Below are 110,449 nucleotides of genomic sequence, written 5' to 3'. Positions count from 1 at the left end.
TGATCGGCAAGATTAATTTTGTTCGAAGGTTTATTTCTAATTTGTCCGGAAAATTAGAACCTTTACACCATTGTTGAGATTGAAGGCCGATCAGCAGTTTACTTGGAGGGCAGAGCAGCAAAAGGCTTTGGATAATATTAAAGGATACCTGAGTTCCCCTCCTGTTTTGATTCCTCCACAGAAAGGGATACCTTTTAGATTGTATATGTCGGCCGGTGAGAAGTCAATCGGCTCAGTCTTGATTCAGGAGTTGGATGGAAAAGGACGAGTTGTATTTTATCTTAGTCGTCGGCTCTTGGATGCAGAGACTAGATATTCTCCTGTGGAGAAGTTATGCTTATGTTTATATTTTTCATGCACGAGGTTAAGGCATTATTTACTGTCCAATGAATGTACTATTATATGCAAGGCCGACGTTGTTAGATACATGTTATCGGCTCCAATATTGAAAGGAAGGGTTGGAAAGTGGATATTTTCCTTAACTGAGTTTGATCTTCGGTATGAGTCATCGAAGGTGATTAAGGGACAAGCTATAGCCGATTTTATTGTGGAACATCGTGATGATTCAATCGGCTCGGTTGAAATGGTGCCATGGACTTTATTCTTTGATGGATCAGTGTGTACTCATGGTTGTGGTATCGGCCTAGTTATAATTTCCCCTAGGGGGCATGTTTCAAGTTTGCTTATACTATTAAACCTTATGCGACTAATAAACAAGCTGAGTATGAAGCAGTGCTTAAAGGGTTGCAATTGCTCAAGGAAGTTGAAGCCGATGCTATTGAAATCATGGGGGATTCTTTGTTGGTAATCAGTCAATTGGCAGGGGAGTATGAATGCAAGAATGATACGTTAATAGTTTATAATGAGAAGTGTCAAGAACTGATGAAGGAATTTCGGCTGGTTACTTTAAAGCATGTATCTCGAGAACAAAATATTGAAGCTAATGATCTGGCCCAAGGGGCATCGGGGTATAAGCCGATGATCAAAGATGTTAAGGTTGAAATTGCAGCAATAACAGCCGATGATTGGAGGTATGATATGCATCAATATTTACATAATACATCTCAGTCGGCTTCTAGGAAATTAAGATATAAGGCATTGAAGTACACTCTATTGGATGATGAGCTTTATTATCGGATGATTGATGGAGTGTTACTTAAGTGTTTGAGTGCCGATCAGGCTAAAGTTGCAATCGCCGAAGTTCATGAAGGAATTTGTGGCACTCACCAATCGGCCCATAAGATGAAGTGGTTACTTCGGCGTGCAGGGTATTTTTGGCCGACAATGCTGGAGGATTGCTTCAGATATTATAAGGGGTGTCAAGATTGTCAGAAGTTTGGGGCAATTCAACGAGCGTCGGCGTCGGCTATGAATCATATTATTAAACCGTGGCCATTTAGAGGTTGGGGAATTGATATGATCGGTATGATAAACCCACCATCAAGTAAAGGGCATAAGTTTATATTGGTGGTGACTGATTATTTTACCAAGTGGGTGGAGGCCATTCCTTTGAAGAAAGTTGATTCTGGGGATGCATGTCAATTTGTTCAAGAACATATAATCTACCGATTTGGTATTCCTCAAACTATTACAACTGATCAAGGTTCAATCTTTGTGTCCGATGAGTTTGTTCAGTTTGCCGATAGCGTGGGTATCAAATTGTTGAATTCTTCACCATATTATGCACAAGCTAATGGGCATGCTAAGGCATCTAACAAGAGCTTGATCAAATTAATTAAGCGGAAGATTTCTGATTATCCTCGGCAATGGCATACCCGGTTGGCCGAAGCATTGTGGTCTTATCGGATGGCTTGTCATGGATCAATTCAAGTTCCTCCTTATAAGCTTGTTTATGGACATGAAGCTGTTTTGCCATGGGAAGTTAGAATCGGCTCTAGAAGGATAGAATTGCAAGACGGTTTGACAGCCGATGAGTATTATAACCTTATGGCCGATGAGAGGGAGGACTTGGTTCAATCGCGTTTACGAGCCCTTACTAAGGTTACCAAAGATAAGGAACGAGTTGCTAGGCATTATAACAAGAAAGTAGTGCCTAAGGATTTTTCGGAAGGTGAACTTGTATGGAAGTTGATTTTGCCGATTGGAACTCGGGATAACAAGTTCGGCAAGTGGTCACCAAATTGGGAAGGACCGTTTCAAATCTATAAGGTTGTGTCTAAAGGGGCATATATGTTGCAACGGCTTGATGGTGAGGTTTATGGACGAGCGCTCAATGGCAAATACTTGAAGAAGTATTGCCCAAGTGTTTGGGTTGACGCATGATCGGCTAGTGTTGCTGATGCATGACAGCCGATGTGTTTTACATCGTCTTGAGATGGCCGATATTGTTATATCGCCCTTAGTCGTTTTTCCAATTGTAATCGGTTATGGTTTGCCGATATATAACGGCCGATATTGTTATATCGCCATTAGTTGTTTTTCTAATTTTATCAATGCTGTTGACATTATAAAATTGGGGGGCACATATATACCAAAAATGAAAGTGAAAATTAGAACTTATGTTAATCGGCACGAAGGATTGTTAAAACAGCAGGGTATTAAGGTATCTTAGCCGATTACAAGAATTTTTAAGTCCTATTACACAAAAGTTATTGAGACAAGTACTGCTGGATAGCCGAAATAGCTCTTTGCCTAATTTGTTCGACTTCTTCAATGGCTTGGGCATCTTGAGCATTAGTTCCAGAAATGATCTTCATGGACTTGGTTAAGTCAGCAACATTCTTGATAGCCGATTTGAGCCTTGCTTTTTGCTCTTCGACAGATTTTGGGAGATCGGCTAGCTTTTTGTGCTCCATATCTAATTCAGCATTGCATTCTTCAAGCTGTGCAAAGAGATCGATCTTGCGGGCTTAAGCCGATCGATATTGGATTTGATCGGACCTTCGGATAGCTGATCGAATTTGACTTTTTCTTCATGCACAAGCTGCCGATTGACTTGGATTGTGGCTTCAATCTCCATGCGCTCACGGCGTTCGGCTAATCTTAGCTTGGCTTTTTCTAGTTTAAATTGATGTTGCTCAAGATAAGCGGCTGGAGTTAAGACATCGGCTAGTTCTTCAGGAATTAGAGCTTGAACTTCGTGCAATCGTGTCCTAATCGATCCACAGTCGACCACTAAGCTATCCAGAGAAGAGGCCTCTAGCCGACGCGAGATATTTTCAAGTGTTTTCTTTGCATCGTTAGATAAGGGAACTAGAGCTTTGTTTGAAGTATCTTCTTCTGCCTCATCAAGATAATCTTTGATATCAAAAGAAAAGAGATCGGTTAGAACCTGCAGGTATAAGTTCAGAAAGTTTGAGAGCTAAGTCAATATAGTCGATCTAAATTCTTGCATCAAAGGAAAACTTACTGGGATAGCAGGAGCAGCCGGTTGTTCTTCTTCCACAATATGATGACTCCCCACGGCCGATGGAGTTCGGTCACTCGGTGATTGTTGTACAGGAGAAGAAGGAGGAGGAGGAGGCTGTAGAAAGACAAGTGTTAGACAAAATCGGCTGAAATCAACTAGTAAAATTGAGAGTATCTTACTGGTGGAGCTGGTTTGAGAATTGATGCTGCTGATTTCTTCTTTATAGCAGTTTTCTTCTTCTGCAACTACAAAACCTATGAGTAGTTGGCTGAAAAATAATGATTATAAAAGGGTTTGCAAGGAAAGATGTTTTACTCTAAAGAAGTGAGTGGGGGCAGAAGGAGTTGAAGGTATCTGCTTAGGCGAAGCCGATGGTGTTTTTTCAGTATCACTTACTTCGACTGCAGCTTGATCAACATCATCCTCAATATCTTCTTCATCCAGAGCTTGTTCAATGGATGGATCCAAAGCAGGCAGGTCGTCGGTTGGCTTGGTTTTCTTAGACTTTGGCCATTTTCTTTGGAGCTAGAGTCAAGGTGCTCACAGCCGATGATCTAGTTTTCCTTTTCTTGGTTACATCGGTTGGTTCCCTGATGGCGCCTTGGAGGAGGGTTGAGACCTTGGGGGCATGATAGCCGATGATAGAGGGGGACAATCCGCCTCCATTAGGAATCAGACCTGGGGCATATTCAATGTTCCTACCACTATTGCTCTGATGTGGAGGGGAGGACTCTGTTGTCTACAGAACAGGAACAAAAGATTAGTCAAGTAATGAATCGGCTAACCGTTATGAAATTTAGTGATGACAAAGTTTACCCGGGGTATGACGTCAGGGAATAGATCTGTCATGTACATTGTGGCCGATTGATGAAATAGATGCAATTTCCATTCCCCACCATCTGTCAAAGTTCCTGCTCCTGAATCCTGCTAACTCAATATTGTCGATACTGCCTAAGGGAGGTCCTTGGAGGTTAAGCAGTCGATCCATCATTAGAGTTGAAGAAATTTCTCCTCGGCATTGGATCGTGTCAGCAAAGAACAAGCCGATTGGGAGTTGGCCTAATCCAAGTTGTCTTGCTGAACTTATAGGGTGATAGAATTCGTAGGAGACTTGGATATTTCTTCCTTGGTGAATAACGACAGGTAGGATGCATGGGCTGATTGCAGCTGTAAAGACTTCCCTGGACGTTTGATATCGTTCACGATTGATGTCTTCAAATCTGAAGTCTAATGGGAGCTCAAGGTCTGCTAAGTCTTCATAAAGAAACCAAACCCGAGCATGTTTCTGGAAGCCTTCATAAAAGCTGCATAACCAATCTTTGAGCAGCTCAGCCGATAGTTTTGCACCAGCATCGGCCGGTGTGGATGCATATTCTCCATATGACATGCATCTGCGATGGGTGCGTTCTTCTCCATCGTCTTCTACAATTGGCTCCAACCTTGGGAATTCAGCTTCTGTTATAGATGGCCGATTGACAACTTTCATGACTACCAGGTTTAGCCAGGTCTGCAGTAGCCACCATGGTCCACCTGCTCCAACTATTGAGCCGACGGCTATCTTAGCCGATGCGTTATTCAACATTTGGTATAGATAGCCGAGAAGGATTTTGCCCAAGGGAAATTGTTTCTTTGATCCTAAGGCTTCGGCTACAAATTGCCAATTGGTTGTGGGACCACAGCTGGATCCACAGAAGAGAAACTTTTCTAGCCACATTAGCAAGAAAGCTACGTGCTCCCGAGGAGTGACAGGCCCTTTGCCCATGTATGTCGCTACATAACCAGACCACCCTCCTATGCTTTTGGTCTTGAAGTCAAATTGGTTCTTGGTGTTCATACTCATAGGGTTAGCCGATAAAGTTACATCTAATCCAGTAATCATGATGATGTCGATCAAAGTTGGAGTCATCGGCCCTTGATTAAATAAGAAGGCATTTATGGTGTTGGACCAGAAATAGGTGGCGGCAGCCATCAGAGGTTCATCCTTAGCAGAATTAGCTATGGTGAGAGTAAGCGCTTGGCCGATCCCAATCTCATCCCAGTGGGTTTTCTTACTAGCGGATATGCGTTGGTACCAGGTGGTCCAGCTCTTATCAGGGATAGGCTTTTCAAGAGATGGCCAAGACTTGAAGGTATTCTTCCAGTGACCCAAGTTAGGGTTGGCTAGCCTAAAGGGGATTCTGTTGGTTTCACCAATGATGAAATCAGTGGGGTCAAGATTGCCGATTGGGCCAAGAAAATAGTGGTTTTTGTGCGATAGGCTGGGAATCACAATTAGGTTGGAAAGGTGCCGCAAATCCAAAGGAATCAGGAAGCACAAAACATAATGAGAAAAGAAGAAATCGATTTCATGCGAGGAAAAGGGATCTAGCCGGTGAGAACTTACCTCAGCATACTCGGCCGATGGCGCAGTAGATGGGCTAGTGGAAGACGACATCACCGCAGGCGGAGATCTGATCAAAAGCGAAATCGCTAGGGGATCGCTTTTGCGTCGGAGGAATCGCTGGAGAGAGAAAGGACAAAGTTTCGCTTGAGCGGTGAAAACGGAAGTCACGGCATGAGATTTCTCGACGGCAATGGTTGGTATTTAAAGCGATAGAATAACGGTCGAAAAACGGCAGAGTGCGAAACTTGCTCAGAATCGGTACACGGCAAATTCGGAACATTATCAAATATCCCGGACTTGGGGGGCATGTGTTAACGACCAAATTTGGTAATATCAGCATCGGAAAAGGAGATTAGATCAAGGTGGAGTCGAAGGCGAAGATTGATCCGAGAACAGAGCAAGAATCGGCTGAAGTCCAGATCGGCTACGATTAGGATCGGCTGGGTCTGAGTCGGACTAGGTGAGCCGATGCGGCCGATTCTGACAGTATGATTTGGTGTATGATATTGGGTTGAATTGAGGTGCTTCAAGATGATTGCTGCACATGGATAGAGTCCTGAGAAGGCAATTGTATCTATTAATTAGGATGTTTTATGTAACTTCCTTAGAGATATGTTTGGGCAAAAGTCTGCCGCAAAGACTTATGATATCTTAGAGTTTGTTAGAGATAGTGGTCGTGTCCGGTATGGACATATCTTGTAATTCTCGGGTATAAATAGACCCCGAGCCCTATGTAATTTAAAAAAAGAACACACAATTTCAGCGCATCGCCACCTTTTTGTTTTAGTTTTGTTTCGACGAGTTCTTGCTTTCGGGTTGAGCTGCATCGGTTTCGATTTTCAACAAGAGGTAAAACTTGTTATGACGACTTGCGTTCTCGAGATTAGTGCTTCCATCTTTATGACACTCTAATCTTGTCTATATAATTCGTCAAGTTATCATATATCCTACATAATCTTTGGCAATATCGTCATCTAACCTACAATCGGCTAACATCTGTTAATAGAAGACAGCCGATTAGGTTAAATAGCGACGTTGTTCTAGATTATATAAGATATCTACCACTTTATGAAACACCTAGCGGCTTGATTGTCTAGATAATGTTGTTCTTCTTTTCATACTTAATGCTGCATCAGTTGAATTTGATCTATTAAGTCGTGCTTAGAATATCAATCTCTAGCCTGTCCTCTGGTTGCCGATTAGGGTAGTATCGGAGTTTCAGCCGATCTTATCTGATTTAACCATATTCGATCTATATGCTTCAATGACATGTTAAATCCGCCCTTTATGTCAAGATCTTATTGCATTTAAGTATATTAAGTTTTTGTTTGGTATATTATATTTGTTTTGATATCTTTATATAAAGTAGTATCGGAGTATTAGCCGATACATTCTAGATCTATCTGATCGGCTATGCTATAAACATATATAATCCTGTTATTAATATATATTTCGATCTAAGTGATTTATACTGTCTCGGCATGGTGACCGATCTATCCCAATCACTTGATTTAAGTATATATTAATATAAGAACTATATATCGTTAATATCTACAGCCGATCGAATAGATTTAGTTCCTTACTATCTATTTATAACCGCCGATCGATTCATATATGACATCGGCTCAAAGATAAATGATATGTCATCGGTACCTAGCCGATCGGCTATCCTTTATAGATTTAACCACGAATTCTTTGTCTTTATTTCTTGTTGATTATAGGATCAAATCAACTGGCAAGCTCATACATTCGAAGGCGAGCTTTGGACCTGCACTGGAGTTAAGCAGATCTCCCAGGCCTCGTGTTTTCTGTCAACAGCTTAATATTCGCGGATATGAATATTTATAGGTGGAGTTATGCATCCATGACTTCACTACCACACCACTTATGCTTCCCTATGAACACACTAGAGTGAATGTAAACCAAATCAAAATTCAGTTTTTGCTGCTGTTTGTTTTGGCATGTGTACTTACTGCAGGGAGGGGAGAGGAGGAGGAGGGCCAGGAATAATATGGACGCCACCATTGCTGCTGGTGTGAGCTTGCAGCTGCAATAAGCCATGGCTAAAAGCCTGAAAGCTGAAATCTCTAGAGTTATTGGATTTTTTTTTAGGGGATGGAGTTATTGGATTTGGTTGGATTTGAAAGGGTCAATTAGGTCTAAAGGGGGGTGAATAGGCTAATTTAAAACTTTATACGGAAGCTAAAACTGAAATAAGGTCGGAAAGTCTGATCCACAGTCAGACTATCCGAAAATATCAGATAGTCTGATGTTGGATCAGACTGTCTGATCCACCAATGAAGCACAACAAGTAGATCTATCACACAAACAAGAGTAAAGCACAAACAACGACTAGATCTATAGCGGCACAATTAAGCAAAGCTAAAAGGAGGATGAAGGGAGATCACCAATGATGAAGTTCACGAAGTTGTTCCCGGAGTTCAAATCCTTGAGGGGATTCTACTCTCCGTTGAGGAGCTCACTAAGAGCCGGGTCTTTTCTAACCCTTTCCTCAAGAGGTTGCACTAAGCACTCCTCCTTCCACTAAGGGGTATCTTTTTCCTTGCGGAGGTGAGATCCGGCCTTCACAAACTTCTCTCGGCCAACCACACGTAGATCGGTGGCTCAGGAGTGGCACCTAGCCGTCTAGGAGTACTCAACCTCCAAGAGTAACAAACACCACACAACTCTTGGTCAAACCCTAGTGCTCAAGATCGAGTGAAACACACACTAGGCCCTCAAACACCAAATCCACAACCACCAAGATCCACCACACAAAGAACAAGGAGGGATTTGAGAGAGGGAGAAAGAGCTCAAAGATCCAAAGCACCTTAGCACCAAGCTCAACCTAAAGTGAATGAGAATGAAATGGGTTGGGTAACCCTAGAAAAGGGTTAGGTGGGGGGTATTTATACACCCCCCCCCCAAAAAAAAAATGTGGCCGTTGGAGGGAAATCTTTCAGCCCACGTCGGATAGTCCGATACAAGATCGGATAGTCCGATATTTTAAACCTCCAAGGCAATGAGAAACAGAGAACGAAGTTCCATGAAATTTCGGACTTTCCGAGACATCGGACTATCTGATGTTAAATCGGAGTATCTGATATTTTAGAAGCAAAAACTTCGTCCTCAAACAGAGACTCAAGTTCTATGAAATTTCGGAGTCTCTGTATCATCGGACTATCTGATCCGACATCGGATACTCCGATACTTAGAAAAACTCACTCGATAGGATTTTTTTCAAATCAAGACAGAGAGTGAAGTTCTGTGAAAAGTTGGATAGTCCGATACATCGGATAGTCTGATTTCAAATCGGATAGTCTGATGTTGCTCAAGTAAAACTGCAGTAACTTTTTACTCCGAACTCCGATTTCGAAGATCTTGGACTCTATGGAAAGCTAGTTTCGTGGGCTATCAAACCCAACATAAAACATGGTCCAAAACCTTCAAGAGATGTTGAAAAACTTGCAAAGAAACCCGGTGTAAGTGTTGTGACAAGTGAAACAACTCGGGATTGAAATTTTGACTTAGTTTTTCAACTCACACAAAGATGAAACATTTTGAGCACTAGTATTCTACCAATAATATGCATGTGGTATCCCTCTTAATAGTACGACATTCCTACGACACAATGTAAGGTAAAAGATACAATATACCATTTGATCATTGCCGCATTGCATCGTGATGTCACATTCATGGGGTATGCATCTCATTACAATATGTTGAGGACATAACAACCTTCACATTTGCTTGAATAAAAGTTTTAGTCCTCTCTAATCGCATTGTAATCAATCATCAAAATCATTAGGGGCCTAGATGCACTTTCAGGATTTGATCTGCAGGGGTGACTATTTGTAAGAAATCAGCCACTGATTGGAAATGGATGGCATTGATGATTTGATAAAAATCTTGATCAAGATGTATAAGTGGATAAGGGGTAAGTATTAACCCTGTGTCTAATAATGGTATTTTTTTTAATAATGAATAGAAATATGATCTCTATATCCACACAGCTAACTAATATTGGCATTTAGGATTGTGTTAATATCTTAGTGTCTTGCTAACTGCAGGATGATCCAGCTTATTTGAGACTTGGCATGCATTCCCTGATTAGGCTATGTGTGACTTTGTTCCATTTTACTTCATCGAGGTCCTCTGAAGCAGAAATTGCTTTCGTTCAGGTTCAGCTGCTCCTTGGTATCTAATTAACAAAAGTTATCTATAAAAAATCTAAGTAAGAAAAAAAAATAGCACCAGAGCTTTTCAACGGCGTGGAAGGAACACAAGGCACGTTTCTTTGAGAACGAGGTTAGGAAGTTCAGGACTCTGTCGCAAGAAGATGGTCAAGGAATATCGCCGGGGTTTCGACAGCATCGTGGCGTTGGTTGTATGGACGATCGCCGAGGTTTTGACACCATCATGACGTTGGTTGCATGGACGATCTGGAATGGAAAGAAAGAAACAATCGAGTCTTCAGCCAGAAGAGCAGAACTTGGGCGGAGGTTGCAAGGGTTATGGCGGATGAAACGGAGCTGTGGCAGCTAGCTAGAGCTGCAATCCCTGTTTTGGCAGCTCATGTTAGTGGAGAAGGGTCGCAAAATTTAGTTGGAGATTAGGCTTTTGGTTCTTGGTTCTCCTCTTGTACCTCGTTCCCTTTACTTTGTCTTTTTGGCCCGCTTTGTACATACATTTAAGGACGCGACTCCGGCTCGAGCGTCCGATGGGAGGAGGTTAAAATCGAGAAAAACATGATTATCCAAAACATTTACGTGCAAAATTACTCTAAACTGATTTTTCTCTTAAATTACTTATCCAAATCATGATCCGATTACACCATTAAATTCGTTGCAATTAAATCTTCAAAACAAGACCACACATCGATATATTCCGACGAAAAAAAAATTATCTTATTATTGAATTATTTTTAAATATTGCACAATTTTTCACTAGATATATCGGAATTGTTTCGCTAAGTGGATCGAAAATGTTTCACTCGTTTAAATCAGGTGTTGTTTCACCTTATATAAAAATAATGTTTCAGCAAATAGTGAAAAAATGTTTCAGTTCACTGCAACATTAGATCTATACATAGTGAAACATTATGAGTACACTAGGTGAAACATTTTGTGTGGAACAAGAAATAAAACGAATTCCATTAATAGAGGGTTTCCAAAATATGTGGGTGATTTGTTGCAATGGAATATTTCAATTCACTGCAATATTAGATCTATACATAGTGAAACATTGTGAGTGCACTAGATGAAACATTTTGTGTGGAACAAAAAATAAATCAAATTCCCTTAATAGAGGGTTTCCATAATATGCGCGTGATTTGTTGCAACGGCGCGTTCCATAATATCAAAATCCACTGCAACATTTGATCCGTACATAGTGAAACATCGCGAGTACACTAGCTGAAATATCATAAAACTACTGGTCGAAACATCAAAAGAGATCATATGTAACATTCAAAACATATCAATAAAAAAGCTAAACTATTTTTTTGTCGAAATATAATCATGTGTAGTCTTGTTGTAAAGATTTAATTGTAACGAATACAACGGCGTGATCGGATCGTAGATTGGATAATTAGTTTAGGAGAAAAATCATTTTAAAACTATTTAAAGTAGCAACGGTGGGAGGCGTGAGCGCCCGATTTTTTCTTCTGCTATCGGACGCCCAGCGCGCAGCATTTCTGTACATTTATTCCTTCTTGATAAAAAAATGCGCTCCTTACGTGTTAAAAAAAAAAGTTCAGGACTTAAAAAGTCCTTCAAGAGCTCAAGACGTGATAGGTAGTAGTCGAAATTTATTTGTTTATTTATTTTTTGCAAGATGAGAACCTATATATGTGTGCCCTGCCTATTCTTGTAGTGAAGAAATCGCTTTTTTTAAAAAAAAAAAATGATCAAGCCAATTACACTTGTATATCCCATTTTTCTTAAGAAATTGGGCAGCTGAATCATGTTGGACAGTAAAGTTTTCCCCTTTTTACTGCACTGACTGCCCATTATGCAATCCTCATCAGAATACAGATTTCTCCAGGGGAAAAAAATCAGATATCAACTTATCCAAATTTTCCAGTGCTAACTTCAGCATCACCTTGATGTAAAATCGTAAATACACAAGAGGAAAAACATCCGTTGTACGGGGGATTTGAGGATTAAGCACCGATTATACGTGATTTCTGTTTATGATGGTTGTATGATCAAATGTTTCTCTCCTAACGTTTATTAACGGCTGCAAGTTTCGGTTCAACGCAAAATTGGATTCCTCTTTCCACATGGGCAGCGCAGCGATGGATCGTACTAAAATCATAAACAAACATAATATGCATAGTATTTTCTTTTTAGAAATTTCCTGCTTTACAGGGTGCGTTGGGTACACGGTTGTAGCCACAACACTGCCAGCCGAACACGCCCACTATTAGTCGAACTCTAGAATTTGCGGTTCACTGGTAGTTGAAACTTAGTCATTGCCACTATAGGTTGATCATGACCCACATATCATGTACGGGTGGTAAAACATAGAACACCCCTACTAAGGCATTGTTCAGTTTAAAGGGGATTGAAGAGGATTGGATTGGAGGGGATTGAGGGGGAATAATTCCACACCGCAGTAGGTGTGGAATAAATCCTCTCCAATCCCTCCCTTATAGGGATTAACCGAACAAGGCCTAAGGGGCGAAAAATACTCAGGTTTTTCCTCTTTAACAAGGTAGAATTTCGCCGGACACAATAAGGTAGAATTTCACCATATATATAGTTGGTATTTTCTTAATTCTCAACAACTCGATTCAACACTTGGTCAAGAAAACAACTCGATGCAACAAATTCAGCAATCGTCAACACACAAGTAAATTTATTCCCATGGTGTATCCATCACAAATTGATGATGCCATGTATTTTTCTCACAGAATCAACCTTCTCACTGCAGGAGTAGGAGCAATAGTAGGAGGACGGCCGGCTTGCACAGCATTTGTGCATTTGGCGCACACGCAGTCACCCAATCGACTACCATAAAACTCACAGAATCCAATCAGATAACCAGCTGCTACACACTGATTAGCACAAATTTGAGGGCTCAGGCAGGTCGGATTCGGCGCTCTTACAGTTGGGCAGGATGAACCAGCTGCATCTGTTCAAGCCAAAATTAAGAGAAGTTTTTGTTTGTGAGAAGTATATATATGTGAGAAATTAGTTAATTACTAACCCCCAATGCTTCATAAAATACGAAAAAGAGTGTACGTATATTATGATATTACCGCAAGACATGACGAGGACCGACAATATTAGGATGGATGCAAATATGGAGGCAACCTTGCAAGCCATGGCGAAACACGAAACCTTAGATACCAGTTGCTATTAGGTGCAGAACCCAAAGGGTGGGTAGTTTTTTTTTTTTTCTAAGCACAAGGGTAGGATATCATGCCTATTTATAGGACAAGAAAGGTGAATTCTTTTTTGAAAATGGGTATATGGATAAAATGTGTAACATTGGAAAGAATTTATGGTTTGCTATCCATTAACCATAGGACGATACAATTAACTAGGAAAAAAAAGGATGCGTTTAACATGCATGGATAGTATAGCCAATAATAGAATCGTTTAAATTGGCATTAGAGAGAAAATAAGTAGGCGTTTAACATGCATGGATAGTATAGTCAATAATAGAATCGTTTAAATTGGCATTAAAGAGAAAATTTAATGATTGATGATAGATTAACGGTTGAGCCAAATATAGAGGGGTCGGGCTCATCTTTACAATGAAGTGGGCCACAAAATGTAACGTTGCTAACTATTTTCATTTTTTTTAGATAGCATTGAGGTGAATTTGCTTGTTTAGTACTCTCAAGTCTGATGTATACGATTATACAAGGTGTCAATAGCATGAGACGAATTTTTTTAAAAAAATAATACGATTGTAATGGAAATCGCAAAAATATATCGATTAGACGAAATCACATGATTAGCACCCTGTCGAACAACCATGGTTCGACAGGTGTAGTTCAATATGCACCTGTCGAACTGGGTGCAGTTTAACAGGGTAGTTGATAAAAAAATAAAAAAGTACTGCTACCGGAATCAGCTAGAACATGTAGAACTGGCAAAGTTCGCTAGGGTCGCGTGAATAGTATCCCTGCAGACATATCGAACTTTCAAAGTTTGACTGGTCGTGGCTACAGTGCGCTACAGTGCTGCTACAATGTTTTTTTTATTTTTTAAAGTTTTTTAATCACCTGTCGAACTGCCACAGTTAAACTGCGGTTGTTCGATAGGCACACTGTCGAACCCCGGTTGTTCGACAAGCTGCTACTCTTGCGATTTCGTCTAACCGACCTATATTTTTATAATTTTCCATTAAAATCGTATTATTTCCAAAAAAAATCGCATGAGACATACTTACATGATGAAAAATTGGAAGCGACAATGAGATATGTTATGAAGTGCTTCCTCCATTCCAATTTGATCATTGTCTAAAATTTTTAAGGTCTTTTTAATCATCATCTAATCGTTTATTTGTATATGAGTAAATAACATCGCTGCATGCTTATTCATTTATGTGTATAGGAGTAAATGATATCGTTACATGTCTGCACGTTTGCGTACCTTGACCGATGAGATTTAATTTTAAGAAGGAAGGAGGTTTTGTTGCTTTAGTCTCGGCTCCATTTACAAATATGATATAAAACTGGGATGGATAGAGAGAATAACGAATGGGAACCATGGTCAATGAAAAGCAGTAATTATGAAGCTACTGGAACTATGCAATTGTATAGCCTTGCTTCCGACTTATGGCCACCAACACGTACGGCTCCTCTGGCACGGCTTCTCTGGCACACCTTCGGCTTCTCCTCGATCGCTGCTGCTGCTGATTTTATTGAAGGTGAATAGCCGGAAACTTTCCCTCTTGGTAACAGCCTACATAATTCTCTGCTGTTACTCTCAACAAGCCGCTGAATTGAATCAAAATTCTGCAGATTCTGGAGTTGAGGTAAATTGCCAATTGTCTGTTGAACATTTCTGGCATGAAACAAGCATGTTCAAAGTAAATATAGAATGGCATAGCATTGGACGCAATGAATCAGTCAGGTTGCCGACATATGGTTCACTCAACAGTTCCGCTTGCCCAGGTCGATACAGAGTAAATTTCACCGCCTGCTACAAACAATGTCATGGACATCAATGTCCATTCTTTTTTTGCTTTGTTTCCAAGTTTACATCTTATTCCAAGACAACAGAAAGAGACCGTCAAAATTGCAGCCTTTCCTAGCTAGATACTATCGGAGGAGGATTTTCAACAAATCAGTGCTTGGCGTTGACAAGAGCCATGTGGGCAATCAGATCCAACACACGGTTGCTGAAGCAAAGAATGGAACAGAATCATTAGGACAATAGAACAATTGGAAAAAAAGATGAAGAGTTAAGCCCCTTAATGGAAATATAGACACTCACCTGTAGCCCCACTCGTTGTCGTACCATGACACAAGCTTCATGAAGGAAGAGCTCAGTCCAATACCAGCCTTGGCATCAAAGATGCTTGACCTGATATGCAGAAAGGGGCAGTTATGTCAACCACCCCCTTTTGAGCACAACACAATTTACATCGGTACATCTAGAAGTACTTACCTTGCATCACCAACGAAGTCATTGGAAACCACATCCTCATCTGTGTAACCTAGAATACCTTTCAGTGCACCCTCTGATGCTGCCCTGAAACACACAGCTTATGAGTAAATCTGATAAAAGATTCACAATGTTACATACAGGCACATCACAGAATCTTCAGACGGTACAAGTGCATGACCGCAGTTTCTAGCACAGTCAAAAGACGTAACAAGGGATATGTTACTTTTGCAATTCATTTGTGAACACAAGTATTATTCTGTTCACGTTCAAATTATTGAAGGCTACTGTATACCAACTCAAGCATTTTAAGACTTAAAACAATTGACCAAACAGAAACAGCAGATAATGTGCATGGACAAATGATAGTCCTACATACTTGATGGCTGCTTTCACATCGTCATAGGATGCACTTTTTTCGATCCGGCAGGTCAAGTCGACAACAGACACATTTGGTGTTGGAACTCGGAAGGCCATACCAGTGAGCTTTCCATTTAGCTCAGGGAGGACTTTCCCAACAGCCTAATAAGGAATCAAAACAGTTAGCCAAAACAGAAATCTAGAAAAGCAAGGTAGATAAAAGGTTCATCGTACCTTGGCTGCACCAGTGGAGCTAGGAATTATGTTTTGAGCAGCACCACGCCCTCCTCTCCAATCTTTCATTGAAGGGCCATCGACAGTCTTCTGGGTGGCTGAATATAGGAAAGCAAGTCTGTTATGACTAATGAACAACATGATATGAGGAGACTGAAAAATTGGCAGTCTCCATCCTTGACAATGACAAAATTCATAAGGGAAAGAAAACCTGTTGTGGCATGAACAGTTGTCATGAGACCCTCAACAATGCCAAATTCCTCATGGACAACCTGCATACCCATGGAATATCAATTAGCTTCATTGGATGGACGAAAATATGAAAAATCACAAGAGCAAATTGTTTGTTATGATTAAAATGGGAAAATAGTAACAGGATTAGAAAATAGATAAGTTACCTTGGCAAGAGGAGCAAGACAGTTGGTAGTACAACTTGCGTTAGAAACAACATTCATTTTAGGATCATAGCTCTTCTCATTTACTCCAACGACAAACATTGGAGCATCTGCTGATGGAGCAGATATCACAACTTTCTTAGCACCGCCCTACAAACAAGGCATAAAAACATCACCATTTTATCCAATATAAAAGCTTGCCATTTCTCAGTTAGATGGCAATGTATAGAAATGGTGTACAAACCTTCAAATGTGCCGATGCCTTTTCAGTTGTTGTAAAAACACCTGAAGATTCAACAACATACTCAGCTCCAAAGTTACCCCAAGGAATATCTGCTGGATCTCTGGAAAAGAAGGGGGCAAATTCTTAGGTGCAAATGCAAGAACTAACAGAAATTAATGTAGTCACAGAAACATAATTGTGTATCGAGAGCAGGGGCACGGTGAAGAAAGGATTGTGAAGTACCCCAAATGTACAACGTACACAACAATACTGAGTTACTTTAGGAGCTAGGACTAAAAGGTACTCAATTATAAATCCGTATAGCATGTCCAGTCAATCACTCCATACTCCAGATATGGTTAGAGTCGTAAAGACACTTTACTTTTCTTTATTTCACAAGGCTGCACATTGTAATATATTCGACTATACAAGTAACCAGTGATACGACAAAAGACCAGATTATACGTTAGGCTACAATAATTATTTTTCCAGTGATCCAAAGAATTTTAGGTTGAATCCATGATGGCATGGGAACACAGTGATGCAATACCTCAATAATTGTGAGATCCAAATTTACTAGCAATGTTTCAAGAGGGTTTTTTTTTTACTAATAATCATCAAACACAATACTTAGATAACAAATAATTGTGACATTCTATGTAATCATGTACTAGTCCCTAAGTGGACTTGATATTACCTTTTGCTAGTGATTGTGACTTTCTTTCCATTGATCTCCAGGGTTGAATCATCCACAACCTTAATGGAGCCTTTAAATGGACCATGAGTGGAGTCATACTTGAACATGTAGGCCTGGAAAAAAGAAAGAGATTATCTACAGAAAGAAAAGGCACAACCAAATGTTGCATCCGCATGGAAGGATGGGTTGGTACTCCCACAGTGACAGGAATTATGTTGCATTAGGAGTAAAACATTGAAATGGACTATTATGGTCATTGAACCGAACACATAAGGTAGGGATGCAGTTTCGTGTGATTATATGGAAGAACCAAGAAACTGTGCCAATATATAACTAGTAAATTGAAATGTAGCACAATGGACTGCATAGCATATTTAAGTAACTTAAGGTGAATGCACATTAAGTAGGTTTTTCAATGATTTCAAATAAAATATTATCTGCATCAATCTTAATTTAGCTTAAGCTGAGAAAAGGCCAATCTTTTCGTCAAGGTTTATAACACTTACAAACCTAAAAGAACGTAACATGGCATCATATAAGCTAATGCAGTGTAGCAAATGCAAGCAAAACTTCATCCCCCCAAAATTGAAAATATAATGTTCATTGATTAAATGAAGCAACCAAGGTATGAAATATGGGAGGTAGGCAAATAATTTGAACTATTTTCTTACCATGTATTTAGCATCAATGAAAGGATCATTGACAGCAACAACTTCAATATCATCTCTACTGGTTGCAATACGCAGGACCAACCTCCCAATTCGCCCAAACCCTATGATACCAAAAAAATAAGACAAGCATTACAAACAAATAGCAATAAATTATTTCGCCTACTTTTGATGTATGGTACAATAAACTGTAAACTACTTCTGCCAACAAGCCATAGGTGATTCAGTTGCTGTAGCATATACCTAACTGAGCACTAAAAATTGCTTTTGGAAAACCTAAAGACATGGAACTCGAACTAACACATTCAGTTGCAATTGATATCATATATTTGCAAAAAAAGAAAAGAAAAAACGCATGCAAGACAAAATGCATTGGCCAGCACAGATTAATATATCCCATTAAAATTATAGCAATTTTTTTAATGGACTAGGTTCCTAGAATAAACAGATTAATATATCCCATTAAAATTAATGGACTAGGTTCCTAGAATAAACAGAAGCAACTCACCATTGATGCCAACCTTTGTCTTCTCGCCACTCGAATATTCTACAGACAGAAACAAAAAGGAATAATCAAATGCTGCTGCCTGCACAATTCTATTATTACATATTTGTTTGGGAAACCAGACACTTACGTGGGACGGCAGGGGGTGCCTGAGTAGCTATCGCTCTCAGCGGCTCAATGTTCCTAGCACTTGAGTTAAAAAAATTATTTAGATGCGTTAAAACATAATCAGATCAAAAAAGCGCTCTTACAACGAAGAGGAAGAAATAGGCATTAGAAGCAGGCAGTTACAATGAAGAGGAAGCTGCGATGGAGGTGAACTGAGCTGAGCCAGCGCTTCTCAAGCGTAACACCTGTTCCATAGCAGGCAAATCGCATCAACAGGAGGGACATCTTTCTACTACTAAAAAACTAAAAATCCAACAAACTAACTATGAGCAACACATAATTGAAGAGAGTGAATAGGATTAACATCTTAATTGAAGAGTGTGAATAGGATTTCTTTGACCAAGAATCAACTATGTTGATAACAGTACAGAACTTTTTGCTGATGACAATAAAGCGCCTGGGTACATGATTCTCCACTAGTATGTATAAAAGTAACCTCCATACTCCAGCACAGAAATGAACAGATTATAGTACGAAGCAACCAGGGAGAACGCACATAAACAAGAAACGAACCCCAGCATTTGCACCCCCCCCCCAACCCAAGGTTCCCAGATTCACGGAAACCAAGCTTAAGACGAAATCTAGGCGCAGTATCAGCAACACAACTAGTCACACAACGAACGAAGACGTCCCAACCCTCTGCCAATCGAACCCCGACGCGGAACAAACCGGAAAATTCCGGAGGGGGGGTGGGGAAGAAGGTGAGGGAGAGGGAGCACAGGAGGAATGGAAGGGAGGGCGATACCTTGGCGGGATCGGCGGCGGCGGCGGAGGCGCGGGATCCGGCGGCCGCGGCGGCGCGGAAGGGGGCGGAGAGCTGCTGCGCCATGGGGGGGGGGGCCTCCTCGCGCGCTAGGGTTTTGACCGCGCCGCGGAGAGAGAGAGAGAGAGAGAGAGAGAGAGAGAGAGCGAGAGCGAGAGCCTTTCGTTTCGCGGCGGAGGAGGAGGCGGCGGAGGGGGGGAAGGGGAAGGTGGCGGCGAGGCGAGCGACTCGTCTCGTCTCCTTTTTATAAAAGGAAAAGAAAAAAGAAAAGGGCAAAAAGTTGTACTGTAGAATACTCCCTATGTCCCATTTAAAAACGCAGCTATGAGTTTTCGTGTCTAACTTTAATAGTCTGTTATATTTAAAAAATCATTTAATATAAACATGAGTCACACTTAAAATAATATTTATATTTTATCATCTAATAACTATATAAAATTATTAGTTATAAAATAAAATAAACAATTAAAATTAAACACGAAAACTTATAGCTACGTTTAAAATGGGAAGGAGAGAGGGTACTAGAATGGGTAGGTGGGTCGCCTACCCCGCACCGAATCGGATCTCTCGCCCTCCCGACTCTCTGGGGTTGTGGACCCCCAACCTCACCTCTCCTGTCATTAAATTATTGTTTTTGTTTTTAAATTGAGAAATGGAAGAAAGATTCTCGTTTTCATTCACTTTGTTTAAAATTTTTTGTTGGCTAATGGGAAGGTGGAGAAGGAGAAGAAGGGATTGTCAATAGTCTGGTTGCTAAATGCTAATTCGTCTATGATGGCCATTACACCGTTGACGAATGAGTGTATTTGGTGTTTGTTTAAAGTTCGGGCATTCTGTTTTCTACCATAGATTTGAGCTTTTATAATCTTTAAGAAATTAATTAAAGAAAAAAAAAGGATATAAGAGGCGAACCAACCAAAGCAGAAAAGGACCGAAATGAAAAGGAGAGGAAAAGAAAAGAACTGGCCAAACGGGTGCTTCCCAAATGAATGACACACCATACACTGTTCAAAATAAATGTAAATGTTTTTTTTCCTACTGCCATGTCAACATGTCTAATTGAAAAGGACAAGCAATGTAAGATCTCATCAACTCATTATGGAGAATCTTTTTTTTTGTGAAGTTTTACATGTTTCACAGTTTTTTGCCGTGAACCACCTTTTGAATTAATCTCACCTCGATGTTTTTCCGGCGAATAAACCCCTGTGGATCCGTTTGAACGAAAGGATCCTTAATTAATCATTTTTTTCATCACATAATAGTATGATACAGCTTATTTATAAGTAATCGATCAAGTTGTAATGACAAGCTGCCTTTTGGCTGGCTGATTTGTTGGTTGATATAAAAATTTTGGAATTATTATTTATTTTTTTGACTTACTTTATTATCTAAAGTATTTTAAGCACAACTTTTTTGATTTTTATATTTACACAATTTTTTTTAATAGAGTAAGATGGGAGTACACGAGAAGAACATGATTTGTGCCAGAGCATCAGAGCCGTACCATTCTGGTCCAAACAGGACCATGCTTTTGATGTTTGAGCGGTGCAAAATTCAAATTTACTCTGCCACGAGAGAAAACAATTTTACTCCCTCCGATTTTTTAACGTACCACGCCATACAAATGCTATCTTCATAGTACAGTGTAAGTAATATCACAACCTGAGTTGTTTATCATCGAATAGTGAATGCATCCTTGCATGGTTTCATATTTTGCATATGTGGTGCTAGGTCAGAAGACAATAGCACAGCTCTTCTATTTTGAAACATGGGGAGAAGAATTCCAATGTGAAAAACGCACAGATAAAGTTGGACTGAAATGAAACAAAATTGTTTGTACCTTGCAAAGAATCCATGAAGTTTATCAAAATTCTTATCTCATAGGAGCTAGTATATTTTGTATTAGATATATTACAATAATGCTGTGAAATTGCAGAGTTTCGAAATTACGTATCTGAAATGGCAATAAACAAAGCCACACGAGAGTGGAACTGGTATCTCAAACCCTACCACCCATGTATTAAATATAAAATAGTAATTTAGTAAGGTCACAACATTATGATTTTCTTTTGAACATATGTATGATCTTCCTATACAAAATATAAATACAGTAAAAAAAATCACATATTTATCATTGGTCGTCTTCTTTTAAACATGTGAATAGAAGGATTAATTGTGGATATGCATGCTCATATGTATGAGAAATAACAGTAAATTGCCTATTGCCTATTTTTTTACCACACTTACGTGTTGGATCAAGGGTAACCAAACCTTTTTAGTTTGGACCACCTATTTTGACAAATTGTTTCAATTTGGACTTGTTTTTTTCTCCAGCTCCCTCCCTCCCCTCTCTCATCGGTGGTGGTATTACGCTCTTCTCAAGAGAACCATACGTGAGACTCTCGCCTTATATGGCTCTGTCCTGGAATCTGGATCCCCCTCCTCTTTCCTTTGACCAACGGCTCCCTCCCTCTGCTCTATCCTCTTCATATCATCAGTGGCACCGTCAATGATGACCTCGAGTTCTGAGGCTAGCTAGTGTAGTGCGTGCGGGAAACCTCAACCTTGTCACAAGTGTCGATGTTGTCTTTAGCTAGAGTCTAGTAGATAGTGTGCTTGCCACGCTCAACCTAGACCTCCGCCCCATGCTCAACCTTGAGCACAAGCATCTTAGTTGACGCACTCCACCTTGAGCTCCGTAGGCACCATCACCGCAGTTGATCTTTTGCCTCCATCGGTGATGTGCTCCACCTTGAGTCCTACTAGCTTTCATGTTGCACTTGAGCTCTAGTTCGACTGATCAGCGCCATGCTCCATCTCAACCTTTGCCAACATTGACGCATCGCTTGAGCTCGAGCTCCACATATCCCCCTCTATCCTAGCAATTGGTTTTTTTTTGTTTGTTTCTTTTATTTTTTTAGCTCAAGTGAAAACATAGGTTGGGGAGATTCAAGTTTCATCTCAAGCGCATGGCAATGGTGGCCGGTCGATGCTCGATTAGCTACCAATCTGTCATCGGTGGTTCTTTCACCCTCCATAGAAACATAAGAGAACTAGAGAAGAGAAAAAACTGGAGGTAGAAGAACAGGTGTAGCCTGTAGGGCAAAATTTTGGTAAACATACATGGTCCATTTACATACATAGTTTAAGTTATAACAATAGTAAAAAAAAATTGTAAAATTTGCTATGGGACATCCAAAAAAACGTGTAATTAGCTGGGAGACATTGCAAAAACGCTTATTTGCTATAGGACACCACCAAAAACTGGTAATTAGCTGCTGGACACCCACGGGATTATTTTATTATATCCGGAGAAATTGCAGAGAGAAACAACTGTGTAAGTACGATTCTACCCTTCGAATTTTTTTCTTTTTATTTTTTCTCTATCCTTCTCTGCTCCTTCTTCCTTATTCTTCTCTATCTCATTCTTTCTCTCTTTCTCTCTCTGCTCTTCAAGCGAGCCCGAGGGAGCGCCGGTGATCGTGCGATGAGGCGCGGGCCAGTGCGGGCACCTCGGTTGGAACGGTGTTGCACGTTGCTGAAGTATGACGGCCTGTACTTGGGCGCCGGTGGCACCGGGATGTACTGGCGGCGACCAAGCATGGGCTCTAGCACGAGAAGGCGGAGCTGGGTGGGGCTAAGGAGGAGGATGCGCCCGCCACGGGAGCCGACGACGTGCCACTTGGCGGCGTCGCCCAAGGCGAACACCCCGTCAGGATTACGCGTCGTGGCGCCGCGACGGCGGCTCCGACGGCAGTCCCCAGTGTCGTCGATGCCGATAGGGATGGAGCGGTTGTTCGCCTAGGCACCATGGTTGTGGTTGTGGAAGAACCCGACGAGGGGAGCCCCTGGCGCGCTGCTGTGGAGGTCGCTGAAATGGCGGAGGAACCGGCGGCTAGTGAGCACATGGCGGAACCGACTGTTGACGAGGGAGATGCGGTGGAGGCAGGTCGGCTGCGGCGGTAGCAGTAGCACGGCGAGTGTCACCGGGGCGCCTCGAAGGAGAATGTGGCGTCTCACCGTCCTCGTGTGGGTATGCAATGGTGTGTTCCGGCTGGTCGACGTGGCGCTGCATGGGGAGAGAGAGGGGGGCCTTACATTTGAGCTTACATGTGGGGCCCACGTTTGGACTCGTTTGAGCCAAGGGCAAACTTGTCTTTAATGATTGTTTCTCTATCCAATTTCTCCGGATATAATAAAATAATTCCGCGGGTGTCCAGCAGCTAATTACCAATTTTTTTGTGTCCTATAGCAAATTAGCGTTTTTTAGATGTCCTACGGCAAATTTTGCAAAAAAAAGAAAAAAGCCAAAGTATGCAATTTGCTCGCGAAAAAAATTCCAGCTGCATTGCGCCCTAACCACCTGACACGTGTCCCCGCTCACCGACATTTAAACTGTCGCGCCTGCCACCCCTACCCTCGTTGTATACCAAACGGCAATACGCGCCTCTCTCTCTCTCTCTCTCCCCTCCTTCCCTTCCCTCTCTCTCTCTCCTCAATTCCCCATTCCACCAACGCACGCACCAACCCGCCATTCCCTCCCAAAACCAAATCCCCCGTCGACGCGAGAGGAATCCAATCCTCCGAATCGTCTCCCAATCCCGCGCGCCGGTGAGCTCCCGTTCCGATCCCGCCTCATTTTTTTTTCATTTTTTTTTGCGCTTTATTTGGTGATCCAGCGCGCGAGCGAGCGAGCGAGCGAGGCGATGATTTTTGGTGTTTTTTTTGGATGGGGAGCATGGAGTTCATGGATGGGATCGACGGCGTTCGTCGTCGCGTCTAGTCTCGTGGTGGTTCGGCGAATGCGGTTGCGGCTGCTGTTTGTTTGTTGCGGGTGGTCTTGCTGGACGCGGAGGCGTGCGCATGACGCTATGGTGTTTTGGTGTGTGGGCATCTGGTTCCGTGACGCGGCGATGCTGCTGCTGCTGGGTTGGGGTGACCATTCAATTTGTGTGGCTATCGGATTCTGCGTTTTTTTTTTTTGGGTTGTGTATGCGTTGCTTCATCATGCAGGCATGCGGTTGTTTACTGCCTCCAATCCCATGGTCGATTTCATGATTCCGGTACTTGTTAGTGTCGTGGGATTGTGCATACATGTGATTTTGAGGTGCGTTGCGGTGGAAGGCAGTGATCATGATTTATAAGGTGTCATGCGCCTGTGGAGTGGAAGTAGTTTTTGTCAATTCGGTCGTAATATGAAAAGTTCGGTGTAACATGGTTGAGAAATTTCAGAGGGTTGTGTACACAGTGCCTCTGGAGTTGATTCTGCTGATTTGTTTCTGGGTTGAATTGCCCCGGTTATATGTGCTTCATGCGTCTCTGATGATTGGTTTGGTTGTGTTGTGGTTTGATCATGAACCCTGTTTGCTTCTTTTTTGGGTGATGAGTTCAGCATGCAGTTCTGGGGTGACTTATCCTGTAACTGTGATTGAAGCAATTATTTCTGTCACTTTTCAGTGATTAGTCCATGTTGTTGCTATGAGCTCAAATTGAATGCATAGTTGGTTGTAGAAGCGCGGATGCTTTTCGCATCTATTACGATGCAATCAGAACATATTCTTATTGTTTGCTCACTTCTTTTCTTTTTTTGTTTTTGTTTTGGCAACGTTCCCATTCCTAATTATTTGATGGCTTCTAACTGTTCAAAATTCCATCACCCTCTATGTCAACCCTGAACAAAATGCAGATTGGCACATTGGATTTCCTTTTGCTTTAAGGAAGTTATCCTATTGCATATAATTTTCATATTTGTTGCTCCCAGAGTAGATCGACAGATACAATTGCTAATTAGTACAAAATGGCTATAAGCTTCAAATATTGGGATGACTGCTTGGATCCAGAGGATATGCAATTAATGTGGGCTGATCCTCATGTAAGTAAAGAGTGGGTTGATGCTGGGGAAGGGCCGGGACAGAAGGTTCACCTGTCACGGGATCCTGATGGTGAGGCATATCTCACACAAACTGAAATGATGGTGAGTGATCAGCTGTAGCCAGTGTATCTTGACATCTAAAACCTGCATTAGTGGCAATCAAACCAAAGTTCATGTCATTATCTAAAAAGAAAAAAAACCAAAGTTCATGTAAATCATTGTATTTATTTTTTCGCAAGCTGTATTTCTGTACGTATCGTGTCTATTTTTTGAGCAGTTTATATTATACTTGGTTGTTACTTTTGAACAATAATTTCCTTGTACCTATGCTGTAGTGGCGTTAAATGCAGGTTATACTAGTGCCAGCAAATTGGTTCACCGAAGTTTAAACAAGACAAAAATCAATCAGTGCCGTGAGTTAAGAGTCTAACATAATAGTTTTTACCTATATTTATCCAAGTGACTAAATTACTGTTGACAACTTTGTTACTGCTGCGCTGATCTAAACAAATTTTCGAAGCTATAGAAACAATAACAAATTAAGGGTCCTTTGCTTTATTTTCTTTTTCAAAACTGTACTTGTTATCTACTTATCTGTACAATTTTGGCTTAAAACTAAATTCATTGATTCTTCAGGCGGTGGCTGCAATTACTGTTCATAGGCATTTCAAGTCACAGCTAGACCCGGTATTGCTTCTTTTGCTTTATGACTTATCAATATTTGGATTTGTATATGTATCAAAGACACTGCTGAAGTACATTAAACATTATTTTTTTACTTTCATCACTCATGCAGTATATGATAGGTGCCCTTGCAGAAATTGCAAGTGGAAGGAGACTCTTTGTCGATAATTATGACCGAAAGACTAAGGAGATCAAAGCTGGCATAATGCAGGTGACAATAGAAGTTGCTCAATGGCTTGGCAGGTACCATGAAACCTTGATAACCCAGATTTAGTAACTATCTTTTCTTCTATGTTTTCATACTAAATATTTGTTTTCTTTACCTTTAACAAGGGAATTGGGTTACAAGTATTATGACATTGAAGAAGATGCTAATTTGCTCTATTGGCCTTTTGTGAATGTCTACTTTGGTGCTGCTTATGCAAAATGGCTATTCTCATGTGATGATAAGTATGTATTTTGGTTGTCAGATTATGCTTGACCATTGCAATTAATTTCCTTTGACATATTTTATCTTCTACTGCCAAACATAATTACTTGCCAAAAACACTTCAGAGAAAGAACTGAAGAATTCGTTGTTAGAGCTTACAAGGGAGGCAAAAAGAAGGCTGTTCACAAATCAACTTCCCCCATTTTTCAACGCTATCTTTATGTGAAGGAGGCCTTGCTGTCTATGAGGTTTCACCCTTAATAATTTATTTCCATATTCAGCTTCTAACTTTCTTATTCTGTGAAAAGTGTGCCTTAAGCACTAAACAAATTCGTTTCTCTAAGCACCTGTGAACCTCCAAGGTCCAATTTTAGAGGTATTGAGGTTATTTGGAAGCCTAGCAAACCTTTAAGTTGGAGAAAATTGGTTTGAACTTCTCAAAACAACTGGCCATTGAAGATTTGAGGTAAAAAACCTAAAATTTTACTTATGACATGTCACATAATTTAAAGAACAGTAGTTTTCATCTCAAGTTTGAACCCCTGAACCTGACCCCTGAGCTGTGCTATGTGGACCTTCTATGCTGGCAGGTTAAACACATGATGGACAGCAATATGTTTAGTGACTTTCTTTACTGTAATTCATGCTCACCTGACCTGTCGAAATACCAAGTTAATTAAAACACTGATATTTCTTAATTCAAACATGAGTGTTTCTTGATGGTTGCATCATTTGCTCGGCCTCTCAAATATATTCAGAATTTCAAGCTCTTCTGAGTTTTCCGTTAGGGTTAGAAACATGTTCAGTGGATCGAAATCCAAAAGTTATGTTTGTAGAGGAGCTATTATTTTATTTTACTTTAGTTCCAGTTCTGAACTTGCTGACAAACTGCTTCTTGCTATTTTGTCTGCAGACAGCCAGAAAGTTTTAATGATTTAACTCCTAATCTCCTAGCCAATTCCTCGAGCACAGGTTAAATTTTACTGTGTTACCTTTTTATTTATTTAAATAATTTTCTGCTATTCAGGGTTTGTGGTTTGTCGAGATGTTAGCAAATACTAGGTTATGAATTTAGGATGTTGATTCTTGTTTTGATTCCAGAGAATTGATATGCTTCTAACATTCAAGCTGACATCTTGTTATCACATTTGAGTCAGAAGGACAGTTGATTTATTGGGATTCCAAGGTATCAGAGGTAGATATGGATGCGATGTGGAGTCAGTCCGATGTGATTAAGGAGTGGACAAAATCTGGTGAGAGGCGAGGAAATGTGAGGTTTTCTCATGACTCCAAGAGGAGGCCTTATCTTTCTCGAGTTGAGGTGAAGGTAAAAGATGATTCTTTAAATTTTTTGTAGTTACTTTGCATTTGCAGTATACGGGCCACCTTTTTTTACCATGCTAAAATGTTGACATACATATGTTTTTGTGTAAAGCTACCACTATAATCTTATTAATATTCTTGTGCTGTTAAAATTGCATCCTTGATTTGATCAAGTGAACTGCTCGTGTGGATGGCATGTAATAAAATCAACTTTGTAGTTTGTAGGTGTGGCTGCAGTGCTATACATTTCCTATCATGCCATACAAATTACATGGACAAATATTGTTCACAGAAGCATTACTTATACTTAGTGCCATAGCTATTCCTTCTTTTTGGAGCAATCCCAGACTCATGCCTTGTTTGATACAATAACCCTATATCAGCTCACCAGTAAAATGTCTTGCAGGTTTCATGTATTTGTTATTTTATTCACCAATACTTAATTTCCATCCATCTCAGACTTACGTGGTTGTAAATTTGGTCTCAGGCTGTTGCTGAAATAACCATATCACGTCATTTGAGCTCAAAAGGAGTAACACCAGTAAGTTTTTTTGTTTATAAATCAGTGAACATATAGTATCTGTATAATGATACTAATTATGTATTAGATTTGTTGTTTTATATCGCTTTCTGTATCACCTATAACATGGCCCTCCCTTATTTTAAATATGTGATGAGGCCAACATTTAGGCAAACTGAAGAAATTCTTTTGGCTCTTAACCTATTTGCTTTGTTGCATGGTATTGCTTTTCTAAGTCATACATTTAGTACTTTAGCATGATTATCCATCACATCAGTGCTGATACTCATCTTGTTCTTTTTTTACATAAAACTCATCTTATTTTGGTTGTCGATTCATGTAACATCATTGCATTAGTTAATGGATTTGTTGTATATTTTGTCAACAAAGCATTTTCTCTATTTTGTGGATATTCTAAAATTATGCAAATGTCCACAGATTGTGTTAGTATATATGTCCTGGTCAAAATGGTGAATAAAGATGGTGTTGGCCTATTTGGGTGCATGTTACAATAACAGTATTTACTCTTATTTTAGCATTCCAAGAAAGCTTGAGATATTTAGTAAATTCTCTATTCTCATTTATATCTGCCAGGAAGCCCTAGCTGCTCTTGCTGAGGTGTGCAGTATGCGTTTTGTCCATGGTGTTCGTTCTCGTACTGGCTTGATGGGAATAGACTACCCTACTGCAGCATGGCTTTACAGGCAAGCATGAAATTAAGTTTACAGTTGTGTTTTAATTAGCTATAAAGCTTTGCTTTTTGTCTAACAGTTTTGGTGAGCTATTTGCTTAATCCTAGTAGGACCTTACCAGTTCCTTTTGCCCTTTTACTAGTTATGAATGCTTACAGAGTAATGCACTGTTCAGGATGGCTGAACTATTGTTTGGACTATACCTTCATACATATTCATATGGTGATTTAAACTATGATAATTTATTTTGGTCTACTACTTGTCTAGTTTATGTTACTTCAGATGTCAGGCAATCATATTCTAGAGAAGATTAATCTGGAAAACAAATAGGCATAGGAGAAGTTAGCTGCTTAGGCTATCAGAAGACACACTGCAGTTACTCTCGGTCGGTTATAATATTATAGTTTTCATGAAGTTATCTTCACTTGCAGTTAGCTTTTTCCTGCAGAGATTGTGGCCATAGGGCGTATACTGTCAGCTCCGTAGATGATCTATACAATCCTTTTGCATCAATGTACTTTGGCGCAGCTTACTTGGGATGGTTGTCACAATATGAAGGAAGGTTAGTGAGATTAAATGCTAACATGTTTTCAGCATAGTGAATAAATGTACTAGCGAAATGAAAAAAAAAAAACTGACACATTCTATCTTCTCCCTTTCAGAGAAAGAAGTCACGAGTTCATTGTTCAGGCATACCTTGGGGGACCAGAAAACGTTAGCCTTCAGGAGACTGGCCCATTTTGGAACAAATTCCTGGAGGCCTTAAGACTATACCAAGATCCAAAGAAGTATGCTTCTCCTTGCTGTTAACTTAAAATGGTATTTTTGTTTATAAGGTGGGCCTTACTGACCAATCAAAAAATGAGAGCATAAGTGTGTGAGTAGCTCTGATCAACATTTTTAGTAGCATTGACATCAAATATTCAAACTTACTCAAAAATGCAATTTTGACATGTTTTTAAAGTTTAGCTTTAAAACTACTCTAATTTTTGTAACTATATGTCTTATGAAATAGCTATACTAAAATAACTGAGTGATTGTACCTTTTCAGGGAACAAGCAAGCTGTTGTATTTTGTAAAAGTTGTCCTGATGTGCCCTTATGTCTTTGTTTGGTGAAGGTATTTATTTGATCCTAAGTACAATTTTCATCCTATTTTGCTACCTCAAATTTACAAGATGTGCATGTTTCTCATTGTATTATCTCATTCAATTCAAATACGTCTGAGCATAGCAAGGACTGCATAGTATGAAAATGTTATTTTACTGATATGGTTGTCTTACGAGACCCTTCATCCCACAATGTATGGTTTTGTGTAGTGTGTGTAGCTAGTCCCTCCCTAGTTGGCATAATATTTATTAACAGTTTGTGCAGACTAGTGCATGCTGATTTTTATTCATATAGATAAGGGATAAGTTACTACTTGAGCAGTAGCACATCAGATAGGCAATTCTAGCCGACAGATTGACCTATTCCATTGCTATCAAAGCTAGATAGGCATACTACCTCTTGTTTGTGTTATACCAGCCAATCTACTATGTAGTACTCTCTGTGTCCCTAAATATAAGGGATTTTGGTTGGATGTGACGTATCCTAGTACTACAAATCTGGATATGAAGTATGTTCAGATTCATAGTACTATAATACGTCCCATCCACCCAAAATTCCTTATATTTTGGGATGGAGGGAGTACCTTGGAATCTTTAATAGTCACTTGGATGTGAGTTTTGACATTGATGCATAAACTCTCATTTTATGTCAGAGAATGCAGTTGGATTGTATTATTGCAAAAATGCATTTATTGATATGAGATGATATGGCAGTCCATCTAGTATTATATATTTTAAGGTAATCACTTGCAGTTAAGCATAAGGGTAGATGTGATTTTGTTTTGGATGCCCCAATTTTTTTCTTCTTTGCTGGTCTGGGTTTGTCTGCCACAGTTTTTCTATTCTTCCAAGTACTATGGCGCAGTCACACAGATTTCCTGTGGGTTCTCAAAAGAAAAGTACCTTTAATTTCCAGATAATTCTGATCGCAAGTAGTAAGCTAAGCCTTCTTTAATTTGAGTCAACTTGGAATAGTTGAGCTGGGGGCACCAGTTGCAGTCATTACTCATAAGTTCTATACCAACATTCAGTGGTGGTTTCTCGTTTGTTTGTATTTATCTAACTCTTGTTTCTGCACATTAAATTTGAAAAGTATCATCAGTACTCTATATAAATTAATATCAAAAGAAAAATACTACTCCCTCCGTTTCACAATGTAAGACTTTCTAGCATTGTCCATATTCATATATGTGTTAATGAATCTAGAGACACATATATATCTAGATTCATTAACATCTATATGGATATGGGCAATGCTAGAAAGTCTTACATTGTGAAACGGCGGAAGTATATCCATGATTAGTGAACTATTAATGGCGTCTGTTCTGCAAAATTTCAGGCTCCCACTCAAAGGATTCAACGCTAACTAGCAACGGGCTTGCTTGGATTCCATTTGTACATATTTGGTCATTTGATACCCTGCTCGTGTTCCAGTTTTCAACTGTGGTTGATCCCCACTGGGTGCTCACAGAGCTATGCCCTCCTCTTCTTCTGTCCATATATTTTGCTTTTCTGTACTAAATATATTAACGGCCTTTTTTTTTCTGCATACCGGTATGTTATAAAAATCACTTTTGATATATAGATACCCAAAAGGAATTGACTCAAACAAAATTAAAAAGGAAAAAGGTTCAATTACATAAGACTACTGTTTTAGGAAAAATGTTTCATGGAGGATTGTTAGTTCTTCATTACAGACTAGAGTGTAAAATTTTCAGGCATATTGCTTATGGCTCATTATACATCTCAAATGAAATTAGGGTCCCCTTTTTTATTTTTTATATCATTCCTATGATGAGCCCTGGAATTTGGTACTAAAGAAAGGCATGGTCCAATACATGTTTTTGGAGTAGATTTGTCAGCTATAGGCGATTTCAGCTTAGATTTTGAAACAGGACCCAAAAATCACTGTTACGTTGCAGTTCTGAACAGTGCCATGTTATCGTGTTAGGATTGCAGAGCCCCCAGTACTGAATTCACAGTCATTTATATATCACGCAGCAAGAAATGGTGGCAGCTTGAATCGTAGCCGACAAATCTGTTGATCCCATGCCAAATTGCGATGTTTGACTCCATCTGATGATTATTCCTGCCAGTTTACCATAAAAAAAAATTTCTTCCAAACTTGCTGATCTCATGTGATTCTTATTTAGAATACCTGCAACTAGTAGACACTTTCCCCAGTTGTATCTCATCTCACTGCCTGAGTTAAGTTAACCATTAACTTTGTACCAGTTCAAATCAGTGACAATCACCAAACCAAACAGTGCGAGCATGTGAGCTCGATCTTGACAAGCAAGCAGAACTGTAGCATGAACCACCAGCTGCTGAGGATCCAAAGCAAATGGGGATCATCAGATCGATTGCTCATCGGCGTACTACTGGAGATGATGGGCTCCAGGGCAACCTTGTCGGCAGTTGCCTTGCAGGATGGATGGATTAAACCCTAAAGTGCATGAACTTTTTCCAACTTTTCTAGTTCTACAACTACACTGGTTAGGAATCATGGAGCCGTTCGCTTTAAGCAATGTCTTCTCATCAACAAGCTCAGCTCATCAGTCCAATCCATTCGCAGAATTCAGGGGAGTGTGATTAGTACTACTATAATCCAGAGACAGGGCATCTTGGTTAGGGAAGAATGTGTGCAACGTGGGTCCTCCCATTGCCTGCCCATTAGATCACAGCATATTCACATGCACACTGTCTGTCCTCCCGTGGATGTGTATGCATGGCCACTGCTGCAAATTTGGGTCGATTTTTGTTGGAGAAGAATTTGTTCTTTCAAAGGTGACGTCGCAGTAGCAGAGGATGAGACCGTTGTCTGCCTGGAAATTTCTTGAAAAACTTTACGCAGTTTTATTTATCTCCCAAAAAAGGGGAAAAACAAAAAAACAAAAACGGTTTGCGAGATGGGATCAGATGCGTGGGTGGGCACGGTGAGGCTGCCATGGCGGTGCGTGATGGGGGGATCTCATCGCATCGGTGGCGCGGCGCGACAAGCAGCGGCCCCATGACGACTGTGGCGTCCGCCGTGGCTGCATACCCGCTTGTGCGTGGACACAGTAAATTCCTAACTAGTGAAACTCAACGTCATGTATCTTATCGTTAGAGTTTTTTTTTAAAAAAAAAAAACGGAAGGAGAAGGTCCTGACTGCTGAGGCTTACCATCCATCATGGGTCCACGTGTCAGTTACTCATTTTTCTCCGAAGCATGAGCGGCACTAACCCTTGGTATTGCTGTTGTACCACACGCTGCCCACCGTTTTCGACTTTTCTGGAACCAAGAAACCAATCTGCATGGAGTTTCCAGCGTTTAGCAACGTACTACGGACGATGACCTGCTTACCATTACTCCGAGTTACTGCTACCTAGTGCCCCAGTCCAGGCATAAACCCACATAGTTTGTGTGCTGAATTTGTTTCAACTTAGGGCTTTTTTTTAAGTTCCCAAAAAGTTTTTCCCAAAAACATCACATCGAATCTTTAGACACATATATGAAACATTAAATATAGATTTTTTTTAAAAAAGCTAATTACACAGTTAGGACCGAAATCGCGAGACGAATCTTTTGAGTCTAATTAGTCCATGATTAGCCATAAGTGCTACAGTAACCCACATGCGCTAATGACGGATTAATTAGGGTCAAAAAATTCGTCTCGCGGTTTCCAGGTGAGTTATGAAATTAGTTTTTTTATTCGTGTCCGAAAACCCCTTTCAACATTCGGTCAAACATCCAATATGACACCCTAAAATTTTCTTTTCGCGAACTAAACAAAACCTTACAAATAGAACCAAATTTGGCACTTGTTCAAACTAGTGGAGTACTAGGACACCAGTATCTTTGGACATCTTTGAAATCATGATTTGTAATTTTGTATGGTTTTAATATGGTCACAGTCTCACAGACACACATTTTATTTGACTTAACCTTGGACCTATAAATAAACACATCTCACCTCACCTCACCTCACCTACCAAGAAAGCCAGCCAGCACACACTCTCACTCTCTCACTACTCCACTCTGCCACCGCTCAGCGGCAAAGCCGGCAATGGCGGATGGGCGAGGTGGCGTCGGCGGTCAGCCGCCGTCGTCGTCGGCGGCGGCGGCGGTGGTGGCGCGGCGGTGCGGCTGCGGTCTGGGCAGGCTGGTGCGGCGCCTCCGGCGTCAGGCGGCGCTGTGCGCGGCGCGTCCGGCGCCGGCGTCGAGCCGGCTCCGCGGTGGCCGGTGCCAGTACGACCCGCTCAGCTACGCGCGCAACTTCGACCGCGGCGGCATCGACGTCGCCGGCGGGCTGGACGACGACTCCGACGCCGCGCAGCTCTACTACAGCTACACCTTCTCCTCCCGCTTCGTCCTCCCCGCTGCCGCCGCCGCCGCCGCCGCTCGCGCCCACCCGAGCAGCCTCGCCGCCGGCCGCACTGCTCCAGCCACGGCCACCCATTAGATTTTTCTTTTCGCTTTTTCTTGATGATTTTGAGCTTCTTCTTTTGTTTCTTCTCGATCGCCATGCATCTCCCAGCCATGGCTGCAAATGAGATGAGATCGAAGGGAAGGATGAAATTGTGAATATTGGAAGAGAAATAATAGCACGACATCGATCGATCTATCTATCTCCTGCAAGCGAAGATCCGTTCATTTGTCGGATGGATGTGTACTGTACAGATGTGATTAAGATTAATTAATTGCGATCGTGCACCGATCTTGGGGAACCCAAGCAGCTATCTGAGAGTGTAATTGAAGTGATTAGTTGATCAACATGTTGATCAAGATTGCGTATGGCATGGAGAAGGGGAATATATACGTGCGTTCGCTGGATCAGCTGGATGGTGACGATAGATGAATCGTGGATGGATGCGAAGGGAATACTAGACACGATAAGTGATGGGCTAACTGCCTACCTAGCTTTGGTGGACAAAGATGTATGCTCACATAGGATTGAATGAATGTGACGTTTATTACAACGTTTCTGAAACAAACTCTATCGACTTGTTTGGCAACACGAGGGAAGAGAATTAGGAGTTTACATGATCCATTGATAATGAGATTAAGATGAAAATTTAATTTTTAATCCTAATATCTTGTTTGGTAGAGGTGGTGGAAGTCGATAAGAAGTTTGGTTAGAGATCGGGTCATTAATGAAAACAGATGGTTAAGATTTATTTAGGCAAAATAAATAAGGAATTATCTCCCAATTACCACCCCTACCCAGGTATTGAAAATGAGGGAGTTCCTTCCTCAATTCCCCATCCACATCCGGCCATCCCACCAAAATTACTATGTATCCCAACCAAACAAAACAGTTAATAACCTCATCACTTTAAACTTCCAATCCGTTATAAAAACTCCCTCCAATCAAACATGTCATATATCTAGATATCATATTAGAAAATATCCTATTCGATTCTAGTTTTAATATTTTCGGACGAAGGGAATAGTGGAGCAACACAATTATTGTGAATTAAATTTAAAAAAATATACCATTTATTTTTTATTTCTCAGAAATATACTAGATGTAATTTTATTGGCACAAATATATCATTGATATTATGATGTCGATATTATGGTGTCACGTGGAGAATGAGTGAGACCGTGCGAGACTAATTAAGATAATTAATCACTGATTATAATTAATTAATCATTAATCATTTAATTTTTGAAATACTCTCGCAGACTTGTTGCGCGAGACCGTTCACATCCTCACTTTCGCACAACGGTTCAGAGAAACCATCAGTATATTTGTGTCAAAATTTGCATATAGGGTATTTCTAAGAAAAAAATGAAAAGTATATTTTCAAATTGAATTTCAATTATTGCTTCACCCTGAAATCACCATTTTCTCTCCAGTTGAGTGAGAGCTCAGCTAGCTAGCGGTTGACGCACCAGGTTCAGTGGGTCACCACGGAAGAAGCTCATCGGACGTACTGTCTTTTTTTTTTTTACGTGGGTTAGTAACGTATAGGCTCTAGGGTTTCCCTTGCCGCACGGTTACCGTAGTTATCAGGCTTACCGCGGGGTATGGTAATATAAATACCGCGGTAACCTCCTTAAATTTAAATAAATTTAAAAAATAATTTGAATTTTTGATAAATTTTGCACGGTTTTTCATGGTTTTTCACGGTTACCGCGGTAACCGCACGGTAACCGTGCTTACCGCTGGAGCGCGGTAACCCTGGCCCCGGCGTTTTGGGAAACCCTGATAGGCTCACAACTCACAGGCTATAGGGTTCACATATTTAGGCTTGGTTTAGTTCCTAATTTTTTTTCTCAAAAAGTCATATATAGATAAAAACAAAAACTAATTACACAGTTTGTATGGAAATCACAAGACGGATCTTTTGAGGATAATTAGTCAATGATTAGCCATAAGTACTACAATAACCCACATATGCTAATGACGGTTTAACTAGGTTCAAAAGATTCGTCTCGCGGTTTCTAGGCGAGTTATGAAATTAATTTTTTTATTCGTGTCCGAAAACCCCTTCCGATATCCAGTCAAACATATGATGTGACACCTAAAAATTTTCTTTTCACGAACTAAACAAGGCCTTAGCCACTCAAAATCAAACAATTGTATCTGCTGGTTCTGTCCACCACTGCAAAAAATACGGGGGTAGAGGAGGAAGGCTGCGTTCGTTCTAGATGCATTGAGCGCACGCTTCCCAACCTACTAAACGGTGTGTTTTTTTTTAAAAAAAATTTCTATAGGAAAGCTGTTTAAAAAAATCATATTAATCCCTTTTTGAGATTTAAAATAGTTTATACTCAATTAATCATGCGCTAATGACTTACCTCGTTTTGCGTATCTTCCCAATCTTCTCAATCTCCTATCCATCAAACTCACCCGAAGAGATGAGATGCCCGTGCATGCATGCTGATTGTAGTGCATATGAGTGTGTGTGTGTGTTTTTTTTGCGGGGAAATGTGTTAAAGATTGAACTATGGTTGCAAGTTTCTAGCTATATATGAGTTGTATAATCGGATTGTACGTATATCAGTACATTTTAATTTTTTATAATACTAGAAATACAGTAATCTCTCTGCGCGCAATTGTACATGAGCACTTGTGTCCATAATGTTTTTTTTTAAAAAAAATCCATATCCTATTTATTCACATAGCATCGAGATTCATTATATCCTTTGCGAAGTCTCCAGCTTTTGTTTTGTTTTGATCGTTTTGACTTATAGCTGATAAGGCATAGAAAAATGAACAAAGCCAACAAAATAAATTACAGATATAAAATTTATATTTGTGTTATTCTTGATTTAAAACCTAATATTAAAAATAGGCTAAGATAAAAAAATGTAGAATCAAATTAGAAATTTCAAAATTGAGCTACGGCTGATAAGATAACCCATCAGAGGCTTTGTGAATGGATGTGATTGTTTAGAGTTGGTTGCGCGTTAGAAATTTTTACGGTGCGAAATGGGCTATAACGAAGGGAGGCAAATTAGACTTTTTTCTCCAACAGAAACAACGCGGAATTTTACCAGGCCTGGAGCCCACATAGAGAAACCTCCGGCCCACCGAGCCCACCACCCCCGCCCGCGGCCGCCGCTGCCTCTCTCCTCGTCTTCCTCGCGCTGACTCTTCTCCTCCTCCTCGCGTCCTTCTGACCCGAGGGCGACCGCGTCTCCCTCTCTCTCTCTCTCTCCGCCGCCGACGCCGAGGGCTCCACGAGAGGGAGGTGGGCGGCGCGGCCCTTCGCCGGAGGGAGCGCTCTCCGCCGCCGCCGCTCCCGCTCCCGCCGGCGCGGGAGATCCGGGCGTCGTCTCTCGGTAAGCCCCGCCTCCCGCCACCTTTCCTCGATCTCTCTGTTCCCAATTCCGTGGGTGATCCCGTTTGGATTGTTGGCTGCATGCGTGGGTTGGGTGTTGCTAGCTTGGGGGGGGGGGGGGGGAATTCTCTCTCGGCTCGTAGCTGAGGGAGGAATCATCGCCTCTGTTTCTAGGGCTGTGGAGCTGATCCTGGCAGCATATGGTTAGGTTTCGATTAGTCGTCGGCTTCGTTTCGATTGCTTGATCCTGCTTAGTTCTAGTTTGGATTTTTAGTTTGCTATATGTGTGGAGAGACGTGCGGTCTCGTCTTGGTAAATTTGTGTTCATGAGTGTTGAGTTGGTCCCGTGTCATGGCCGCCTTGCCACTGCCCAGAATTCTAACCCTAGCTTGTTTGCCGGAGTTCATGAGCTCGCCGGAGAGGCGGAGGGTTTGTAGTTGCTGGTGTGGTGGCGCCGCGCCAGAGCCTTGGAAGGAGCTGCTGTAGAGGAGAATTAGGTTTGATGTTCTCTTTGATTTGGGAATGGAGCTTACTAACTAGTGAAATGGAGCTTCAAAGAAGTGAGATAACCAAGATGCCCTCCTTCACCATCACGATCGTACTCTCCTCTTTCCGATCTGCAGTGCGAGCTGGAGTTCCTCGCCTGCGTGACTAGCAAGAAGCACGGTGTGGATGGATGACCACCCTGGCCTTGCCCCGTGTTAGGTCCGCACCTGCATCTTCTTGTAAGAACAGTGGGTCAACTCGTAGGAAACCATTACCATGGTCAGTGATGATGGATTGCTGACGCGCGCTTAACGTAGTTCTGCCACGAGTGCGAACTTCCTAGATGCAAGAGTACTGTTCTGATGCCACATCTAAATTTGTTTATTTTGGTGTTGTTTTCATACTGTTAGGATCTCATGATTTGCTGTCTAGATGTTCTGTCAAAACAGGGCACTCCTAATTTCCTACCATTCGTTGCATTGTTTTTTCATGAAGTGATATGATGATTTTCTCTTGGAGTGATATTTTCTCTTAGTGATGGATCATAATTACATGATCACCCACATCGCGTATGTGTTAGGACGCTGCTCTCTTCTCTTTTTTTTTTTCCCTAAAAAAAGACGTGATTGGTCCCATGCATTTAATGAGTCTGAGTTTTGGAATGTATCTAAATTTGCCTTTTTCTGTGTTCAAATGTCACGTGACATGATACGTGCCAACTTTCCTTGTTTGTCCCAAATGTGTGGACCTCCTGGAACTACAAGATTGACATATTCTTCAAAGAATCCAATTAAGGTAGTTGCACCCCAACCTTAAGCTTAACCTGACAGCACTTTATTTTAGTACTGATGGTGTGTCAAACAGAGAGTAAGATGGCAATTTGGATCACTTGGCTTCTTGATATGTTGTTCAAAGTTAATAATGACATAGCGGATCATTTTTAACATTTCTTACATATTTAAGTGTGCATTTTTTTCCTACTTGCTTGAATGTTGTAGTCTTCTTTTACACACACTTCTGGTTGACATGGAAAAAAATATTTATGAGATTTGGCATCTGGGTGTCATAGACTTAATTCGGTTTGATGTAAGTAGATGAGATGCTGTGAGTAATTTAGGAGGAACACATAGCCATGGTATGAACTGCCCTGCCATGACAGCTGCAACTGCAGCTGGGTAACTACACCAAATCCAGGCCATCCTTGGAGTGTTGGATATCCAACAGTAGAGGGGAGAAAAAAAGCCTTGACTAGAAATACAATTCATTCCGTATTTTCCCATCTCCCATCTCAGTTATCCAAACATTGATTTGTCAGTCAATGAGCTAAAACCTGTGCAATTGGCTTGGAACTAGCCGATCTGTGCCCTCTGGACACAAATGCCATCATTCTGGGAGACTAATAAGTCATAACTGGAGCCATGGGGGCATAGCTACCTTTTGTGGGTTATCTTTGGGACCTGCTTCTACCGGAAAACATCAAGACGTGATTTATGCTGTACATGCATGAGAAGCTTCAAACTCTGTATGATGCATACTTATCCATGTTGGTTTGTAATAGCAGCCCACAAATTCACTTGTCCGTAACCAGTTTGACCGATAATGGCAGGGCTTGAATGTTCATGCAACTACCCACTTGCACAATATGGATAGTAGGAGTACAAAAGGTAATTTACCATCCCATCACAAATCGTAGGGATGATTTTAATGGAAGGTTCTACTTTCTGTTTAGCTTGCACATGTTCTATCACATATACTGGTAGTTATGCATCTGTAATTCTATTCCACATTCAATGGAAGTCTCTTTCTGTTTAGAATGCTTAATGAACCAATAGAGATGAAAGTATTGAGATCATGAGTTGTGCTTAAAGTGCAACAGCAAGCTACATGGAACCGCAGCACTCAAGTTGCTCATTAATTGTACTATAAGCAACAAAAGTCGCAATCAAGTTGCCTTTGTTCCTTCAATCATTTTTTTCCCTGCATGCAAGTTTGTATGTCAGATACAATTTTGTAAAGGAAAAGCAGTGAGTTCCATTCTTATACCAAGGTATTCTCACTCATGTGCATTGTATTTGGCAAAATACAAATTTAGAACCTATCATGATCTTTCTCGTTAATCTATACAAAAGATCAACTGATCAATACTTGCAACTGTTTCCCACAACGACAGGGCCTTTGGCTTTGGACGGACAAGAGCTGACATGGAACCATCCTCACAGCCTCAGCCTGTGATGGGTGTTGCCACTGGTGGGTCACAAGCATATCCTCCTCCTGCTGCTGCATATCCACCTCAAGCCATGGTTCCTGGAGCTCCTGCTGTTGTTCCTCCTGGCTCACAGCCATCAGCACCATTCCCCACTAATCCAGCTCAACTCAGTGCTCAGCACCAGCTAGTCTACCAACAAGCCCAGCAATTTCATCAGCAGCTGCAGCAACAGCAACAGCAGCAACTCCGTGAGTTCTGGGCTAACCAAATGGAAGAGATTGAGCAAACAACCGACTTCAAGAACCACAGCTTGCCACTCGCAAGGATAAAGAAGATAATGAAGGCTGATGAGGATGTCCGGATGATCTCGGCAGAAGCCCCCGTTGTCTTCGCAAAGGCATGCGAGGTATTCATATTAGAGTTAACATTGAGGTCGTGGATGCACACGGAGGAGAACAAGCGCCGGACCTTGCAGAAGAATGACATTGCAGCTGCCATCACCAGGACTGATATCTATGACTTCTTGGTGGACATAGTTCCCAGGGATGAAATGAAAGAAGAAGGGCTTGGGCTTCCGAGGGTTGGCCTACCGCCTAATGTGGGGGGCGCAGCAGACACATATCCATATTACTACGTGCCAGCGCAGCAGGGGCCTGGATCAGGAATGATGTACGGTGGACAGCAAGGTCACCCGGTGACGTATGTGTGGCAGCAGCCTCAAGAGCAACAGGAAGAGGCCCCTGAAGAGCAGCACTCTCTGCCAGAAAGTAGCTAAAGATGATACAGTGAAGTTGTGACATTGATATACATTGTCCTGTGAACTTAGGGCCTCTAAAACTCAGTGCTCTTGTCAAAACTATTCCCATGATTGTTGGCTGAAACGGGTAATCTGATTAGGTCTTAGGCTTTCCTAATGTTAGTTCTGCTCTGCTATGGCAGCAGTAGAAAAAAAAAAGATTGTGATTTGGTAGGTGATTTGCAACTAATGTAGTAACTGTACCTTACCTTTCATCAGTTTCTAATCCAATACTCAAAAGTGCTGGCATGTGGAGACCCTTGTATGAATTGAGTGTTTGTTCATGTCATGCATCAGTCTGTTGCCTCATTTATCAGTCATCATGCCTCCTGCTTTGCAAGAATCTTGCCTCCCTGATTTGGCAGTCATCAAAGCAGAGGCTGATGTGCAAAGCATCAGGACTGCTGCTGCTGAAGCATGGAAAAAACAGATGGTTGGTTTCTTTCTGTTGAATCCTATTCCTATCTGTATGTGTGAAAGTTAACTGCCTGTGTATTGACTTTGGATGAAAGTGGGTGGGACAAGTACCCTTGCATCGATAGTCATATCCTGTATAAACTTTGGGCAAATTCTCTAGCTTGTTCACTGAACTCTCAAATTTCTGGGTTTACTGTTCATAAATGCTCGTCTTCTTCAGGATAAATTTAGATTGTAGTACAGTCCATAAGCACAAAACGCACTTCATTTGGTATCTACAGTCCAGGTACTTGTAGCTGAATGCCTGAATTTATGCCTAGCTGCTAGCAGGCAAGCAAGCGGATGGTTTTGAGTTTGGTGGATCTACAAGTTCGACTCCGTTTTATATGATAGCCATCAAGTTACGTATCAGAAACATAAGATTTCTTGCTACACACCTTATCATATGTCTGAAGCTCCAACCCAAATGGGGCATTTTTATTACCACAGTTTTAGGTAGATTAGGACTTTTCAGAGTACAGGATTGTGAGAACATAGAAACATAAAAAATGCATGAGTAAAGCGTCATGCCCATTAATTGAATTCCTATAGGAACTTAAAACATATAAAATTTCAAAATTACTGTTCGGATGACACAAACTTTATGTTACTGGAAGAGAAAACCATGAATTTCTCCGAAATTCCTATAAATTTTAGGAGAGTTATTCTCTATTGTTCCAAAGAACCACACATGAATATTTTTTCCATACGAATCAAATCCTTCAAAATTCCTCTAGTTTTTCTTTGTGGAGCCATTGAACATGGGTAATGTGCTGGTAGCAAGAACTAATTAATTAGTGGATCCATCGTACATGCATGGTATCTAACGTAGCTACTCCCTCCGTCCTAATATAAGTGCAATCCAATATAGATGTAATATATTATAGAACTATAAAATTGTTTAGATTCATAGTTTTAAGATATGTTATATTTGTACTAGATTTTACTTATATTGAGACAAAGAAAATATTTTATTCTCTTAAAAGTTTAGAGACAGTAGGTATATAGGCATCCCGCTGGTAGAAGCTGCATCAACTTGCGTGTTGCTGTAAACAAGGCACGACTTAACTTCGGAAAACACAGACCGGATATATATGGTGATGGTTTTGCGTAAGTCCTTTGGGGTTGCTCCATCGGCCAACTCCTCCATCGACACACCTAGCTACTACATTCAGATCATATCGAAGCTTATTTTAAGTTTACACTACGTATCTTATGTGCAATAAAAATGAAACTCCTTCTGTTTCATATTATAAATTGTTTGATTTTTTTTAATAAACTTCATTCAACTAAAAGAAGTTTAACTTAAAAAAAATAAACAACTATAAAAGTAGTGAATTTTACCCCAACAGTAGACCGCGAGGGGTAGCTGTTACTGTGAGGATGAACGACAGATGTGACTTTTATAGACACATATATACTCTTGCATAGTTGACTCTAGGTTTTTCTTTCTGGAAAAACATATATGCGGTTTCTTTCGAAAGGATATAGAATTAATGCAAATAACAAGGCCTAGCTTTATGGTGTAATTAGCATATTCTATACATAGGTAACCAAGATACGCTCAAATAATTAATTACTTGTCCTCGCAAAAAAAAATAAAAAATAAAATAATTAATTACTTGCAAATATGGCAAAATCTAATCAATAAAAAATCTCAGCAGAAGAAGAAAATAAAGCGAATTAAATTATGATTAATATAGTGGATATGACAGCTACAGTTGGTACAGCTTCAGCTCCACGAAACAAGAATCTCGGAGTGTAGGAGCTGTATACCAAACGGGCCATAATTTTCAGAAACGGAGCGGCAACATCCTTCTGTATTATTCGAGATCTCAAAAATATTTAGTACAACTCTAATTCCACGAAACAAGAATCTTCAAGTAAGAGATGCACCAAATTAAACGTCGCTCGAACCAAAAGACATCCACATATATCGTCGACACAATTTCGTATAATTTTATTATGCTAGGATTAAATGATACATCACAGACCATGATGCATCATCATCATAATTAATTATTTAGTTCTTCTTTGGAGGAGGGAGAGTACAAAAGGTGCATTGGCATCCCCCGGACGTACACTCGCCAACAGCCCCAGCACCAATTTGCGACTTGCAGTTATCATCGCACGTTGTGGGAGAACAGGGGCCGGGTACGTTGACGCTCTGACAATCGGCTGACACCTTCATCGACATATCTGCAAATTCAGATCAAATCAAAACTTATTTTCACATGTGCGTATTCTATATAATCAAAAAGAAAAGACGATCTTCGTCATATAAATCGATATATAAATCGATATATAAACAGTACCACCTCCATCGATCGTACAAGTACTTCATTTTATTTATAGATACGAACTTGGATAAGAGAAAAGAAATGGAGTTATTTTGGGACGACGGGAAATTTACCTGAATAGTGGGCCGTGAGAGAAAGGGCCAGCAGCAGCGTGCAGAGTAGCTTCACCATCCTATGCATGGCTATAGCTGCTTTACGTATGAATTGACGGCGAATTGCAATAGGGAGGCTGCGGCAGGGGTGCTGTTAGCTAGGCTAATCCTGGCTGTGAAGGTGATGGCTATCTGATTGGGTTGGCATGGCTTTTTATAGCTGCTATGGCCCCCCTTTTCTTTTTTGAAACACACTATTCGATTTCTTAATAATTTGGAAAAAAGTTATGATTGCAAATAATAAAAGGCCTATCTTTATGGTGTAATCAACATTTTCTATATATACACATATATAGGTGACCAAGATATGCACAAATAAATAATGCCATTAATAACTGATTGTATATGTACAATAGCTAGCCAAATCATACCCAATTAAACTAGGAATAATAGATATGATAGGGTTGATTAATAGGGACCAGATTTAAGCTTGCTGGTATATGCAGGCATTGATTCATTTCAAATATCAATGTAGGGATGGATATCGAGTCAACTCAGTTCATCTGGGCTCATTAGGATAACGAATTGGATTGGCTCAGCTTGCTATGCTAACGCGCTAAACACTTGGCTTGGCTTGTTTGCTAGCTTGAGCCAGAGCCAGCTTATTTAGCTCGTGAGCCAAAACAAAAAAAGGAGAAGGGGATGCCACGCTCGAAGCTCGTTGTGCCGTAGTTGACATTGAGCATGGGGTAGGGTCAGGAACCCGCGGTGGTGCGACGACGTCTGGCGCTGGCGGGTTAATTGACAGCGGATTTAATCGAACCTAGCCTTGGGACATGACGCCGGTGAGGAGCTTTGTCCAAGAGGCCACCATCCCAGAACGGTGGCTTGTTGAGGGGGTTACCTTCCCGGCGGTGCTTGTTCCAAGTGACCGGAAAAACTGATGATGGCCTCAATAAGGTCTAGGCCATCGTCCAGTCGAAGAGGGTGTCCTAGGTGGAGCCGCCGCTACAGGTGACCGAGGCAGTGCTACTGTGGGAGTTCATGTGCGGTGCGGTGGTGGACTTCGACCTCACCATGGACACCTTTGGGTACGAGGAGCTTCCGTACATCATATGGGAAGGGGATAAGGTTGGCACGAGGAGGGGATAAGGTTAGTGCAAATGCGCTTTGTTTGTCCGAGCCTCGTCCAATCCTATTTACTGGTTAAGAGGAGGCAAATATACTGGAAAACAATTTCTTTCCTTCAATCCAGTATGTGTCCCATATTAGTACTAAATGGTCAGACTACAAGATATCAGTACACAATAAAATAACAAGGGAATACCAGCTAGTATGTACCATCCCTATTTTCTTGTATTGAGTTTGTAACAACAAATGAATTACTCCCCCATTCACGAACCCTCGTTAGTTTTGACCAGAACTAGATAATATTAGACCGCTATTTTTTTAAGCAACTTCAAAATTATTAGGATCATGTGTGCGTACTCTTATTAATTAGTTTTAGATGATGAAAGTTTTTATTGAACTAGTCGATTATATCAAGGTGATATAACTGCGGTGAGAACAATCGTGGCCTCTGCATAACTAGGATCGATGCATACAACCAAAGCATAATCTTATTATGTTCGCTTGATGTTTGGGATCGTGGGTAATAGCTTTCATTGGCCATCATACCTCCTGCTTTACAAAAATCTTGCACTCGATTTGGCAGTCCCCAAGGGCCAAAGCTGAGGCTGATCGATGTGCAAAGCATCAGGAATTCAGGACTGCTGCTGCTGAAGCATGGAAGAGCAGATGGTTGCTTTCTTTGTGATGGATATATCCTAATCGATCCATGTCCACAACGTATCCTGTATGAAGTTTCATTCTCTAGCTAGCTCGTTTCCCTACTCTCAAATTCATCACCGCGTTAGCTGTTCATAAAAGTTTATCTTCTTCAGGTCAAATTTAGATTCTGTTCTTAAGCACAAAACAAGTTTTCACACTTCATTAATTTATTATGTATATATAGACCAGTTGCCATATCATTCGTGCTTGAAAATGTTGTCTACAGAACTGCTAACCTACATTCAATAGAAAATAGAATTCCAAATCTTACAGATTTCTGGCTTTCGGATCTAGTTTGTTACCGTGATTCGGTGAGCTTCTCCTCCATCTTCAATGACCTTGATGAACTCTGTTAACTGGCTACAACAACCCAACCAGTTAGAATATAATTCACAGTTGGAGGTCACAGTAGGATGAGAAAGAGAAGGGAGTTCCCCGGCTTAGAGGAAGGCTGGGGAGGTGTGGCCCAATGGTGGGTGGTGGTGAGAAGGCGACGAGGCGGCGGTGGTGCAATCGGAGCCGTGGGTACAAAGAGGGGGGGGGGGTAGTAGTGGTGGCGTATCTAATGATGGGAGTCATTGAAGACGAAGGGGGAGGGTATAGGTTAGGGGGATCTCGGTCGAGTGGTTAGGTAGCGGTGGACGGTTATGGTAGATCCCGTGGCAGGATCCAACTAAGAAAAAGGAGAACAAGGTGGACGAATCTCGTCCAACTGGTTAGGTGGTGGCGGATGGTAGAGTCGGAGGACGAGGACGTGGATGGGGCGGGGGCACCTCGCAAAGCTTAGGTAGAATCAATGGTGAGCGGTGGTCGGTGGAGGGCTCATCGGCGTCTAGCATCGTTGGAGGAGTCACCTGTTGAAGCAGAAGGTGTGGATGCATGGCAGCGGCAGCTGGAGAGTAGAAGAGAGGTGGGTGTTAGAAATTGGTATTTGTATTGAATGGTTTGATTGACCTGGACCATTGGATCTTGATCAATCGGATGGATGGAAAAATCGACTGAGATGAGGTGGGTTTCCTTGCACAAGTTACATAAGTCCATGTATCATACTGGAAAACAACATTTTCTTTTTCCTTTAATGGTAGAGTTGGGTATTATTAAATGCATATGTCACAAGGCACAAGCACACAACAGAATATCAAATGAATAGTACTACTAGTTTGTGTGTCATCCTTGAGTCCTTGTTTTGTGTGAGTTAGGAAAGATGAGTCACTCATATTCTCTCCCTTTCCTCAATGGTAGTAGATGTAATGTGTAATCATGTACTGCTGAAAGTATCAGGCTGTAGCTATCAGTCAGACAAAGACAAGATGTGAATTCATACGCACAGACCATGTGTATATGAATTCACATCTTGCCTTCGTGATAATCAACAGGTTACAGCTTCAGAAGAGGGGTCCAAAGTATGTACTTATATAGTTGAATCTGTTTCCTAGCTGACTAAAGCTGATTAATTATTTTGAGTTTGGTGGATCCACTATTCGGACTCCATTTATGATTACTATCAAGTATTGTAAGTAATTTGTTTAATTACTTTCTCATCACATAAATTAAATCACCCCTGAAAACAATATATACTACAAGCTGATCTTTCTCGAATACTTTGGCAGTTGGCACATCAATAATTGTCATTGCTGTAAAGTGGTGGTGGTTACAACTCATCAGGAACATCTATGGCAAAAGATTTCTTGCTAAGCTTCCTCAACATAACCTTTTTCCATTTCTGTTGCCATCTGATTTCACACAACTACGTGGCAAATGTCATCTAATTAATGATGTTCAGATTTCTGCCAACTCTGAACAAAAGTTAGCCCATCAAGTTGATCAGAATTTCATTAGTGTTGGAAAGTGATAATTAATTCTTCCAATCTTTTACTGATCTCATGAGTTACCTGAATTTGCTGCAGTGGATCAACTCAATTGCACGCGTTTGTATATGTGCAGACAGTTTGGATGAGAAATCAACCATGCATATTTGGATGGATTACTTTGGAAATATACAGTGATATAGAATTTCGTGTGATTTGTATATGTCTCAATCTGAACCGGCAGTCGATCAATCAGACGATGTAAAGCGTGTGATCTCTCTGAATTTGCACATTTGGTGGATATGAGAAAGAATCTGGGACTGAAACCAAGCTTCATCGACAAAGGAAAGCCACAGAACTTGATGCAAAGAGGCCGTTTCCTTTCACAATCAGTGTTTCATAAATGGAAGTCCTCGCTTTCTACATATGCAACAGTTGCAGACAGTGGATGAGATGAAAAATATATGTACAAATATATGTGCAAATTAAGATTGTTTGGATGTTCATGCAACAAGTAGCCTGAAAATGCTGATCATATATATGTGGGTAAGAATGCCCATTTACTTTTGGTTAATGTAAGATTTTCTAAAAGCTAACTAGCATGCTTACACAGTTCTGAGCCTAAGTTTTTTTTTGTGTTCTTGTCTACAGTACATATTTGTTTATATTGTGTGCTTATATATGGTCATTATATATTTGCTACATGTCCTCACCAAAAAAAAGGGCTGCTATATGCATATATATGTATATATGCTCCGAATATATGCCACCAGCTCTCCATTAACATTTCAACATGATCATGAATGCGTTGTTACTTTAGCATTACTGATTCGTCAAATTCAGATCGAGGTAGCTAGCTAGACTGAATATTCCTCAGGATATATAATAAGTTACTGAATGATCTTCTTTATTGATTTTTGCCCCTATCGTATGGACTTCTATACTAAATTGTCCACCCAAAAATTATGTATTGATTTGGACAAACAGAAGGTCAACCAACAATTAACAGCCAATGACCCTCTGACTGACTGAAAGCAAATAAAATGCATAATAACTTAGATATCATTAGTTCTTAAGAATAATTAATAAAATTAAAATTATTTTTTTCCTGGTTACACGATAGACGCACATGCACCATGACGCTCACACACACCAGCGAATGTGCCTCCTAATACACATTCAAAGAGATGAAAACCAATAACATATCCCCGATCTCACTGAATTCATATTAAAAAACCCACTTGCATGTGCGTAATAAAACTAGGGACTAACTAGAAAACTGTTTAAAAAACTTTCAAATCTAACTATAGTATAATTGTAATATAATTTCACTATAACTATAATGTAACTCGTATATAAGTATTAAAATAATATATGTAACTTTATATCTAAATTATATAGAGATGATAACGTAGTTACAATGCAGTTGCAGTAGGGTGCAACTGAAGTATAACTAACATGTAACTCAATTAATTTTTTAAAAACATGCAACAGATCTAAGTGGCTAGCACGCACGGCTTGTGGGATGGATATCCTAGGTTCAAGCCCTTGCAAGGACACACCTTAATTCTCGCGCAGATTTTTTTTTCCAAATCTCGCACGAATCACGGCGTGGATCGCACGGCTAGAAAATCAAAAGTTTTCAGCCTCCAAAACTGTCGACAGCTAGCTAGCAAAACCGTAAAACTAAACTTACTGTAAAGGAGAAACACGGAATCTCGCGGAACTTGATCACATAGGGAACCCTAGCTCTCTACTATATAACTAGCCAAGCCATCATGGAGAGAGATCAAAATCTCTGCCAAATTTATTTCTTCCTTCCCAAATGAGGGGTGCAGTCCACCCCCCCCCCCCCCTCCACCCATGTGGTACAATGTGCAGTGGCAGTCCCCCATCAAGGCAAGCAAGCAACCATAGTGATCAATATGCTAGCTGCACATATACCTCTCTCTCTCTTAGCTAGCTAGCAACAAACAAGGGAGCTAGGGTTTTCTTGGCTCTGTTGCCATAAACAGCAAGTGTACCCTGTCCCTGGAGAGCTCCTCATGGCCATGGCCAACCTAACAAACCTAGCTGCCAAGATCGGCAAGGAGGAGGAAACCGGGTGGGCCCACACTGTCAGAGGGTGGTTACAAGTCCACACACATGTTGCTTTCCATGGTGCCTTGTGAGGGGCATGCAGAGAGTTGCTATAGCTACATACACCTTCCTCGCAATTGCATGTAGTGTTCATGATTTTGTACCATGCCCATGTATATATAGCTGCACTGTGCTCTGATGAGTAATACTGTTGCATTATATTGCATGAGTTACATACACTGATATCTCTGAACTTTTGTGTGCGTGATATATGCACTGTTGCAGTGTGTGTTTTGTGTCACAAGCTAGGCTCGTGTATTTGTGCAGAGATCGACCAGAGAGTATATGCTAGTGCATCATCATTGCATGCTGCAAGTACACACATGGATATGCACACTGATCTGATCATCATCATCATGAAGTCATGCTTATGTCTGCATCCGTTTCTTGCTTTGACTCACTATCTGATCCTAATTACACACTGATGCAGGGGTAAATGTAAAACTAGACTAGCTAGCATATTAGTTACAGTTAAAAATGTAGTTTGTTGCTTTCTGGATATTTACTACTCCCTCCATCTACTTTTGATTTGATTTGGAGTAGTACACTGATTTGATTTGCAGGAGTAGTAGTGTGTGAGTGTGTGACAGAGAGAAAGCATTGTGTGTTGCACATTACTACAAGCTCTCTCTCCTTCTATATATGTCTCTCCTTCTGCACCTCCTGCCTTAGCCTTTGAAGCAAGCTTAGCACTTCACAAGGTATGTACATAGCACATTACTACTCCTGCCCTATCTATCTACCCTGTTCATGAGTAATTCAAGAAAAAAAAATGGACACCTTTTCTAGCTAGTTCTTCATCCTTTCGCAGCAAAGAGTTTTTACATCTCTAGCTACTAGTTGTTCTCTTCTCTACATGAAATTTTTTCTACTTCTGATTGCACCCTTTACATAGCTGTGGGGGGAAATCCAATTTGAGCGCCCATGCCTTATGTTGATTTTAACAAAATTCGTCCATGTATCGATATGTTCATAACTTGGCCATTTCTGTTCTTCTTCTTCTTCTTCTTCTTCTTCAGTTTCCTCTTGTGCAGAAGAAGGAGAAACAAAAGAACACAGAAATTAAATTAAACTCGATCAGGAAGGTATTGCAGGCATGGGGCGCGGCAAGATCGAGATCAAGAGGATCGAGAACGCGACGAACAGGCAGGTGACATTCTCGAAGAGGCGGGGAGGGCTACTGAAGAAGGCGAACGAGCTCGCCGTGCTCTGCGACGCCCGCGTCGGCGTCGTCATCTTCTCCAGCACCGGCAAGATGTTCGAGTACTGCAGCCCTACCTGCAGGTACGGTTCTTGTTTTGTTCTCTTATATTATCAGATGCTGTTCAATCTTTCCTTTCTCCAGCTTAGTGTCTCTTGTTCTCTTTTTAGTGCTTGATTTGATGGGTTAATTAATTTCTTGTTTTTTGTCAACCAAGAGATTAAGTTTTCGGCTAAGTTTCTCTCGGCCTTTATTTTGTTTTTCAGAGAAAATTAACTAACTCATGCAGTTTCTACCCTTTGTTTTCTTTGGGCAAGAGTGTTTAATTATGATCATTTGATCTGTTCATATAATGGATGGATGCCTTGCATTTATTCTTCATCTGAACTATTTTTCTTGTCCTGAACTCCTGATCGATCGAGTTTTTCCTACCTTCATTTTAACTATTTTCAGTGTATATGTATGCATCTGCAGTTTCCTTTGATATATTTTCGAAGAGCCAAGAATCTATTACAAAATTAAATCATGATCAAAGGCATACATAAGCAATGATCTATATGCCCTAGTGTCTCTTGTGACTTGATTACGCACTTGTCTTTTACATCTCTGAGCAACATATATGTATGTAGATTTGCAACTTGATCCTGAATTTATAGTCAACTAGTTAATTAATCCTTATTTCCCTCTTTCTAATGATTTCTAGGATCGAGCTGGGTTTTTTAGGTGGATTTCCCCAAAAAACTATTTCATATGTGGCTAATTTAATCAAACTAAAAGATGTATATCAACAGGGAATATAATTTGAACAAGTGTACGACAGTACGACCATATCTTATCTTATGTTATGCATGTTTTTATACTTAAAAAAAAGATGCGAATATAAGTGAATGACCTAATATTAAATAATTAGAAGAGGTGAGGTTTCAAACCTTGGTTGTCTAGTCCACCACCTTGTGGAGCTAGCCGGAAGATCCCCAGGCATTTCTCACATGATTTTATACTGTTCTGCAGCATATTATAGTTAATTAATATGTGAATATTCATGTGAAGTTCTTTCTTCCGATCCCCTGTTCATTCCTGTTATTAGTTAAGAAATTTTCGTTTGTTTCATTTTGATCTAAAATAATATACTCTCTGTAAGTATATACATCACCAAGAGAAAATTCTAGCTACAAAATTAATTTATACCATCTGATTTGTACATCAGAGATTGTCATTTCTTTTTCGAATGCGCAAAAGAATTACACATGCACCATTCCAATTAGATACATGAACTTATCAAAGTATTAATTAACTCACAACTAATCAAGGTACTTGTTTCAATGTTTGACAATATATAGTTTGAGGGAACTCATCGAGCATTACCAGACCGTCACCAACACTCATTTCGAGGAGATCAACCACGATCAGGTATACATTAATTTAACAATCAACAATACAATGTCTGATCAATATCAGAATATATATCGATCTATCTGCCAGCAGTTGAAATGAAATTTTCTTTCAAATGCACTGATCAAATATAATTAATGTGCACATATATATAGCAAATATTTGTGGAGATGACTCGGATGAGGAACGAGATGGAGAAGCTGGACGGTGGCATCAGGAGGTTCACCGGCGACGACCTCTCCAACCTCACGCTCGCCGACATCAACGATCTCGAGCAGCAGCTCGAATTCTCCGTCACCAAAGTCCGTGCGAGAAAGGTAATTACTTCCTCCATGTCATATTATAAGTCGTTTTGATTTTTTTTACAAATTTATTTAAGTTTTATCAAGTTTATAAAAAAATATATTAGTATTTCAAAAACAAACATTATCAAAATGTATTTAGTGATAGATTTAATAAAATTAATTTGGTATTACATGTGTTGCTATTTTTTTCTATAAATTTAATCAAACTTAAAAGAAAAAAATTAAAATGACTTTGTAATATGAAATAGAGCTAGTAATTGATTAAGCAGATAGTATTTGATGAATGAATCATTCTTCAGAGTTAATTTAGAATGATCAGTCTCTGATTCAATGGTAAATGGTAAGTTTAGGGTTTAGGGATTAATTGATCCCATAGTTTTTTCCTCTTTTCTGTAAAGCTTTGCTTTCGTAAGTTTTTTATTTTGTTATATTCAATGAAATAGGTGTATCTAAGTGCCGATTCGTTAAAAAAATAAAAAATAGTTGTTTCACATTAATTCTTGCTTGTTGCAGCATCAGCTCCTGAACCAGCAGCTGGACAACCTTCGTCGCAAGGTAATTAATTTGCACTACTAAACTGATCATGAAACACCAAATACTTTGCTGTATGATGATGAAAAAAAATAATGATTGATTCAATTCTATGCATGAAATTGATGAACAGGAGCACATCCTGGAAGACCAGAACAGCTTCCTGTGCCGCATGGTATACGTATAGTTAGTTAATCAGTAATCAAGAATTCATTAAAATGTTTTGATTCTTGAAGCACATATATGTACATTAATTATGGTGTTTGGTTGATTCTTGTACATGAAACTATATATGAATTCAGATCAACGAGAACCATCATCAGGCGGCGGTGGGCGGCGGCGACGTGAAGGCGATGGTGGAGATGGCGCCGGTGCTGTCGATGCTGACGGCGGCGCCGGCGTACTACGGCGAGGAGTCGTCGAGCACCGCGCTGCAGCTCACCCCGCCGCTGCACGCCGTCGACGCCGCCGCCGCCGCCGGGTTCCGGCTGCAGCCGACGCAGCCCAACCTGCAGGACCCCGGCTGCAGCAGCAGCAGCTTCCATGCCGCCGCCGCCGGCCACGGCCTGCAGCTGTGGTAAGAACAAACGAAGCAAAGCATACATGGCACATCCTGATACTCTCATCAGGTGTGTGATGTGAATATATATATCGCAATGATTTTATCTACTAGTTTATTTACTTCATCCGTTTCATAATGTAAGTCATTCTAATATTTTTCATATTCATATTGATATTAATGATTATATATATATTCATTAATATCAATATAAATGTAGGAAATGCTAGAATGACTTACATTGTGAAATAGAGGGAGTATAATTGATCGCAACACAGCTGCGAATTAATCATGCATTGATATCATTCTGCAGAGATCTAGATGATTGCTTGCTAATTAAGCACATGATGGCATTGTCGATTCTGGGAGCTAGGAGTAACTTGGAGACCATGAAGATGCATGATCAGCTGATGATAGACGATCGAGTTGGGTTGCTGTGTTGTTCAAATGTTCATCGTTCTGGACATAATTGAGCTGATCTTTCTATATATATATATATATATATATATGTGTCTAATTAGCACATCAGAATAATCAAGCTTTTCTACCTAGTTAACTAGTACAGCTGCTAAGTACCTTTTGATTTGTTGGTGTGTGAACTACTGAACTGGAGTTGGATATTAAGGTCTCCATGCATTTGCATGGTTAATTAGCAGAGAGATCATTGAGGTTTTTAGGATGTAACACAACGACAAAGTTTAATTAATTTACTTGAGGATTAATGCCATTTCTGTAGATTGTTAATTATGGTTGAACTATAAATTATGACGCAGATTACCTGTTACTACCTAATTAATTAACTAGTACCAGTACTTAGATTATTGGACATATTAGTGGTACGAATTATCTATTTAATTATAATGATAAATTAAATATTTTAAAAAATAAACTTGACAAATAGCTTTGAAAAGTTGTTTAAATAATACAAGTGGGAAATTTTTTAAAACGTTTTTTTAATGTGAGGAATAAATAATATGTTTTAATATTCGCAAAGAGGACATAGATGCATGTTCTAAGTATTTCCCCCATCTCAAACTATTACAATTTAGGATAGGTCTAATCCGTTCATGATTATAATATCATTGGACAAAGGGAGCACTCACTTCGTACAACATATTTTGAGTTCAATGACAAGTAGTAACTGGTATAATCGAAATCATTCGTATACTTGATAAGAGAGTCGGTGTGGTCTAGAGTATAACAATGGTAAGACTATTAACATTTGATCCAAAATAAAAAAAAATCGATGAAAGTGTGGTACAAAAGAAAATTTCAGTAATAAAATGTGTTCCAGGGTGAAATTTACGCAAAACCATAAACTTGATGTTAACCACACGATTTGCCTAGGTAGAGCGAGTGCTTCGTATTGCTGTACTCTCTCCCCAACGTCGGATGAGACGTGAACGGCTTGGATCGACCGCGCCCGAAAGCCTTCTGACAATTTTGCATATGAGCCCTCGGACTCATCTGTAATACCAACTAAACCCGTCCCGAGACCTCACCTGAGCTAACCCCCTCTTCGATTCTTCTCCCCGGCGGCGGCGGCGGCGACGATGGGCGGCGAGGGCAAGTCGAGGAAGCGGCGCTCGTCACCCTCGTCAGGTGCTCAAAGGCCCCCTATCCATTCTCCCCCTCTCGAGGCATCGGCGTATCTGGTCTCCGCGTGTTGATTTTGCCAATCTTCTTGGTGCGTTTGGTGGTTCAGGGGAGGAGGAGGAGAGGGAGCGGAAGAAGAGGAGGGACAAGAAGGAGAGCAGGAGGAGCAGCCGAGACGAACAAGCCGAGGAGGAGGAGGAGGAGGAGAGGCGCAGGAGGAAGAAGAAGAAGCATGGCGACAGGGGCAAAGACAAAGGTAGGGAACTAGGGTTCATCTTTTGCCTTCACGGCTTGGCAGTGGCACTTGTTGATTTCTTGTTCTAAAACAGTTATATTGTTCTTACTTGAAATCATGCTCAACTATTCTGGAAGTGTGCAAATTATGCTGAGGATACACTCGTACCTGCTATATTAGCTTTGATGTATGTCAGTAATTCAGTGTGTGTGTGTGTGTGTGATTTTGACAGAGAGGGATTCAAAGGAGAAGCATTCCAAGGAGAAGGAGAAGAGCAAGCGAAAGCACAAGGATGATGTGAGTTCTCTAAGTCTGAATGATGCTATGAATCTACTGGGCATCATCAATCAAATGATTTTGCATATTAGCAGTTAAGCTATCTGAATAGGCTATTTAGGCCACATTTTTTCATATATGAATTGTTCTACAAGCTTGAGCCTTCGTATAACTATGGTACTGGAACGAGGTTGGTTTTTCTTTACAAGTAGAACCAAACTGGAGAATGTCCCTAGTTCAGTTAATTCTTCAGTGCGTGAATCAGGGATAGATTATCGCAGATTTCTTACGACCATTTTTTTTCGCCGGGCTGGTATATGTTCTGTAGCCATCTTACCCAGCCTGAGTAGGAGCCACTTTTGTTTTCCTGAACAATGAAATTTTGCAGAAGCTTGCCAGAATGTATTTTTTCTCTGAAGACTGAATATAAAGGAAAAGCTTTTTTTTTTTTTGCTGTTGCCATCGAATTGAATTAGTGATATCAGTTTGTAGGTTATTTCCTTTTGTGTGTCTGTGATGAAAATTAGTGATACCAAGTCAGGTACTTGTTTAAGGTCACAGTTCACAAGAACCAGAATGGCTTATCTGTATCTGGACAGGTGGACAGGAGTTGTATCATGTATGCCATTTATATTTTTGAGACTAACAACAATTTTGGGGAAGTATTAAACTGTTGAGAACATACATAATGGCATACTGCACCCTTTGAGCTCTCCATTTCCTTTCTCCTTGAGACCATGCTTATCATTGTTCTTTTGTTTTACTGAAACAGGATTTCAAAGAAATATCCAAAGATGACTATTTCGCAAAGAACAATGAGTTCGCAACCTGGTTGAAGGAAGAAAAAGGCAAATTTTTCTCTGATCTTTCTTCGGAGTCTGCTCGTGATCTGTTCGAGAAGTTTGTGAAAACTTGGAACAAAGGAAAGCTTCCATCCCAATATTATGAGGGGATCACTCGTGGTCCACGGTCAGCACACAGGTGGAACATCAAAGCGTGATGCAACCTGAGGCCTTCTGTATTTTGTTGAGGACATTGTTCTGTCAGGCTAAGGGTAGTATTTATCTTCATCGCCTAGGTTTTTGTATCTAAATTCATATATATTAGTTCTGTATCACTGTTCACTAATGTTGCTGACCATCACTTAAGTTTGACATATACTTATAGTGATAAAAGTATCTACTGTTTTTGTCCCATATGTTGTTATTCTCGTGGTGATTTTACACATCCATTTGTGTCATTTGATAATTTTGGCGTCCATGTTCTATGACAGAAGGATATGTGAATTGTGATATGAACTTGCTATGTGATTAGGGAATCCTCCAAGTGGCCTATTCTTTCTCATCACCTGAATGTAAATACTGATAATGTAAGAACTAAGAACAGAGCTGTAGAATTGCAGACTATCTAGGATCTAGGAAAAGTAAGGCCATAATCTGGGATGAGTTTTTTTTTTCCTAATTCTGAAATATTGACGATTCTCAAGCAATCAAGCATCCCCAATTTATATTTAGCTATTCGTCTACTACCAATCATCCCCAATTCCTCAGCATAATGCAGGCTCGTAGACACCAAGAACACACGATTCAGAAGTAAACGAAGCACACGTTTCAGAAATAAACGGAGCAGAGGCGGCAGAGCTACAATTGAAGATGAAATCACGCGATATTACAAAGAAATAACGAAACTCATGTCATTTACAGGTTCGAAGTTTGCAACTCTTTGTGGAAGAGGCAATGCCAACACTAATTTATTCATGTGTTGATCGGTGCTGATTTCAGGAGCAGCCGGTGGTAAAGATAAGTGCTCGATAGCACATCACAAGCATTGACAAAAGGGTCAAGGCGCATTCTTTGCAGATCACAAGTCACTGGTATTTGTTCAATGCTTGCTATCTTCTTCCTCGCAGAATTTCGAGTATTTCGCGTCATCCATCAGTGAATTGAGCTCACCTGAATCACTAACCTTGACCTTGATGATCCACCCACTCTCGTATGGACTTGTATTAACCTATGCAAAAAAAAAAAAAAAAAAAAAAACACAGTTCATAGAAGTGTTCAATCTACTCACAATGATCTATTACGCAATTAAAACTTACCAATCCAGGTTCATCGCCTAGTCCATCGTTCACTGCAACCACCTCTCCAGATACTGGAGAGTAGATATCGCTGGTTGCCTTCACACTTTCAACAGCACCAAAGTTCTTTCCCTGGGATACACTGCTGCCAACTTCTGGAAGCTCCACATACACAACATCACCCAAATGGTGCTGGAAGCAAAAAAAAGAAAAAAAAAACAACACATGATCAACTTTAGCACTGCTAGTCCTTGCTACATGTACTGAACATGATAACATATATTGGAACCCTGTAATGTTTAAGAAATGGAATGCTTATATTATGCGTATGTACAGAATGAAGCAATGAATGTGATATAACGTATGAATAGATCAACCTGGGCATGGTCTGTAATTCCAACGGTTGCCGAATCACCCTCAACCTTAACCCATTCATGAGTGTCAGCATACTTCAGATCCTTCAGCACTGAAAAAAAAAAAGAAAACAAGCAATATGCACAACTTCATCAGATGTGTAAAATACTGAATTGGCAGTGAGGAAACAAGGTTTCCACAGAAAGCATACGAAATTTCCAGAACAACTGGAATTAATGGCCCCCCCTAGAAGCCAATTTATAAACTGAAAATTAGGTGTATTTTCCTATGACCATTTGTCCAATGCTTGTTAGAAACCAAAGCCTCTTGGCCAGGCAAATTAACAATTGACTATTTGTCACTTCTTAAGTTGCATAAATATTTTACCATATGGTTTTCATTTCCTACTACCAAAGTTTTAAAACCAAAGTCTGCTATAATAAGACTTTCCCTTAATTCATTTCCTTGGTGTGCCTAATTCAGATCTGTAAATATGTGATTGTGGCACACCATTTTAGCAACACAAGTTTTAAATTCATAAACAAACAACCGTGGTATTGTAACATTTTCATATTGGATAACAATATTGCCAATTATTGGTCGGTAGGTAGCTTTCTCCTAATAGCTACTAAAAGCATCTTCCTGAGATGCTTCATATGTTGGTGTCAAACGTCCTAACACTTCGAATAAACAGGACAAAGAAAGAAACTAGGCTAAAAAAAAACTTTGCCTTCCTCATCAACACATACAATAGGCTAATCTGAATTTCAGAAATCAGTGTGCTAACATTCACATATCCAAATGCAGAAACATAAACCTGCCGCACACGCTGTTACCAAGAGCAGGAACAATCACACAAGATTCCTTTTTCAAAAAAAAAAAGATGAAACATTTCGCCGAAAAGAGATCAAATCAGACCAACCAAATTTCCCATTCACGCAGACGGATTCACAGCCTAAACCACCAACTGAACCCAAAATAAAAGAAGATAAGATGAACAGTGATCCTTGCCCCCAAAATCCAATCTTTGCGAGGAACAGGCAACGAGATCACGCCATTCCACCACCAACCACGCGTGATCCCACGAATATACAGACCACAGAATACGAAAAATACATACGCAAAACAAGAAACCGAAAGAGAAGAAGAAGAGAGAGAGAGAGAGGTACCGGTGGAGAAGGCCCTGGGGAAAGTGGAGATCTTGAGGTAGGAGGCGGCGCGGGAAGCCCACAGCAACCTGGAGGCGGCCATGGCCATGATCGGACGACGAGGTCGCGGAGGAATGGATTGGAATTGGATTATTGCTCCTCTCCTCCTCGGCGCCGCACTCTGTCTGTCTGTCTCTCTCTCTCTCTCTCTTCTTTTCTCTGCGGGTTCTGGGTTTGGTGGCTCCTTTCTCTCTTTTTTTTTTCTTTTTTTTTTTGGCAAAAATATAAGCAAGATGCAGAAAAGGTTGGTAGTGCAGGTTGCAAATTGAAGAAAAAAAATTTTTGGTGGGCTCTTGGCCTTAGTGGGGCACTTTCCTACACTTTTTTGTGTTTGCAGTTATACCCTTAATATTCTCTATGATTTAGGAAAAAGTATCATTCAAAAAAATGGCAACCATTTTTCGAGCCATATCTGGTTTACTTTTCGCAATCATAGAAAAGATTTATATCACTTACGAAGTATAAACTGTTTGTAAAACGCCTGTGTTTCAAAGGGGAAGTTAGGAGGTCTCAACTCTGATGGACATATTCACAAGGGCGAATATATTGCAGATATTGAGAAATATTTACAAAAATACTAACTAGGTTAGGGATGAAAATGTCAAATAACACTACAGTTGTTACAGTGCGTGTTGAACCACAATGAGGAAGGATCATTTATTAAAGAAGATTAAGCATCAGATGCTGTATCGCCAAGAGGGGCCATTGGTTGCAAAACCAAAAGCTCTGATGAGAAAAAAATGTGATCACCAAACTGATTGGAACGCTGTCCGTCAGGGAGGCCCTAACCAACAACTTACTACCAACCAAACCCACAAATCAGATGAGTTCTCTGTTTCTTAATCTGCTGTCTGCTTGGCCATCACGGGCTTGGAGATGTGTACTAGTATATGGCCTAGGAATTCGTGCGTGAGTAATTAACAATTTGGCATGGTGCTGTTGATGGGCCTGATGGCGAGTACAAATACTGTGTGACTCTGAATCTGATCTCCGATGCCAATGAGGGGTTGGTGGCTGATGCAGACAGAGTGCAGCTAGGCACAACAGCGGCAACAATTGGTTCTAGTGGGCAGTAAGTCGGTTCCTAAATAATTTTATTTATTTATTTGCCCATCCCACGAACTAGTAGTATATCAGTATAAAAGAAAAAAAAAGAGAGTATAATATCTTAATTTTATCAAATCCTAGAATAATTGTTTTCATTTTATCTATTTCTAATATATTTGTTCCCAAATTTATAAACTCCAATACAATAATTACTTAAAATTAGGTTTATTTTGAAAGAGGACAAAAATAAATCTTTTTTTTAAAAAAAGTGTATTGTACTTGCTCTTAGCGAGATTAATCACTCCGTTCTTATTATTTGGCGTCTTTAATATTTTCTCGATTTCCAAATGCTATATATATTCATCCTATTACTAAAACATGATCATTTTTACCCTTTTTTGTTCTTAAAATTAGTTTATATGATTATTTTTACTTTTTTTTAAAAAATAAGTTTATCTTTGAATAATCAATGTATTAGTGTTTGTAAAAGCAAGGGACAGATATATTGGGAGTAGAGAAAGTGAAGGATAATTGTATTAGGATTTGATAATGTGAGGGTATTTTAGTATTTTTCTTAATTGATATGTATGGAAGGGATTAAAGATAAATTTATCTTGAGAGAGAGTGAGAGTACTTGTTACTCCCTCCATTCTAAAATATAAGGCATAACCACCCCTAACCCAAAGACCAAGAAAATATTTATTATCATATTGTAGTTTGGATCATCCTAATAAATACAATGCATGTATCTAATAGAATTAAAGAACATGAGAGTGGAGGATTTAAAAAAGTAATAATTTAATGAAGAAGGGGTCATAGTTAATTGCCTACATACATGCATGCCTTATATTATGGAACATCTAAAAAAAGTGGTTGTGCCTTATATTATGGAATGGAGGGAGTATTAGAGATTATATTTAGACTATTTGTTTTTATGAAACTTTTTTAAATATTTAAAAAGATCAGTTGCCTGAGTGTTTTGTAAGCATTTACTTTCGTTCGTTCATCGTAGTTTAACAGTTCAAAAATTGTTAGTGGGCCGAGTCAAAACTATTACTGTTAATAGTTTCTGTTAGTAGGGACAAGCATTTATGGTTTTTGAGAGGGACTAAAATAAGTCCCCCTAAGGAATAGAAAGAATGTGCGGTTTAATAATTGTCTTATCTGACCAATGTATTCATAATTTGTTAAAAAATATACTCCTATCCTAACCACATGACAGTAATCTTTTTGACCAAATCACATATATTTTTATACATAAAATGATTTAAAAGTTTAAGGTTTGATTGCATACACATCCTGTTTACATTATATTTGTCAAGACAACACCGTTTTACACTCTACACCAACAAAGTTGATGCTAAATCAATCTATTATACTCTATGCTATAATATACTCCCTTCATTTTCTAATAAATAACACCGTTGATTTTTTATATGACGTTTGACAATTCATGCTATTAAAAATATATAAATTTTATTTATTTTGTTGTCACATGTTTTATGACTTACAATTTACTCCCTCCATCCCTAAATATATATATGACGTTGGTTAGTCATATTAAAAAACAGAGATAGTAGCATATTTACAATATTTTTTTAAAATAATTAAGATGAATGGTTAGACGCTACTTTAGAATTAATGGCGGCATACATTAAAAGAAAACTAAGGTAGTATTGTAATGTACATTTATACTGTATTATTATACATGTAATAATAATGCAATTATATATGCAAAGTGTTGGGTTTTTTTTTATTATTATATGGTGAAGAGTGTCTTGGGCTTCTTGTGCATGGACCTGACGATGGCGGTGACCTGCTCCACCTGGCGCTCGTCGGAGCACGCCGCCAGCAGCACCCTCGCCGTGCCGGCGTCCGGGTAGCAGCCGGCGTCCACCATCTCCTCCACCATCCCCACGCACCGCCCGTACTCCTTCCTCCTCGCGTACGGCCCCATCCTCGCCGTCCACGTCACCACGTCGGCGGCGAGCCCCCTCGCCGCCACCGCCGCGAACGCCGCCTCCATCCTCCCCACGTACCCGGCGCGCCCGTACGCGTTCACCGCCACGTTGTACGTGCCCACGTCGGCGTCGCCGCGGCGCTCCATGGCGGCGAGGAGGCGCTCCATGTCATCGAGGCGGCCGGCGCGGGCGTAGGCGTTGAGCATGGCGTTCAGCGCGAAGGTGTCCGGGGTGAGGCCGGACTTGTGCAGCTGCGCCATCACCTCCTCGCACCTCGCCGCGTTGCCGGACCTGGCGTGCGCCGCCAGCAGCAGCATGTGGGACTTCATCGTCGGCGACATCCCCCGCTGCTTCAGCTCCTCGAACACCGCCTCCGCATCTGAAAACACCGAATATTTATACATTCTCAGAAGAAGCTGTCACTACTTCCAGAGTTCAGAGTTCAGACAGTGGCAAAATTATACTACTACCTCCTTTTCAAAATGTATAACGCCGTTGCCTTATTTTGGGACGGCGTCGTACATTTTGAAATGGAGAGAGTATATTCAGAGTTCAGACAGGGGCAAAATTATATATATTCGGAGGCTTTCACTTTCAGAGTTCATAGTAGCATCATGGAACTCATGTTCTTGGTTTCTTTGACCACAAAATTGGCCAAAATTTTCCATCACCAACTGCAAAATGTACCTTCATGAAGGCCGGCTCTTCCATATGCATCTACCAAGATGTTGTATGAAGCTCTGTCAGGCTCACACCCCATGTGCTGCATCAAGGAGAAGATCTCCGATGCGCCTTGCGGCAATCCAGCGCGGCTATGGGTGCATTGAAAGTTTGCAAGCTATTAATTGCTAATTCAAACTTACAAAAAAATCTGATCAAATTTCACTGGAGTTTTGTGATCAGAAACTTGGGCTCGTGAAGCCATGGATGACTGATATGCTAATTTGATATTCACCTGTAAGCTTCCATGAGGGCATTGTAAGCATACACGTCAGGCTCGTGCCCTGCCTGCTGCATCTCCTCGAACACTTCTTCAGCCTTCTCGCACAGGCCTTCCCTCGCAAATGCATTCACCAGGGCAGTGTAAGTGCAGATATTAGGCTTGCACCCAATCGACTTCATCTCGTTGAAAACTTTCATCGATGACATTGGTTGCTTTGCCTTTCAAATTGACCATGAAAAAATATATGTCAGAAATTCTTCAGAGGTAAGTTTTCAAAGAAAGAGAAATGAAAAGATTTTTACAGTGAACTGAAAAACAATATTGTGCTCTGAATTCTGACCTTCCCGTACACATTGATCATCAGGGTGAATGTCTCCGTGTTAGCTCTGCACCGTTCTCTCTTCATCCTTTGGTACACCTCGACCGCCTTTTCGGTACATCTTGCCTTCAGTAATCCATCCAAGTAAGCATTATATACAGTAGCATCTGCAAGATTGTTCTTGACATGAGTTATGCAACTATGTCAACCTACAAGCTTCTTTCTCTTGGCAATATAGGGGAATTGAGCTGCATACTTGGAGGAATCCCGTGCTCGCGCATCTCCGAGATCACGCCTTCTGCTCGGTGCAGCGATCCAGCGTTGCAGTAAGCGCGCAGGAGAAGAGCATAGGTGTCTTCAGTTGGCACACACTGAGCGTCCAGAAGAGCCATGTAGATTGACTCTGCCTTGTTCAGCTGACGCTTCTTGCCATAGGATTCTATGAGCAGGTTGTAGCAGATGATGTCAGGACGGAATGAGCTCCTGTACAGGATCCACTCGCAGACCTATATCCACTTTTGACAAATTAAACATCAAAATACTGATCAAAGGTAACCGAAACATTGAGATGTGAATATCCGATTAGTTAATGATGAGAATGTGCAGGGTTCAGACTTACTGGAATGATCAGATCCCATTTCTTGTTCATACGGAATTGGACAGCGACATTCACAAGATCATCAAAAAGATTGTGTGTGGAAGGAATGTTATCCAAAGATTCCCAGATTTTTGCAACGTCTGTTCCCTTCTGAACAAATTCTAAGATATCCTGTGCCATTGGACTGAGCACAGGGAAGACTCCATCTACAAAACCAGAGCCATACTTCCAGCCCCGGCCTCTCATAGCACCCCCTGCATGAAACCTGAAGACATTAGATCATTTTGAAGGAGGGAAAACAATTTACTTGCAAACATATACTGATTAGATACTTCATGGAATGTAGAAGTGCTGAACAAAAGAACAAAGGGAAGAACAACTGGAAAGATAATATATTTAGCATTTACCCCTTTTTCTTGATATTTTCTTTCGATCGAAGGTCCTTGATACACCATCTTTATCGATGTAGGCGCCGTTGTATTTCCTGTTCTTCCTTTCACTATAGGCATAAGAATTAATTTCTGCATCAATCAGGCCAGTTTCTTGCGTGGCATCTTGACTAGCATTAATTTTCCATCTTGGCCTTGTGACAGGATAATACAACAGAGCCTCTATCCTCAACCTTCAAAATGGTGGGAGAAGGAATGTCAGCATACTGGAAGGTTATCAATAGAGCTGGTATATGTTATTTGAGAACTTCTACCCAAGATATTCAGAAAGCAAACATTTCAATGCGTAGCATGTAAGTTGTTTCCAAACACTAGTTTGAAAACCATAAGGTGTATCCACAAATTCACCATGGACATCAAACAGAAAACTGCAATGTGCTAATTGGTCAAACCCACATGACCTCTGAAGAATCAAGTACTAGTAATAATTGAGAGAAGACAGAAACTAACTCACATGAGCACAAGGTGAAGGCAACAGACTGCTCTTGAGTCTTGACAGCCAAAGAGCATAAATCTGAAACTGTGAAGGGAGAACAAGACTGAGAAGATAATGCTGAGCTCTCAAGCTCAGGTAAGCTTGTGTGGTCACTGCTACTATAGTGAGTAGAGAGGTGCAGGAGTTGCAAGAGGACAAAACTGAAAAATATCTATCTGGCGTGCCCTTTGAGCCTCATGTGGTCTATCCTTAACCTGCAAAATGGTGGAAAAGAGCATAGTATCAGTTTACTTGAAGGTTACCAATAGAACTGAGATGTTCTCTTGGAACTAAATACCCGAGACATTCAGTAAGCAAATCATCAAATGAACCAGGTAAAATAATTAAGATCGAAAGGCAGAAACTGACTTACTAATAGCAAAGTGTCTTGGCAGGCGCATAGCACAAATCTGCAGCTGAAATGGCTAAAAGAACAAGAGAGAAACTATCGTTGAGCTCTCAAGCTCACCTTAGATAGCTTGTATGGTCACTGGTCACTACCGATTGAGATCATTTACAGTCAAATATATGGTGCAGACATGTGGGCCCATGTATCATCGGGCCCACATGTTAATGACAAAGTAATGTGACTTCGACTGCACAGGAGCTAGGTCAAAAGGCGGTGTGAGATGGCTAGGTCACACGCGTACTCAAATTAAGATTCATGCAGCATACTCCGTCCTAAAAAAGATAAACCCTGGGTTTCCTTGTCCAACGTTTGACCGTCCGTCTTATTTAAAAAAATTATGAAAAAAAATTAAAAAGATAAGTCACGCATAAAGTATTAATCATGTTTTATCATCTAACAACAATGAAAAATACCAATTATAAAAAAGTTTCATATAAGACGGACAGTCAAACGTTGGACACGGAAACCCAGGGTTTGTCTTTTTTGGATGGAGGGAGCAGTCATTATCCATACCAGCAGCAAAAATTATACTACCCTTTTATTGGATATATATATATATATATATATATATATTATTTTAGAAGTTCTATTTCTTTTTTCAAAATCCAAATGAAAGCAACTATTACTCCTACATGGAGTACATTTGCAAGTGAAAAGCACACATGATGTGGAATCGAAGCAAAGGTGAAAGAAAAAAAAAGCAGAGACATCTTCTCGAAGGCCTGAGCACCAATGGCACGGTATCTTCTCCGTCCTCCCACCGCCGCCGCCGCCGCCGCCTCTTCACACCGCAGGAATGGCACGACCTCGCCGCGGGGACCGGTTCTTGGCCTCCGGGCGCTTGCCTCCAGGGCCGGCAAAGCTCGCCCCGTGATGGCGGTGGCGTCGGAGCAGCCCGCCGCGAGGGGCAAGTGCCCCAAGGTGGCCGCCCCCACCACCGGCCCGATTCCGGCCGCGGAGCTCCTCGGCGTCATCCAGGACGCAGCCAGGGCCGGAGCCGAGGTGCGTTCGAGGTTCTTTGCTTGGTAGCTCTCCCTTCTTGGGTTGGTTTCTGACAGAAAATTGGAGCTTCAGAGGTTGTGATGAACGGTTGAGCAGTTGGGTAATAAAATTCAGGCTTAATTTTGTTATTTCCGACAAAAGATGCATATTTCTGTGAAACCTTATAAGAAATTTCCGTTATGGTTAATGTTCTTTGATGTGAGGAACTAGTGATTCTATTGGTTTCTAGAGAGGTCAGGTTGAGAACTGGATTGAAATATTGGCTATTCTACAAGTAAATATGGAGATCACGGTAGTTCGTAATGCACTAATGTTATAAATGCTCAAGGTTCATCGAATCTTCGTAGCCTTCTCTACAAGGAAAAAATATGGACCGTGGTCTCGAGTTTCCATGCTAGTGCATTTTATCCTTCTTATAATTTTTTGGTGGGATACAAAGAATGAATTAGGTATCTATTTAATTAAGAATCGAGCCAAACAAAAATTAAACTTAGTTGTTCTGGGCTTTCTTGCAAAGGCCGAGGCGTTTGAAATGTAATCATCCCAGCTCTAAAAAAAAATTGGACTTCGGTGGTGGGGTTGTACACCGGTACACATCTCACCTAGTGAGCTAAGCTCATTTCCTTTTAACTCTATTTTTTGATGTGCCAATTCTCAAGGCAGCTTACATTGTCTTCTCCTCATTTTAGGTTATAATGGAAGCTGTTAATAAGCCACGCAATATTCACTACAAGGGAGTTGCAGACCTGGTCACAGAGTAAGGATGCTTCTTACTTGTGTTGTTGTTTCCCCATCTGATGCTAACTTGGTTGTTATTTATCATTCTTGATCTTTCAAAAGAAAAAAGTTATCATCCTACAATCTCCAAATGCTTTGTAAATTGGAACTTGATGTCGCTACTTGCTAATATCATATTTTATGATCTATGTATCTCTATAATCTAAATAAAACATTAGCATTTGAATTTAGTGTGTTCTCTACTTTTGTTCAGCACAGACAAATTGAGTGAGTTGGTCATTCTGGAAGTTGTGAGGAAGACCTTCCCAGACCACCTCATACTTGGGGAGGAAGGTGGACTTATTGGAGATGCCTTGTCGGAGTATCTCTGGTGCATTGATCCTTTAGGTTTGGCCACTTTATTCTCCCTCCGTTTCAGAATGTAAGTCATTCTAGCATTTCCCACATTCATATTGATGTTAATGGATCTAGACATATATATATATATCTAGATCCATTAACATCAATATGAATGTGGGAAATGCTAGAATGACTTACATTGTGAAACGGAGGAAGTACTTGTAATTCTACTATGATGAAGTCATTAACCAATTGTTCCTGTAGTGGAGTTTGATCATTTAGTAATCATTTAAGAATACTGGGTGATTCCATATGCTCTCTTGATTAAGTATCTGAAATATTTGATTTAGTAGAGGCAACATGCTCGATTGCATGGGCTGGTAACTGAACAGGATGTTATTAGTTTTAGTATATAGTATTATTGGTAGGAGAATGGATGTTGGAAAAAGCCTTTCATATAAATGGATGTTAGAGTATTTGAACTGTTCATAAATTTGAAACAAGATTGGGATCACATTGATTTTAATTTTTAACTGAAGGTTTATCTGAACTTGTATTACTGCAGTGGAAACTTAGACTTTTTCTGTAGTATTCTTCATTGGGGGATCTAATGCAGTGATTTTACCCCCTTTAGATGGAACAACAAACTTTGCGCATGGTTACCCTAGCTTTTCTGTATCCATTGGAGTTCTGTTTCGCGGAAAGCCTGCTGCTTCCACTGTGGTATGTATGTGCATGTGTTTTTCTTGAATCATATGATTCATTAAACGCCGGAGACACAATTGGATCATCAAACTTCCCATGCTAGTTCATTGCATCCCTCTGGATTATTCACATTTCATATACCCTTATTTAGGTCGAATTTTGTGGTGGTCCTATGTGCTGGAGCACTCGTACGGTTTCAGCATCATCTGGTATAATCTTTGGTCAAACACTGTAATTGTAATGCTTTTTTTTTTTCCTTATAGAACACTACAGAATTATTTTTAAGGTTTTCCTTTCTCCTTGAAAAGGTGGTGGTGCTTATTGTAATGGGCAAAAGATTCATGTCAGTAAGACAGACAAGGTAACTTTTTTTTTCTTTTATACAAGTATGTTGCTATGTGCACGCACGCATATGCGTGTCATAATAGCTCTTTTTTTATGAAGCCATAAGAATCTCTCTTTGATCATATGCTCAGTGTATCTATCTATTGATTGTAGTGGTTCTGGATGCAACCAGAGTTCTTGTGATTTAATTTTGTCAGAATATTTGACTGAAGAAAGATATTGTCTCTAATTGATTCTCTAGGTGGAACAATCACTTCTGGTAACTGGTTTTGGTTATGAACATGATGATGCATGGGTGACCAACATAAATTTGTTCAAGGAATACACAGACATTAGCAGGGTAAAGTGAATTCTCCCTTCATTATTACACAGCAAATTTACCCCCTTTGACTTTTGCTTTATCCTCCTTTATTAATTTTTTTCAGGGAGTCCGAAGACTAGGTTCTGCTGCTGCTGACATGTCCCACGTTGCTCTAGGCATTACAGAAGCCTACTGGGAATACCGACTTAAGCCTTGGGATATGGCTGCTGGTGTTCTGGTAATCTATTTTTACCCTATCAGAACCCACAGTTCATGATTGGAATTAAACTTTGATAAAAGAAAAAATATCCAAGTTCAGTAAAAACAAGGATTTGATTGTTTTGTTCAATCTTAAATACACATTTTCAGTCATATAATCCATTTTTATGAGTTCCTTTTCATATCGTCCAAATCCTGATAGTTGGGCTAAAGTTATGCACACTTTCAGTATAATTACTTGATGAATTCGGCATTTTTTTTTACTGCAGATAGTTGAAGAAGCTGGTGGGATGGTGTCACGCATGGATGGTGGGGAGTTTACCGTCTTTGATCGTTCTGTCCTTGTTTCCAATGGTGTTGTACATGATCAGGTTTGTTCTCAAGTCTTAACAAGTAGTTTGTTCTCTCATCCTAAAGATCACAATACTCATATCTTAAGCATTCATTGTCATACCACTAAAGAGCCAATTATGCGAACATAAGAATTCCAACCGAAAGATTTATCATACTAGTTGTAGGAGAATTCTAGGCTTAGGCTGGCTGTTCAGTGTGTATATGCTGTACTCCCTCTGTCTTAGAATAAGATTATTTTTTGCCCATCCCGTTTGTCTCAAAATAAGTTCATTTTGAGCAATCATTGTATTGGAGTTTGTGGAAGTAGGAGATAAATTCATTCGGAGTAGATAAAAAGAAGAATAATCGTATTGGGATTTGATAAAGTGGGGCTATTGTAGTCTTTTTGGTTTTATATTGATATATGTGGGACTAGTGAAAAATGAACCTATTGTGAGACGGTAGTAGTATGCATCACCAAGAGCAATGATAATTTTTGGTTGTCTTTTGGAGAAATTTTATGGAGTTGCTGATCAACCATGTTACTTGACTTGTAGCTTTTGGATCGGATTGGCCCTGCCACAGAAGATCTTAAGAAGAAAGGAATTGATTTCTCCTTGTGGTTTAAACCCGACAAATACCCTACCGACTTTTAAGTTGAACTCCTCACCCAGAGCTATTTTATACTACTAGAAGAAAAGAGAAAAACAGAGGATCTTATGTTAAAATGCCATGTACTTGACTGAATATTTGTTTATTGAAGTCCTTTGACTTAGCCATCGACTTTTGTTGGTTGTATGATTTATTTAAGGAGAGAATTACCCAAATCACTTAAATTCCAAATTTTCAACCAAATTTGAAAACAAAAAGTGAAACCTTCATATGAATTCAATCAAATTTAGTGAGACACCAAATTAGGCTGAAATTCACTAAAAAATAAAAAAGGGTTTCAATTTTTTGGGTAAAAATGACTCTTTTTTTGGGTGATTTGGACAGGTTCACCTCTCTTTGATATTTCTCCGGACTTGTTTGTAGTTGATTGATGAATACAAATTTGATTTCTAGTCTGAAAAAAAATACGTGATATTTTTGGTGGGAGTAATTTTATGACCTTTGTAGTTCCATCACATTTGATCAAATTTCATTGCGACAATCATTTTAGAAGGAGTAGAATAACGTTGTCATTTTTGAAAAGGATTGTGCTGTTTTGACTAACAGGTTTAACACGATGGTTCAATGGCATATTGGCATGTATGCTAGGTTTTAAAAGTTAACAGTGAAAAAGAACCGGTTTTGTAGCTCAGAGTGAAAAATGGATTTCCATGAAAATTTGAGGTAAAATTCCAGTGATCTAGCATTGATTTTTAATCTACTAGATGAGACCTACACATTGCAACATATTTTTTTTAGTAGATGAATGTTAAATTTGAATACATACAGAGAAACTTTGTAACATACAGTGAGTGTATAACAATCTGATCACAAATTATAGAACTGACTAGCAAGCTCATGGAAGCAGAAGGGATCAAAACATGCCTAATTATGCTTCAGTCGTCTGATCAATCTAGCACTTTCAGCGGAAAAAAAAATGTGTAACCAATTAAAAGAACTTGAACAACAGTAAAGGCCAACTATGTGATTTAACTGAACAAACAAAATAAATTGCTGAATAACTTTGCAAGTGATTTTAGGCAGTAAAAAAACAAATCTGTTTCAAATGGTTCAAGGATGATCCAACATTTCGCAGGTGTTCTTTTTTACCACGAAGCAGAGCCCTTCAAGCACTGCCATAAAAAACAATCATCTTCTGTAGAATCATTTTTCAAATAGTGAAGATAATGATTCTCTCCACCGTTACATAGCATGCAATAGAAACAAAAGGCGATCCCCTCACCCAAAAAAAAAGAGAAACAAAAAAACGTTCAACCAAGTTCTGCCTCATCTTTTGCTGTAGAGCTAGTTCTGCCTCATCTTTCCTGTAGAGCTCTTCCAACCCACCATTTAACTTGCTAGCTTGCCGAAAGTGTTTGCATCTAAACAAGGAGGGTTAGTAGCAAGGGTGAGTACAAGCACTCAGCAAGCAGTATTAATTGCAAGGATGTATGGCATGCGATTTCATAAATTATAATTTCTTCAAAAAAAAAAGATTCTTGTAAGAAGAGTCCATATTTAATTTATAAGAAAAACTACTAATCACTTGCATAGTGAGAAAGGACCACAATAGGCTCCCGTAGCCTCTAATCCAAGAGACAGGTGTGAATCACGATTTAATTGAGCACTGCGTAGGCTTGTATCACTGTACCCATATTCACTCTATATATTACAAGTCGCGTATTTGTAATATTTAGAGTACAATGCACTTCTCTTATTTCAGCACATTACACTCCAGTCCACCACGTGCTACTATCTTGATGGGGTTTATATCATCTCCCATCCAAATCCAAGTACTAACGTTCTATGGGGTAAAATCATCTCCCATCTTACCACTATCTATCATTACGCACCATGTGGAGTGTAACGACTTGATAAAATACAAAGCGTTGCTCGCCTTGCGACAAGGATATGGTTGACACGATTTTTATACGGCACACATATACAAGTGAGTGATTTTATTCCTTATATTATAGCTGTATGTAAAGGGTCCCACTTCCAGTCATGGATACCCTCTACCCTTCTAGTAGTAAGTGTTGGAATGTCAGTTGCTCTATCAACTGCCCTTCCCAGTATCTATCATCATCCTAATATATCTGACTTATATTTTGGTAAATCCATTTTATGCAAGGTGACAGTATCATGAAGCAAAATAAGGTTTACGCAAAATAAAAAAAAATTGCTCAGAGTGATAGAACATCTAAATATGTACCTGGGCATGATCTGAAATCCCAATTGTTGCATAATCGCCTTCAACACTAACCCATTCATGAGTTTCAGTACTTCAGATCCTTCAGCACTGAAAAAGGGAAAACACGAAAGATAAGTAACTGCAGCTGCGTTTTGACAGGCAGCAATGAAGCTCAACCATGCAAATGAAAAATCTAGAACCATTCAAATTAGTGGCACCCTGAAACAAATTTATGGGTGCTTCTGCGTACTCCTACAGGCATTTATAAGGGCTACTAAAGCAAATCGTATGTTGCCCCCCAAAAGGCACATGCAAGTAAATGTAAAATCACTTATGTAGTATAAAAAGAATACAATTGTACGTACTAAAAGAAGTCAATTGTAATCAGCCCCAAAACTAATTTTAATTTTTAAGTGACAAAAAGAACACAAGAATACTATTACTTGCAATGAAAACTGCTATTGGGTATAGCAAGATGCTAGGTGGGACAAAACACATAGTTGTAATTAGGCCATCAAGATCTGTAAGTACTATGTTGAAAGTTCCTGCAGAATTTTTCAACACATAGATAGTTCTGTGCATTTACCTGATATTTTCACTCTCACCATTCACAAGTCAAGTCGTGAGCCACTCAGATTTTAAACTAAGCTCATAAATTTCTTCAATAGCACCTGGCCAGATTTCTTCGATTATCTCAATAGGATGTACCTGTCTCCTATTGCATATCTACAATCACTCAAAAAATGCACATTTACAATCAAATATATATGACATTATAAATAAATTTCTAAAATTAAACTTATTTGGAATTAATATAATGCATTGTTATATTATGACATATAATGTTTTTCATACTTACCCCTTTTTCTTTGTTCAGTTTTCGGCGGTTTTCAATGTAATGTGCTGCTATCTTCTTAATTTCCGTAAAGAGGCCCAAGGAGTCATTTGTTGCTTTAGAAATGTATTCATTCACAACAGCATCCGTAGTTGTCACTGATGTCCATGGAATGTTGTTCCTAATAGCATTTAATGTTGAAGATAGCAATACTCTCCTCTCAACAGTTAAATGCTTAGATTCTCTCCATGTCATCCTTATCATGTTAGAAAGCTGATCGAAATCTTGCAACAGCGGATGATGTTGAATGTCCCCAATTCTATAAAAAGAAACCACACATAATATATTTAGAGATATTAGCTAAATGTCTATATTTTGGTATGGATAAGAGAAAATATATTATAATGGAGTATGTCATAGCAAAATATATTTCTTATCAAATATGTTAGTATCGCTAATTTGCTTATCTTAACATATGGTATTTACTTGTTTGATCTAAATACCGAACTATTTCATAATATCAAAAAATATATGGGAGCACTTTGTAAGAACTAAAAAAACAATGGTGAAAATATCTTAGTATCACTCGTTTGCTTATCAACATATGGTATTTACTTGTTTGAACTAAATACTGAACTATTTCATAATATCAAAAAATATATGGGAGCACTTTGTAAGAACTACAAAAAAACAATGGTGGGTGACAGATTCGTTGCCACCACAACAGGAGACTTTCAGCCCTACTGTTTCGCTTATGCTTATAAGCCAAAATTTGAATTTTAGAACTTAATTTTGTATTTGATTTTTGTAGTTTTTTTCATCATAGCTTATTTTACAATATTTGCTTTTGAATCAATAAGTACACGTATATAAAAGTTTTGCTCACAAGTTAGTTTTTCCGTTACTAATATAAGCAAAAGCATAAGAGAAACGATATGATTGTTTACGTACTTGAAATCTTTTTGTAAGATGTTGATGAAGTGATCCAACATGGTGGATTTCCATTTGTTCCGAAGATGTTCTATCAGAAATGTAGCAAAATCTTTTCGCCAATACGCTTCTCTTGACTCAAAAGGAAAAAGGATGACCTTTATTCTCTCGGGCTTTGTCTCCAACACATATGAGTCAATACTTCCTAAGCTTGCAGCCAAGTTATCAGTGTTGCTCATGTAAGATATGACATCTCTGTGTATATAGAGAAAGATATAAGTATCACATCAATCGAGAGATACAAAAATAGAATTTGTGTATATAGAGCAAGATATAAGTATCACATCAACCGAGAGAGATACAAAAATAGAATGAATAAAATTATACTTACTTTATAAGATGCATCCATATGGGTGGTATAAACCGGCCTTTAAAGGCTTGAGCAGGCAGCCAATCTTTAAGCAGTTGATCAAATTTTGGATAACACAGAATAATACGACCGATCTTCTTATCATGCAAGGCAAACACTGGAGCCAGAAACATCGAATGATTAGCCAGGTTGACCAACTCATCAATCTTCTTATAAATCCCTTTGGCTTCCATATTATACTTTTCATCCATGATAAAGAATTTCATCTTCATGCCTTGAGAAGACCAACTATGTGTATCTGGAGAATATAGATAAATCTCCCCATCGGCCCAAGGTTGGGCAGGAATCCACTTAATCAGATATCTTATTAGTGTCAAATCATCATTACTTTCTACTATCTGAATAATGAAAACATTGATGAATAATGAGTTGTGAAAATGAGTAATAACAAGAAACAAACGAACAAACTAACCAGATCAACAATTCAACAAAATTTACTCCACAACACTTAAGATTTGTGGCATTTTCTCTTTCGGACTTTTAACACTAGTTTTTTGCGAGCAGCTTGGACCACTCAAAAATCTGATCCACAAACACAATCCGCCCCCCACTCCTCGGCCCAATCCTCAACCCAAAAACAAAGAAGCCCACACTCCCACGTCGCCCCAGTCACGATTTGTTGCTTGTCATCGTGCCACCCATCCCCGAGTCAGCGAGCCCCCTACTAGTGCGCCATGCTACTCGCTGCCGACACGTCGTCGATCGGACCAACTGTTCGAGGCATGCCAGGCTACCGGTGACCAACACCGTTGCCATGTTGTAGTGATATTTCACAAAAAGAACACCTAGCTCTTTGTTTGTGTTATGCTAACAAACTTGGAAGGGTATGTGAGTGGTTCCTTTAAGTAGTCCACATAGCTAGTACCACCTCTACTTCCCTTTAGAAAGGGATTCAAACTTTACTTACGGATGGTAAGGATGTGATGGGGCTACCAACATGAAAAGAAAATTAATGGGCTGAAAACATTGAGTTCACGATGTCAAAAGAATTTGGAGCGCGGAGTAGGAACACTTCCTAAAAAATTCCTAGAAAACACATTGACCATTATCTTCATATATCCTCTTAAAATAGAGAGACAAAGACTTTGAAAAGACAATTATACTCCTAGGCCATTTTGCAAGATGAATCCATTCATCTATAAAGCTAATGCCCACTAAACACCTAAAGCTCAACATGCAAGCATAGTATTTATTAGCACTCCTAAAATCTAACATGCAAGCATGCCACATCAATCCACTAAGCATATAAAGCTCAACATGCAAGCACATAGTAATTATATATACAATTTATTTCATTCTAAAACTAAATATACACATGCTAAATCATTATTCTCAAATCATTTTCACAATATTTCAATCCAAATCACTTCACCATTTCTACAATATCTATCATATATATCAAGCAACAATGCGCGGGGCATCATCTAGTTATAACAAATATTACTGAACAAAATGTATTTTGCAAAATTAAACTTGTCCCAAATTGTAAGAATCAACAACAATTTACTGAAGGTTGTTTAAAATAAATTCATTTAAATTCTATTTTCACGGTTCTTTAAATTTACGAAATGCATTAATCTTATTATTTTTATTTTTAAAATTTGTTATTAAAAATAAATTCGGTTAATATTTTTTCACAATTTAATTTTTGTTTTTTTAAAACGTTTAAAGTTCAACCAATATTTTTCAGTTTTCATTTTTTTGCAATTCACATATTCACAAATATGGGATAAGTTTTGATTATTTTTTTTCAAAAATATGTTTGCATGTACCTATTATTTGTTCAAAAATTATCTTGCAAGGTGGACCAAATTTAAATTTCTCTTATACCATATTTTCTCTCCATTTTAAGATATATTAAAATAATGGTCGGAGTGTTTTTGGACAAAACACCAGAAAACAAGGATATCCTAAAGCATAAGCTTTTGAAGAAGATAAATTAAAATAATGATCGGATTGTTTTTGGGCAAATCACCACAAAACTAAAATGTCCTAAAGCATAAGCCACAAATATTTAGTGTCCTAAAGTAAATTTTGCTTAACAGTTAAGGATAGGAAAACACAGAGTTTAACAAAAAGCAATAGAGATTTCACAAGTAAACTAACTTGACAAAAGAAATATATACTTTATAAAAACTAAACTAATTACTACATAATGAGATAAACAAAAAATAATCATAAAGAAATATGATAGCATGTTCCAAGGAATTGGAGAAATTACCTGCTCATTCTGTTCTACTACTGATGATGGCGATTTCACTAATCCTAAAGGTTGTCCATTGTGTTCTATCTCCTGCAAAACAAAAAAAGTATGGATTAAAATATTGTTGATCAATCCTACAATGAAACATATTGCTATAATAAGGAACTTTCAGAAAGTTATTCACTAAATGCATGAACCAAAATGCATGAGTAGTCAAAGGGCGTTTCCTACTGACAAGCTGCTAAAGTTGCATTAGCTAATAGTAGTAGCTAAAAATTTCAAACGGCATGTCGGTGCGTAGTCATAGTCCTCTTTCTAATGCATCCGTTGAAACAAGAGTTATGTCCTCTTTTTGCTCCTCCACAGGTAATTCTTCATCACTACCAGTAACCTCTCTGTGAAGGGCCTCCGCAAGCTTCTTAACAAGATCATCCTTCAAGCCTATGATAGCTTCCTCCTATGGAGTTGTTCCTTCAATTCAGTAACCTTCTACTGTTCAAAATCGGCCAGTTGTTCAGCACAGGGTCAGTTGTTCAGCACAGGATACATTGCACTGTGACTTCTAAAATTCACAGCTACAAAATCAAATGGCTAAACAATTAGATTCGAACATCATGGTTGTCAAGATGGTAAGGCGATCTGGGGCAACCCACCCACGCATTACCGCTATAGGGGTAAAGCGCTAAGGTGCGGGGACGCCATAACCTTCATGATTAGCAGCGATAAGAAAAGGGAGAGGAAGAAAATTAGCCTAGTAGGCCATCCCACAAAAGTCCAATAACCTTCATACTAGCCCAAGGTAAAAGAAACAAGCGTAACACCCGCATCAGGTGCATCTCTCCTATCACAGCGTCGCCTCTGATGTCGCTTCTTCCCAGGGACGGAGCTAGAATGAGATGGAGGAGGGTGCCACTTGTTTAATTTACTCTGCTTTATATCAAGTTTAAGCTAATGTGGGTGTCTGAATTTGAATTGAGGGGGGGTGCACACATGGTGAAAATAGGTTAGATATAGCTACAATTTTTTCTTAACCGGGTTCCTGGGCCACCCCCCCCCCCCCCCCCCACTTCAATACTCTAGCTCCGCCCCTGCTTCTTCCTCATGCTAGCTCTGCTCCTCTATCTGTGCTCCTGATTCAGAATGAATCCAGTGCTTCTCTCCGTATGTGCCTTCCCTTGGATAGTTCTAGCACTATTCCCTTGAGTCAAAATGAATCTAGAGAAGAGAGTGGAAACCAGAGCTAAGGAGCAAGATGGCAATGGCATGGAGTGTTACCATATAATCTCTGAATCAGTACTAGGAATCAGTACTAGTAGTAGTTCTTCCTTAGCTAGTAAGCATTGTATTGGTCAATAGAATTTTTCCTTCTCCAATAAGCTAAGACCTGCTAGTAAGTAAAGCCTGTTTTTCCTTGGTCAATAAGCTATAAGTCCCTTGTCAGTAAGCCAAGTAGTCATGTGTGTATGTGTGTGTGTATGTATGTATGTATGTATATGTATGTGTGTATGTATGTATGTGTGTGTGTGTACATACATACATATAGTGTATATATATTCAGCTCATGTTCAGTCTCAGTTTCAACTTACTATAGTGTAGTTCAGAAGTGATCCTACCAACAATTGGTATCAAAGCAAGGTGAAAGGTGTGTGAGATGGCAGAAGTAGCAGCTGCTGCTGGACAGCTGGAGCCAATGCTTCCAGATCGCCACAACACCGAGGCCGATGTCACTCTCTATCGCCGGCACCACGGCGAGTACGAGGTCGAGGCGCTGTAGCTCGAGAGATTGTTGTGCAGTGGACTGTTAGGGAGGTTGGTGGCGCTGCTGCCTTCCCCACCCTTACACAAACCAAATACACCGAGTGGTCGCTGCTGATGAAGGTGATGCTGCAAGCCCGTGGCCATTGGGACGCGGTGGAGTATGATGACTACTATGAGCAAGAGGACAGGATGGCAACGGAGGCCATCCTGCATGTTGTCCCTAGTGAGATGATCCCGTTGCTCGCCACCAACCTGATGCACGTTGGGTGGACTGCGTGAGGAAGGCGAAGGCGCAGCAGCTGCGCTGATAGTATGAATCCATTTTGTTTCATTAAGCAAGTGATAATAAGTTATATCATTAAAATTCTGAGGACATGATCTGAGCAAATAGATTGGTGAAATACGTTTCAACTAAGTTTGCATCACAATGGACCAACTACAACACAATTTCTCTTTCAGGCAATCTACCGATATGTGAAACCAGCATTGATCAAAACACTCGTAGTTCCTTTAACATCATTGACCAGAATATTGAGAAACGCTTGGGAGTGTGGGTTTAGTTAACTATTCTTTCCTACTAAAATCTTCAAACTGAGACTAAAACAAAATTGTGTTCCATAAAACAAGTATAGGAAGACTAAAACATAATTGTGTTAAAGAAAACAAGTAGTGCTCATAAGTAATGAATCAATAAGGAGATTAGCAATGCTATCTGTCAGTAAAGGTGCAGTCGATAGCTTACCTTAACTGCTGTAAGTCTAGTTATTTCATTACCCATTCTATCAACAAGAACGGGAAGGCATGCCGGCAGTTCCCTTTGGAGACCATCACCAAACGTGGATAGCGCAAGGCTCATGCAAGATATGGCACACTCTTTAACTTCCTGAAACAAATATTTCCATAAGAGACCTGAGAAAGAAAGAGACAGATGAGGATAGGGAGGTGTTAATTTTGCTCAACCTGATCCTGATCCTGATCCTGATTTGCCAAGCGGGCCAAGATAGCCTTATAGATTGGACCAATATATGGCCTGTAATCTGGAGAGTGTGGCTGTATCACAAACAAACAAAGGCTTCAAGAAACAGAACTTAGATTTTGTTCAGCAACATATGAAATACAAGATTGACCTCAGAATTTGGACGAAGTACACGAACTAGCTCTTCGCAGACTCTTAAAGCCTCAGCAGTGACCTTGTCATATCTGTCTCCAATAGCAGACAATATTGGGCCAGAAAGAGCCTGGAATTTCACTACGATCAATACAATGATGACAAATGCCATAAGTATATTTTACTGAAGATATATGTTACAGTTACCTGTATGTATGGATGAAACACAGCTGGGGAATGTGAAGCCATAACAAGTCTTGTAAATACAAGGGCTTCAATCTTCAGGTTGGAGGTAGATGACTTATCCTATGAAAAAGAAAACAAGTTAGCAACAAGTAGAAGTCCTGCACATAATATTTTTTAGCAAAATGGGAATCACCAACATTCAAAGCCTTCTCAATCCCAGGAACAAGTGACCCAATATGATCAGCAAGACAGTCTGGCAGTACAACAACAAGCTCCTTCAATACAGAGAATGCTCCAACCTGAAATTTTATCTAAAATCAGAACCAGGTCGATAGACATGATTTGCAGTCAAAGAGCTCACCTTTGTCTTGATTGATTTTTCACGCAACTGCCTATTGATGGATTTGACAACCTTAGGTACTTCTTGTTTCAGCAACCATCTAGGGCTGAAAAGCAAAAGGATTGCCAACATAGGCTCAGTGCTCTAAACATGGTAGAATCAACTTCAAGCATGTAAAAGTATTTCACCAATAAACTGCATAAGATGCTATAACTTGAAGAAGTTGAAAATAATGATGCAAATAAGAGCACAATAGACTTGCCTAGACTCATCAATGTCACCTTGTCCTTTTGTCATGTTACCAGTTTGGTGTAACAACTCAATAAATGTGTTAAAGATGTCCGTCTAGAATCATATAGAAGCTTCATCAGATTGACAAACAGAAAGACAACTCAGAGACTGACAAATTATTGATACAAAGTAATTACCTTTACATTTTCCTCTCTTTCCCTAAACCATTCAATTAACTTTGGACAAGCCTGCATATATTTTAAAAATGAAAAACATCAAAGTTAAATGGGGCACTCAAAGTAAAATGGGTAAAAATCATTACAGAAACACTGTCTGAAACATGGGAGAAATTTAAACATGCCATCAAACAGAACATTTTTCAGATGATCATATGTTGGTTTAACATGATTATGTCAATATACCTCCAGATACATCTTAGACAACATTTCAGGACGAGATACTATAATTGCATATAAGCACTTTGCTGAAGCCCTCCGGACTTTCCAGCTTGCATCCTCATCATCTGTGTATTCATTTGCGCTCTCACTGGAGAAAATATCGAAAACATATTTTGATCAAGTAAACAGATAACATTTATCTATTACTGTAAGAGCATCAATTACGTACTCATCATCTTCCTCATCCTGAGCCTCGTCATCAGTGTTCTCCTCCATACTATCGGTGAAATTAGGATCATAGCTTATATATTCCAATGCAAGATTTAAAATACTCTCACAATATGGAGATATATCTCTTGGACACCTCAGCATAAAACTCTCGAGGGCCTACATTATGGGAAAAACCACAGGAGTCAACAAGAGAACACTCGTTAGTCATGTAACATTGGAAAGAAGAAAATTGTTCACCTGCAAGCTGTATTCACGGAGCTCTTCATCATTTTCTGATGCACTTGTACAATAGTTTATGAGCAAAGGAACAACTTCAGCAAGGTGTGGCCCAAAACGGTATCCAACCGAGCGACTGTAAATGAAACAAATATTGAATCAAAACTTGGATTGCAGCACACCAGATAAGAACCACTAAATCGCCAAAAAGTAGTAAATATCTGGATTTCAACTTGCTAGATAAATTTGAAGTGTGAACATGATCTCATCTAAGCTATTGTGAACAAATGAGTGTGCCCTGTTCCTCAAAAGAACTACTCAAGGCATACATGTACAGTTGAAAGCCAAAGTACCTTAGAGCACCAATCATCTGGATATTTGTTCGGGCAATTTCAGATTTCGCACTTCTATTTTTAAGCAACTGGACAACCTCAAAAGTTGCCTTGGCTAATAAATCATCAGACAGACATGCAGCAAGTGATGCTGAAGAAAAATAGCATGTTAACAATCAGTATAAACACCTTTACAAACTCAAGCCACCCAAAAAACAACATATAATAGCACAGCACATCAGTTCGACTTACCAATGCAAGAAATAGACTTTTTCCTAACACTTGCTTGGTTAGAGCTCAACTGGGATAACAAGGCAGTCAGCATGCAATCATGATCTTTTGTGATCAAGTTGCCAAATCTATGAAGTACATCCCCCAATATATCAAGGCACTCGCATTTCACTTCTGCACTTTTTCCCTGTCAACAGAAGAGTTATCAAACCTACCCAAGACATCCCATGGTATAACAAAACCAGTTATATGCTACTAAGCCCCAAAATCCGTATATTGGTGCTACTAAGCCCCAAAATCCATATATTGGTTTATCTATTATAGGCAGGCGTTAAACATGATGTGCTGGCAAAGGCAAGTAATTCAATAAACCGCTCTTGTTTTTTTTAAGGTAAAGACGTAAAGGTGAAAGCTGTTCTTATAGTTATGTGGATAGCTAAACATTGCCAGATTTGCAGCTAAAATCTGTCTTGTGTTAGGAAGGATATCACAGTTTCCTAATTAATTTATCCAAATAAAAGATTGCTCGTGGTTTACCATTTGCATTGTATTTGCTGCAGTATGTTAGAACCTCAATGGTTACTCTCATTGAGAAGAGGATGGCACAAGAGATGGGGCAATTTTCTGGTTTTCTCTCATTCACAAACACAAAGCCATACCTTCCCGAGGAAGGTTGGATACATATATATAGCCATAGCTGGCTGCAAGCCTATTGCTGCACTCTTCTAGTCTAAAATTCGAATTTTGAAAGGGATGCTGTCCTAGAGGGCATCCCAACTGAATAAAGCATAAAGGGGGGCATAAAGGAGATGCTAACCGCTGCTGTCCTACTAACCGCAGCTGTCCTAGCAACTGAAAATATGCTAAAGGAGTAGATGCTGTCCTGAAAAGGTGAAAAGGTGAAACTACCCAAAAGCAAAAGAAAGAATCACAAACAAGGACCACAAAGACTTATCCATCATTCTCCCCCTAAGTCTTGTGCGTCGTCTTGTGGGGAAGTTGGGCCATCCCAATCCTGGAGCAGAGCTCGAGGAACTTGATCCTCCCAAGAGGCTTGGTGAGCAAGTCCGCAAGCTGGTCCTTGGTGTTGATGTAGCTCGCCTTGATGCTCCCTTCCTCCAAGTAGCTTCGGATGAAGTGGTACCTCACCCGGATGTGCTTGCTCTGTTCGTGAAAAACGGGGTTCTTTGCCAGGGCCAGAGCGGACTTGCTGTCCACCCTGAGCTCTACCGCTCCAATGTCTCTGCCGAGGAGATCACCAAGCAGTCGAGCAAGCCAGAGCGCCTGGGTCGAAGCGGCGGATGCCGCCATGTACTCGGCCTCGCAGCTGGACAGGGCCACCACCTGCTGCTTGATCGACTGCCAGCTAACGAGGCACTCGCCGAGGAAGAAGAGAATCCCGCTCGTGCTCTTGCTGGTGTCGATGTCGCCGGCGTGGTCGCTGTCGCTGTACCCGACGAAGTGTGCCTTGCCAGGACACCTCGGGTAGTAGAGACCGTGGTCGAGAGTCCCCGCAACGTAGCGGATGATCCTCTTCACAGCCTGCTGGTGCTCCGTCGTCGGTCGCTGCATGAACCGACTGACGTAGCCGACGGAGAAGGCCAAGTCCGGCCGTGTGTGGGTGAGGTAGCGAAGACTCCCCACAAGGCGCCGGTACTGTGTAGCATCCACCTCCTCCGTCGTGCTATCGCGGCTCAGCTTCAGTCTCTCCTCCATCGGAGTGAGAGCTGGGTTGCAATCGGTGAGCCCAGCTAGCTCAACGACGCGCTTGGCGTAGGCGGTCTGTCGAAGCGTGATCCCGGAGTCGTCCTGGTGCACTTCGATCCCCAGGTAGAAGGAGAGAGGCCCCAGATCACTCATCTGGAAGGTGGCCTTCATCTCCTCCTTGAACGCCGCCACCTCCGCATCCTTGGTGCCGGTGATCACCAAGTCGTCGACGTAGACACCTACCAGCAGGGCATTTCCTCCATTGCCCCGCCGGTAGATGGCCGCCTCGTGCGGGCTTTGCTCGAAGCCCATCCCCTTGAGCGTGGAATCCAACTTGGCATTCCACGCCCTCGGTGCCTGCCGCAAGCCGTAGAGGGCCTTGTGCAGGCGTAGCACCTTGCCCTCCTTGCCGGGGAGCACGAATCCCGGAGGCTGGTGCACGTAGACCTCCTCCTTCAAGTCGCCGTTCAGAAACGCCGACTTGACATCCATGTGATGGACACCCCAGCCTTCCTGAGCAGCCAGCGCAAGGAGGAGTCGCACAGACTCCATCCGTGCCACGGGAGCGAAGGCATCGTCGTAGTCGATCCCCTCCTGCTGCACGAAACCGCGTGCCACCAAGCGAGCCTTGTGCTTGACGATGGCTCCGGCTTCATCCCTCTTCAGCTTGAACACCCACTTAAGGGTAATCGCGCGGTGACCACGAGGGAGGTCAGCAAGCTCCCAGGTGCGGTTCTCCTGAACCGCGTCCATCTCCGACTGCATCGCGGCACGCCATGCCGCGTGTTTCTCGGCCTCTGCGAAAGTCCGAGGCTCACCGTCGTCGCACGCAAGGTGCAACTGCGCCTCCAGGTCGCGAGGCACCTGTCCCGGCACCGGCTGGTCGCCGAGAAGATCTTCCATCGTACGGTACCGTAGCTGCTCGCCGTCGTGGTACGCGTCGATGCGCTCCCCGTCGTGGGAGAGCGGAGTAGCGAACTCCACCGGGCTGCGCTCAACACGAGCTGGCGTCGGAGTAGACGTGCCCGGAGGAGTGGCTGTTGGTGCTGGAGCCCGTGGGGTCACCGGCTGGGGCGATGTCGGCGAAGAGCTCGTCGTAGTCGAAGTCGTGGTCCGAGGATGTGTTGGTGTCGAAGTCGGTGGAGGCTCGGGGACTGGGGTAGACACGCTCGGTGAAGAAGAGCTGCCTACTCCCCCAGCTCCCTCGAAGTGGACGTACTCGATGGTGAAGTCGTCGTACGTCGGAGTCGAACCATCGTCCACCGCCTTGTCCCATACCCACCCTCGCCCTTCGTCGAACACTACGTCGCGCGCCGTGCGCACACGCTGTGTCTCCGGGTCGAGAATGCGGTAGGCCTTCGAGCCCTCCGCGTAGCCGATGAACACCCCTGGGGTGCTCCTGTCATCGAGCTTGCCGATGTGTCCAAGCTCCTTGGCGAACGCGAGGCAGCCGAAGGCCCGTAGGTGGGAGACCGCCGGCTTGCGCCCATGCCAAGCCTCGTACGGTGTCCTGCCATTGAGAGCCTTGGTAGGCGAGCGGTTGAGGATGTAGACGGCCGTCACCACCGCCTCTCCCCAGAAGATGGCCGGCATCCCCCTCTGCTTGAGGAGAGCCCGAGCCATCCCCACAACCGTCTGGTTGCGCCGCTCGACGACGCCGTTCTGCTGCGGGCTGTACGGCGCGGTGTAGTGGCGCTGAATGCCCTCATCAGCGCAGTACGACGCGAATTCAGCCGCCGTGAATTCGCCGCCGTTGTCGGTGCGCAGCACGCGCAGCTTGCGGCCACACTCCGCCTCTGCAGCAGCCTGCGCGTGCCTGATGGCGTCCGCAGCCTCTCCCTTGTTGCCGAGGACCATCACCCACATGTAGCGGGAGAGGTCGTCGACGAGCAGCAGGAAGTAACGTCGTCCTCCTGGTGTGGCCGGTGTCACTGGGCCACACAAGTCCCCGTGCACGAGCACGAGCCGTTCCTTGGCTCGGAAGCTCGTCTGCTGGGGAAAGGGGAGCCGCCGCTGCTTCGTCACCACGCAGACGTCGCAGAGCTGCTCCACGTGGTCAAGGCACGGCATGCCTCGCACCATCTCCTTGGCACTGAGCTGCTTCAGGGCCTCGAAGTGGAGGTGCCCGAAGCGCTCGTGCCACTGCCACGCCTCGTCGTCCCGACGAGCAGCGAGGCAAACTGGTTGTGCGACCTGCGCGCTGAGGATGTAGAGTCGATTAGTGCCTCTGGTTACCTTGGCAAGAAGGCGACGACGGCGATCCCAAATCCTCATGAGTCCGTCCTCGACCAACACGCGTGAGCCGTTCTCATCCAGCTGTCCCACGCTGATGATAGAATTCCTCAACGCGGGGATGTAGTAGACTCCGGTGAGCAGCCTGTGCTCACCGGACTTGGCAGTGAAGGTGACGGAGCCAACGCCCTTGATCTCCACGCCGGAGGCGTCCCCAAACTTGACAGAGCCTCGGACGCTGGAGTCGAACTCGGTGAAGAACTCCCGTCGGCCGGTCATGTGATGGGTGGCGCCGGTGTCGAGGTACCACCCATCAGCCTTGTCGTTGCTGGAGTCGTTGCAGAGGGAGACGAGTACCTTCGGCTCATCGAGGTGGAGAAAAGCCGTTGCGGCCGGTGCCGCTGGAGGTCGCTCGATGCTTGCGTGAGCCAGGAGCAGAGCCGGTTCTTCCTCCTCCACCCGTGCAACGTGGGCCTGGCCGCGTCGTGGCTGGCGACAGTCTTTGGCCCAATGGCCAAGCTTGCCACAGTTGCGGCAGGCGTCGTCTCGTCCCGGCTTGTGGTTGCCGGCGGCGCCGCCTTGGGCGCCTCTGCGAGCACCACCCTCGGCGCGTCTTCGCGCCCACCGCAACTGGACACCTCCGCGCCCCTTGCGCGGCTTGCGGCCGCCTGTCGAGGGAGAAGACTCCCCCTTCCTCCCGTCGCTCTGAGAAGCCTCCCACTGTTCTCGAGTGAGATGGAGCTTCCCGCCGATGGTGATAGGCCCCGAGAGAGGCTGTGGCTCATCACCATCGACGACCTTGAGGCGACCTAACGCCTCCTCTATCGACATCGTGGAGAGGTCCAGCAGAGACTCGATCGAGCGAGCGATCTGCCTGTACTTCTCTGGGACGCAGCGAAAGAGCTTCTCGACAGCTCTCTCCTCGTCGTAGGTGTCGTCGCCGTACTGCACCATCTTCTGCAAAAGAGTGTTGAGACGGAGGGCAAAGTCATCAACATCCTCACCCGGCTTGAAGGCCAGGTTCTCCCACTCCTTGCGGAGTGCCTGCAGTGTGGACTTGCGGGCGCGGTCGCTGCCGATGCGTGCCGCAGCGATGGCGTCCCAGGCCTCCTTGGCAGTCCGCTTCTGGGAAAGCGAGAACTGCATCTCGGGCGGGACTGCAGCGATGAGGGCATCCAGTGCCCGCCGATCCTCATCGTAGTCGACGTCGCTGTACCGGACTGCCTCCCACATGTGCCGCACCTGGAGCCTCACCCTCATCACCGCGGCCCACTCGATGTAGTTGGTTTTGGTGAGGGTAGGCCACCCACCGCCGGGACCAAAGTCCCTGACCACCGTCTGGACGCCGTGGTGACCATGCCGCCGGTCAGGGGAGGGAGAGCCGCGCTGCCTACGAGGGCCGCGCGCGGGCTCCGGGCTGCCGCCGGCACGCCAGCGCCCGTCTAGGTTCCCGTCGGCGGGTGCGCGGTCCCTTGGACCGCCGCCGCCGCCGTGGGGGTGGGCTGCTGCCCACCGCTCTGCCCGCTCCCGCGCCCTTCCTCTTGCCAGCTCCTCAAGCTCCCTGTCGGCGGTGATGTCGCCGGCGATGGAGCCGTTGATGCTGCTGCGCAAGGTCTCAACCTCTACCTCCGCCGCACGTGCCGCATCTTCCGCCGCCTCTGCTTCCGCCTCCGCCCTGGCTGCTGCCAACTCCGCTGCCGCCAGTCTGGCCGCCCTCGCTGCTGCTGCAGCGGTCTGAGCCGTTGCTCGCGGCGCTCTTCTGCTGCGGCGAGCTCGGCGTCCTGCTGACGCCGAGTGCTCGAGGCGACCGAACGCCGAGACCGAACGTCGGACATGGCGTGCCTCCGGGAGGCTGCTGCGTGGAGAGGGGGAAGGGAGAGGGGAAGGAGCAGCCGGTGCTGCTGCTGCTGCTGTTGGCTGAGAGCTCAACCGAGCTTGGGAAGGGGTGGAACAGGAGATGTTTAGCCTACAGGAAAGTGTGGCTCTGATACCAGATGTTAGAACCTCAATGGTTACTCTCATTGAGAAGAGGATGGCACAAGAGATGGGGCAATTTTCTGGTTTTCTCTCATTCACAAACACAAAGCCATACCTTCCCGAGGAAGGTTGGATACATATATATAGCCATAGCTGGCTGCAAGCCTATTGCTGCACTCTTCTAGTCTAAAATTCGAATTTTGAAAGGGATGCTGTCCTAGAGGGCATCCCAACTGAATAAAGCATAAAGGGGGGCATAAAGGAGATGCTAACCGCTGCTGTCCTACTAACCGCAGCTGTCCTAGCAACTGAAAATATGCTAAAGGAGTAGATGCTGTCCTGAAAAGGTGAAAAGGTGAAACTACCCAAAAGCAAAAGAAAGAATCACAAACAAGGACCACAAAGACTTATCCATCACAGTAGCTAAAATTGTGGTTTGAAATTTATGGTGGCTAGAAAAATCTAGCAATATTGACTGGTCTGGAAAACTATCCAACTTTCTGCAATAGCGGAAGGTACTGTACTATGCCACTTACTATCATGGCTCTCAAACTAAAAACAAATGTTAAAACACACTTTCTTTTTGGCTCTCTGTGCTGATAACATAATTCTGGAGTTATGATACTAGCCAGCATATAATGACTTAGGCTGAATTCATTTCAGCCCGTTCCGAACCCCTCTCCCTCGTTTTCCGCGCGCACGCTTTTCAAACTGCTAAACGGTGTGTTTTTTGCAAAAAGTTTCTATACAAAAGTTGCTTAAAAATCAAATTAATCTATTTTTGAAAAAAAAAGCTAATACTTAATTAATCACGCGCTAATGGACTGCTCCGTTTTCCGTGCGGAGAAGGGTTCCCAACCCCCAGTAACAAACACAGCCTTAAATTGAATATGGCAAGCAAACATGGTTGCACACCTAACCAGACTGGATGAATAGGGAGGTAAAAATAAATACATAGTTACAAGGTTTGTAAATGTGTTCTTTGGTATTACACCTCACAAAAGTAGAATGCACCATCAGAAACGCGGTAAACTTAATTAGCAGGCTGAAACTTTCAATTGTAACGGCAAATACAAACTACATGGTACGAATGGCGCACGCCGCAAGATTAATATGGAAGCATGTTTTACCACAATTAGGAGACGAATTAAGAACTTACAGCAGTGGCGCCCTTGATTAGCTGTGGGGCAAGAGACACCAAAATCTTTTCAGCAAGTGATGTTGTCGTAACTTCCGCAATGATTGTCTTCAGAGCAATACTAGCAGTGTCTCGATGTTGGTCCTTTCCATTGAGTAACTTATCACGAAGAATGTTGGTCATCTCCACCACACTATCCTCACCAACCTTCTTAACAAGTGGAGCCAAGCTAACCAAGAGAAGTAATAATACAGATTAACATAGCAAACCATGAAGTGCAGAACACCGGAATGTGGAAAACATAACAGAACAATTGGGTATCAAATTGCTATACTAAATGTGCTTCAATGGATGCAATAATTGAGACATGATGCAGTGAAAAAAAACAGCAGTTAGAGAGATACATAAAAAAATAACATCTACTGTAATAATCAATATCCTATATTAGTCCAGAAAATTGAATGAGGCAGTGCAAATCCTTAACAATAGCAACTGCACCTAACATAAATTACAAAAGTAGCGAGATCCAAATTACAGCGAATTCTTGCAGGAAGGAGCAGATGATCACCATTAACAAAACAAAATGCTAATAAGACGATACCACTCTCAATAAAGGGAGAAAGCACTTAATGCATACCATTTAACAGCTAAACCAGAGACACCTCCTGAAGCATCTTCCAGTTGTTGAAGAACGGTAGTAGTCAACTTTGGCTCGATGTCTTGGTCAGCTTTGAAGCCCTCTTTGTTCAATTCGCTAAGCAAATCTGAAGTTGCCATATATCTGTAGTCCTTATCTTTCCCTGTCATCTGAAAGCAAATTTTACACGACGATGTTAAAATCAAATCATAGATAAATAAAGAGCAAAATTCAGGTATACAGTTCACATGCAGATCAGTGAAACCCATACCTTCTCCAAGATGGTGGTTATGTTCATGTTTGCCATTTTAGCTAAACCGTATCCAAAAGTCCTTTTCCACGGAACTAATCACTGTTGCCCTGGTGGAAATAATAAAAATCAAGTATAATGAGATTAAGTTCCATTACTGACAAGGTAAACAACACACATTGTACACATTGTTGAGTATTTGCTTGCTGACACAGATGCAAAACTCATCTACTGCAAAACTCCAGCTCACGATCACAGTGACAATCCCCAGTACCTCCCTCCTTTAAAAAGGAGGAGGTGGGCGTGATGGTGTGGTGTGCTCTATTCTGCCCCACTTCGGGAAACAAAAGATCCTGCTCTCTGCTAGATCTACGGTAACATACAGAATTGGAAATATACAGGTATAATGAAACGAAAACAGATTGAACTATCAAACTGCAATATTCTGCTGAAGCTGCATAAATGACACAAATAGTTAAGTCATGTCATGTATATCACAAAATTTGTTCTTAAAACGTCCCAAATCCTGGATTTTGGTGAAAAAAAAATTATACTGACATGCTCCATATCAAAACAAACTTTACATTTGACATGAGAAAATGCAAGATGGAAATCCGTTCTCTATGTAATCTGGAAAATCCTGTACAATTCATTTCTTAGTGAAGTTCAGGTGGGGGAAACTGAGACTTAAGTCCCAAATATTTTACCTATCAGGTGCCCTTTGTCAGGATGTGCGCAAGCGCAACCAGCGTGAACGGGGTAGTCGGAGATAGGTGGCGGAGAGGCGCCGCCGGCGGATGTGCTCGGGTCGCGGGGTCGGCAGCGGATGCCGAAGGGGCCCGGCACTGCAAAGAGGTGGCGCTGACCAGGATGGAAGGGTGGCGGTGGTCGGGGGTCGGGGGATGGAGAAAGGAGGGGGAGAGAAGACGACGAGCTCCCCGCCTCCCCGGCGGCGTCGAGAACTCCTGGGGCACCGGCGCCGCCGCTGCCGCCGCCACCGACACGGCCGACGACGAGGAGGATGTTTGGTTTAATCCACAAGTTAGCAGGCTTAAATTGAGCCCATTACCGGACCATTCGGCGGCCCATCCATATCTAGAACATGTTTGGATGGGCCGGATTCAGCCCGTGTCGGATCCCAAAAACTGTTTTGTATTATGTGGGCCGTACTTGGAACCTGCAATGGTATATTCACCTGACGTCCCTCAACTTACGTCGACTTTGTTTGAGGTCCTTTTTTTTTTTCTCGGGGAACTTTGTTTGAGGTCCTTAATAATCTTTAATAATCTCTAGTACTAGAAATCTTTACTCCTAAACTAAAATTATGCAATTTCGGTCCCTTGGCAGTATGGATATGTGGTTTCGCTGATGTGGCATCCTAGTTAGCAAAATCAAAATTAAAAATGTTATGAGACTCGCATTCGAATGATTTATAAAGAGTAAAATAATTGAATTTTGATCCAAGGCCAGCAGCATCCTGGAGGCTAAAAGATGAGGCAACACCGAGGCGGTCGGCTGGAGCGTCAATTGAGGAGTAATCTTAATGTCCGAATCTTTAGCTATCAAAATCTCCTCCAATCAGATTTTCAATTAGATTTTAAGAATATATAGTCGTGCAATTCATAAAATAAATTAGAAGTTATTAGTAGTTGGAAAATCAGATATATATTTTTTCAGATTCTCACCAAAATCTTAAGATTTTAAGTCTTTTTTCTCCTTCCTAATGCAGTGATGCACAAAAATATAAAGTGCATTTTTTTGGAACAACCGACTAGTAATTACTTTACTAATATAACAATTGTATTATTTATGTAATATAAAAGCATAACTATTACTAAGTATTTTGAAGGTGAATTTAACAACGTCAGTTTTATCATCAATTATATCCTAATAGAGTACTCCCTCTGTTTCATGTTATAGGTTGCTTTAACTTTTTTTAATTAAATTCTTGACAATTTGATCAAATTTATAGAAAAATATAACAATATTTATAATATCAAATTAATTTTATTAAACCTAACATTGAATATATTTTGATAATTTATTTGTTTTAGGTTGAAAATTTTGCTATATTTTTCTATAAACTTAGTCAAAGGTGAATAAGTTTAGAAAAATCAAAATGACTTATAATATAAAACAAAAGTACTGATAAATTGCGCCTTATTTTTGTTTTTTTTTTAACGGGGGACCAAGTTCTGAATTGCCAAGTTTATGCATTCCAAAAGTTTTCCCTAATCTATTTTGTCGTCTATGTTCTATGACAACTGTGCCGCACAAAATTACACAAACATTTTCTTTGTTTTGCACCTCCAGAACATAACCAATAACTGAGTCAGAACTGCAAGCTATTTCTTGAAAAACTGGACAAAAATGGAGTCAGAACTGCAAGCTTATTTCTTGAAAAGTTGGACAAAAACTCGACGGCAACTGTAACGATCATTGATTGATTATGCACACCGGTTTTGGCAGAATTGGCATCATTATAGCTTAATTAGGGGCGCTATACTTACATGTTCACTTGCGACAACAGTTTCATCCTAAACAACATAAACAGGGAAGGGATTCCAACATGTTCCTGAGTCTGTTTGAGCATCACGTTACGTGTTAGCGAATGCCAACATGATACAGACCAACAGATTGGTAAGTGATAAGGCACATCACTCACTACAATTTGTTCAATACTTGTCTTTTTCTCCCTTCCTTGCAAAATTTTGAGTAATCCTCGTCATTCATGAGCGAATTGAGCTCGCCTGAATCACTGATCTTGACCACGATAATCCACCCTGTCTCATATGGCCTTGCATTTACCTATGCAGGTAACGACAAAAAAAAAACAGTTAGCAGGTTATTAAAGCGTTTTACCTTGCTCAACTTCTACAGCTTACCAATCCAGGTAAATCGCTTAGTTGATCATTCACTTCAACAACCTCTCCAGATACTGGTGAGTTAATACGCCTGGTGGTTCCCTTCACACTTACAACAGCACCAAATTTATTTCCCTGGGATACACTTTGGCCAACTTCTGGGAGCTCCACAGACGCAACATAACCCAAATGTTCCTGAGAGCAAAATAAAATAAACTTAAGAACCACAAGCCCTTATTCTATACGCTGAATATGGTAGCATATGTTGGACCTAATAACGTTTAAGAAATAGAACGCATGCTCTGTGTACATGCATAGAGTGAAGCAAATGGATCATTCAACACACTGACGCCCTAAAATAAAAAAAAAATTGCTCAGAGTGATAGAACATCTAAATATGCACCTGGGCATGATCTGAAATCCCAATTGTTGCATAATCGCCTTCAACACTAACCCATTCATGAGTTTCAGAGTACTTCAGATCCTTCAGCACTGAAAAAGGGAAAACACGAAAGATAAGTAACTGCAGCTGTGTTTTGACAGGCAGCAATGAAGCTCAACCATGCAAATGAAAAATCTAGAACCATTCAAATTAGTGGCACCCTGAAACAAATTTATGGGTGCTTCTGCGTATCACCATTTGTCCAATTACTTTCGCATATCTAGATAATAAGCTCTTCCCTTGGCTCAGTTATTGTGCGCAATTACTTTCGATTTATATATGTGACTGTAGCACACCAAATGTAACTGGAATTGAGGTCTGCAAAGAGTCCAATATGTAAATTTTTTGCCTTTTGTATATATGAAAACAGAAAAAAAATCATTATTTCCAATCATATCAATCATGGATAATAGCCAATTTCTCAAGAACAAGAATTTGCTATTAATCAAGAAGAGCCTAGTGGCATGCAGTTGTTATCCAATCACAAGACCAAGATGGAAAATTTATGCTTGTGAAAACAAGCATCAACAAAGATGGCATAGCAAGAACCTTTGTTGGTGCAATTTTTTTACTTTTCATGCAGTGAAAAAGAGGGGGTAGCTGGGACTCAATCCAATGGCACAGAATATCATAGAATTCCCTCAAAAAGGAATATCGTATACTTTCAAAAGGGAATAGATTTTACTTTTTCATTGTGGATGACATTTAGTTGAGAATTTTACCTTCAGGAAATGGGGCAAACCAAGCTCTCATCTTGTTATCAAGAAAATGCATGTAAAGATAACCAAGAGATTCATACTGTGGATAGAAGAAACAAAAGAATTAGACACCATTATGTGACAAAAATAGACAATAGATTTGGCATAAAACGAATTTACCTCCTTATCAACCTGCTGACACACCCAGTCCTTGAACATTCCACACTCTCGTTGTGCATCTGTGGGCATCTGGATGAATGAAAGGAGACGGAATTTTATACTCCTAAGAAAAATAATAAAAGAAGGAAATATTTAGATACAATAATACATACATAAGCACGAGTCCTGCCCACAAGGCGATGAACCTACAAACAAATGTCAAACAAATATGAATATTATAGGCACAAGTGCATTAGATTGCCTATTTGAAAATAGCACAAACCAAATCTTCCATGTGGTGATCAGCATGGGGAGTGCTGAACTCTTTAAGCGTGTAGTGTAACTCTACATGCCCATCGCGTATAAGCTTGAGCACATCTTCATATGACTTGTTGTTGAAGAGGATCTCAGATGCAATGAAATGATAGAAGTCGTATCTATCATTCATCCTCTCCATTTCCTTAAGAAGCTCCAAGCAATCTTGCACAGCAGCTTCAATTTGGAAGTACAGCATCTTCTGATAAGATTGTGTTGCAATGGTGATGGCTTTGGCTAGAACTGTATCTTCTGTGTTACCACACTCCACGGTATCCATCAGCTTGTGAAAGAATTGGATATATTGTAGGTCCCCTTCAAACGTAGAAGGACGCAGCCAATCAGACGTTATACGCTACAATAGTAGGGAACACATGTTATTGTTAAGAGGATGAAAACAGTTGGAAAAAATTTATCTTTCCTCAAAAACGAAATCAAAAGAGTAGAGACAGAAACAAAAACGATGTCAGTGTTACCGGAACATCAGAATATATCAGAACAGAACTATTGGAGTTATGTTTTTTTTGTAATTATTTTCATGGGTTATCGGTACAATATGTTTTTTTTTCATAAATTCTAGATGAAAATGATATAATGATAAATAGGGTAATTCAGTAGCATTTTCACCCCTATTAATTGTTGACATGTAGCAATATGCTAATTAGTTGGACAAGGCAGTGGGAGTAAATGATACTCCCTCCGTCCCAAAATATAAGAACCTAGGATTGGATGGAACATTTCCTAAGCTATCTAGATTCGTAGTACTAGGAAATGTCTCATCCAGTCCTAGGTTTTTATATTTTAGGATTGAGGGAGTACATGATATATGGGAGTGTTGTATTTTATTTTAGCTAAGTGCATATTATATTGTTTGCATATGTGTATGTGCAACTACCAGCTGTAGATGATACAGCAATATATATTGGAATTTTCTCTTTTCTAAACTCAGAACCTATGGTTTAATTATTTGAGATATGTTGCAATGCCGCGAGCACGAAATCAAGCCAGAAGATTTAAATAGAGATATGAACAATGCTTGCAAGTGTCAATAACATGCTAGTAAAATATTTATGCACAATGGCAGGCAGCAAGAGTTAATTAAAATTGTTGGGAGAGAAGTTATTGAATTACCGGTGAACGGTTGAAGTCGGGGAAGAAGTGAGCGTAGGAGGGCGCGGATTTCTGGCATCGCGAGGCAAAGCAGAGATAAGGCTCTTCCAGCTTGAAAGGGAGGAAGAGCTCCTCCACATCGGCGTGGCTCGTGAAGAGGGTGTGGCGCGGGATGTGGTTGCAGTTGCATTGATGTATCCTGCGCCGTGTGTTCTCCACGGCTAGCTCCAGCTCACTCAAATTCTCCTCCTCATCCTCATTGTATGGGGTCTCTTTTGTATGTGTTCTTCTTCTCCCTCTTCTTGTTGCCTTCACATTAGGCCAATCCCCTCTCTTCCCACGGCTTTCTGAACAGATTACTGACAGCTGTTGTGACATCCTCAGGAAGTCGTCGTCGTCGTCCTCCTCCTCCTCCTCCTCCTCCTCCTCCCACCGCCGCATCTCCTCCTCAAGCTGCCGCCGCCTCTCCGCCTCCCGCCGCCGCTGCTCCTCGATGCGCTTCCTCATGAGGCCCTTGTCGACGGGGTCACGGAGCTCGTACAGGGGCACTCTGATGAACGTGACCTCATACTCCGGGATGTCACGGCTGTCGGCGAAAGCCTCGGGCGGCAACACTCGGGTGATGTAATCTTCTGGAGGGACGTAATCATGGCGCTCCTTCAGCTCGATGAAGAGATCCATCGGATCGGACAAGCAAACGAGCAAATTCCCCCCCTCCTCCCACCGATCGGCGCACGGCGGTGACCGGTGGAGCGAGAGTGCCTGGGGTTGGGGATGACGGTGGGTGTGGGTGGCCGCCGCCGGCGATCGTCGGTGGAGCGGCGGAGGCGGCAGCGAGATTGGGGGGCGGCTGATCGATGCCCTACTTTTACTGAGGATGGTTACGATGAGGAGGAGTTGGAGGACGACGTCTGCTTTTCATGGCCCAGCCCGAGCCCGACCCAGCCAAGCCAAGCCTGTACGAAACCGACTCTTCAAAACCAAAATTTAAATTTTCAAACTTGATTTTAAGGTTGGTTTTAGAATACCTTTAACGTAATCTCTTTTTACATTGGCTTTTAAGTTGTTAGAAAAAATACATAAAAAAATTTATCTCCTAATAAGTCATTTTGGCTTAGGAGGAAATATTAGCATCCCATGAAGCTCTCAAGGAGTTATTGAACTGAGCTTGTACGTTTGCTTCCTGAACGAGACTATATGATTGCCATATGTTTTTTTCCGTCCCATACAAAAAAAATAGAGAGTAAAATGCATGGAGTATCACTTGTTTATGCAACTTGGGATTTTGCCACCTACCAAAATACCAAGTATATTATTCTATTCCTACACATATTTCTGCAAATTTTCTCCAAAACGGTATATTCTACTGAATAAAGTCTTGAGCGGAATAAACAGACAAGTATGATGAAAGGTGTCTCACAGTGAGCGACTACTAAATGAAAGAATCTTTTAAATAAAAACAAAGGTAATGAATGAAGTCCGGTTTTTAATTTTTTTTTCTTTTTATTTAAAAAACTGGATTGTATTCATGACCTTTGTTTTTATTTAAAAGATTCTCTAAATGCCAATGACATCATTATCATCCTCCAATGACCGGACTATATCCAAACCGGACGTACACGTACACGGTCATTGGAGGAGGAGGATAATTATGACATGGCATTTTGATCGGAAAGATATCTTTCAGTTAAAACAGAAAATAACAAGATTCGTAGCATAAATGAAGTGACAAAACATCTTAGAGGTTGGGCCAGTGATAAACAAACATCTTACATGTTGTTTGCTCTAACAGGGAAGAAGATGTGAAAGAAAATAGTGGTGAGAGAGACAATCGAGTGAGTCTGGCTCGAACCAGCATACATACAGATCCAATTCAATGACACTCAGACTCGTCATGGAAGACAGACACAAAAAAAATGCTCAGAAACTGGCTGCGAACAGTATATACAACCTGCCCTCCTGTGATCAATATACTCAGCACGTCCCTCCTAACTGACAATCATCACCAAACAATTTCAGGTCTCAGTGCAGGAGCATGCAGTGTGAAGCAAACAAAGAACAGAAAAACAAAGTTTTACCTTCCACTACATGGCAAAAAGATAGGAATAAGTGTATGCCCAGCTTATAAATCCAGGAAACACCTCTTCTATCGCCTTGTTTACAGCCGTGTAATCAATCTGAAATTTTTTTCAAAAAAAAGATCAAGCACTCAAAATACTAAAAAGAACATTACAAACAGCTGAAAAGAATTTATGAGTATAAACAGATCTCTTGCCTGCCGTCCTATGGCGATGTCACGCTGATGCTCAACAAAATTTCTGAGAAATCTCACCAGGCTGACCAGGCTATCATCATAATCGCCCCAATTAATCTGGTTTGAGCAGAGGAAAACAGAAAATTTGGTGCTTTTCTTTACCATCGACTGCCACACCCAGTCTCGAAAGTTTTGCTTGAGAGAAGTGTTTAGGTCGACACGTTTGCTCTCAGCAAGGTCATACAATCTCTCATTCAGGGGCTCAATAGCAGCGACTCTTTCTTTATCCGAGGCCAAGATATATGGATGCTTCATGATTACCTCGACGTTATCACTGCCAACAAAGCGAAGACATAGATGGTTTTGAAACGATCGAAAAGGTGCAAGATATATGAAAAACTTATTGTTTTCTTGAGAAAGTAGTCAAGTTGGATTTACTAAAGTGAAGTGCATGCATGCTACGTGAACTGCTTAGCTAGTTTTGAGCTATTAGATGATTTGTAACAGGAGATGTAAAAACGTGTTATTGTAGCAGGTCAGTGGCTAGCCCGATAAAAGAACATATAGGATGTGTTTAGTTTCCTTCAAACTTAAAAAAATTCCATCACATCAAATGTTTGGACATAAACATGGAGCATTAAATATGGATGAGAAAAAAACCAATTACACAGTTTGCATGTAAATTGCGAGACGAATCTTTTTAGCCTAATTACGCCATGATTTGACAATATGGTGCTACAGTAAACATTTGCTAAAAAGGATTAATTAGGCTTAATAAATTCATCTCGCGGTTTACAGGTCGAATCTATAATTTATTTTGTTATTAGTCTACGTTTAATACTTCAAATATACGTCTGTATACGTAAAAAAAAATTGGAGGAGGAACTAAACACAGCCATACTCCTATAAAAAAAAAGTCTTGGATTTTGTAATATATGATAATAAATACTCTAGTGCATACACCTTCTACTCTTTTATCCTGAGTAGTGATTAGAGCTAATAATTTTAATTGTTAAACTTGTTATGTATATAAGTGGTTTCTTTAGCCCTTGCATTAATTATTTAACAAAAATGAAATTTGGAGTAATTAGTTACTAACCTGTATTGTACGGTCACCTTAAATGCTTGATAGCCAAGTGTATTTTCTGCCCCGATTTTTCGAAGGAATGTGCAAAATTTCACTCGCTGAGACTTTTTGGTTCTAGTATCATCACATGGCAAGGGACATCCACCGACTATCTTCAGTAGCTTGTCCTGATCATTACCCTGACCATAAGCAAAAGTGATGGTTGAATTCATATAGTTGTTTCCATATCCCGCCACATGAAGTGCTTCCAAGGCTTCAAATATTTCACTACAAAATAGATTGTATGTTAACTTTTTTTTACCTGAGCTAGATCTATCATATGTAATCTATGGGTAAAGACATTACCTGATATTTTTCCTCCAGCGTTGTTTTGGCTGTTGTTTTTTTTCACTGCTAGATTGTTGGTGATCTATTCTATCCTCTTTAAAGGAGAAGTGGTTCAGCCGCTCATAACAGACAAAATACTTGCATAAGCTTCTGTTATAGCCTATGAAATATGCTTTGGCAACTCTTTTGTGGTTAACTTTTAGTGAGCAACTTTGATAACTTTCTGCAGTAGCCAGACTGTCTACGAGCAGAAAAGAGCAAAGAATGTCATGTGGTTTATCTTCTACAATGAAGGACATCTTGCCATTAATGAGGTTTGCAGATCCACCCTCTTCAGATTCACCATCTTCTTTATCTATTGTGTATGCTATTAGAACTCCTCCGACGACAAGATCATTGGTGGAACGTAAGTGTTGTGGTACGTTCCACTCAATGAATTCCTTCTCCAGCATTTGGACATGCCATGGCTTCTCTGGATCAACTGCAGGGCAAACCCAATGTTTTAGATATATGGGTTAACTTGTCTAGTAAAATCATAAAATAGTTCACAGACAAGTGTCACGAAGCAAGATTTATTAGCGTTACTCATTGGAAAATTACAAGAGATACTTAGAGAACATATAGGGCATCTGGTCCTTGTACCCTACCTCTACCCTGATCAACATTTTCTTAAGAGAAAAGAGGGACGACCTCCCCCTGTTTCTATTAACAGAAACTATAAGTTTTTACAAATAGCAACAACACAAGGGAAAAAATGAAAAAAGCTCAATGAGCAAACTGTTATCAGGCTAATGGCGCTATCCCATCCCTCTTCTAGACAACGTGTGGAAGCACGGAGCTCCTCTAGTGGGAATGCAAGATACCTTCCCTTCAGAGTTCGGCCAAGTTGCAGGTTCTAAGCTTGTGGTCAGGATGCAAGAGAAAGAAGGTGGGACAGGTGGTTTATATAGGTTCAGGCTGAGAAGCGTAATACCCTACTCTTATGTTCTTACTCTATGTGATGATGAACAAGATTTACAACAGGTGTAGGGGGAATGTGCTAAGTGGGAGTGTATGAACTTAGTCTACTCCAGGGAGTCGAACTTTTTTTTTTCTCAGAGACATGGATCCTCCCCATGCATGCATGCGGAAGTGGGACCCAGTACATAGGGGTTGTTATGCTTAGTCTTGTCACTGTCCCTCCAAGTAGGCTGGTCAGATGGGACGGGCTTACCAAACGGCTGACATTTGGAGCAGGGCTGCAAAAGTCTTCATCTTAGTTGTTCATTAGCCCACCTATTAGCCACCAAAGCTAACAAAGGGGGAGGGGGCTGTGGGGTGATAGTTGAGGGCGTGCCACGTCGCACACCTTTTTCTCCAGGAAGACGTGGGCGTGTGAGAGGTAGCATGCATGGCCACATTTCTCACATTGCATGTGGTCTGCTATCAATATTCATATCACCCCGCAATTAATGTGAAATGGTGGGGTAAAGTAATGCGCATGACCTAGTCAAATCCCCTTAATGGGGCAGATTCCTTTGAGACAGATTTCTATATTCATTGAACTGCCGAATATAGTCCCTCAAACATTCACCTGGGTTGAGTTAAAGTGTGAAGGTCTTCCTCGATCGTGTGGCACTTGTATGTACCCTGAAAGTTGGCGACGAACTGAGATCGAGCAGGATAGGAGATGAACTAGCCATGATCGAGCAGATCCTTTCAACACAGACGGCAAGTAGTTTGCGAGCGCGTTGTCATCTGCTCCAGCAGCGTAAAGAACCGTGGAATAAACATGGAGGAATTCCTCAGGACCGGTGCTTCCATCGCTCCTGGTTAGAATTTTTCGCACCACCGTATTTCTCGCAATGTTGGAGTGAACGCTCGGTTGTCGCCATTATTGCGTCGAGGTGAACGGCGCTGATGTCGGTGAGTGTTGTCTTGTTCTCGTCGTTCCCGCCGGCGCCCGTTCAAGTGGTCACGTAAATCGCGATTATCTTGAGGAATGGGGTCTCCTGACGAGGTCCTCGAGGTGATGTATTGGGAGGTTACGACCAGGATCTCGGCTCGAATGTTCGTTGGGGTCTTCTTCAACGTTGCCGTCGACATGCACCTCTTCTCCTCGAGCTGGGAGTTGAGGAGGATCTTGAGCCGGAGGTCCAGTCGCCGCCGCAAAAGCACTATTGAGATTCACCATTGTGGATCGTAGTTGTTCGACCCAAAGTTCGCCATAGGGAACATGACCGGATCAAAAGGGCTCTATCTGAATATTGAGTTGATTGTGTTCAAATGCTTGGCGGGAGTACAGATGGGATCTGTGGTCGCCCGAGCAGTTGGATTTTGATTACTCGGACCTTCTCCCTCGATTACGTTCACCTTTCGTAGAGTATTAGATGCCGAGGACTCTAGATCCTCCAAGCTGTGTAAAACCGAGGCCTTGTGGGGGTCCATACCAATGAATCCCGAAATGGTCAGGAGCTCCCTGGGCTCTGTTCCTATGCAACGCTTCGAGTTTGAACTCGTCGTTGTTGGATCTGAGGGCGCGGAGGTTTGGTGGCGTCAAGGAAGACTTTGCAGCCTGAGAGCTCATGTCCTCTTGAGTCTTGACTTATGGATCAGACACCAGGTGGTCTTGGTTGGTGAAGCACGCTGAATACCCCGTTCCCTGTAGGCTTTGAGTTCAGCTCTCACGTGTTGCACCACCTTGCAGTTTGTAAGAGAGTGATTGGTCGTCTTGTGGATGACGCACCAAGTGGTAGATCTTCGAGGAGTTGTCCTTGCCGGCGCCTGATTCCCAGCAGATAGATGATTTCTGGCCGCTCGAGGCTGCTTCTCGGATGTCGTCATAGCCAGCGCTCTCCTTTCTCGGATGTTCGTCATAGTCGACCTAGCTGCATCAATGGGGAAAGTGAGTGTGGCGGCGGACTATTGCTGTTTGTACTTGTCGCCAACGAAGATCTCCTACGAATGCACCATCGCCTTGCTCCCTAAGATTTTCACCGCGAGGTCCTCGAACTACATCATGGTTGAAAGGTGCTTGAAGTTAACGCGCATGGCGCCTAAGCCCGGATCGACGACGACGCATGCCGACGGGCATGCCTTGGGCATCCTTGTGCTCACGAGGAAGATGAGTGTGTCCATCAAGCTAGCATAGAGGATTTGGGGACGATTCAATGAAAATCCATGGGTTGAACCTATTTTGGACCCAAAGGTATATGACCGAAAACCAGATCGATCCAATCCACTTTCAGCAAAGTCCAAACTGCCCCAACCCAACAGCTTCGTTAGACCATTTCTACCCAAAATGAAAACCAACCCATTATACCAATTCCCACCCAACCTATTAGTAGGCCTATCCACAATGCCCATGCATGCATGCGAAAGAGGGACCCAATACACAAGGGTTGGTTTGCTTGGTCTTGTCGCTGTCCCTCCAAGTAGGCCGATCGGATGGAATGGGCTCACCTACTAGCTAACATGTGGAGCAAGGCCGCAAAAGTCTTCATCTTATTTGTCCCTAGGCCCACCTATCAACCACCGAAGCTGACCGGGGGGCCCTTGGGGTGACAGTTGAGGGCGTGGCACATCGCAAACCTTTTTCTCCAGGGTGACATGGACGCATGAGAGGCAGCATGCACAACCACATCTCCTATGTCGCCTATGATAAGCTCACAAGATTTGTATCACCCCATAGTTAATGCGAAATGATAGGATAAAATAACGCACAAGACCTAGTCAAATCCTCTTAATGGGCCAGATTCCTTCGGGGAGACCTCGGGTCCTGCCGCTATCCTCGGGGCCCTAATCCACCCAGGTTAGACGTTGCGGCCCCGGGGTCTAAAGGACTTGTCCACGGGCCGTTGTCTTCCTCAGGTCATCTTCGTGAGCTTGGGGCAAAGGTTGATGGCGTGCGCCATCTTCCCATTTAGACAAAGTGGGGCTCATAGTGACCCAAGCATCTGATAAAGTGAAAACCCTTGTTCCCACTTCTCCGACAAACAACATCAATAGCAACAACCGTGGCGGAGCTTGACATAAACTTAAGAGGGGGAACATTATATAAGCATATAAAGAGTGTTCAAAATATCAAAAGTTAAAACAAAGTTTCTCTTACTATAGGACAGGTATTTAAAAATGTAAACGTTTTAGTAAAAAGTGTAAAATATAGTATAATGTCGACAAGAAAATATTAGTAGCGTGAAAATAAAATAAATAATCTATGCACGTCCTAAAAGGAAAAAAAAAAGAATAAGTAGAATCAAACCCCTAATTCCCAGGGATGAGACATCCGCCAGCTAACCTACCTATCAAATCTAGGATGTTGCAGTGTTGCACATATTACTACCTACATCAACTTGAAAACACTCGAGGGGCCACTGCGCAGTTTGACCTCCATTATGCTCTGCCACTGGCAACAACACAGGAAAAAAAAAATGAAAATAAGCTGGATGAGCAAACTGTTATCAGGCTAATGGCGGCCATCCCATCTCACTTCTAGACAACTAACAACATCATCAAAGTTCTGGCTACCAAAGAAAAATGATAACAGCAGTGAACAGTTTTTTTTTTTTTTTTGGTTTCCCCTAACAGGCCAAGATCAACTGCATTATACAACAACACATTGTGGCAAAATTATCAGATTTTGTTGCATAGGAAACTGCATAGGTAAAATGTAGATCTAGATTATTAACCAACCAACAACAGAAAAAGGGTGCATTTGTTGTTGATAACCAAATGGCAATAAGAAAATTGAATTACTATTACACACAGAGTACAACAGCCAACTTTTCTTTATAGTTGTTCAAGGCAGCACCAGTCATTTAACACACACAATCATAACAGTTAAGAACAATCCAATCTTGGCATTTGCAGCAGGTGTACAGTTCTGTAACATTTCTCTAATATATATAACATCAATACACTTTTGCAACTAAGTCCTTTCAATTCAAAATTTCAAACTTTCAACTCCAACTTAGAACATTCAACTCATTTTCAAACTTGCAAATTAATAATTTATTTATCGTTTTACTATAAAAGTTAAATTAAAACGCTAAGCACTAGGCTGCGTGGGGGCTGAGCGGCTTACGGTTGCGGTGCATACTCTCTCCATCCCGTAAAAAACCAATCTATTACCGAATACGACAAATTGTAGTAGTATGAATCGGGACATCCGATATTATATTGATTTTTCAGGGACGGAGAAAGTAATGTGTTACTAGGTTGGTTTTTTTATGGGAGAGAGTTTGCTCTAACTAGCAGCCCCTGGGTCAGACCGATCGATCCGCATGTGAACATTGATGCACGACAGAGTATGAGGAATGCATATGAACCTGGAGGCATGTCGGCGGCAGGAGATTCAGTAGGATTGGCAATCCCTTCTCCTCTGTGACTGTGCCGCCAATCCATTTCCTCGTCCCGTCGCCGCGAGAACCCATCCCTGCATATACAAACAAACAGGTGGCCAATGTTAAGACGAAGAAACAAAGCTGCATCCTTGACGTCCCGGACGAGGGAGTACGTGCATGCTTCAAGATTCAAGAGCAAGATTGCACTCAAAGATGGAAGAGGCTGTACCATGTCCTTGTTGTTGTCTGTCCTTCCGGTTTGCTTCTCCAATCTCCTCCTCCTGATACTCCTGGCCTTCGGAAGTAGGTGCTCCCCCCTCTTTCCGGTGGATGCAATCCTGGTTCTGGTTGTGGTTGGTGCCCGTAGTCGCTGCCGCCGCGTGCTCCTGGCGGCCGGTATTTGCCTCCTCCTCCTCCCGATGAGTGCCAGTCGCCGCCGAGGGCTCCTGGCGGCCGGCGTTCACCTCTTCCTCCTCCCGAGAAGATGTGCCCTTGGGCGGCGCGCGCTCCTGGCGGCCAGTATTTCTCTTCTCCTCCTCCCGAGCTGTGAGATTGAGCGGCGCGTGCTCCTGGCGGCCGGTATTTTTCTCCTCCTCCCGGTCCCGGAGCTCGATTCGTGTCCATAGTACGTCCTGGATGCATCATTTCTTGGTTAGTACAAGACTACACAGAAAGAAACGTGGAGAAAGAGACGTACGCGCGCGCCGCCGCGGCGTGGTCTCCACGGCGACGAAAGATGGAGCCTCCTCCCGGGCGACGCACGTGCCGGCCGGCGAGGCGAGACCAACACGCAGTACGCACGCACGCACGCGCAACCGCAACCGCAACCGCAACGGCTCAGGATCGATCATCGAACGCGCGCGACGGGCGCCGGCGGTCGAGGAGACGACGACGCGCGAGAGCTAGGTGGGGGTGGGAAGGAGGATCGATCGGGGCCGCACACCCTTACCTTTCGATATTGCTTCCTAGCTTCTCCTCCTCCTCCTTGCCTTGATTCTTAGCTTCCATCGCTACTCCCTCCCCCCATCCCTATCATTTTCTTGCTCCTCCTGTCCTGCCACCCTAGGTAGACGACGACCACTCCAACTGGTTTGCAAATCTGGGATGGGGAGAGGCCGAGAGAGGAGGAGGAAGAGGAGGAGGAGGAGAGAACCCAAAACCCCAAACACCGACCACACCACCCTCCACCACCCCAAGGCTTGCAGGAGACTTCTCTCTCTCTCTTCTTCTTGGTAACGAGACACAGGGCGCGGATGAAGCGAACAGCCTTTTTCTTGCTTGTTTTTTTGCTAACAAGGGAAAGTGGGAAACCCAAGTACAGACCAGCATACCGCGCTTGGCCCCCGTTGCCACTCTGCTCCCCTCGCAGTCACAAGGACTCGATTTTGAAATTGTATCCATTTTGTCATGTTGTTTTTTTAATAGTTTTAAAAATGATGGTGAAGATGTTGTACGGATTTTGTCCAGTTTGGTTTAAAATATACTTAAAATTTTCAAATTTTAAATTTATGGTCAAATAATTATGCCCCCCCCTTTGTTTTTTTCCTCACATAAATCATTTTTTCACGTTGAGGGATATAGTCACTTTTTAAAAAAAAATCTAACAATCGACTTGTGGTCAATTAACAGAATGAGTATAGAAAAAAATCAAAATGAAAACTCGATGGCATGTAGAGAATAAAGCAAAAAAAATTAAGGCATAGAAAGAAATAAACGAAAATTCTTTTTTTCTTATTAATATATATTTCCGTGCCACTTTTTTCTTTTTTTTCTCTTTTGGCTTAGGCCGTCCTTGTATATACCCTTTTTCTTATTAATATATACCATGGAGGCCTCCCTCACTGTGTTTTGATAAAAAAAATAAACAAAAATGCAAGTACATAAGGAATTTGCTCAACAATAAGGTTGGGTTCGAATGTGTAGATTTAGTGGCGCGGAAAATACAACATATGTTTCGCTCGTGGTAAATTGAGTATGAAATATTATAAATAAAAAAATGAATTTTTTTGATTTTATAAATAAACTTCTATTAGAAAATATATGAAAAAAATATTGTTTAGCAGTTCAGAAATGAGAGAGTAGTTAACCGGATAAGCTCTTTAGAACGCACCCTCACATATGTTTGATCTCTAAACAATTCCATTTAGTCTTACCAAGTTTTGGAGAAAATTGAAAAAAAAAAAAAGCTCCACGAGTAACATTTTTTGAACTGAAAATTTCAAGTCCAAACATGTGTCCAGTTAAAACCGGTCTTACCAGGTACAGTACTTGTGTTTTAAAACCTTGATTAGCACTGATACCATTTCTTTATTAAAAATAATAAAAAAAATCATGCATTTGTCCTATAAAAAACTGGTAATTCGTTGGTGTACACAAGGTACATTGCGTCTGCATGCAAGTTATTTCAAACGGAGCTTAGATTCATAGCCTGTGTTTAGTAATTGAAAGTTTGAAAAACTTGAAACGATGTAATAGAAAAAAATTATATGTATAGAAAAATTCGATGTGATGAAAAAATTTAAAGTTCGAAGAAAAAAAAGTTAGAATAAACAGGGCCATAGACAAAATAGTAACCTGAGCCACACGCCCACACCTACACACATCCACACCGGCGATGAGGATCCGCATCCTATGCCTTTGCTCCCAAGTCCCAACGGCAAAATTTGCCTTACCTTCAATCTGAACCATCCATTAATGGATCAATGATGTTTCCATTGCCCATGGGACCCACCTCCACTAACACTAAACAAGAGAAGATACATTGAAGGAAAAGCTACTTTCCTGCTTAATTAAAAGAAAAGACTTCAGAAAATTAAAAGGAGGTGGAGATTGGAAAAAAAAATCACTGAAAAAAAAAAGGGTTTATGAACATATATACATTTTTCTACGCCATTTGTTTGACGTCTCCTCTACAAGCATCCTTGCAAGTAATGAACTGTTTTTTTTTTCACTGTATTACTTCGTAGGAGTATTTCACTATTTACTTCTTGTGGACAATTTTCCTACTTCCTCCGTTTCATAATGTAAGTCATTCTACCATTTTTCATATTCATATTGATGTTAATGAATCCAGATAGATATATATATATATGTCTAGATTTATTAACATCAATATGAATGTAGAAAATGCTAGAATAACTTACATTGTGAAACGGAGGGAGTAGTCACTATCTTTCATTCTTTACTTTTTGTGGACAATTTTCCTAGTCACTATCTGCTTTAGTTTCTTTTATTTTTCAAGTTAATATTAATATATAGAGTTCAATATTGTGTCTTGTTTTAATTAATTGAGCAGGAAACAACAAGTTCTTTCCGCGTACTCCCCCTCAGAATGGTAGTCGAGGCAAATAGTAGGCAATTAAAACATGCATCATCCTTTGATCTATTGGTCTCTCACCCCTCTTCCCGGGGGCAGTTGGGATGGCAGAGTTGCAGCTTTTTCCTAGCTAGCGCAGTCGCGTCGTGTGGAGAGTTCGATCGTGTGAAAAGTTTGATCGGTGCGGTGCAGCGCGGAAGGGCGCGTGCATGCCAATGTGCCATGCCATGCGCGGCTCGGATTTAGGGTGTTTAGTCCTATAAAAAACCAACCCAATACTACCAATACTAGATACAACACATTTTACGAATCTGGATATATATACGTCGAGATTTGTAGTCCTAAAATATATCATATCTAGTTCTAGATTTATTTTTTAGGGACAAAGGGAGTAGGTCCGTGGATGAATGCGCATGTTTTCTAAGCCCCATAAACAGTGTTATTTTCATAAAAAAACATTACTCTCTCTATATAAAAATAAATTTATTAGGAAACTTTGTTAAATTTATTTCAAACTTTATAATATTTTAATAATTCAGTTGTACCCTCGAATAGCTATTTATTCACAACAAATCATTCAGTAGTTTTCTAGATTCGTTTTTTAGGGACGGAGGGAGTAGGTCCGTGGATGAATGCGCATGTTTTCTAAGCCCCATAAACAGTGTTATTTTCATAAAAAAACATTAATCTCTCTATATAAAAATAAATTTATTAGGAAACTTTGTTAAATTTATTTCAAACTTTATAATATTTAAATAATTCAGTTGTACCCTCGAATAGCTATTTATTCACAACAAATCATACAGTAGTTTTCTAGATTCGTTTTTTAGGGACGGAGGGAGTAGGTCCGTGGATGAATGCGCATGTTTTCTAAGCCCCATAAACAGTGTTATTTTCATAAAAAAACATTACTCTCTCTATATAAAAAATAAATTTATTAGGAAACTTTGTTAAATTTATTTCAAACTTTATAATATTTAAATAATTCAGTTGTACCCTCGAATAGCTATTTATTCACAACAAATCATACAGTAGTTTTCTAGATTCGTTTTTTAGGGACGGAGGGAGTAGGTCCGTGGATGAATGCGCATGTTTTCTAAGCCCCATAAACAGTGTTATTTTCATAAAAAAACATTACTCTCTCTATATAAAAATAAATTTATTAGGAAACTTTGTTAAATTTATTTCAAACTTTATAATATTTAAATAATTCAGTTGTACCCTCGAATAGCTATTTATTCACAACAAATCATACAGTAGTTTTCTATAGTTGGATGGGCATTCCTCGAGGTTCCACAAAATGAAGAACACTTCTCAAGGCAAAATATCCAGTGAAGTTTTAGCAGAGATTAAGTTTAGTTAAGAGGTTAAGGTTACGGTGAGACTACCTTTATACATTTGAGATTTGACAGCTCATTAGTTTTCTTGACCATAATTAAAATGAAGCAACAAATACATGAAATAATACAGGTACAACCTATTATATCAACTTGTAGCATTTCAAATGTTGTCTTAAATATATACACTTCTCTACATACCTGTCATAACAAATATCTCATTTTATTTCTTCACCTACTTACTGATCATCTTAACTACTACTTATACAATACAGTAGCAAATATTTTTTTACCTTACCTTTAATACTAACAATGGGTAAAAGTAGCTATAAAACGGGGCAGATGTAGGAGTTGGATTGGAAAATTGGTACTATAGAAAACTTATATTTAATTTATGAACAGACTAGTCGTTTATATTTCGGAGAATGGGACTAGTATAAGCATTTATAACTTTTGACTCCGGCCCTCTTTGTTTAGACTTATAAGCCAACTTATAAGTCGAAAAGTCTAAGCCAAAACAAACAAGCAGTTTTTTTATTTGGCTTTTTTGAAGCCATAAGCCACTCTAACACTATTAAGCCAAAAGCTATGTTGGAGAAGCTTTTTTGGCTTATATGAGATAGATGTATGACTCCACCACTAAACTTAGGATATTAAATCCACTGGCTTATAAATCATATAAGTCAATAAGCTAACTTAAAATTTTAGACCAACAAACCTAAGCCTAAACAAAAGGGGCTCAGCAGTACCATCCATTTCTACTCCCACAATGACCGAGAGAAAGCTGCAAAGCTTTTGCATTAACTGCAGGGGTTGAAGTTCATGGATCCCTGCAAGAAAAAGAGGAGGAGAGATTCACGGACGGGAGTAGTATGGTCAGGGATCCAGGGATGTTCCATCAGTAGTTCCATCAGACCCTGTTTGATCAGAAGAAAAACAAAGGTACTTTAAATCAAAGGATTTATATAGTATTCAAATCATATAGAAAAATTTTCTATTTGGCCATTTGATTCAAAGGATTGAGGGCCTCCTTAAATCGCAGGAATGGAAAAATGAAGAAATAGGAAAAACGTAGGATTCTGACAGGAATGTAGGTGTAAAACAGAGGATTGGAAAACACAGGAAAAACATAGGAATGACCGTTTGATTGGACCACAGGAAAAACACAGAATCGAATGAG

General features: G+C 41.1%; 11 protein-coding genes and 1 pseudogene across 18 annotated transcripts; 6 read left to right on the top strand and 6 right to left on the bottom strand.

The window, feature by feature from the left end:
* Nucleotides 1-14,795: 14,795 nt before the first annotated feature.
* LOC127763583 (glyceraldehyde-3-phosphate dehydrogenase GAPCP1, chloroplastic-like) lies at nt 14,796-19,610 on the bottom strand. Its single transcript, XM_052288330.1, has 14 exons — nt 19,375-19,610; nt 18,753-18,814; nt 18,592-18,650; nt 18,465-18,503; nt 17,960-18,060; nt 17,289-17,401; nt 16,613-16,712; nt 16,372-16,518; nt 16,185-16,245; nt 15,974-16,071; nt 15,759-15,901; nt 15,383-15,466; nt 15,209-15,298; nt 14,796-15,113 (listed from the first exon to the last, which is right to left on the bottom strand). The coding sequence occupies exons 1-14, from the start codon at nt 19,456-19,458 to the stop codon at nt 15,059-15,061; spliced, it is 1,236 nt and encodes a 411-aa protein (XP_052144290.1). The 5' UTR covers nt 19,459-19,610; the 3' UTR covers nt 14,796-15,058.
* Nucleotides 19,611-23,829: 4,219 nt separating this feature from the next.
* Nucleotides 23,830-31,664, top strand: LOC127763424 (uncharacterized). Of its 3 annotated transcripts, none has more exons than XM_052288122.1 (14): nt 23,830-24,003; nt 25,159-25,366; nt 25,901-25,951; nt 26,061-26,191; nt 26,282-26,398; nt 26,504-26,626; nt 27,292-27,350; nt 27,536-27,705; nt 28,189-28,242; nt 28,816-28,925; nt 29,362-29,475; nt 29,576-29,701; nt 29,965-30,032; nt 31,361-31,664. In XM_052288122.1, the coding sequence occupies exons 2-13, from the start codon at nt 25,190-25,192 to the stop codon at nt 29,990-29,992; spliced, it is 1,260 nt and encodes a 419-aa protein (XP_052144082.1). In that variant the 5' UTR covers nt 23,830-24,003; nt 25,159-25,189; the 3' UTR covers nt 29,993-30,032; nt 31,361-31,664. The 3 variants fall into 3 exon arrangements, with proteins under 3 accessions (XP_052144082.1, XP_052144083.1, XP_052144084.1); XM_052288123.1 differs by having other exon boundaries at nt 25,154-25,366; XM_052288124.1 differs by lacking the exon at nt 25,159-25,366.
* Nucleotides 31,665-33,937: 2,273 nt separating this feature from the next.
* Nucleotides 33,938-34,632, top strand: LOC127764080 (uncharacterized). The gene has a single exon (XM_052288905.1). The coding sequence runs from the start codon at nt 34,071-34,073 to the stop codon at nt 34,464-34,466; it is 396 nt and encodes a 131-aa protein (XP_052144865.1). The 5' UTR covers nt 33,938-34,070; the 3' UTR covers nt 34,467-34,632.
* Nucleotides 34,633-37,614: 2,982 nt separating this feature from the next.
* On the top strand, nt 37,615-41,554 carry LOC127763570 (nuclear transcription factor Y subunit C-4-like). 3 transcript variants are annotated; one of them, XM_052288308.1, is made up of 3 exons: nt 37,657-37,798; nt 39,890-39,947; nt 40,454-41,554. In XM_052288308.1, exon 3 carries the CDS (start codon nt 40,485-40,487, stop codon nt 41,262-41,264), a length of 780 nt encoding a protein of 259 aa, XP_052144268.1. In that variant the 5' UTR covers nt 37,657-37,798; nt 39,890-39,947; nt 40,454-40,484; the 3' UTR covers nt 41,265-41,554. The 3 variants fall into 3 exon arrangements, with proteins under 3 accessions (XP_052144270.1, XP_052144268.1, XP_052144269.1); XM_052288309.1 differs by lacking the exon at nt 37,657-37,798 and adding an exon at nt 37,940-39,805; XM_052288310.1 differs by lacking the exon at nt 39,890-39,947 and having other exon boundaries at nt 37,615-37,798.
* Nucleotides 41,555-50,566: 9,012 nt separating this feature from the next.
* LOC127762214 (MADS-box transcription factor 29) lies at nt 50,567-54,610 on the top strand. 2 transcript variants are annotated; one of them, XM_052286636.1, is made up of 8 exons: nt 50,567-50,611; nt 50,930-51,194; nt 52,452-52,521; nt 52,659-52,820; nt 53,322-53,363; nt 53,473-53,514; nt 53,642-53,916; nt 54,212-54,610. In XM_052286636.1, coding segments are annotated over exons 2-8 (780 nt in total). In that variant the 5' UTR covers nt 50,567-50,611; nt 50,930-51,006; the 3' UTR covers nt 54,213-54,610. The 2 variants fall into 2 exon arrangements, with proteins under 2 accessions (XP_052142596.1, XP_052142595.1); XM_052286635.1 differs by lacking the exon at nt 54,212-54,610 and having other exon boundaries at nt 53,642-53,920.
* Nucleotides 54,611-55,375: 765 nt separating this feature from the next.
* On the top strand, nt 55,376-57,201 carry LOC127762215 (style cell-cycle inhibitor 1-A). The gene is made up of 4 exons (XM_052286637.1): nt 55,376-55,500; nt 55,604-55,750; nt 55,962-56,026; nt 56,778-57,201. The coding sequence occupies exons 1-4, from the start codon at nt 55,452-55,454 to the stop codon at nt 57,003-57,005; spliced, it is 489 nt and encodes a 162-aa protein (XP_052142597.1). The 5' UTR covers nt 55,376-55,451; the 3' UTR covers nt 57,006-57,201.
* A 371-nt stretch (nt 57,202-57,572) lies between these two features.
* On the bottom strand, nt 57,573-59,832 carry LOC127762216 (glycine cleavage system H protein 2, mitochondrial). The gene is made up of 4 exons (XM_052286638.1): nt 59,606-59,832; nt 58,460-58,548; nt 58,104-58,274; nt 57,573-58,015 (listed from the first exon to the last, which is right to left on the bottom strand). The coding sequence occupies exons 1-4, from the start codon at nt 59,691-59,693 to the stop codon at nt 57,887-57,889; spliced, it is 477 nt and encodes a 158-aa protein (XP_052142598.1). The 5' UTR covers nt 59,694-59,832; the 3' UTR covers nt 57,573-57,886.
* Nucleotides 59,833-60,993: 1,161 nt separating this feature from the next.
* Nucleotides 60,994-65,924, bottom strand: LOC127762213 (pentatricopeptide repeat-containing protein At2g35130). Its single transcript, XM_052286633.1, has 9 exons — nt 65,810-65,924; nt 65,416-65,651; nt 64,920-65,134; nt 64,534-64,766; nt 64,171-64,420; nt 63,936-64,081; nt 63,608-63,813; nt 63,340-63,464; nt 60,994-63,031 (listed from the first exon to the last, which is right to left on the bottom strand). Exons 2-9 carry the CDS (start codon nt 65,469-65,471, stop codon nt 62,451-62,453), a joined length of 1,812 nt encoding a protein of 603 aa, XP_052142593.1. The 5' UTR covers nt 65,472-65,651; nt 65,810-65,924; the 3' UTR covers nt 60,994-62,450.
* Nucleotides 65,925-66,512: 588 nt separating this feature from the next.
* Nucleotides 66,513-70,606, top strand: LOC127762982 (phosphatase IMPL1, chloroplastic). Its single transcript, XM_052287527.1, has 10 exons — nt 66,513-66,847; nt 67,537-67,604; nt 67,839-67,972; nt 68,559-68,647; nt 68,781-68,838; nt 68,938-68,990; nt 69,216-69,314; nt 69,400-69,513; nt 69,764-69,865; nt 70,385-70,606. Exons 1-10 carry the CDS (start codon nt 66,578-66,580, stop codon nt 70,481-70,483), a joined length of 1,086 nt encoding a protein of 361 aa, XP_052143487.1. The 5' UTR covers nt 66,513-66,577; the 3' UTR covers nt 70,484-70,606.
* Nucleotides 70,607-71,556: 950 nt separating this feature from the next.
* On the bottom strand, nt 71,557-91,058 carry LOC127762980 (cullin-associated NEDD8-dissociated protein 1-like). Of its 3 annotated transcripts, none has more exons than XM_052287524.1 (24): nt 90,747-91,058; nt 90,061-90,149; nt 89,790-89,959; nt 89,174-89,381; nt 82,120-82,285; nt 81,889-82,018; nt 81,557-81,671; nt 81,318-81,475; nt 81,113-81,236; nt 80,888-80,938; nt 80,722-80,804; nt 80,481-80,565; nt 80,317-80,418; nt 80,141-80,239; nt 79,953-80,063; nt 79,786-79,875; nt 79,568-79,708; nt 77,086-77,157; nt 74,826-75,154; nt 74,456-74,689; nt 73,529-73,823; nt 73,256-73,395; nt 72,691-72,777; nt 71,557-71,860 (listed from the first exon to the last, which is right to left on the bottom strand). In XM_052287524.1, exons 2-22 carry the CDS (start codon nt 90,094-90,096, stop codon nt 73,285-73,287), a joined length of 2,910 nt encoding a protein of 969 aa, XP_052143484.1. In that variant the 5' UTR covers nt 90,097-90,149; nt 90,747-91,058; the 3' UTR covers nt 71,557-71,860; nt 72,691-72,777; nt 73,256-73,284. The 3 variants fall into 3 exon arrangements, with proteins under 3 accessions (XP_052143484.1, XP_052143483.1, XP_052143485.1); XM_052287523.1 differs by having other exon boundaries at nt 74,826-75,202; nt 90,747-91,057; XM_052287525.1 differs by lacking the exons at nt 71,557-71,860; nt 72,691-72,777; nt 73,256-73,395; nt 73,529-73,823; nt 74,456-74,689 and having other exon boundaries at nt 74,924-75,102; nt 90,747-91,057.
* A 1,398-nt stretch (nt 91,059-92,456) lies between these two features.
* LOC127762981 (uncharacterized) lies at nt 92,457-96,522 on the bottom strand (annotated as a pseudogene).
* Nucleotides 96,523-97,311: 789 nt separating this feature from the next.
* LOC127764229 (uncharacterized) lies at nt 97,312-105,775 on the bottom strand. The gene is made up of 8 exons (XM_052289081.1): nt 105,566-105,775; nt 104,846-105,248; nt 104,602-104,708; nt 99,314-99,776; nt 98,981-99,235; nt 97,903-98,215; nt 97,706-97,804; nt 97,312-97,619 (listed from the first exon to the last, which is right to left on the bottom strand). Exons 2-7 carry the CDS (start codon nt 105,238-105,240, stop codon nt 97,712-97,714), a joined length of 1,626 nt encoding a protein of 541 aa, XP_052145041.1. The 5' UTR covers nt 105,241-105,248; nt 105,566-105,775; the 3' UTR covers nt 97,312-97,619; nt 97,706-97,711.
* Between the last annotated feature and the right edge of the window lie 4,674 nt (nt 105,776-110,449).

Source organism: Oryza glaberrima, chromosome 2, assembly GCF_000147395.1.
Source record: "Oryza glaberrima chromosome 2, OglaRS2, whole genome shotgun sequence".
NCBI classification, from domain to species: domain Eukaryota; kingdom Viridiplantae; phylum Streptophyta; class Magnoliopsida; order Poales; family Poaceae; genus Oryza; species Oryza glaberrima.
The sequence above is the reverse complement of the archived record's forward strand: the minus strand, read 5'-3'. Positions and strand labels throughout refer to the sequence as shown.

Excerpts from the sequence above, each read along its gene's own strand:
- LOC127763583 (XM_052288330.1), bottom strand. The coding sequence starts at position 19,458 with ATGGCGCAGCAGCTCTCCGCCCCCTTCCGCGCCGCCGCGGCCGCCGGA. Across the intron at positions 18,061-18,464 it reads GACAAAGGTTGGCATCAATG|GGTTTGGGCGAATTGGGAGG; the intron begins GTGAGTTGCTTC and ends TTGGTATCATAG. Across the intron at positions 16,713-17,288 it reads GTCACAATCACTAGCAAAAG|AGATCCAGCAGATATTCCTT; the intron begins GTAATATCAAGT and ends CTTCTTTTCCAG.
- LOC127763424 (XM_052288122.1), top strand. The coding sequence starts at position 25,190 with ATGGCTATAAGCTTCAAATATTGGGATGACTGCTTGGATCCAGAGGAT. Across the intron at positions 26,627-27,291 it reads GAGGCCTTGCTGTCTATGAG|ACAGCCAGAAAGTTTTAATG; the intron begins GTTTCACCCTTA and ends TTTTGTCTGCAG. Across the intron at positions 27,351-27,535 it reads AGCCAATTCCTCGAGCACAG|AAGGACAGTTGATTTATTGG; the intron begins GTTAAATTTTAC and ends CATTTGAGTCAG.
- LOC127764080 (XM_052288905.1), top strand. The coding sequence starts at position 34,071 with ATGGCGGATGGGCGAGGTGGCGTCGGCGGTCAGCCGCCGTCGTCGTCG.
- LOC127763570 (XM_052288310.1), top strand. The coding sequence starts at position 40,485 with ATGGAACCATCCTCACAGCCTCAGCCTGTGATGGGTGTTGCCACTGGT.
- LOC127762214 (XM_052286635.1), top strand. The coding sequence starts at position 51,007 with ATGGGGCGCGGCAAGATCGAGATCAAGAGGATCGAGAACGCGACGAAC. Across the intron at positions 51,195-52,451 it reads TACTGCAGCCCTACCTGCAG|TTTGAGGGAACTCATCGAGC; the intron begins GTACGGTTCTTG and ends GACAATATATAG. Across the intron at positions 53,515-53,641 it reads ACAGCTTCCTGTGCCGCATG|ATCAACGAGAACCATCATCA; the intron begins GTATACGTATAG and ends ATATGAATTCAG.
- LOC127762215 (XM_052286637.1), top strand. The coding sequence starts at position 55,452 with ATGGGCGGCGAGGGCAAGTCGAGGAAGCGGCGCTCGTCACCCTCGTCA. Across the intron at positions 55,501-55,603 it reads GCGCTCGTCACCCTCGTCAG|GGGAGGAGGAGGAGAGGGAG; the intron begins GTGCTCAAAGGC and ends TTGGTGGTTCAG. Across the intron at positions 56,027-56,777 it reads AGCGAAAGCACAAGGATGAT|GATTTCAAAGAAATATCCAA; the intron begins GTGAGTTCTCTA and ends TTACTGAAACAG.
- LOC127762216 (XM_052286638.1), bottom strand. The coding sequence starts at position 59,693 with ATGGCCATGGCCGCCTCCAGGTTGCTGTGGGCTTCCCGCGCCGCCTCC. Across the intron at positions 58,549-59,605 it reads CCCCAGGGCCTTCTCCACCG|TGCTGAAGGATCTGAAGTAT; the intron begins GTACCTCTCTCT and ends TTTTTTTTTCAG. Across the intron at positions 58,275-58,459 it reads GAATTACAGACCATGCCCAG|CACCATTTGGGTGATGTTGT; the intron begins GTTGATCTATTC and ends TTTTGCTTCCAG.
- LOC127762213 (XM_052286633.1), bottom strand. The coding sequence starts at position 65,471 with ATGCTCTTTGGCTGTCAAGACTCAAGAGCAGTCTGTTGCCTTCACCTT. Across the intron at positions 64,767-64,919 it reads GAAAATATCAAGAAAAAGGG|GGGGTGCTATGAGAGGCCGG; the intron begins GTAAATGCTAAA and ends GGTTTCATGCAG. Across the intron at positions 63,465-63,607 it reads GCCCTCATGGAAGCTTACAG|CCGCGCTGGATTGCCGCAAG; the intron begins GTGAATATCAAA and ends ATGCACCCATAG.
- LOC127762982 (XM_052287527.1), top strand. The coding sequence starts at position 66,578 with ATGGCACGGTATCTTCTCCGTCCTCCCACCGCCGCCGCCGCCGCCGCC. Across the intron at positions 68,648-68,780 it reads AGCCTGCTGCTTCCACTGTG|GTCGAATTTTGTGGTGGTCC; the intron begins GTATGTATGTGC and ends ACCCTTATTTAG. Across the intron at positions 69,866-70,384 it reads ATGGTGTTGTACATGATCAG|CTTTTGGATCGGATTGGCCC; the intron begins GTTTGTTCTCAA and ends CTTGACTTGTAG.
- LOC127762980 (XM_052287523.1), bottom strand. The coding sequence starts at position 90,096 with ATGGCAAACATGAACATAACCACCATCTTGGAGAAG. Across the intron at positions 89,960-90,060 it reads TAACCACCATCTTGGAGAAG|ATGACAGGGAAAGATAAGGA; the intron begins GTATGGGTTTCA and ends ATTTGCTTTCAG. Across the intron at positions 80,419-80,480 it reads AAAAATCAATCAAGACAAAG|GTTGGAGCATTCTCTGTATT; the intron begins GTGAGCTCTTTG and ends ATAAAATTTCAG.
- LOC127764229 (XM_052289081.1), bottom strand. The coding sequence starts at position 105,240 with ATGGACACGAATCGAGCTCCGGGACCGGGAGGAGGAGAAAAATACCGG. Across the intron at positions 99,236-99,313 it reads CGCTGGAGGAAAAATATCAG|TGAAATATTTGAAGCCTTGG; the intron begins GTAATGTCTTTA and ends TCTATTTTGTAG. Across the intron at positions 98,216-98,980 it reads AAGGTGACCGTACAATACAG|TGATAACGTCGAGGTAATCA; the intron begins GTTAGTAACTAA and ends CTTTGTTGGCAG.